The sequence below is a fragment of the Onychomys torridus genome, chromosome 10, assembly GCF_903995425.1.
Source record: "Onychomys torridus chromosome 10, mOncTor1.1, whole genome shotgun sequence".
In the NCBI taxonomy this organism is placed as follows: Eukaryota; Metazoa; Chordata; class Mammalia; order Rodentia; family Cricetidae; genus Onychomys; species Onychomys torridus.
In genome coordinates, this window is record NC_050452.1 from 36,827,183 (window position 1) to 36,971,361 (window position 144,179).

The window sequence follows — 144,179 nt, forward strand, 5'->3', positions numbered from 1 at the left end:
AGAAATGGGCTAATTTAATTGTAAGAGCTAGCTAGTAATAAGCCTGAGCCATTGGCCAAACATTTGTAAGCAATATTAAGCCTCTGAGTGATTATTTGGGAACGGCTGCAGGATAGGGTGGGACCGAGAAAAGCATCTGTCTACACTGGGATGCTTATCACAATCAATAAGAATATTAAATGGTACAGCCACTGTGGAAAATGGTATGCAGGCTCCTCAAAACATGGGAAATGCAGTTATCATATGATTCAGCCATTCCATTTCTGGGTTATATATTCTGAAGAACTGAAAATGGAGACTCAGACAGACACATGCACAATCATTGTAACTTACCCACCAGAGCCCAAAGGGGGCAGCAATTCTGTTGTGTGTACATCGACAGAGAAACAGGTAAGCAAAGGGTAATATGTGTATGCAATATTAGTTGTGGAATATTAGTTGTCCTGGATTAGCCTGGACTGTCAACTTGACAAGCTTTAACTTCCCAACAGGCCTCACTTTGGAAGGGAGTCTCTTTTGAGGAATTTTCCAAATCTGATTGGTGTCTGTTCGGGTAGTGTCCTTGTTATTAACTGATGTAGAAGGGCCCAGCCCAGTATGAGTGGCACCATTCCCTGGGCAGGTAGTCCTAGGTTGTAACAGAAATGTAACTAAGTATGAGTCTACAACCCAGCCAACACAGCAGTGTTCCTCCATGGCTTCTGTTTCAAGTACCTACTTGATTTCCTGCCCTGACTTATCTCAGCAATGGGCTATCACGTGTAAACTGAAATAAATCCTTTCTCCCCCTAAGTTGCTCTTGACTAGCATGTTTTATCACAGCCACAGAAAGAAAACTAAAACACAAATCAGCCTTTAAAAGGAAGGGAGCCGGGTGTGGTGGGTGGTTGGCTCACACCTGTAATCCCAGGACTCTGGGAAGCAGAAGCCAAAGTATTATAGTGGTTAGCCTGAGCTACATTGTGAGGTCCAGGCCAGCCTGGGCTAGATAGTGGGAGGGGAGAGAGAGGCAGTGTGTGGGGGGAGGGGTCCTGACACATGGCATGTAAATGAACTTGAAGGGTATCACAGTAAGGGAGCTGAGATGGAAACACAGTAACAAATGCTGCATGACTCCACCGTCACCAAGTGCCCGCCATAATCACATTCATGAAGACAGAGGAAAATGGTAATCAGCAGGGTCTGGGCAAGGAGAGAACTCGGAGTCATTTAGCAGACAAAGATTTTGGCTTCTCAATGTGAGAAGGTTCTGAAGAACCACTGCCCAAAAATATGAATATACCTGCACTACTGGCTACTTCCAATGGTAAGGATGGAAAGTTTTACGTTGTGTGTGTTTCACTACAAGTAAAAACAAATCAAATAGAATGAAAAAACAGAGCCACCAACCTCCTTTTAAAAAGTAAAGCCTTACATGGATATGTCACACATCTCAGCAGGCTGACAAAACCTTCCTGACTCATGGGCACTGTCTCAGGGCTTGCTTGGGAACCTTTGGACCAAGTGGCTTCACGCCTACGATGCAGGCTTGCAAAGAGACAGGGTGAAGCAGCTTGACCTCAACCAGAAAGGAGCAGAGGCATCGGGGCAGCTCTGTGGGAGGAGCATTGTGTGTGTGTCCATGGCTGCCAGGATTCTGAACATGGGAAGATGTAATTTTATAGACAGATGACAGATGAAACTCTACTTTTCTAAAAGCTAGGCACAAATCAGGTGAATGGATGCTTGTCACCTACTAGCAAAGGCAATGAGCCACTGAACCAGGTGCCCTGCCATTGATGAGGGCCTTCCTGGAGAGGGAGGCTGGATGCCAAAGTGATTCACCATTGTTGGGACCACTGAGTTCATAATGGTGAATACCAGTTCAATAAAAGCCCTATCTTTTAGCTTCTTAACTGAGGTTCTTCTGACAATTTCCTAACCTGCTGCTGCTGAGGAACCAAGAGCACAGTCTGTTCTAGCAGGTTAATGAGAGAGCAAATTGGCCTGAAACATTTATCAGGGATGATGAAGGAGGGCCAGTCAGCAGCTAGCCTAGCTGGAAAGCCGGGGAAGAGCAGGTAAGTTACAGAAAGGATGTAGGCATGGAGGGGGTACTGGACAGAGAAAGTGGAAAAACACCCCTCACTACCCTCTTCCCAAGGGCGCTCACAAGCCTGCCATAAATAATTAACCTTACAAACTTTTAAAATAAGGGCTGCCACTGTTATCACCCACCAATTTAATCCCCAGCGGAATTTAGACCGAGTTGTGAAGCATATTTTGAAAGCCAGCAAGCCAATAAAAAAGCTGGTTGCCTCGGGGAGAAGTTGACATTCATACACATTCAGCTCAACAAGGTCCCAACATGCCAGGGTTATAGCCTCGGTGTGACCAATCTCCCCTCCACCCAGATAGAGGACAATGACAGGGGAGGAGGCAACCACCTCAACCACAGCACGCAAAGAGAACAGGACACGATCCAAAAGAACGCAAAGAGCCTGCAACAAGGATTGAGTGGAGTACCTCCCACACAGAAGCCCTGGGCTCCATGCTCCAAACTTCCCCACACCTAACGGGGCTGAGGAGGCTGGACCACGCATGCCGGTGTCCAGTCACAGCTGCTCATCATTTCCTGGTAGCTAAACAGAGGCATGTAGAAAGCATCCTATTGCCAGAATAGCATAGAATTAGTAGAGGACTTGACAATAAAGTCCAGTCTCCTGCAGTAGCAAAGCAGTCTGGCCATGCTGACTTGATACCCCATCTTCCTCTCGTTTATATTCCCTCTTTTTCCTCGACTCATTCACAAGACTCGTGATTTCAAACAGGACTGCAATATAGTTGGGTCTGAGAAAATTATCATAGGCAATAGGAAGGTGTGGGAAAATGGACACAAGGGGGGATTTCCTAGCGCATGGCAGGGCCCATTATGGTGTCTGTTGAATGAATGAATGATGGGTCAGAGCGAGAATAGCTTGGAGGTTGCCTTGGTCTGTCCAGGCTGTTATAACAAAGTATTGTCTGGGTAATTTATCACGGTTCTGGCAGATTTTGTATCTGGGAATGGTGCTCTCCTTCTGTAGATATGACCTTCTATGTATGGGTCTTCACAACACAGAAGGGCTCTAGTCTCATTCACATCAGAGGGTAATCCTGACACGTCCCAAGGTCCCCACCCATTGGTGATGACGCAGTGGGATCAAGTCTTATTGTAGGCATCTTGGTGGAACATGTGCTCGGGTCTCAGCAGAGATGGGTAATAGCAGTCTGTAGAGGGCATTCCCTCTGCCCCATGTTTTGTGGATATGGTACGGACATTATCTCGTACTGTTCACAGCAGCCATAGAGGGCAGACACTATGCTCATCCCAGCTCTGTGAATGGGAAAGGTACAGAGACAATGGGCTGCTAGCAGATATTTGACAGCCTGGGGAGAAGAAACTCTGACTTGTAGTGCTTGCTGAGAGTTCCAGTCTAGACAAAACTGCCGTGATCTGTTGAAGTACTTACGTCAGGGTACTACCTGCAGTTAGGGGTAGCACAGGGAGGCACATTTAAGAATAAATGGTAAAAATATTAGGTTTGGGCTGGGGAGATTGCTCAGTGGTTAAAGAACTTCCCACAAAGGCATGGCCACTAGAGTGCAGATCCCCCAGAACCCCAAGTCAAATGCTGTGTGGGCATGGCCACTGCCAGTATTTTCAGCCTCAGGAGACAAACACAGGAATACTCAGAGCAAGCTGCTAGCAAAACTAACCATATTGATGAGCTCTGAGTTTGATTAAGAGACCCTTCCTCAGTGGACAGTTTGGAAGAGCAATGGGAGATGTTTCATAAATATACAGGCATATGCATACCACTCACTCACACACACACACACACACACACACACACACACACACACACACACACACACAAATGGGGGGAAGGTTTATTATTTACAGATTCCAGGGAGAGAAGAGAAGCATGCCTCTGGAGTTAAGAGGTATACATCTGGACTTGTGCCCTTAGCTGGTAGGTAGGGAATGAAACAAGAGAGATAAGCAGGGGTCTCTGGGCTAATGCCTTCACTAGGGCCTTGCCTGGGTGGGTTCCTATGACAGGATGAGATTACCTAACTTGATTTGATTCTCAAGGCTAAACCTGGAAACTTGGGATAAGTAACGCTGAGTTCATCTGGCTTGACACACAATAAGGTGGACAAAATGGTCAGGTCGGAGCTTTATCTAGGCAGAACATGGGTCCAAGAACGGGGTGGAGACTGTCTCAGCTTTTCAGGCCCAGAGTGACAGGAACAGGGTAAGTAGATGGATCTAAGCAACATTCAAATGAATAAGGGTGTTGGCCATCTCTCAATCGGAGTGAGCCAGCCTCACTCCATAGGGTTCCTCTCCACCCTGCCAGCTAAGTAACTGGCAAATCTCTTCCCTGCCCACCAATGGCATGAACAGCTCAAGGGGAGATCTCACCCCACACCACCTTCTGTATGAATTACTTACAGCTCTCTCCATTGTCCTGTAAGGGCCCTGTCAGGCTCCAGCAAGTTCTCTGAAGAAGCCTCTACACAGGAGGAGCTTCTGTTCAGCAGCTGGATGTGAAGTGGTCATTGATCTTAGATCTCTGAGTCTTCAGACTTCCTGGATGAGAAAAATGAAAAAAAAAATATGGTCTTCCCCAGTGGCCCAAAACACAAACCGATCCCCTCTTAGGGTAGCAGCTATGCCAAAGGAGAAGGGAAGGGTGAGACAGGGCTTTGTTTGATTGTTACATGGGGAGAGTTATAAGTAATTCATACAGAATTCCACCTATGCCAGGGAAGGCACCGCACAGAGGGCAACTCTGTGACATCTCTTGAAGTCGTGAGGTTGAAGAATCAAGTTTCTGTAAGTCATCCAAAGCCAAGTGCTATGAAAGTATTGACGTAATTTCCAAATCCTTCCATACGCTGCTGCACACAGCCTTGGTCGCTTAGCGAAAGCCTTGGCTTGTGTGAGGCCATGGACACCTGGTTATTTAGTGCCCGGTTTAATATCCATGAAGTTCCATGTGACTCACTGGAAAGAGCTTTAGACGACATTCTAGTCACGGCCCTGACCAGTGATCTAGAGAGCTTGATTCCAGAACACTGGGCTTGTTTTTGTTGGACAAAAAATGGACTAAATCATTGCCCAAATCCTTTCTTGTTCTAAAAGGCTATGATTCTGTGACACTTAAATATTTTCATTTGCTGAGTGATGCACTCCAGGCAGAAGCTGATGAAGTGAAAGTAAGTTGCAAATAAAACACCAGTAACAAGAAACATTTGCATGGAGCAAACGCTTGCCCATTGTGAAGATTAAGCCCAGCTCCCATTTGAGCTACTCTATAGCATATAGCACATGACTTTCCCACTGTGCCTATCCTGACTGACTCCATCCTGTAGCCTGAGGGGTCGGAAGAGGGGGGATCTGTGGTTGGTATGTAAAGTGAACAGAAAATTTCTTAATAATAAATAAACAAACAAACAAGACTGATAGGCCCTTGGCCCATCTAACCAAAAGAAAGAGAGGACTCAAATTAATAGGATCAGAAATGAACAGGGAAACATTACAAGAAACAAAGAAATTCAGAATGTTGTAAGAGAATGTTTTAAAACAATCTGTACTCCTTTAAACTGGAAAACCTAAATAAGTAAATAAATAAATAAATAAGCAAGCAAGTAAATAAATAAATAAGTAGATTAATAAATAAATAAATAAACAAGTAAGTAAGTGAATAAATAAATAAATAAGTAAGTAAGTAAGTAAATAAATACATAAATAAACAAGTAAGCAAATAAGTAAGTAAGTAAATAAATAAATAGATAGATAGATAGATCAATAAATAAACAAATAAGTGAATAAATAAATAAATAAATAAATAAATAAATAAATAAAGACAGCAGCATGCCCCATCATGAATGGGAACACTCAGCAGAAAGACTTCGTACATTGTCTGTGCGAGGGAACAGCCACTATCTCCCTGGCATAAACCACAAGATGGAGGCTGATCAATAACACTCACGCAAATTAACTATGACCGCTCAGGAATGGATGGACACAAGCCAGGCCTATAATGGTGTTATCCCCTCATGTGGGACTATATGAGAGGGAATACCTCAAAACTGAGGTGTGGCGAGGATACTGACCCATCACCTACTCATTCATCACAAGCCTCATCCCGAAACATTGCCACAAGTCAAGGGCCTCTCTCTGCCTCTGGCCTGGGTTCCAGCTCAGGTTCAGTTTCTCCTGCCTGAGATACACAGCCCACTCCAAACTGAGATTTTGAGATGGCTGCCATCCAGATGTATATTTGACAACTCTGTGCCCTAAATAGCTCTGCGCCATGTCCAGGGAGATTGCATCTGGACCCTGACAGGACCAGCAAGCTGAGTGTCAAGAACATGATGCTGTCACCTCTGTCCCAGGCAACTTCTTTGAGGTCCTGTTACCAAGGAGCTGCTTGAGGGATGAAGTGACACCTTGCTCAGCAGCTAACTGTAGGGGAGGCTGACTGCCTCTCCCAGAGTTCCTTGTCCATGACACAGATCATTCCTCCCATTCTGTAAGCTATCCGGTGAGCACTTGGTAGAGTCCAGGGAGATGGTATGTTGGGCCACTCTCCTGGTGCCCCCTGACTCTTCCACATTGTACTGAATGTCTTAGTGGTGGTCTTACACATCTGTATGGTGTCCAGAAGCAGCAGATCAACTCATGCCTGCTCTTCCTCAGAAATACTCGCCTTCCTTAGATTTCACGTCCGCTATGGGCCTGCAGGCTAGGCCCTCTGACAGGCTCAGGAATAACTGAATTCAAAGATATTTCTGGCAGGTGATTACTGACCATAAAGTCTCCAAATGGTCGAGAACATGCCCACAACAAACCGACTGAGTAAAAGGAATCAGTAGGAAACGTAAATTGGAGAACAGATGAACCACAGGTAAGAGAAAGCTCTCGGATGTAGCATGATTCCTAAAGGGTCTTATTATTAAAAACAAACCTGGAGCCAGGTATTGGGGTGGATACTTAAAGATAAGAGAGGCAGAACAAGCCACAGCCACCTCACCTTGCCAATTCCTCAGCTGATCCTGTTTCCCCAGACTAGAAGCCTCTGAGTCCTCATCTGGAATGAATCTCAGCTGAACTGCTGCTCAAAAGTCTAAAAGTTTAACCAGCTCTAGTTCCTGGTCCTCACACCTTATATACCTTTCTGCTTCCCACCATCACTTCCTGAGATTAAAGGTGTGAGTCACCATGCCTGGCTGTTTCCAGCGTGGCTTTGAACTCAGAGATCCAGATGGTTCTCTGCCTCCAGAATGCTAGGATTAAAGGTGAGTGCCACCATTTTCTGGCCTCTATGTCTGTCTAGTGGCTGTTCTGTTCTCTGATCCCAGATAAGTTTATTTTGGGGAACACAATACCATCACACTCAGATATTAACATAGGCAGTGGGACCGGGCTGAGGGTGATAGTGCAGAGAGCTGTGGGTTTTCATTAAAAGCCTTTGTGAATTATGCAACTCATGGGACCACTGGGCTCACATTCTTCTGATAAAATGATGGGGAAGCTGTGGAAGGGACAGAAAATTGCACTTGTCACCAAGCCTTGAGCCGTGATGGAAGGACCTCAGTTATACATTCATTGTTGGTTCACTGCTGCTGTTTGCAGACAATGTCAGGACTAAGACCAGGCTCAGACTCCTGTGTCAGCCTTCAAAGAGCCCTTTCATTTACTGGAACTGAGCTTAATGGTACAAGCGCTGAGCACGTCCGTCATTTAAATCTCCTGCCCTTGTTTTAACCTCCATGACCTTCACCTGAGTATGCTTAGGAATGGACGGGCCCCTGTGTGAGCATGTGTTGGGCCCCTGAGTGACACCCCCAGGCTTCCTTGTTGGAGGAGACGCTGCTACAGGTGAGAAATCTTCCTCAGCTGTGCTTAATATTTCAGCTTTGCTCTCACTGACATGGGAGCCCATCTTTGGTTCCAGCGGTATCAGAAAAGAGCCCAAATCATAAAGAGCATCTGAGGCAGCCTGTCAAAGAAACAATGTTCCTAGCCAAGGGAGAACTGGCTCTTGTGTGCTTGGCATTTCTAAGCCTCTGCTGTTTTGAATTGATGATTGAGAAAAAAAAAGAAGTTGGACTTGGCTGTTACACCAACTCAGCATGTTAGGGGATTCTTGAAATTGGTTGTTACGTACTTAAATTGCATGAGATGAGCCATAAGTAGCAGGTCTTGTGTGTTGAGATCATTCCGGGGCAAGGTTTACAAAAGCCTTTATGACTCCAGCCAAGCTTCATTCCAGCAAATAAACGCTCAGCTATCTGCTGATGCCCAACGGTTACCTGGGTTAGAAGCGGAGTTCTCAGCCAGCCTGGCACCACGAGCAGCCTGAGCCAGGTCACACTTATGGATGTCTTCTCTCACAGAACTTTCTCTAAGAAAACATTTCCAGAAGTACAGGATCACACAAAGAAAGGAGTCAAAATCATCTGGTGACATTCCGTCGCCTAGCAAACTCCTCAGGCACCTTCCATTCAGTTTCTTAGGCAACCACGTGAAGATGTCATTAGCTCTCACCTACCGAAAGGTGAACCAACCAAGTGGATGGGAAGCTCTGGAGATGAAGAATGTTCTTGATGTCTTAGATTGGGAGAAAGTGTCCAATTCTATGTCACTAGTTCCCACATTCCTGCACTGGCCCAGTGGCTGGCTCACAAGAGAAACATGGGTGAAAAGCAAACCGCCATTAACTTCACATACCCAAATACATGGATCAATAAAAGCTGAAACCAAAAGAAACTGTGTGGAGAGTTGCACAGAGAAAAGTCTTTTCTGTGTGGAACACACAGATTGCAAGCCCAGCGCCACTTAGAGATCTTCGGTAACAGTGAACTCTGCAGCTCTCCCACGATTGAGAATGTATGATAATGAGTATTCAGAGATGGGTAATGCCTGGGGGGTGCTCACCAACCTAAGATAGAATGCCTGTGTGGCCTGGACAGGTGTCTCCATGATGGGTAAGGTGACCTGCTGACGTCCCATGCAACCTAAGTCAGAAGCTTATTTTTTTAGTAAAAGGGGGGGGGGGGTTGGGTAACTGTTGCCTTGCTTGCCGCCTTTGACCTTGATATCCTCCCTATGCTAATTCCCTGCAAGATTCCACCCTCCTGAATGCTTAAGGGAAGCTCCTCGTCTATGTATCCAGCATATTGGGCATTAACAGTTTAGATGCAAGACTAAAACATCAGGAGCAGGGGTGGGGATTTAGCTCAGTGGCAGAATGCTTGCCTAGCAAGCGCAAGGCCCAGGGTTCAATCCTCAGCTTAAAAAAAAAAAAATCAGAAGCGAACTTCTGCCCTCCAGGGTTCTCCCATTGTGCTGTAAGCCTGTATTTAAGACCTCCTCCCTCCTTCAATAAATGGTATTCAGCATTCAAAAAAGAAGAAGAAGGAGAAGAAGAAGAAGAAGAAGAAGAAGAAGAAGAAGAAGGAGAAGAAGAAGAAGAAGAAGAAGAAGAAGAGGGGATCAAGATCACGATGGGGAAACCCACAGAGACAGCTCAGGAACCTGCATGGGACCAAACTAGGCCCGCTGAATGTGGGTGACAGTTGTGTGGCTTTTTCTGTTTATGGGGTCCCTGGCAGCAGGGCCAGGACTTATCCCAGGTGCATGAACTGACTTTTGGGAACCCATTCCCTGTGGTGGGATACCTTGCTCAGCCTTGATGCAATAGGGAGGGGCTAGGCTCTCCTTCAAATTGGTATGCCAGACTTTGTTGACTACCATGGGAGGCCTTACCCACTCTGAGGAGTGGATGAGGGTAGAGTGGGAGGGAGGTGAGGAGGCGGGGGAAAAAGGGAGGGAGGCAGAACTGGGGTTGATATGTAAAATGAAAAAAAAAAATTAATAAATACATTTTTTAAAAAAAGAAAGAAAAGTCTGATAGTGAAACTTCTTTCTCTTCCCAACTTATGCAGGATTCTGTGTGTGTGTGTGTGTGTGTGTGTGTGTGTCTGTCTGTCTGTGTCTGTCTATGTATCTGTGTCTATGTGTGTCTCTGTGTGTGCCTATGTCTGTGTCTCTCTGTGTCTGTGTGTGTCTCTATGTGTGTTTGTATATGTCTGTGTCTATGTATGTTTGTGCGTGTGTCTGTGTGTGTCTATGTTTGTGTCTCTGTGTGTGTCTCTGTGTATGTGTCTCTCTGTGTCTGCATCTATGTATGTTTATGTGTGTATCTGTGTGTGTGTGTGTGTCTCTGTGTCTGTGTCTATGTATGTTTGTGTGTGTGTCTGTGTGTGTCTATAAAAGCAAGAGAAGGATGTTGCGTGTCCTATCACTCTCCACCCTATTCCTTTGAGAGAGGATCACTAAACTTGGAGTCAGTGTTTCAGCCAGGCTGGCTGGGCCAAGCTACCAGGATACTGCTGTCTCTGCATCCCCAGCTCTGAGCCATGCACAGCTTCTTTTTTTTTTTTTTTAATATAGATACTAGGGTTTGAATTCTGTTCCTCACACTTGCACAGCAAGTGCTCTTACTTACTTAGCCATCCACCCAGCCCCTAGTCAATGTCTTAAAAAGAAAAGTGCTTTGCAAAGAGAGGACTCTGCAACCATTTAGAGCTGGAAGGTCTACTGACTTATTTAAAGGTTTTCCATGGTTGAATATATTATATATCCATATATAATGCTGTGTGTATATGTAAACATTCTTGTGTGCACATGTGTGGAGGCCAGAGATCCAGTTCAGATGGTCTTTCTAGATCTCTCTCCACCTTATTTGTTTTTGAGACAGCATCACTTGCTGAAGCTGGCACTCACTGACATCTAGGCTGTCTAGCCATCTGTCTCTGCCTCCCCCAGCACCGGCATTGCTGAAGTGTGTCACTACACCTGGCTTCTTACATGGGTGCTAATGATCGAACTCAGTAACCAGTGCTTGCACAGCAAGAACGGTACTGACTGAACTACCTTCTCCTCTAATTCAAACAGTTCAGAACTTCAGGAAAATATACAATTTCGGGCTGGAGAGATGGCTCAACAGTTAAGAGCAGTGGCTGTTCTTCCAGAGGACCTGAGTTCAATTCCCAGCAATCACATAGTGGCTCACAACCATCTATGTTGAGATCTGGTGTCCTCTTCTGGCCTGCAGGGGTACATACAGGCAGAACACTGTATACACTATGTATATTAGACAATTTCATAGTCTTCTCATTGCTGATGAACTCTTTTATGGAAGTAGAACATATATTCAAAAAAGGGCACACATGTGAAATGTGCAGGCACAAAGCCAAGGGACCTGTGAATGCCACCCTAGAGCACAGTCATTACCAGAACCTTAGAAATCCACCATCGACCTATGCTCCCTATCTAGACACCTCCTGTCCTGACTTCTAACACAACAGCTAGTTTTACCATTTTAAACCTTATAAAAATGTTATTACAGAAAACAAATTGTGTCTAGGTTCTTCCATTTGATATTACAGTTATGGCAATGATTGGTGAGACCAGATGCAGGTACTTTGCTTGGAATATCATTTCAATGCCATCTGGTGTCCTTAAAGCAAACATCTCTGATGAGTATGTACCCAGCAGGGGGAAATAATGAACTGTAGGTTTGTGTGTGTGTGTGTGTGTGTGTGTGTGTGTGTGTGTGTGTGTGTGTGTGTACAAGTTCAGTCCACGCTTTCAGACAATTCACAGTCTTCTATCCACGTGTACACATGTCAGCCACACACAGGGTTTCAGTCACTCCACATTCTCACCCAAACTTGGTATCTCTCATCAGTTTGTTGTGAATGTTTAGCCACTGCAGAGTTAGAACAGTAGTGTGGCACTCAGGTTATCATTTGCCTTTCTCGGCCGACTAGATGCTTAATTGTATGGAATGTTTTACCCCATGTCAGCTGAGGTTAGTGAATGATATGTGTGGTTTCTTTCCTCTCTTTTGTTTGAGACAGGGTCTCACTCTGCATCCCAGGGTGGAATAGGATTGACCACACAGTGTCAGCTGTTCTGGAGCTCACGGCTATCTTCCTGTCTCAGGCTCCAAGGGCTGGGATTCCACATGGGAATCACCAAACCTGTTTCTTTTCCTTTCTGTGGTAATCACAGCAGCCTGCGTGGCCTTTCGAAGGCTAAACCAAGTATTCATCCTTAGAACAAAGCTAATTTGATGATCTTTATAGTTTTGCTCAATTTAATAACATTTTACCAAAGATGTCTGCACCTATGTCCACCAAAACAAGCCAACCAACCAACCAACCAACCCCTGGGCATGCTAGTCTTTCACATAAAGTGCTTCAGAACGTTAGTGTCCTTGCCTTCTTAAATGGTAGACTTTGTTGCTGAGGCCAGCACAGCTGGGTGTTTTTCTTTATTTTATTTTGTGGGCAGATTTTGGTGTTATCTTACTATTTTAGTTTGCTTTGATGAACCACCAGGACCCGAGCAAGCTGGGGAGGAAAGGGTTTACTCAGCTTATGCTTCCACATCACAGTTCATTATCAAAAGAAGTCAGGACAGGAACTCAAGCAGGGCAGAAATCTGGAGTTGATGCAGAGGGCATGGAGGGATGTTCCTTACTGGCCTGCTCCTCGGGGCTTGCTCAGCCTGCTTTCTTATAGAACCCAGGACCACCAGCCCAGGGGAGGCAGCACCCACAATGATCTGGGTCCTCCCCATCAATCGCTAATTAAGAAAATGCCCTAGGGGCTTGCCTACAGCCTGGTCTTATGGAGGCATTATCTCAATTGAAAATAGAGGTTCCTTCCTCTCTGATAACTCTAGCTTATGTCAAGTTGCCATAAAACTAGCCAGGAGACTTACTAAGCAAAACACACAGGCCAATACATACAAATTTGTTAATGCAATACAATTTTGATAAACTGAATACAGCCACGTGATGAGCATCTAGATAGAGAAAGAGAGCATTGCAGCACCCCAAATGCTCACCCCTGGTCTTATTTCCATCATTACTTCCATGGCTGTGGTAGTTTGGCGAGCATGGCCCCCATAGGCTTGTATTTGAATACCTAGTCATCAGGGAGTGAAACTGTTTGGGAAGGATCAGAAGGTGTGGATGGCCTTGTTGGAGTAGATGTGGACTTGTTGGAGGAGGTCTGTCCCTGGGAGTGGGCTTGGAAGTTTCAAAGCCCATGCCAGCCCCCCCCCCACCCCCAGCATCTCCAGATCAGGATAAAAAGCTCTCGGCTCCTGCTTCAGCACCATGCCTGTCTGCTTCCTGCTGTGATGAACACGCACCAAGTCTCTGATACTGTGTGCAAGTCAAACGCTTTCTTTTATGAGTTGCCTTGGTCATGGCGTCTCTTCACTGACTAAGACAATGGCCAAATGAAACTACTACCCTGGTGTCTTGGTTAGGGTTTCTATTGCTCTGAAGAGATTCCATTATAAAGGAAAACATCTAATCAGGGCTGGCTTACAGTCCATTAGCCTCACGGCGGGAAGGATGGTGGTGAGCAGGCAGACATGGTGCTGGAGAAGGAGCTCAGAGTTCTACACCATAATCTGTAGGCATCAGGAAAAGAACTGGCTTGAGCTTCTGAGACCTCAAAGCCCACCTCCAGTGTGACATACTTCCTCCAACAAGGTCACACCTTTTTTTTTTTTTTTTTAAGGTATGTGCCACCGCCACTACCACCACCACCACCACCTGGCTTACCATTTTTTTTAATTTATTTTTTTATGTGTATGAGTGCTTTGCCTGCATGTTTGTATGTATACCACATGCCTGCCTGGTACCCATAGAGGACAGAAGAAGTTGTTCAGTCTCCCGAAACTGGAGTTATAAGCAATTGTCTGTGGCCATGTGGGTGTTGGGAATTGAACTCAGGACCTCTGGAAGAACAGCCAGCACTCTTAACCACTGAGCCATCTCTCCAGCCCCTAGTCACACCTCTTAATAGTGTCATTCCCTGTGGATCAAATATTCAAACACATGAGCCTATGGGGGCCATTCCTGTTCAAACCACCACACCTGGCGTCTAGCCTCATGTGCTAGTTCTGTTGATTTTCCCACACTCCGGGACTCTACTGAGACTTGCTCTTTAATACAGCGTAAGGTTAGTGTTGGGACTGTTCTGTACACATCTGAAAAAAAATGTTTACTCTGAGGCTGTGCAAAGCAATGTAACATTTTCATGACTGTGCTGTTCAAAAGCTGAGTATCCTTGGAGTCTCTCTGTCTATCTGCTTGTCCTGATGCATACCAATGGAGAAACATGTTAACATGTCCATCTGGGCTGGAGACTCATCTGTTTCTCTCTCTCTCTCTCTCTCTCTCTCTCTCTCTCTCTCTCTCTCTCTCTCTCTTTAAAGATTTACTTATTTATTATGTGCACAGAAGAGGGCACCAGATCTCATTACAGATGGTTGTGAGCCACTATGTGGGTGCTGGGAATTGAACTCAGGACCTTTGGAAGAGCAGTCAGCACTCTTAACCTCTGAGCCATCTCTCCAGCTCTGTTTCTCTTTTTTACTTCTATTATATTTTCCTGATTTTGTTGGGTTGTTGTTGTTGTTGTTGTTGTTTGTTTGTTTGTTTTTGGCGGTGGGAGGGTTCTTGTTTGGTTTGGGTAGAGACAAGGTCTCACAGTGTAGCCCAGGCTTTCTTCATATTTGCTGCATAACCAGGCTACCCTCCAGCAATGGCGCTGCCTCAGCCCCCCAAGTGCTGGGATCCTGTACCATTGTGTTTACTGTCTCTGATTTCTTTGTGTTCAGTGGGTTGACAATGAGCTACACCAGTGGTTCTCAACCTGTGCGTTGAGACCCCTTCAGAGAGCAAATGACCCTTTCATGGGGTTAGCATATCTGATGTCCTGCATATCAGATAACTCCACTATAATTCATAAGAGTAGAAAAATTATAGTTATGAAGTAGCAACAAAAATGACTTCATGGAGTCACCACAACACGAGGAGCTGTATTAAAAGGTTGCAGCATTAGGAAGGTTGAGAACCGCTGATCTATACAGACACATATGTCCACACTAAAGATATACACGTGCATGCGTATTGATCCCACTTTGGGTTTTCCGATCTCCTTTAATTTGTGAATATACGTGTTTCACCAGATCTCAGGAACTCTAAAGTCTATTCTCTTCTTTCTCTTGCCGTCCACAACTCCAGCTCCTGGTATGACAAGTCCCTATACCACAGGTTTCTATTTGCATCTGTCATTCAGTCCGTCCCCCACACCCTGTTCTTCGTATTGGATGGACTGACCTGTCTCTGGTTCTACTGACTTTTTCCACCATGGATTTAGTGTTTGCACATTGCACAATTTGGCCTTAGAATTATGTTTCACAGTTAATATTTCAGTTCTCTTTTTTTAAACTTTCTTCTTTCACTTTATTACAACTGCTACTGCTGCTGCTGCTACTACTACTACTACTACTATTATTATTATTATTATTATTATTATAGTTTTTTGAGACAGAGTTTTTCTGTGTAGCCCTGCCTGTCCTGTAACTCACTTTGTAGCCCAGGCTGGCCTCGAACTCACAGAGATCCACCTGCCTCTGCCTCCCGAGTGCTGGGATTAAAGGCGTGCACCACCACCGCCCAGCTCTTTCACTTATTATATTTTCCTTCCTTCCTGCTTTCCTTCCTTTCTTTCCTTCTCTGTAGGTAATGAAACTACAATTTTTAAACTCCTTTCCATTAATCCTAACCCTGGTTCCCCTGAGGACCAATCTTTGTTGATAGTCTCATCTTTGGAGATGATGTCTTATTCCTCCTGATTACTTAGTAAGTAAATAATCATACGGATTTTTCTCCTGGATCCTGTGATTGTTGTAATGTGAAAACTCTAGATTGCACCAACTTCCTCCAAAGCATGTTAATAAGTTTGCTTTAATTTGAATAATAACCTCTGTGTACTGAGTGGTAATCCAGTTTTCTGTTAGTAGATTTCTCAGGGAAGATTGCAATCAGCCCTGCACAGGTATAGTTCAGCGATTAGTTGACGGCTTGGACAGAATTGATACATGGTGTTCGGGACTCCTCTTTGCTCTGTTTTACTGTAGGGTCACATGGCAGCTGTAAGGTGTGGATCTTTGCCCACCATCTCAATAGTATTGTTCTATATGTCATAAGCCCAGGGGGAAAAAATCAAAAATCAAAACAAAAAATGTGTTTTCCTCTAAATGTGTATTGCTTTTGCACTACTGTAAATTGGAAAAATAAGATCACAGGTTAAACCATCATATACCAGTTCCTGCTGAGATAGCTCTGCACCATGGTCCAGTCGCCCATGGTGGGAAGATGAGGGTCAATAGTCAAGAGGCAGATGATAACCCTTAGATGAAAACCTTGGCAGACAGTACAAAACCACTTCTGAGATTACATGAAATGAGCTACATCCCTGTCCCTAGACTTCCTGTTTTTGAGTTTACCTACAAGTGTCACTGCTTTGAATCTGAATTCTTTTTTAACTAGTGAAGCAGAATTTTACTTCACATACATATCAATCATGCATGATAGATTTTTTTTCCAGAAAGGGTCTATTTTCATTTGTGGCAGGTTATTAGGTTGCAGTGACGCACGCACCACCCCCAAGTCCCACTGAGGAGTGTGCTGATTTAGGATTGGGTTTCAGTCCTCTAAGTCTGGGTGTATTTTTAGTTCATCCTTAGTGCTCATGGCTTTCCAGAGCCCTGGTCTCACATTTGGACATTAACTAGACTCTCTCTCTCCCTGGCTGGCCTGACCTTGATTTTTTTTTCTCTCCCCCAGTGATATGGTCCAAAGGTCTCCTGAGCCCCCCAGCTCACTTCTGGAAATGACCACCACATATGGAAGAAAAAGCGACTTCACATCTTCAGCACGTCTCTCTTAGATTCTTCTTTCTTTCAGATTTCTGCCACATGGATATTTACTTTCTTAGTAACGTCAATTCCTTCAAACATTAATTTAAAAAAAATCTCTAATTATTAACAGGCAGCTATCCAAGGCAGATTAGTCACATTGGGAAGCAAAACCCCAAATGTTGGCCACATTCTTCAACAAATGCCACTTTGGAATGAGAATTGTTCTTATTTCTGGGACCCTTTGTCTCTTTCATAACGAGGGACTCACTGCTGACTGTCGTGATGACGGTCGCATCTGGTGGTTTTCCAAAGGAGTTTTCTGGGAAGCACAGACCCAGGGCTGTACATGGTCTGCTCTTGCCACAAGAGAGCATACATGTTCAGCCTGAGCAAGTCGTGAATGTGAGAAACAGCTGTCCACTGTGACACACATGTTTTTCTCCACACCAACGGCATTGTCTTTGATAAAGCCCATGATTGCCTCCACTCTGCCTGAGTTAGGAGAGATGAAAAGAGCTGAGCAAGGAAGAGTTGGAGAAACTTCAGAAGTCCTGAGTGAAACTTATTCACCATCACCATGTGGCTCTTACGTGACTGAAGACATTCTGACCTCTCATGCTCTTTTTTATAGACATGATGGTTTGACTAAATCGCCCCCATATTTGCATGCCTAGTTAGTTCCCAGTTGATGAACTGTTGGAAAGGATTAGGAGGTGTGGCCTTGCTGGAGAAGGTGTGCAGCTAGAAGTTTTAAAAGCCCACAGGAGACCTGCTCTCTCTCTCTCTCTCTCTCTCTCTCTCTCTCTCTCTCTCTCTCTCTCTCTCTCTCTCCCTCTTGCATGCAGATCAGGATATAAAAGCTCTCAGCTACTGCTCTAGCACCCTGCCTATCTGCTTCCTGCCATGATGATCATGGACTAAGTCTCTGACACTGTAAGTAGGCCCCCAATTAAACGCTTCCTTTTATGAGAATTGCCTTGGTCATGATCTCTCTCCACAGCAATAGAACAGTAGTTACTTTAGTGTCACCATGACCAAAGACTTGACAGAAACCGCGTAATTAAAGAACAGTTCATTTCTGGCTCACAATTTCAGAGATTCTGTTCCTTGCTCAGCAGGAAAGGCAGAGCAAGCCCCTTACTGGTGGTGGCAGGAGCATGTGGCAGAGCCCGGTTCCCATGACAGCAGACAAAACTCTGAGAACACAGGCCCGACACAGGGGTGGATCTAATCTTCAAAGGCCTGCTATTAGTGACCTATGCCCACCAATGAGAGCTCTCCTCCTAAAGGTTCCACGGATTTTAAAATGCCACCAAGATCTAAGGACCTGAGGAGATGTTCTATATTCAAAGTATAATTATAGCCAACCCACAAAGCATCGTGTTTGGTGGGTCTCAATGACCAAACCCAGACAACGGCTGAGCTTCTCATGTCCTTCTGCTCTTATGTGAAGTGTTGGGATTTCTCATCAATCATGAAACCATTTGCAGAGTGGCAGTTGGTTACCAGCCATCACTGGACTTCTTTTGGGAGCCCTTAGAGAACACTTTCCAACCAATCCATCCACTTTATAAGCACTTGAAGTACAGCCTCCCATCTTCTGAAGTTTCCAATGTCAGGACCTGCTGGGACTGGGTCTGTGGCAGCCCTCCAGCTAGTCCATAGAACCTGGTTTAGGGAGGAAGGAGTTGCACATTGATGAAATGGACAAGCTTCCCTTTGTTTCCTGTCTTTATATTTGGCCGTGTGTAGTTGGAGATCTTCCCTCCAGGTGCCACCAAGCCCCCGCGGTCCCACAACCCACATATAAAATAATCACTCAGACACTTATATTACTTATAAACTGTATGGCTGTGGCAGGCTTCTTGTTATCTACTTCTTTTATCTTAAATTTACCCATTTCTCTTAATCTATAACTTGCCACATGGCTCGTGGCTTACCTGTACCTTACATCTCGCTTGTCATGGCGGCGGCTGGCAGCTCTCTCCCTCTGCCTTCCTGTTCCCTGAATTTTCTTCTCTGTTTGTCCCACCTACACTTCCTGCCTGACTACTGGCCAATCAGCATTTTATTTATACAGAGCGATAACCACAGCAGCCGTGTCTCTGCTGATGCTGAAAAGGCCATTGGAACCACACTGCATTTCCCCACCACTTCCTCCCACTAACATCCACACACTGCCTCCACAGGGGTGCTCATTTCCTACCTACTTAATTTCTTAGTTTTCTGTACTTTCATTTGACACAAATCACATCAAGCTCTCCCTATAGTCCAGGTATCGATCCAGCCATGAAGATGACCCAAAAAAGGAACCCGGTGGCATCATGGCATCAGTCCTCTTTAGCTGTGTCTAAGTAGATACTCTTCTACCTTAGCACTCCATTCCCAAAGATAACTTACTATATGACCTCCATTGATGGTGTTTATTCCAAATTAGTAAGAGTAGCTTTGGCGTCTTGGCATCAGAGTCCTAAGACACAGATGATCTTTGTGATGTCTTTCCCAGTTTCCATGGTGGCAGAGGTGAAGGTTGGCACTCAGCCAGCAGAGGCAGGAGGGCATGATCATCATAGTTGATAAGGCTGAGTAATAGTCACAATAGTCTCCCCATGTTGACCTGGAACTGGATAGATGGTCATGATGTGCCCAGAAATGAAATAGTTAGGAAACCTGCTAAATCCTTGGCTATTCTATGCAAGCCAAAAAGTTCTAGGGAAAGTGAGTGGAGGTCTAACATAAATTGTAAAAGTCATTATCATAGCCACTGATCCAGACTTGAGCCAGTTTATAAGCTGCAAACCCCTCAAATGAAGGAGATTCTAGGTTCTCTTGAGGACCCCAGTAAAATGCCCCAAATATAAACTGTGAGTCTTTTTCCTCACTTCCCCAAAGCAGTTCTATAATCTTTACAAGGATAACTGTGCTTTGGGGAAAGAGGAAAGATTAAAGCTTTGGCAAACTGCAGGACACTGGCTCTGAGCTGACAGGAATCCCAGGAGAATCCTGCATCACTGTGGTTCACCAGTGAGAGAGGTTAAGTGGTCCATGGGTCTTGGCGAATGACAGTGTATTATCATAAGCTTAACCAGGCAGTAACTCTAGTTGCGGCTGCTGATTCAGACATGGCTTCATTGTCTGAACCATTGACTCATCCCCTGGTAGCTGATATGAGTGTCTTTCCTCATCCCCGACAAAGAGATGCACAAGAAAGCAGTGTACTTAACCTGGCAAGGCCAGCAACACCTTCACTACCCAACTCCAGCCCTGTGTCATGAAATGGTTAATGGGGACCTGGACCACCTTTCTTTCCCATAAGAACACATTGATCCATTACACTGATGACATCATGCTGACTGGACACAGTAAGCAATTCTTGACAGGGTTTCTCTGTGCTGTCCTGGAACTCACTCTGCAGACCAGGCTGGCCCCAAACTCAGAGATCTGCCTGCCTCCACCTCCCAAACACTGAGATTAAAAGTGTGTGCCACTACCACCCAGCGCAAAATATTTTAATGGGAAGCTGGAGAAATAGCTCAGTGGACAACAGTGTTTGCTGTAAAAGTAAGAAGACCTGAGTTCAAATCCCCAGCATCCACATAAAAGCTGGGCATGGCCACATATGCCTGTAAATCTAGTGTTAGAGGGCAGAGACAGGTGGGTCCTGGCAACTTTCTGGCCAGTCAGCCTAGCCAAAATGATGAGCATCAGAGTCACTGAGAGGACCTGTCTCAAAAAAAATAAGGTGTAGAACAAGAGTATGACACTCAAAGTCCTCTGTCACTTGCATGTGCATGTGACTATACCATACACACTTACGTGCAAGTGCACGCATGTGTATACACACACACACACAGAGAGAGAGAGAGAGAGAGAGAGAGAGAGAGAGAGAGAGAGAGAGAGAGAGAGAGGTTGTAACAACTCTGTTGGTAACACACTTGTGTGTCAGAAGTTACAAACACAACAAACTTTCTCCCACACATGAAATTTCAAGGGCTCTAGTGGTGCAGGCCTTGTTGAGCTGTCCCTCTGTGGCTGAAGATAAGTTGCTGCGTCTGGTACTTCCTATGTGGGACTCTCTCAGAGGACCCACATTGAATTGGTGAAAGAACATGGTCTTCATTGGGTATATCACTTTTGCTGACTTCCCAGGTGACTCAAAGCTGTTAGTGTTGAGTGAGGTCCAGAACACAAGAAGAGGCTGTCTGTAATGGGTCCAGGACATTGTGCAGGCTACTCTGCTTCTCGGACTGCTTGTGACCCTGTGTGATGGCTAGTCCTGGTTGTCAGCTCGACTGCATCTGGAATTAACCAGAACTCAAGCAGCTGGATACACCTGTGAGGGATTTTTTTTTTTTTTATAATTGAATCATTTGAAGTGAGAAGATCTGGACCTTCTGAGGTAGGAAGATCCTCCATAAATCTAGACCACACCTTCCTGTGGCAGCCTCTGTGTGTGTGTGTGTGTGTGTGTGTGTGTGTGTGTGTGTGTGTGTGTGTGTGTGTCCATTCTATCAGTTTTGTTCCTCTGGAGAGCCTTCATACATTCATCAAAAAATATACTATTTGCAGTGCCAGTGGCAGACAAGAATGTTCTTTAGAGCCTTGGCAAACCCTATTTGGGAGTCAGCATAGGCATTTGGGATTTTGCAGCAAGACCCTGCTGTCTTCTACTCCTGCCTTATGAAATACCTCTTGAGCCTGAGTAAATACTGAGTGTTAACTATGAGCACTAAGTTACCATAAGACCTGAACTGCTCACCATGAACTGGGTGTTGGCTGACCCTCCAGATCATAAAGTTGAGCATGCGCTCCAGTACTTCATCATCAAACAGAAGTGGAATGTATGAGATCAAGCCCCAGCAGGCCTAGAAAACATAGGGAAATCATATGAAGAAATAGCCCAAATGTCCACAGGTCTCTCTTGCTATGCCGTGTCCTCTCTCCCAGCTGTCCCTAGGGCCGCATGGAATTCCCCTGCTATCTACTGACAATGGAACAGAAACTCAGGTCATCTCCTTTTCTTCTTCTTCTTCTTCTTCTTCTTCTTCTTCTTCTTCTTCTTCTTCTTCTTCTTCTTCTCCTCCTCCTCCTCCTCCTCCTCCTCCTCCTCCTCCTCCTCCTCCTCCTTCTTCTTGGGTTTTGCAAGACAGGGTTTCTCTGTGTAGCTTTGTGCCTTTCCTGGATCTCACTTTGTAGACCAGGCTGGCCTCAAACTCACAGATCAGGTCTTCTTTATAAATGGTGCTTTGTAACATGTAAGGCCTACTTTAAAGAAGGCAGCTGCGGCCCCATGGCCCTCCTGGGACATCTCTGAAGAACAGTGGTAAAAGGAAATCCTCCCAGCTCTTCAAAAAGGAGAATTACCAGACATGTAGTTACATGAAGGATAACTAATAACTTGGCTGGATGATCAGAGACTTGGGAGAAAGATTATAAAATTGGAGACAAGGAAATGGATAGGCAAAACCCATCTTATGTACATCCTGGATGAAGGCTCACTAAAGGTGATCTCAGCAGAGAAAGATTTGACAACTCAGGAGGATAGCTGATCTTCCCCATGGATACCCATCAGCTTAAAGCCATTCCCGTCACTGTCAAATTGGTGGCCGAGGTGGCAATGATACGTGGGCTTAGCAACCACGACCAGCACTGAACATCAATAAGAGCCATTCCTTTGGGGTGATTAGTGAGCTATCTCACGACGAGTGGATGACACAGGGCAGCTTCCATCATGGACAGGACAACTTTTTGTTCTGTCAGAACAGACACTGGACTCTGGATATGCATTTGCCTTCCCCACATGCAGAGCGTTCACCCAAACTGCCATTCGTGAACTTGCAGAATGCCTCACTCACCGGCTGCAGCATGCCCTAGCATGGCTTGCAACCCAGAAACTCACCTCACAGCAAAACAAGTGCAGCCATGGGCCACACTCATGGAATTTACCAATTGTTTCCCTGCCATCCTAAAGTAGCTGGCACAATCGAACCATGGAAACACCCTTTGAGAACTCGCAAGAGAACAATACTTTGCCGAGCTGGGACAAGGTTCTCCATGAGGTTGTACATGCTCTGAATCAGCGGTGCTGTTTTCTAAAAGTCGTCAGGCTTCACGGGTCCAGGAGTCAAGGGGTGGGGAAGGGAGTGGCACCATTCACTACAACCTGGGGTGACTCACTTGCAACATTTGCTTCTTCTGTCTGTGGCCTTTGCTCTGCTGGCCAAGAAATCTTGATGCCAAAAGGAAAAAGGTTTCCACCGGGAGGCAGAACAATGGTGGCATTGAGCTGGAAGTTCAGACTGCTGCTGGCCATTCTGGAACTCTCATACCTGTGAGTTGACAAAAGGGATTACAGGTGGTTAGAGTCACCGGTCCTGTCAAGAAGAAACTCTACTCATCTCTTCTCAATGGTGGGAACACATTCAGCAAATTCAATGAGCCACGGCCCCTGGCTTGGCCCATTTATTTTGCTGTGAGCTGAGTTTCTTGATTCCAAGCAATGCTGTGCATGTGCCGCAGCTGGTGAGTGAGGCGTTCTGTAAGCACACAAAGAAAAACTCCACAGCAGAGGCAAGGACAGTCTGTCTAGAAGACAGGGGATCCTTTAGGCTTTCTGTCTCAGGAGAAAGGATCTGGGGCTGTAGCTTTCTTGGAAGAACCCTTTGCCTAGTATGCACAACTATCCCCAGCACAACATACATTGGACACAATGGTGCATACCTATAATGGCAGCACTCGAGAACTGGAGGTGGCAGAAGGGTCACAAGTTCAAAGCCCTCTTCTGCCATATAGTGAGTTTGAGGCCAAATGTAGGCTACGTGAGACCCTGCCTCAAAACAAACTAAAACAAAAAATTTTTAAAGGAAGAAAGAAGAAAACTATGGCAGCCCAATCCAGGAAAGCTATTCCTATTAACATTTCTATTAATGCGGAAATGCTTCTGGTATGAAGGTCTGGATCACTCCACCAGGTCAGTAACTATGACCAGCGGACATGCTTGCCGGAGGCAAAGGAAATGCAGAAGGGGTACCAGGAAGAGGCAGTTATCCACGTCAGGCGTGACCACATGACCAGTTACGGACATGAGGGCTGTAATTGTCGTGAGCACTTCCTCCTCCCCGTCACAAATGTGTGCATACATGCCAGTCTTATCAATGAAGGCTTCTATAACAAAGAACAACAGAGTGGGTGCCTTATAAGTAATAAAATGCCCTTCTCACCGCTCTGGAGACTGCAAGTCCAAGGTCAGAGCACCAGCGTAGTCAGATTCTGTGGAGCGCCCCTTTCCAGACCGCACTCTGCCAACTGCCCCTTGATCTCTCCAATGGCAGAAGGAAAAGTCTTCCGAGTTTTTCTTATAAAGATGCTAATCCTTTCACAACCACTTACCTCCTAATGCCTTTGTCCTCGGAGCTGGGATTCCAACATTCAAATTTGGGGACAGCTACTAAATTAAACTCTCCTCTCTCTCCCTCCCTCCTTCCTCTCCCTCCTCCCTCGTTCCGTTTCTCCTTTGTCTTAGTCCCTTACCTTGTAACAAACGCAAAGTTTATAGCACAGCACATACTAACTTTATATCTAGTATTTAAGTCATAGTATGTACCAAGGAGAGTTGTTACGATAGGATTCCATTTATATGGCATTCTGGAAAATTCAGGGATGCAAGGAAGAGTGGATAAGAAAGGCTTGACACAAGAAACTGGGGAGGGTGGAGAGATGGCTCAGTGGTTAAGAGCGTTGGCTGCTCTTCTGGAGGACCTGGGTTCAGTGGGTTCAATTCCCAGCACCCACATGGCAGCTCACAGCTGTCTGTAACTCCAGTTCCAGGGGATCTGACACCCTCACGCAGACATGCAGGCAAAGCACCAATGCATATAAAATAAAATAATAAGTCACTTAAAAAAAAAAGTGGGGACTTCTGTAAATGGCATGTGAGATCCTTAAATGAAGCAAGCAGCCCAGAGATTACCCACCCCAACCCTCCTGACAGATGTCTGTAGTTTCTTTAATTTACCCACCAAACAGGAAGGGAGAGAAGTCTCAGCTTCCCAATGGTTCAGACAAAGGGCTTAACTTTAAAATTAAGGTTAGATTCTGTGTTGGAAGAGGAGTCTTTTTTTTCCTAACATATCCTTACAGCCCAGATGACCGCTGGCAGCTAACACCAGCTAGATGTGCTGTAGTTCAATTTGACACGATTTCCTACAGACAGCATGAGCTCTCGTAGCTGAGACTCAGTCCCCAGGATTCTCCCCTTGACTCACAAATGTCAGTCATGGGCTCCGGCTGTTTTACTGGTGCTTTTCATTGGCTGGCTATTAAATGGGTTTCCACACCTGCTCTGTGAGTTAATTTGTGTAAGGTCACAGACCTCGGGGACACATTATTTACCAGTGTAGTATGAAGGATGCTACAAAGGATACAAATAAAATGGCACCAATATGGGTCTCCCAAACCTCTCTGGTACCACCACACCCCAGCACCTGCCATATGTTCAGGTGGTGTGAAAGCTCCTGTCCTTTGGATTCGCTGGGCATAAGTGAGGCATGTGGAAGCGCACTGAAATGTGACTGGGGAAGAAGTATATGGCCTAGCATTAGTGGGTTGGGTTGAAACACAGCAAGGCCTGTCCAGATTCTTCTTGGTCTCTGGGACGGCATTCTTCTCTCCAGGTTGTGGGGAAGCACCGCTCCAAAAGGAATAGGTCTATGACGATCAGACCAAGAGAGTTAAGAGAAATAACATGACTAGCCCAAGACAGAGGGTGCAGGGAAGGGTGCGCTTCCAGAACTTGAGTAAGGGATGTTCTAGCTTGTAGGGCCTGCGTTGGGGAGGGTTTATTCAGAAACCATGTATTAAAACCAAAAACTAAATATATTACCCTCTTCACATCATTTTCTCTGTATACTTCCTAAACTGTTACAGGGTAGTCAGAGACCAGTGAAGGAGTATTTATTGTCTGTCCGAGTGGCTTCTCTTCTAAAGCCAGCCATCGTATCAGGAAGCCAACAACTAGATTCAACCACGTCTGGGAACTCACAGCTCGCAGGCTGCAGACTAACTAGCAAAGCTAGACCCACACCTGTTTGTATGACCTCTGAGGGGACTCTATATGCACTTATCCCTCTACCTAACAGCAGGAAGTCTCAGCTGAGCTAAGTCAGCGTCCTTCTGGTCTACGCCCACTGAGGTGGTCTGAATGAGAAATGTCCCCCAGTCTCAGACACGTGAACATTTGTTTCCACTTGAGATGCTGTTTGGGGACATTTAGATGGTGTGACCTTGCTTGAGGAAGTACGTCACCTGGGGGTGAGTTTTCAGATCATATAACCTCACCCTACTTCCAGTTCTGGTTCATTTTTTGTAGTTAGAAATATGACCTTTTGGCTTCCTGCTTTGGTCACTGTGACTGCCCACCGCCATGACTCCCTGCCACGATTGGACTCTTATTCCTCTGGAACCATAAACCCAAATAAACTCTTTTGACCATGAGTTATTTTGGGTCATGATATTTTATCTCAGGAACAGAAAATAGGTAATAACTCCTGATTTAAGATTTCACACTCAGAGGTCCTCATATTCCTCAATCTGTAACTTTCGACTTTTTGGACCCCTCTGCATCCTCTTAGCAATTTCTCATGGAGATCCTGCCAATACACATTGAAGTTTGGTAGTTCCGCCGAGAACCTGAAAAGCAACCTTGGGATGGAAGAGTAGACGCCAAGGACTCCTGAGCACTGAGACAGGCAGAGTAGGCTGCTGGGAGAGCGGTGTTATTTCCATTGTGATTTCAGACCATCAACCCCTGCTCACCCAACCCCTGCTCTCAGGGTGGAATACAAAAGAGCTGCCACAAGACAAGGGACACAAATGAATGACTAAGTGGAGGGCAAGAAAACAGTCAGTGTGGCTTGGGAAGCTGGCCCACTCTTCAGGGACGCAGGTCAGTGGTAATGGGGCAGCTGCAGCTTCCTCCTCACATACACATTCTCACTTCTGAAGAACACACGTTTGTAATCCTAGAACTTCACATGGGGTAATCCCAAGATGTCACCATTACAAAGTTTAACTAACTTTGAGAGCTAACTTTCCCACAACCCATACTCACCAAACACACTACTTTTTTTTTTTTTTTTTTTTCAGAGTGCTTTCAAAGGAATTTCTTTGAGCTCCAAACACATTTCTTTTGGAGATGGGACTTTTTTGTGCTCTTTACAATTTTCCAATGATTTTCAGTTTTTGTATGTCAGTTTCCAACTCTCAGCATGGCCTACATAGCCCGACTTCTAAAAACGTACTTCTTGTATGCTAAAGTGATTGGAGAGTAAATGCCAGAAATGAATTCAAACCAGGAAGAAATTAAACTTTTCTGCCAAAAGTAGTGTGCATGCCCTTGTTTGGGTGGTCCTCTGCCTCACAAGCTTTGGATGGGGTCGTTTCCACACGGGTCATCTGTGGTCTTTCTGGCTGACAAAACTAACTGCAAAGACAAGTCATTTCTAGTGGAACTGGAACACTGCTCTGAATTTCTGTGTACAAGTTACTTTTCATACAAAGATTTGGAGACACAAGAAGAGTTTAGTATGAAGTAACACACGCGTGTGCACGCGCATACACATGCATGCATGTTACAGCATCCATGAACGTGCACCACGCCTTTGTTGGGCACAAACAGATCATGCACAGTGCCAACTCTCATTTCTGTAAACCTGGGTTTGACCCAATATTCTTCATCTGTTTCTTAAAAAAAAAAAATCATTAACAAATTATTTTCTGTGTATGAGTGTTTGCGCACCACGTGCATGCTTGACCTGGTGCCTGCGGAGGCCAGAACACATCAGATCCCCTATAACTGGTGTTAAAGATGATTGGGAGCCACCATGTGGGTGCTGGGAGTTGAACCTGTTCTTTTGAAGAGCAGCCAATGCTCTTAAGGGCTGAGCCATCTCTCCAGTCCTGTTTTTCTTTTTTAGCTTTCTCAACAGGGTCTCAAATTGTAACCCAGGCTGGCCTAAAACTCAGGATAATCCTGCCTCAGCCTCCCAAGTGCTTAGAGGCATGCATACCACCATGCCCAGTCATAAAAACTCTAGAGCGGTGATTCTCAACCTTCCTAATGCTGCTAGCAACTCTTTCAGATCATGTTGTGATGACCCCAATCATAACATTATTTTTGTTGCTACTTCATAACTGTAATTTTACTAGCATTATGAATCATAATGCAAATATTTTTGGAGACAGGTTTGCCAAAGGGGTTGTGACCCACTGGTAGAGAAGCATTGCTCTAGAATGAATCTCGTGCGTGGTGCTGTAACCAAGAACTTGTGCATGCTGGGCAAGTACCCTACCTCCAAGTTTTATCCACAGCCCCAATCCACAGCCCCATCCCCAGCTCTTCTGGCCTAAAGAAAGTCCTTGACAACCACCTTGCAACTGTCTTCCCTGTCTGTCTGTCTACGATGCACCTCAGCTGGTTGGACTAGGCCTTGGTGATTTTTTTCCCCATTTACCTTGGTCCAAATACACTGCTGAAAAACTTTATGTACCACAGCTCTCCACGTGGATGCACATGGTGCAAGGGTCTACTGCTAGATAGCATACTGCCTACTTCTCTGCTGACCTACCAGGTGCTGGTACCAACCCGTGCTCCTTCTCATTAACTTGAGATTAAACTTCTTTGTATGCCCACTTGCCATCTTCTCTCCTAGGTGTCTGGAAAGGACTTTTGTGGCCTGATCCTTAGTTTGGGGGCTAAATAAGAGTGGAAAGAGCCATGGACATCACCAATTTGAAGAGTGTACAGCTGGACTTGCTTCTTGGCCATTTCGCGATTCCCTCTACCCCTGAAACTTATGAGTCTCATAAAAGCTATCACTTCTTGGCTTCTCTTTACATCTGGCTCTTCCTGAATTATTTCCTGTGCTAATGGTGCTTTGCCAGACTACAAACTCCAACTTGCTTCCTTCCACACACACTTTCTAGTCCTCCAGGCTGTATCAAGGGCCTGTCCTCAGCTCACATTCTAGTCAGAGTGGAAAGCAGGCTGGTAACAAACAGCTTACCTGGATGGTACCCTTGGGGGTAGTAAAAGGGCCATCACTGCCTGGCTCTTGGCCCATACCCATTATGACTAGCATTCACTGTTTAGAAACACACCAATAGACTATAGCCAATTGATCTACCATCAGAGTCCGGCAGTATTTCCACTGCTCTTGCCAAGACATTGAAAATTTCTATGTAGAGACATTCTCATTAAAAGAAACTAATGAGACATGATAAATAATTTTTTTTTTTGAGATGGGGGTCTCCCTATATATCCCTGGCTGGTCTGGAACTCACTATGCATTTCAGGCTGGCCTCATACTTAAGAGATACCCCTGCTTCTGACTCTGGAGCATGGAACAAAAGGTCAAATATGATTCTTATCCTGGGATGGAAATAAAGTACCTATAAAGACCACTATCAATACAATGTAGGGCAATTTTAACTCTGTGTATCAGGTAACATGACCATTGTTAAATCCTTGAGTGTGATTACTATATAGTGTCACCACAGTGTAGACTAACACCCCTCCCCCATATGGTCCCTCCTCCCTCTCTTGACTCCGGGAGCTCGGCTTGGTGCTTGCCTGTGGCTCTCTGCATCTTCTTCCATCAGTCACTGGATGAAAGCTCTCTGTGATAACAACTAGGGTAGTCACCAATCTGATTACAGGAGGCAGTCAGTTCAGGAACCCTCTCCATTATTGCTAGGATTCTTGCCTGGGGTCATCCTTGTGGATTCCTGGGAGTTTATCTGGCACCCATAATGGCCCCCTCTATCAAGATATCTCTTTCATTGCTCTCTCCCTCTCTGTCCCCAAGATCATGATGAAGAAAGCCAGAGACAGCTGACCCAAGTTCGTAGGAGCTCACTGAGCCTGCATGGGACCGACCTAAGTCCTCTGCATGTGGGTGACAGTTGTGTAGCTTTGTCTGGGGCCCCTAGCAGTGGGATCAAGATCTGTCCCTGGGCAGAGAAACCAAGAGGACAAAGAACCCAAAATTCAGTTCTGAAACCAAACACAAATATTTGTTTATTTATGGGATATCATTTTACATCAGTTCCATGAGAACCTAAACCAGTTTGCTGTGCCCAAGTTAGGTGGCATAACAGTATTTTAGTTAAGCTGGGAGTCACAGGACTTGCACACTTCTATGAATGTAATGCAAATACTGACGACACAAGGCATTCACAGTTAGAGGCTGGCTGTTCATGTCACAGCAACGCCCAAGAGAAATTATTTTTATGAAAAAAAAGAAAAAAAAAAAAGCAACCCACATTTTGGTCTCATTTACAGATACCCAACCCATCAGTTGGTCAATGAATTCTATACAATTTTATACAGCATATGAAAGGATAAAGGATAAGGCTTACAGAGGTATTTTAGCAGTTGTAAAAATAAAAACCATGGCACAAACTAAAACTCTTAAAGCTTTCTGTATAGACTTCAGAAGTACGGTTAGGATGGAGACTCAGAGGCAACAGAAATCTGCTCAACCAGAATCTAGAGGTTTGTCTAGTTAGACTGATAAATACTGAACTTGGAGTTCATGCTTCAAAAGAGGCACGCCTAAGGCTAACCATGGGTACCTGGGAAATCTAGCCGGGTGACTTCTACCTAGTGCAGCGTCAACGGCTTCGAGTCGCATTCCCTAGCGAGAGGGCACTGCAACACACTGGAACACAAGTGAAGAGAGGAAAGGTGGATGGAGCTCAGGTACCGGAGAGCCCAAGGCCCCCGACTTCTTCCAACGTTGGCCGTAAGTGCTCTTGGTGATCATTCAACTTGCGTAACTTGGCAACTCTTCAAGAAAAGGTGTCTTATGACTTGGTCTGACTCCCCATAAAAACAGCTCTGCAGAGTTGAGAAAACCAAGGGCGAGCAGCAGTCACAGAGGTTTAGTTCTCAAGGCAGATGAGAGAGCATTTGGAGTTCTAAATATTGATTATCCCTCCGGAATGCTGACTTCCATACCATGCATCACGAGGGTTGTTACTTGAGTCTCTATCCTCGAAATGTTCACTGTGGATGGAATGTGATTTCCCACCCTGGTAACAACCCTTTACTCACAGCTTCGCTGTGCTTAGTGTTTAAAACTTTCTCCAGATTCTCACACAACACTGAAAATAATTCCATCTAGGGTCCACCTTTGCATTGCGGCAATCAACAGTTGATCCAAGTCAAGAATGATTCTTGAACCTTGGGTACGCCTAAAAAGGAATCATCCTCCACAGGGCTGCGCCTGCCTTTGGCCAGTCCCCACTGTCATGCACCCGCATGCACTGGTACCCCCGTCACATAGCAGTCTCGACAGCTGTGGTTCCCCAGGAGACTTACATTGTGTTCAGATATTAATTTGTGAGACTACAGACAAGGGATGGTTAAGTATGCTACAGCAATATTGAGTTGTTGTTTTTTTTAAACTTCTGGTTTATTTCACAGCAAACCAAACCTCATCATTTGGTAGAAGGCAGCAAGTAGTTGCATTCTACCACACCATGATTTTGTAGATGCACGCAAGCAATATATACATACAACATTTCTGTCTTTGGTGGTTCAATCAGGGAAAAAAATAATATGAAAGCCGCAACACTTTGAAAAGAAACTGTCAGACAGTGTGGTCAAGGGTAGCGTGGTCTGTGTGCTTCGCTCATTTCACGCCATTGGAAGGCTCACATTTAATGCAGAATACTTTTGTTTTTGGCCAATCATCTCGACATCTTCCAGTCATCACCTGCCTGGGCAGGCACAGATCTTACCCCACTACACCATTCACCTGGCAAACAAGCCATGAGCTCTTTACTGGGTTCAATCTTTAGATGTGTTTTCACAAACTTCAGGGACTGAGTGAGTCATAGCACCAAATAATTGGGAAAAACCTGTGAACTATACCCTTCCTCAAGAGGGGCAAGGCAAACAAATAAGAATTTAAAAAACAAGACATAAAATACAAACCTAGAAACACCAGTGGGTTTGCTCTGGTTTTTCTTATCCACATAATGGCTATCACCCTTCTGAACACGTGACTCGGGGAATGACAAGTGGCCCCTCTGGGAAAGGTCCCCATGTGAACAGGGTTAGCTCAATGCTGGTGGTTTGGGTCCACTGCCTGCAATGGACATGCTGCCAGGAAATGCCTAGCACAGAAGAAACAAAGACAGAAAACGAAACATCTCTCACTTGTGGTCTGGAAGATTACAGATACCGTGAAAGAGAAACTAAAACACTCCAGACACAGCTAAAAGTGCTTTGCAGTTATAAGCCGCCAGCAAACCAGTAGGCTCATGGGCGTGGCAAAGGACATTTTCCTTACAGCGGCAGAGCTTCAGCAGCCCGAACACTGCCAGAGCAGCCCAAAGGGGAGGCGGGAAAGGTTTATGGAAACATAAGCTTCAACTTCAAAGAAGGAGCAATCTTAATTTGTTCACTTGAAACTGTGGTCAAGCTACCAACAGTATAAACATTTTTTAAAAAAGGGGAAAAAAATAATTAAAAAAACCATAAACCTATACCTTTGTGTTAGAAATGCTTTGTAGCATATTATATGTCTGTGTGCTCAAAGAGTGATAACTTTTTATCACTTTAAAACACCAAAGTTGTCAAGGAAACCAAGTCATATTTGGCATATGCCACTGTAAGTCATGACTCCCACTTCTCCCAGAAGTCGGCCTCTCTAGCAATGAGGTTAATGCTGGCAATATTTGCTCATGGGGACGGTTTTTTGAAATGCTACATTTGAAATAAAGTATAACTGGTTCATTTGGGGGGAAAAAAGGGACTAGAAATATGCCACAAAATTATTTTTACAATACATTTTTGCAGAAATAATCTCTAGGTGAAGCTTTTCATTTTATACACATATACAAAATTGAAACAGCAATGTACACGGAATCACAGTGAGGACGCTGGCTAATCCACCGAGGATCTGTAGTGTGAAAAAGGACTGCAAAGCAGCCTCCAAGAGAACAATGCTACACAGCAAGCAGAGCCCATTCAATAGCAAACACCAAAACACTCCCGCAGGAGGCAGACAGGGCAAGAAAAGCAGCATGCGCTTCATACAAACAGCAGTTTATGGCTAATGGGTGACGGAACCGTGGTAACAGTGACTCTCTCGCTGCTATGCATAAAGTCCTAGGACATCTGTTTGTCTTTATACCATTCCACAAATTCATCCAACAAAACTGGCCCTGGAGAGACAGAGAACAAACAATGTGAGGGCTGGAAATAGTGTGGAGGGGCAGCACTCACCGAGCATGCATGGGGCGCTAGGGTCAATTGGAAGGGAAGGAGGGGAGGGAGGTGGAGGGGAGAGGAGAGGGGCAAAAGGAAACACATGACTTGGAGGCTCTTCCCAGGGAGGATGAAGTGCAATGTAGCAAGTCTGGGAGGGATCACCCAGCACCCAGTACTCACACGCTCCGTCTTCATCATAGTTGCTGAGGTCCAGACTAATGGTTCTGCTGAACTCTAGCACATTGCACCATTGATCTTTGTTGATCACTTTATATTTTGATTGCTGACGGTGGGGGGGGGAAAGTGATATGGTTAATGACCCAAAATGAACATGGGATGGTTTCAGCTTCTCTATGAACCAACCTAAGAAAGCTCATGGAGGGTTAAGAACCAGGCTAGGAAATGGTGAGACAGAGCAGGAGGAGGACTTAAATGACCATTTTTTCACTGCGGCATCATCAGGAGAACACACTTAAACTAGCAGTACCTCCTTCACAGCAGCGCTGCAAAGATGAAGTGAGAGGACTGCGCAGTTTATATAAAGCACTTCCTCCGGTCCTTGGCACAGTGCCAGACGAGTAGGTACCGCTAACAGCCAGCACAACAGTACTGCTCACTGCCAAGCTGCTTGCTTGAAGCGCACACATGCATCAGGCAGGCAGTCACGTGCTGGGAGCCCCGTAAATGCTGCCAGGGGCTCAGAGCTGGGAGCCTCCTCCAGGACTCTCAGCTCAGGAGAAACTCGGAGAGTCGTGAAGCGGTTGCTCTAGCACTCTTAAACAAGAAATCTGCTACAGGTGGAGTAATGCAGTATCCTAGAGATTTGAATGCAAAATCTAGAGCTAACATTTTAAAAATCTTTATGGAAAAAAATAAATCAAAACTAGTAAAATAATATAAATCTTTTTGAAAGGGCAAAGCGTCAAGCCGATGGTATTGAGGATGCAGGCAAGAGATAGGCTGGGATGAAAGGGCTGCTACCTCCTTCTAAAAGGAAAAACACAAACTTCTGTAAGAGCAAAGCACAGACTTTAACTTCCAAAGCACAAAAGTGAAAACCAGTTTCACACAGCCAGTCAGGTTCCTGGGATTGAGCAATGTCAAGCTTACAGCCACATCTTTTAACCAAAGGACCCTTCACTTGAAGGTCCAAATCCTACTAGACCCACTGCATACAAGAACCCTTCTCTACTCTTGTTCCGACAGTGAGGGTTCATCTCACATCCCGGACAGAGGAGCTGGGGCAGATCACAGGTGGAGCAGACCATCGAGTCAACATGTACTTCTATTAACGAGCAGCTTCTTACTAGCTTTCCTATAGGGTCCCGGGGAATAGTTACAAGTGGTTTCTAGTAACAATCTTCAAAAACTACATCAATTGCTCAGTTTCCTAGACCACTACATAAAGCAAGTTGTAAAGAAGGATTATTTCAAGTGGGAGTTGGAATTGGGCAAGACACGGGATTGTCTCAAAGATCCTACACTCATCCTTGAAAGCAAAGGCCGTGCTTAAAAGAGCTGGAGGAGGAGGAGGAGGAGGAGGAGGAGGAGGAGGAGGAGGAGGAGGAGGAGGAGGAGGAGGAGGAGGAGGAGGAAGAGGAAGGCAGATACCACATGTGAGAGACAGCCCAGGCCATTCAAACACTTCTCTGCTTCCTCCAGCTCCTGCCAAAGGACATGTCAACAAACCCGTAGCTGATCACTGGCAGCTCAGAATGTTGGAGCACTGTGAGAGCCAACAGCAGTGATGTAAGGAAATGCTGCTTGTTTCCGCCACCCGGCTAAGCACGTTTAACCCGAAGGAGACGCTGCCGGCTGGCCTAATCCAGTGCTCATGGCTATCCAAGCACTCAGCTAGGTACTTGGAGATGAAAGTAGTTAAGAACAAATTACAAACTCGTTTTAGTGAGAGGCAGGTGGCTGATATTTAACGTTGGCTTAAAACTGGAAATTCACCTGAAAGAGTGAATCTTGATTTCTACTGTTACCAAGAGCTGGGAGTGGAGTCTCTACGTGGGGCAGAGAGGACAGAGGGAGCTCTTGGCTGTTTTTCAGACGCACACACCTTCATGCCTGTACGCACTCACACTCACCCAGGCACGCACCCCAAGACATGCAGCCGCTGACTGACAGCAACCAGGGAACCCAGGCACGCACCCCAAGACATGCAGCCGCTGACTGACAGCAACCAGGGGACCATAACTCCTAGGATCAGAAAGCTATGACAAAGAAAAATCACGTAAGATGGTTAGATGGAATATGTGGCAGTTCTAAGCAAGCAAACATACATTACATAAAGCAGTAGTTTGGTACCTCTAAGAACTGGTGAAAGACTGGAAAAAGGGGCCAGATTTTTCCTAACAACAGTCCCAACATGCACTTGGCGGTGTTTATGTCTAGGCTGCGCTGGTCCTTCTCCTGTTTAACAAATAAAAACAAGGGTCAGCCAGATGCTTCTCAGTCACAAACTCTAATAATCCAAACATGTATTTTGCTTCGGCAATAAATTTGTAAACAAACAGCTCGTTTATTACACAACATAAAACCCCGAAGGGGACTAAGGAAGGGAGCCAAACATAAGGGAAAGCCTGACATTTGAGTGTCATATAGAAATTTGTTTTGAGAAAGACTGATGTGAATAAGCTTACCCTAATGCCAAATCCATTAATGCAGTAGTATCTACAATCATTTCCTAGGCAAATAAAATCCATAACCTGCTTGCTTTACATTATGATAATTACCAGAATTATAACAGCTGATCCAAAAGCCCTTAGATGAACTCATCGGCCTTCAAGTGGTTTGCTTTCCAGTGCTTAGAAATGGGTTTCCTCAGAGACTCATTTTTCCAACAGCTTTATTTCATGTGGTAAATATTTTTCTTCTACCTAAATATATTGGAACTAAATTCAGCTCCTAGGAAGGGTTGGAGCCCTGGAGCATCTCTCCCAATCAGAAGACATGCTCATCCACCTGCTCTAGGGAAACAGGGTCTCTATCTCCGTAGACCTTACCTAGCATGTGTCGCAGGTGACTCCTAGCAGTGACTATGGGGAACTAGAAAACAGAACGTACGCACACACAAAGCAAGCTTATTCCTCTTGTAATGAAAGATTCTCCTTCCCATCGTATTTTTCTTACACATTTCCATTCTAAAACTTAAGCAGTTAGTGCCGACAGGGGTTAAACGCGTTCTCGAACACAGGGGCAATCTCACACATCTACAGCGCTCCTTCATGTGGCCCATGAACTAGAGTGGAAATCTACAAGGGAACTTTTCTATAAAAGGGAGCTTGGCTATCCCGCTGCAGAACACCAGTGTTCACCTCACCACATTAAGGAACCACGCTGCGACCACCCTTGGTCACACGCTCCATTGTTCAGTACGTGGTGAACTTTCTCCCCATGCCACTGATCTTCAGAGGACATAACGTGAAACAGCAATGTGAGGCCCACTCAACAAGCTTTCAAGGGAAAAGAAGGCAGAGCAACTCGCCGCCTAGGAAAGACATTCAAGAGGGCTCCTGGTCATAGTTGCTAAGGACAACAGCTGCTCGTGAACAAGCTGGGTCAAATGGGCACCACCCTTCCCTGTTGACAGCTCAAGCCTGGTGATGGAGGAAGGCATCCTGGATGCACAGTTCTCTGCACCTGGGGGAGGCTGGTCCTTTCCACAATGTTCTCTGCCTATCCTTTGGCCAAGCAGATGACCCCATCATGTCTTGGCAGCATTAACTCTGCCAGGGGAAGAAGGTGATCTAAAGATTGACAGTCTTTCATCAACCCTGGTGAGCATGCTGTACTATATCAACCCTGGTGAGCATGCTGTACTATATCAACCCTGGTGAGCATGCTGTACTATATCAACCCTGGTGAGCATGCTGTACTATATCAACCCTGGTGAGCATGCTGTACTATATCAACCCTGGTAAGCATGCTGTACTATATCAACCCTGGTAAGCTTTTGTGATGCATTGGGAAAGTGCATATAAAACATCGCTTCGCCTGAAAAGTGGATGTGGCAGACAGCAACACTATGCCATAAAGCAAGCCACAAGAAAAATAAGTTACTGAGAAACACAGCTGGGACCACAAGATCTAGCCAAAGTCCATTCAGCAAAAGCGCATTCGGCACTGACTGACCACACTGGCACTCTAAAAAGTTCCCTGTTGCTGAGTTTATAACCATGCACTAGCCCCCAAATGTCTCATCTGGTCTTGAAATACCTTGTGCCTTCTCTCATTATCAATAGCCTTGTCGTACTGGACGTGTACTACCGTGACAAAAATAAAAAAGGTACAAAAGAAGAAGACCTGGACAGACTCTGCAACATTGCAGCCGTCTGACAAACGGATGCTCAGGAAAGGTTTTGCTGCATGTGTTGGGCGGTCATGCCAGAACACAGATCAAAGGAAGGCGTGAGACTCATGTCAGGACAGCTGAACAGTACCTGCCCACCCCTGCTCTGCAGGGTGCAGCCAGCAGCTCCCAATCACTAACCAGCTTCTGCCCAGCAAATAAGAGAGATGATGGACACACTCCCTACTGACAACTTAACAGTGCACATGGTGGTCTTGTGGCCAAATGCAATGACCAAAGTGGTAAACACCCAAAAGTTCTGGGAGCACCCCGGTGGAGAAGGCCACAGCCTTCTCATGCACTGAAACAGAGAGGTTCCTGGGTCCTCTGACAACAACCCCTGCAGTCCCGCTCTGTGAGGGAGCTCCTGATTCAAAGGAAATGGTTCTTGATAGGATGCCACCAGGCAGCCAGCAGCATAAACCGGCCTTTTTTTTTCTTTTTTAAAATCATCTTTCAAGTTCAAGGAATTAAAGTAGTATAGTGCCCACGGGTCTGGGAGCTGCTACTCCTGAACACAGAGAAACAGAGGCAGACCAATAGGTCAAAATAGAAGCTAACATACGCACCGCACCACCCCATCCCTACCCCAGTTGGCCCTCAGTCACATCCCAGGAGGCACAATAGGAAGGCTGAAGAAAGAAATGTGCTCTTCTCTCTCCCCACCTACCTTCAGACCCAAATACTTTGTAAACGCTAACTTTCTAATACAAAGAGAATAGTTCGGTGTCATTTTTCAAGTAACAGAAGGGCGGCAGCAGGTCTGAATGCCCCTCCACACACCCCCATTCTGACAGGATCCTGTCTTCTTTAGACAATTAATGTAGCAGCTGCATAGCTCTCCAGTAGCCCTCAACCTCAGGACCTTGGTCCAAGATGGTGTGCTGCCTGGAAGGAGCGCCCTCCAGAGGCCAAAGACTGAAGACCAATGCTGAGGAGTAATCAGGTTTTGTGGAGGTCAGATTGTTTCAATGCCTTTGATTATGTTACAGCATCCCTGGGCAGACCCTCTTGTAAGGTGTAATAATTATTTTTTCCTCTTGTGGCACAAAGGATTTAGCAAAAATGGAAATGAACAATTTCAAGGAAGTAAAGTAACTCCAATGTCACAAAAATGAGCCTTGGAAGCTTTCTGTGTCCACACTGCACTGTTGGAGTCCCCTAACTGCTCCTGGCTGCCTTTTACCAGTTTTCATGATTTAATGGCTTGGGAATTAGATGGAAAAGAACAACCTTGGGTTATTAAACTTACAATCTAAACATAAAATCTTGAACGAAAAAGAAAATAAGTTCAGTTTTTTAAGAGGCTTCTTGGACTCAGAAAACCACAGAAGCAGCCATGACTCCTAAGGTGAGCGATAGAAACCACATTACAAATTGGCATATGAAATCAAAGGCCTGAAATAAAGACTAATCCAGTATGTCCTGGCCTAGGGAGAGGAACAGCCCATCTTAGTTCAGCCAAGAAATAATGTAAGCTGAAAACAGGGCTCAGAAGATCTCAAATAAATCTTCAGTGTGGTGGCTCAGTTTATGAAACTTGAAGATATGACAACCCAGGTTTTTTTTAAATGTTTTTTTTTAAGGCAGACAGACAGACAGACACACACACACACACACACACACGTCACAAGACCTGAGAAATAGCCTCTCATTGAAAAAAATGAACTGAAAAGAACTGGTAGAACTGAGCCAACAACATTAAGACTCGGATGAAGGTTTGCAAGGTAAGTAAGCTCTATTTGGCCTCCAGCAGGCACTGCCGTCCTCCTTACCACGGTGTCTGTCTGTCAAGCAGATCCTACCATCGTGAACATTGCTCTCAGCAAACAATGACGCTTTCCCGACACCTGTGTCACAGAAGGGCCACAGCCACTTCCACTTCCGGGAAGGAGAATGTGTTCCAACCTTTACATTGGAGCGCATCTAACTCAGCAACTTTGATCAGAAGAAAGACCATTCTCAGATATCTCTGAGGCTCTCGCACTATGAAGCTGAGTGGCGGCTGGTGGCAGGAGAACCTGGAGATCCACACTCAGAGAGAGGTCCATTCTGATCCAGGCCTGAGCGCGTCACTGAGCCCGCACTACTTCCCTGGGCAGCGCTAGGTGAGCTTGGAGTACGAGGACGTTCACAAGCCAACTGGCTAGACAAGCAAGTGCTGAGCAGACTGTGTGTGCACGGAAGAGTCCACAGCTAAATCTAACCCGTTCTCAGGGTTAGGGACCTGAGAGTGGGCCACAGGGTCCCGTTAATCCCCTCCTGTCTCTCAACCAGACCTGGCTTCTGTTTTCGCTGCAATTTACAGTGAGGTGAGAGGGAACACTGCAGGGTGGGGGCAGCCGTCACAGTCTGTGTGCTGGGGTTGTGCAGGAACTAGGAACATGCACTGGTTAGTCAGAGTGAGTGGAGACCAGAGGACAAAATCCCCATGTGCACGGCCGATTCCGCGTAACGTGCTGGGAGAATTCTGTCGAGCGCAAGACCTGTGTAGCCCGTGGCATCTACAGTCACTCCCAGTCTGTTGTCTGGACAAGAGAAGGTAATGCTGGCTGCGTGTAAACTCGTGAACTTCCCAAAGCACGTCCTCAGAGCTTCAAAGCAGCGGTAACTGAAAGCTACTGTTGAACAGACACCAAGGCCCAGAGGGGTATGATCTGGTAGCCAGCTAACTCCCTCCAGGATCCTTTCTCATCAAATGCCTGTGCATCTTCCGCCTCCATAAAAACCCTCCATTCAAACAAACAAACAACAAAAACCAACTCCCCGTAGCCATGCCATCCATCTTTCTGCCAGCTGGCTCCTTCTAGCCTCCCTCATCTTGAAGGCCTTCTTCTCTTCGCATACCAGCTCTGCCTGACCACTCTCCCTTCCGAGTGCCGCCTCAGTTTACCCCCATTACTCCCAGCAGGCCCCTCTTAACTCCTGGCCTCCATACTCCTCTCTCGAGGCCATGGCTGGTCTGTGTCAGGGCAGGAAGGTACTGCTGGAGGAAGCCCTGCCTTGGTGGATGATGGATGCTGGCCACATTGCAAACTCATGGCCTCTACATGCAGGCAAAACACCAATGCACAAAAATAAAAATGAATAAATTCTTAAGACCCCAGAGGATGGTGACAAGATTGAGTGAAGGAAGGCAGCGTGGCTCTTGGAAAGGCCTGGCAGAGCGAAGGCTCTCAGCTGTCCGACACGATTTCATCACCTGGGACTGACAAGACTGGACCGGGTGACCTCTCAAGTGTTATAACTGTATGACATCTATAGCACTACCGAAAAGTGAGAATCAGAGGAAAATATACAGACTTACAGCTGGATTCATTTCTAATTGGCTACAAAACTTTAATTTTATTTTTAAACATTTTACGTCTACTAGTGTTTGCATGCATGTGTGTATGTGCACCACATGTGTGCAAGTGCCTTCAGAGGACAGAAGAGGGCATCAGAACCCACAGAACTACAGTCACAGGTAGTTGTGAGCTGCCACGTGGGTGCTGGGAACCAAACCCAGGTCCTGAGGAAGAACAAGCACTCTTAACCAATGAGCTCTCTCTTCAGCACCATCTGCTGCCAGTTTTAAGAGAGAGAAAGAGTAATTCCCCAGGACACCAATTTTGATGGAGAGATATCAAAAGAGCCATTTTATCATTTTCTAATAATATATTATAGCAATGATTTTCAACCTACGGCCCTTTAATACAGTTCATGTTGTGGAGATCCCCAGCCATAGAATTATTTTGTTGCTACTTCATAAATGTAATTTTGCTACAGTTATGAATCATTAAGTAAATACCTGTGTTTTTTGATGGCCTTAGGCCACCCCTGTGAAAGGGTTGCTTGACAACCCCAAAGAGGTCGAAACCCACAGGTTGAGAACCACTGTAGTATAGTCTCTTTCTAGAATATTACAGTATCACTCAGAATATTTAATGCACAGTTGTTTTTCAATATTTAAGATATTATTAACACTGTCAAGTAGTTCAATTTTCATGGACACTGCAATGAAAAAAAAAAAAAAAAAGAGCTGCTGTGTTAATTATAACTTATTACTCCTAGGAGTTATTTTTCTAACAGGGGGAAAAAGACAGTAGAAGAAGGTTTTTTTGTTATGGGATAGATATTGCTTCAACTAGGCAAAAATGTGTTACATTTGTTTATGCTTCATTTGTTTAATTATATAAAGATGTGTTGATAGTTCGCCTTGCCTGCCTAAGGCACCTGATTGGTTTAATAAGAAGCTGAACATCCAATAGCTAGGCAGTAGAGGGATGGGCGGGGCTGCATGGGCGGGGCTGCATGGGCAGAGAGAATAAGTAGGAGGAAGACAGAGAACGAGGAGGAGGAGAAAGAGAGGCCAGGCAGGTAGCCACCAGCCAGCAGACAGAGCAGGACATACATAGGAAGATAAAAGCCCCAAGGCACAACACAGACGAAGAGAAACAGGTTAAAATAAGTTATAAGAGCCAGTGGAACCACTCATAACTAATAGTAAGTATCCGTGTCATGATTTGGGGGCTGGCGGTCCAAAAAAATCTCGCTACACTTTGTGTTCTGCTTTCAACCAAGACCAGATTTTACTTTCACTTGGAAACAACCCTGGTTGTTTTATGAAACTGGAAGAAGATAGGAAGTGCCTGTCTCTCAGAAAATAGACTGTAATCTCCCAGGAGTCAGCAGGGGAGCCCTCCACGACACCTTCACCGAGGGGTGGTTTCCAGGCCCCAGCAAAGGAAAGGGAAAGGCAATCAGAGCCCAAGGGGGTTTCAGGAGTTGGAGAAAACAGTCTGGAGGCCAAACAGGAAAAAGGAGCTGAGAAGTCTCCAGAGCCGTCTCTAGTCTATGGCCACATACTTCTTGGTGTGCACAACAGTCTCTAGAAGGATCTACAGGAACCACTAAGCGGAAACTGAGCTGGCAGAGGCCTGAAGATGACGTGTGAGTGTTTCCACGGCCGGTGTGGGAAGAGCTCTTGCTAGGCACTGGGAAGGTTCAAGTCACTGCCAGGACAGCGGCTGCTCTGGACCACCCTTCCAAAGCACACGCTGATTCCTAGGAGAGAGGTGAGGAAAGGCACACCTAGCAACCAACACAGGACTCACGTCATGCTCTGAGACAAGTACTGGGGCAGTAGCTAACCTCCACAGCAAGAGTCACAATTAAGAGGACCTTGCCCAACATAGCACCCAGAAACCAAGACACTGGAAGAAACAGATAAAGTTGTCACACATTTCTACTAAACATACTCTAGATATTTGAGGGGGTACTGTCCCGGAGAAGAGGAAAATGGAAGGCATTTAAACAACAACAAAAAAAAATGGTCAGGCAGTGGTGGCACACATCTTTAATCCCAGCACTCGGGAGGCAGAGCCAGGTGGATCTCTGTGAGTTTGAGGCCAGCCTGGGCTACAGAGCAAGATCCAGGACAGGATCTAAAACTACACAGAGAAACCCTGTCTCGGGGGGAAAAAAAAAAAAAGGTACTTCTGAAATGGAAGTCTCTGCAATGAAGGATGTTAACAGGAGATCAGACAATGTAAAAGAAAAGATTAATATGGAAGACGCAGCAATAAAACTTTAAAATGAGCAGAATGCGCTATCTGTGGCCCGTGGAACAGTATCAAGAAATGTAACAAACATTTTGTAGTTGAAGAAAGAGACAGAACATAAAACACAATTAAACATCTAAAAGATTTTCCCATTTAATATAAACTATGAACCCACTGGTTCAAAAAGCCCAACAAATCCCAATCAGAATAATAACCAGGAGAGTCGAGTCGGGAGCAGCATGGTCTACTTGCTGGAAAGCCAAGAAAAGAGAAAAACTATTTCAGTAAACAGACATTATGCTCAAAAACTAAAGATGGGAATGACATCAGACACTACAATGCTGGAGATGACAGGAAGACATCACTGGGAGAGCAAAGAGTCAGCCTCCAAGTCTGTACCCAGAGAAGCATCTCGCAAAATGGAAGGCCAGGCCAAAATCTTAATGAGACCAGCAGCAGCTCTGTCCTGAAAGGACTGCTGAGGAAGTTTTGTTCACCAAAAGGGAAATGGTATTAAAGCCTGGTCTGCATAGGAGGAAAGAACTTGGGAGCAGCATCGACTGGGGACCTGGGGCAGACAGACTTGCCTGTTTAAACAAAATGACAGGAGGACTCCAGCGTGAGTCAAATGTACGAAAAAGTATGGCAGGTAAAAGGAGAGCGCATCTCTGTCAAGGTTCTCACACGTTTACACACGTCCAACACCGAAGACTGCAACCCTTTAAAACACTAAGGCAAGGCCTGGGGTGAGCAGCGGAAATGACACAATAGAGATATGGGTAACGAAGCACGGGAGAGGTGAGCCTCACTCTAACAGAAAACCCCACCCCAGTCCTCCAGAAGGCATGGAAAGAGGACGAGGTACAACAATGACATTTTTTTTCCTTTGAAGGACAGGTCGGACAAACGGGGGATAACAACAGTGACATTCACATCAGATGCAGCATCAGCATCTTTAAGACAGGCCCTGCCACACCCACATGCACGTCATCTTTCAGAAACCCACTCTCAACACAAAGATGCCTGTAGGTTAAAGGAAAGAACTGGCATGCCATGTAGACCATAACCGAAGGAATGCTGGTTGGGCTGCCAGGAAGTGATCAGTTCCTGCAGGACGCAGGACATAACAACATGTCTAAACCTAACACCAGAGCTTCAAAATATATGGGGGGGAGGGGAGAGACAGGGACGGGACAAGGTGACAAAGTGAGTTAGAAATGAGGAATTCAACATTCCCAAAGATGGCAGTCAGTGAGGACCTGAACACCATCAACCAAACTGACCCAATGGTTACCAGGCCACAGTGACATGTGTAACAACACTGTCAGAGCGGGCCACACATTGGACCATATACTAAATAGACAAACAGTAAGTATACTTCTCTACCCAACAGAATTAAACTAGGTATCCATAAGATGAAGATTAGCTGGGGAAGCCCAAATACCTGAAAATAATCAACATTTTTCTAAATGATCACTGTGTCAAAAAGAAATCCCAAGGGACGGGGGCTGAGACGGGAGGTTACGAGTTGCTGGGCTACACAGCAAAAGCCCATTAAACAGAACCCAGAAATATTCTATATTTCTGAACACAAGTGAGGATGCAGCTTCCCAAAACTTGTAGGATACAGCTAAACAAAATAAAGGCTTGTTAACAAGTTCATCTTAGTGTACATTCAGGCTGAACTGAACAGCCTTGGTAATTAAGTGATAAAATATGAGTAGTTGTTATTCGTCTAATGAAAAAGGAAACATTCACCAGTATCTAGTGAGATGTTCCTTAAAGGCAAAGAACTCTACTGAGTGCACATAAAATTCACAGTCCTCAATCTACTGGGAGCATGAAGAGCCTGTACCCGAACCCTAATGTCACACCAAGTATTCACTGGGGCTGTGTGACTGGCACAAATCCCGCAGGGCACACTGACCCAGGAGGCTGCAAGTGGCTGGGTCCATGGCTTGGAGATGGACAGAAATATGGGTGTGCAAACAGGGCTCTGGGGAACAGCCCATCATGAGCAGAAGCAGAAAGTGGACAGGTTGAAAGGTCAGGCATCAGGCCAGCGAGCCACAGAGACATCATGAAGTGATGGTGACATGAATATGTAGGGCTGGAGGAAGCCACAGGTTCAAGTCCTCCATTTCAGTGTGATCTACTGCCTGTTAGGAACATGACAGAGGATAATTTCTCCACTTCCCTCTGACCCACCTCCTGAATGAGGTGGATAAAACATCTGGCTGTCATGGGGGCAACTGCATCATCCACATCAGGAGGCACATGCTAACGTAAATGTAGTGAGAGGCGGGCTGGAGGCACCAAGGGAGAGGAGACCCAAGGAGCTCCTGCAAGGTGGCCACAGTGACTGATCCAGAATGGGTGAAGCCAGGAAAAGCAAATGAGACCTGACCCTACAGCAGAGGGCAGCTAAGAGAATTCCGACACCTAAGCAGGAAGTCAGAAAGAGCTGATCTGGGTGCAGAAAGTTAGGATATGCCTGAAGAGACCTCGACATGTACGATAAAAATCCAGGGGAGTCGGGCAGTGGTGGTGCACACCTTTAATCCCAGCACTCCAGAAGCAGGGGCAGGTGGATCTTTGTGAGTTCAAGGCTAGCCTGGCAGAGCAAGTTCCAGGGCAGTCAAGGTTACATAGAGAAACCCTGTCTCAAAAACCCAAAAGAGGGGGAAAATTATGTAATGAACTATTTAGCCTAGAAACAAGTACTTGGCCTCTTTCTCCAAATATAATTACATCAAACATTACATGTGCACATCATCTCTTCATTTGTACCATGCGCACAGTGACTTCATTAGGTTGCAGTCTGACATGAATTAGGGCTCCACATAGAACTACTAATGGACCACTGCAGACGAATCATAACTCACCACGGAATACACTTTTGGTGCTAAACTTATAGAGCCAGAGTGAAGACAGAGAAGGGAACAATCATTCCTCCCTCTACTTAAAAAAAAAAAGTAAGTAAGTAAGTAAGTGAGTGAGTGAGTGAGTGAGTGTGTGAGAGAGAGAGAGAGAGAGAGAGAGAGAGAGAGAGAGAGAGAGAGAGAGAAAGAAGAAAGGAAGACAGATAGATTTAAAAATGTGGCCAACCAAAGTCTAGGCGCCCGAACCCAGCAAACATACAAACACAGAGAGAACACTAACCTGGAATAAAACATAATTACAAGGGCTGTGGCCAGGTCTCCAGGAACATACAACTAGTCCTTTGGAATTCTGCACCTAAGGTGACAGGCTTTCAATCACCCCCCGGGAATCCCTGTCACAAACTTGGACTTGAATCACTAAAGCCACAAACAGGAAATCAGCCTTGGTTTGAATTCACATTCTTTCCAAACACAGTAGCAGTTTCCAAGTGAGACTGGATTAGGTGTGATCAGTAAGTATTCCAGTCCCTGGAGGGGTGAAGGTCTGTTGTGTGAGAATGGACGGCTTTTCAAATCTATGTGCCTGTTCTGAGTATCACGTGCTCCTCTACAGCTTACTCCTAAGCCGTCACAGCAGCTGGGGAATGGCAGCTGCTGCAGCTTTCGCTAACACACACCTTTGCCCAGAAGCAGTTTTTCAAAGCATCAGAAACACTAGCTCGTGCCCTGGGAGTAACTTTTCAAGGTCTTTGCTCTGGTGTAAAAAGCAAATCTCCAAAGGTAATAAAAGAAGGGTGGGGAGGGGGACATCTGGACAGGCTCCAGAGAACTCACCCGTGCAAAGTCAAACGCGTATCTGTAAATGAGCTTAAAGTTTGTTGTATCGTTTAATAATGATCTTAAGTAATCCAAAGTAGCTCTGAGTTTTTCTGTTGTGTCACATCTAGGAAACAGAATAAAGGTAAATTACAACCTGAGTGGGTGTTTGTTGGTTTGTTGAAACTGGAGTAGTATAAAACCAAAAGAATAGAAAGCCAGAAGCTGGACTGTGTCCATCATGACCAGCCGCTTTCTGCACTTTTTAATAAACGATAAAGGCATTAAAAAAGTGGATACATAGCAACCAAGCACACACTCACACACACCCCTCCACATCACATTTATGCTCCTCTCACACGCATGTGCCACCTGAAAGTTTCAGTGACACTTCCCATCAACCCTCACGCCATCTCAGTGTCCTGCCAATGTTTCTCAGCCAGCAAGCACACAGACCTGCACCATCTCCAGCCGCTCGGCAAGTGCCTTCAGAGTTGCTTTAGAGACCATTCCAGCTGTCTCTGCAGCATGTCACTCTGTCAGGTAATTCCCATGGCTGCACATGTTGCTGATGGGAACATGGCATTGTGTCCTCATGTCCTTCAGGGTGTACCACAAGGAGGCTTGCCACATCAAGCTGTTCCCTGTTGCTGAAATTAATCTGTACAGCTGGGGGGAGGGGTATGCGCCAGATTCTCCACTTACTATTTATTTGTATGTTCATGTATGCGTGTGTGTGTGTGTGTGTGTGTGTGTACACATGCGGGCCAGAGGTCAGCTTCAGGCGCCATTTCTCAGTGCTGCCCAGGGTCTCTCAATGACAGTCTACTGAGTAAGGTAGAACGGCTGGCCAGTGAGCCCCCAGGGAACCCATCTGTCTTTATCTCCCCGTGCTGGGATTTACAAGCGCATGTCACTATGCCTGCCTTTTTATATGGGGCCTGAGGATCAAACTCAAACCCTAACGTTACAGGCAGCAAATCAACCGAGCCTTCTCCCCAGCCCCAGAGTGTCCATTTAAAAGTACTTTCCTAGCTTTGAAATACAAATGGCCTGTATGACGACACCTCAGACTGTGACTACCCAGTTCATCGGTCTGTTTTCAAACTGCTGATCCTGCTGCCTCAACATCCCCAGAAGTAGGCTGGAAATCAACCTCCAGACCAGCCATACTAGTGTAGAGACACTGATCCTGACTTCACACAGTGACATTCAGGTCCCTCAGTGGGGGCCCTCGTGCCTTTGCTGGTGCTCTCCTACAGCGCCTGGGGGAAGGACGGCCACTCCAGGCACCACCCGGCCACTCCAGGCGCCACCCCTGTGCCTACCCAGCCTCTGTCATCTCACAGGCCTCTCCTAGTGCAGCAGTGCTGGACAGCCGCTCCACACCCGACTCATGCACGCACAGCAGTTTTACACCCTTCCTAGGGTCACCCCCGAAGGTGCAGAGCATTAATGGTTCCTAACCTGTCGGCCCTGCGAGGCGCTCTGGAGCCCACCACCCTCTCTGTGGACGCAGTGGACTGCTTCCTTTTAAGTCAGTCCATTCCAGCTGCTGCTGTCAGTGTTCTCTGCAATGCACAAGCTGTCCAGTTTGGGCACTGGGTCCTTGAACCTGTCTGCCTCCTCCTGACATGTCCCCACCAATCTCCGAACACTCATTTCCTCGCTCTCTGCCATAGAATGTTCTGGCCCCCATTTTGTTCTTTCTCTGCTCCGGACTTGAAACCAGCTGTTTCTCCAGGGAGCCCTGACGATGACAATGTGGTTTTACCAGTAAGTGACAGTGTTTACTTTTGATAAGGAAGCACGCTAATGAGTTATTTTTACAAATTAACTTTCGGTTACAACATGTAAGCCTTATAGGGGAGAAGCAGGCCAACAAGACGGCTGGCGGGGGTGGTGGGGGTGACCCACTTGTTGCCCAAGTCTGGTGACCCAAGTTCTAGTTCTAGAACTCGCTTAACAGTACCAAGAATCGTCTCCACCAAGAAAGCCCTCCTCTGACCTTGTAACGTGTTAGATTGTAATGTGGACTGTCCTGTGCTGTTCGAACTCCCGGAGAAGCTGACTCCGGAGGAGGGGGCTGACTATCCTCCGGTCCCAGCTTAGCCCTGACTCAAACACACATGTCAAGTGTCATGCCTGTCAGGGGACGGGCTGCCCACCCCCAACTGTGACAGGGATTAACTAAGGAGAGCAACAGAACATCCCAAGTATAAAAACCAAGGCACCCTTAAAAGCTGCTTGAAGGCAAAGCATTTCTTTCTGACAGGGGTTACCCTACACCATCTGCCCTATAATGTAAAGGTATCTAAAGCGAGTGAAAGGAGGTGGTGAGGGAGAGAAGAAGCTAGAATGGGAGGGGTGACCCCAGCTGACTGCCTCAACTTCTCCAGTCTGTTTCCAGCATATGTGATGAGCAACAGATCTGATGATGCCTCTATTTGTTCTTTTTCTTGGAAGGCCCCCAGAGGGGGACACTGTTCTGCCTGGACCACCCAATCAGGAACTTTAGCTGATGCCTTAGGGGAGCTTCCCAGCCAATCCTGCCAGGTTGCTGCAAGACCCATGGGACTCCTCTGCCTGGGAGTCTGTCTCTAAGGAATTCCACAGGATGCTTTAAAAGGGTTTCCTCAGTCAAGTCCAATGGATGGTTGGCACACTCAGTTTGCTGATGTTTGCTACTTAACTATGTATTTCTTCTTTTACTTTCGCTTCCTATGATATACTTAATCAGCTCTCTCGTTCTAAACCAAAAGAACAGCTCCCACAGCTCATTCTCCAGGCCATCCAGAACAGACCTCTGCATGCAGTCAATTACCCATGTGCCTATATACATCACCTCACTTTGTCCAGGCCATCTAGAACAGACCTCTGCATGCAGTTACCCATGCGCCTACACACATCACCTCACTTTCTCCAGCAACATCAAAGCTGGTAGTGGCTGACTGTGGCTCCTTGGGTTTCTCTGCAGAGTTTTAATGTATTTGCTAGAATAGATAATATATAATCTATTATATCAAACGAGTGCTTATTGTATAAACTAAAATATGTCAAAATATAGCACACTACTTTGTTTCTAGTCAAATCTGCAAAAGCTCCTTTTTGGTGGCCAAGTACAAATACAAGCAAGTCCTGTATCTCTCTATCAAAATAAACTGCCTAGAATCCCCAGACTAGAGTATTTATTGTTCAAGAACAGAACCATCTAGAATGCCCTGTATTTCTTTCTGATGTTGAAAAATAAAGTTAGATTATTTTAAAAGTGAGAAAAAAGTTTCTTCAAGGGACTAACATGAAAGCTGACAAATACCCAAGAACTAGAAAAGTGTTTTGGAGCAGTAGGAAGGTCCTCCAGATGCCAGGAACAGCATGTGCAAAGGACCAGCGGCAACCAGAACGTGGCAAGTCCTAAAGCTAGAACACACTGTGGCTGGAGAAGATAAACAGAGGGAACGTGGGCACAGAGAGAAAGAAGGGGAAGGAGGATCAGACCGTTAAGTCTCCCATGGTCCCCTGGGAAAGGTTTTATATTACATCCTACAAACAACACAGGTAACTCCCGCTGTGGGAGAGATCAGGCTCGCACCCTCGACAGCTCTTGGAATCTCTGAAAAGAGTGTGGGGAAGGCAGAGTCGAGATGCTGAGACTCTAACTGTAGTCCTAGTGTCGGAACCAAATGAGGATGGCAAAGGCTAGACAGCGTGGGGTAGGTACGGCTGGGATGCAGGGGTGGCAGCTGGCTTAGTTGGCATTAGGTGTCCTATTAAAGAAAAAATGAATAGTGTTAATGATGGCAGCTTACAGAGGAGGAAGCCAGTCCATCCAAACACGTGTAAGGCCGAGTTCCTATTCTTCACTGGAAAGGAAAGCCAAGGGCCAGATAGATACGGGCTGCTTAGTTTAGTCCCAGGCGATAGTTAGTTTTCACAGACTCCGGCACAGGAACCAGAGCAGCAAGAGCTGCAGCAAGAAGTCAAAGTGACCCTGGGTGCTGGGCAGAGCAGCATGTGAGACCCAAACGCAGGATCTGTGCCCGGACTGGCATGATCTTTGCACCCTAACAAGACGCCCCTGCGTTTGAAAGACAAGTGGAGCTTCTCCAGTTGTGAGAAAGGACCAGACCCCGAATTTAAATGAGATCAGCTATCAAATGCACACACAAGATCCCACCTCATGGGCCCCACAAACTCAGAGCGGGGGTGGGGTGGGGGCACTAAGGAGACAGGGCTCGGCCGGCTGGGAACAGCAGGTTGCCATCTAGTGGCCATTCAACAAGGACCCTTTCAGAGGATAAGGTGAGACAACTAAGGGACAGTGAAGACACAGGTCTGGAATCTGGAACGCTCAACCCAGCCGGCTTTCTGGAAAGTGGCCGTATTTCCACCTTAACTGTGTATACAGGATAAAAGTCACAACATTCAGTGAGTGAAACACACCTCTAAGTACAGATTGCTTTCCCCACAGCCCCTCAAAACCCGCATCCCTTCACGTAGTCCAAGCTAGTTTTCCTTCACACAGAACGGCTACCGTTCTAGCCCTTCCCCAAGCTCAGGACGCTTCTAGATCTAACACGGCCCCCACCATGGGCTAATAACCTACTCAAGAGCCCGCCGCCATTTTTACCAAGGTACCCCTACAGTCCTGGGTCAACTCCGTCCCTCCCCACTCATACAGGCCACCAATCTGTACCCTGAAATCTTAACTCCCGAGGCAATGGTATTAAAATGTGGGATATCCTGCCTGGTGGAGGGCCTCACATCCAGGCACACAGGGAAGAATTAATTGGATTCAGAGGTTTATTAGTAACCAAAAAAAAAAAAAAAAAAAAAAAAAAACCAAAAAAAAATAGTAAAAAGAGAGGATGTGGAGTTAGGAGGGAGACAGGGTGAGAGGCACCAGGAGCAGGTGGGTAGTGATCAAAATATACTGTAAAAATGGTCCACAAGATTTTGAACAAGTCAATAAAAATATTATTGGAGGTGACTGAGTCACGAAGGCAAAGCTTTTATGAATGGGACTAAAGTCCTTAACAAAGCAGCCTAAAGCAGCCTGTCTGTCCTACCCACCATGGGAGCACACAGCCGTGAGGCCCCCTGACTAGCCAAATCCAAGCTGTCCCTAGGTGCCAAAGCTGCTGGAGCCTCGGCCTCAGGCTTCCCTCCAGAGCTGTGAGAAATAAACTTCCCTGTTTATAAGCAACTTGGTCTCTGGTGCTTTGTTATAGCAATTTAAATGCAGTAAAATGTGTATCATTGCACATAAATACAGGTTTGTATTATATATATAAAAGAGTTCCAACTTGAATCGAAAGTATTTCACAGGATAGATTTAATAAAATGAAAATGACCAGCTGGGCAGTGCTGGCACACGCCTTTAATCCCAAGTGAGTTTGAGACCAGCGTGGTCTACAGAGCTAGTTCTTGGACAATCAGGACTGTACAAAGAAACCCAGCAATGCTGGCCCAAAGTGGAGAAGACCAGAGTGTCAAGAGAGCGGCATACAGGAAAGTCTGTGCTCGCCAGCTCTTGGGGGAAGGGGCACAGAAAGCTTCGGGAACTGGACTGGAGACAGTCATCTTAGATTTGCCAAAATAGCCTAAAAACCTGAGTGAGGTTGAATTCAAAAGTGAGGGTCTATTTTGTCTAAGAGAGGAAAACTTCAAGACAGTGTAATGCTCTGTCTGCTGTGCCATGGTTACTGTTCACTGCATTTACCTACATTTGCAGTCAAAAGAGCAGGAAGAAAGTGTGAATATGGTTAGAGCTGAAGACAAATGAGCCAGGATGGCCAGACAGGGGCTTGAACTCTGTTAACGCCGGGGTGAACCAGAAGCAAGGCAGGACTATACAATCTCAAAGCTCACCACCCCAGTGACATATTTCCTCCAGCAAGGCCATACCGCCGAAATGTCCCTTAACAATGCCACCCGCTTGGGGACCAAGTATTCAAATACCCAGGCTGTGGGGCACATTCTCATTCTCTCGCCCGGTGACAGCAATGACAGAGCAGTGGTCCTCACCCTTCCTGAGGCTGCGACCCTTTAATACAGTCCCTCGTGTGTGGTGACTCAACCATAGAATTATTTCCATTGCTACTTCATAACTGTGATTTTGCTGCTGTTAAGAATCATAGTATAAATAGCTGTGTTTTCTGATGGTCTCAGACGACCCTTGTAAAAGGGGCATTCGACCTGCTCCCCGAAAGGGGCTGTGACCCACAGGTTGAAAACCACTGAGACAGGATCTTGATCTTGTTCATGGGTTTTCTTTGCCCAGGATATGGTACTTGGCATATTAAGTGTCATTCAAATATTTCCTAATATAGTTAGGCTGCATAGGAAGGTTCTTAAAACTTGAAATTACAGTAATTCTATCCTAAACGATTAACTCCATCTTGGGTAAGGAAACCAGTCTCCAAATTTTACACCACATGCGCACGCATACACACACATACACATACACACACACACACACACACACACACACACACACACACACACACACGAGAGAGAGAGAGAGAGAGAGAGAGAGAGAGAAAGAGACAGAGAGACAGAGAGAGACAGAGAGACAGAGAGAGACAGAGAGACAGAGACAGAGACAGAGAGACAGAGACAGAGAGAGAAGATTCCTCCACTTTTACAGTGGGTCATGCATATCACCGCACCCTGAATTTCTAGAATTAGGTCATGGCCGCCTTCGAGAACCCACCTGTTGCCACCAACTGCACCACATCACAGAACAGAACTCACAACTAAGACCTTCATGGGCTCTTTGATCCCTTAGAATGGAGACGTAGGCCTCTTTCAGAAAGTATAGCTTTCAAACTCACAGGCAAGGCGTGGCATGAATGGTAAATGTCGTAAAGAGAAAAGACCTGAGACAACATAACAAAGGGCATCACACCCTCTAAGTACAGACTGGACCTGGGGGACGGACATCTGCCTCTGAAGCCTTGAAGCTGAGTCTTGACATAGCCACACATTTGTGTTAAAAGGACACTGCACTCTTCAGGAGGCAGTAAGGAGAAGCAGCAGAGAAAGTGATGAGTCAGCAGGCTTCAGACTCCTAAGGCCGTGTTCTCCACCACGACAGACACCATGACACAGGGGGTCTGGGGCCACCCCCCCAAAGCTGTGGTGCACATGGACAAGGAGCATGTGTTTGTGAAAGGATGGCAGCTTCGGCCTCACAGTCCTCCACCCGCCACAGACGATGCTGGAGGGAAGAACGGGAGGCAAGAAGCCAAGGGTGGGGCATATCTTCCCGGCTCTCCTTTCTCGGGTGGCACGCAGTTCTCCTCAGTTTCCCTGTCTGTGCCGTGTTCAGAATAAAGCCAGCCATGTTCAGATGGGGAACAGCAGGGAGAGGGCACGAGCCATCACGGCACAGTGCAGAGGGCAGGTCGGTGTCGACCAGGACAGCAGCGGCAATGAAGGCTAACAACTCCGCCACAGTCTCAACGAAAGCACCAGACCGCTTCAGTCCCAAGTTTACCCAAAAGAGTGACGTCTAGTCTTCCCAGTTAAGGAGAAAAGGAAAAGGCGAACATTCCTGGTTCTCAGACCAAAGCCACCGGTGCTTCATCTTGAAACCGTCTGACTGGTTCCCTCCCCAACCTTCTCCTTCCTTTTCAGTAGAATAATTTGTCTTTTTGAGTGAAACTCTAAGCAACTCTATGCACTTGCACACACACACACACACATGCACACATACACACGCATGCACACATGCACACACACACACACACACACACACACACACACACACACGCACGTGGACGCACACAAATCGAATACATAAAGCTACTGATTGTTTTTTCTTAATCTGGACTAAGGGGCTCAACACAGTTAATAAAACTGACTTAATGGACTGAAAATGTAAAATATACACTAAATTTTGAAAATTTCAAGAGAAAGAAAATAGCTTAATTTTTAAAAGTATGCTGGAATAATAACGTTTTGGGTATCTGTGATTAAATAAAATGGATTGAAACTGTCTCTTATTTTTAAAAAACGTGGCTACCATAAAATCTTACGGTACACATGTGGCTCACGTGCATGGGGAAGGGAAAACTATTTCTTCCCAGAGCTACTCCAGGAAAATACTAATGTTCCCTTCACCACACACCTGATATACAAACACTTCAGTCACTAAAACACGCCCACCATCGTCCTCAGGATGGGTTGACTTCCATCTCTAGCCAAAGGGAGGTTTGCCACACTACCAGGATTCTCCTCTCTCAAAGTCTATCACGTCCTGAGTCCCCAGAGACGAGATGACAACTAGAGGAGATCAGGGGAGCCCCCTCCCTTATTCTACCCATCTTCGGAACCCTCTACTAACCACCCATGACCCCTGCGGCCCCAGGACTTACTGTAGAGAAGTCATTCCTTTCAGCCACTCCTGCAGGGTAAAATAGCCCATGTTTTGTGCATCCAATTTCCAAGCGAGGACAAGCATGACTACCTGTTGAAATAGAGAGACCCAGTGACAAAGTAGACCTCAGGCATTAGGCACTCCTACATCCTGCCCTCAGGCATTAACCACTCCGACATCCTACGAGAGCTGCTTCTGCTCACAGTGGTCCAGGCACCAAAGCATGAAGAGTGGCTTTAAACCAAATTAGTCTGGGTGTGACAAACTCCTACAAAATGTCAGATAATATAGTAAAAAACTAGTGATAAATTGTTTTTATTGTTTAAAATATTAAATTAAAAAAATCAGTGGGTTTTTAGATTTAAAGAGAACAAAACATGATTGTTAAATAGTGGTTTAAAAAAAAAAAGTGATTTACAGATTAGTAGGCTACTAAGAAAACTTCCCCCCAAAGGGCACTCTGTTCTTCAGATTACCCATAGCAGATTTTTCTCCTCAGCACAAGTGTCCTGTAATTCTGACATGTTAACATCAATTTCTTCAGGTGAACAAATCCACATTCTTATGTAAACTATGCATATTATCAAGCTAGGTTTCCATTTAGCCCAATATTCCAGTACAAACTAAAGTAAATACAAGCAGAACACGGACGGCACCAGTGCACACGCTAACATGGACAGGGAAAGCCCAGGATGCCTCAACAAAGAACTTCCGGCAACTAAGGAATATCAGTAAGGACCTCAAGCATGGGAGTATAGTCTTCCCTGAGGAAGAGTCAGTCAGTCAGTCAGTCAGTCTCTCTCTCTCTCTCTCTCTCTCTCTCTCTCTCTCTCTCTCTCTCTCTCTCTCTCTCTCTCTCACACACACACACACACACACACACACACACACACGTAACAACAATTAATGAAGAAAAAGGCCATAAATTTGAAAGAGTAAGCAAGGGTATATGGATGGGTTTGGAGGGAGGAAAGGGAAGGGGGAAATGGTGTAATAATTTGTTTTTAATGTTCTACATAAAAGCATGTTTAATAAACAGACGAGGGTAAAGGAACATGAACTCACAAACACTCACATTCACACACACTCACACACTTACACACAAATACACAGGTTTAGCTAAGCAGCCACAGGGGACACTCACAGCGGGAAACAACCTGGCAGACGTCCTTGGTTTAAACCAGTGTTTTTAAGGACCCCGCTCCCTCTTAGTAAATGAAGGGAGACTTGAACTTTGCAGGCCTGATAAAATTTCCTAGCTATGACTATTCGGAGGCAGAGCTAAAGGACCTTTAACATGCTGGCTAGTGGAAGCAAACAGGCTTTACAAACACTGGCCTCAGTGCTTGCTTTGCGGGCTGCATCCGACTGAGTGACAGCTGTGGAGGTTTATCAAACAACACGTCTTCTTCCTTAGGGATGTAAAACACCGCCACTTCCACTCTGCTGTCTCAGAACTGAAGCACAGTGCACGAACTTGGAAACAACCCAATCCTGAATTTGGTCTTTGAGTCTTCACCGCCATTCCACGTATCAAGCCTGTCTCTATTCCTCCAGAAACAGAGTCCTCCAGGGTTCCTAACTGCCAACAAGGATGACAAGAGCTGTGACGACATGCGAGGAACCTGGAGCACTTTCCTTTGCCAGTCTGAAGTGCCCAGTGCCAGGGCGTCCCACAGACAGACAGCCTTTCTCCCTCAGGTTCTGTGTTCAGCCCATCCCTCAACTCCCGCAGCTTGCCCCTGGTCTCCCACCCTCATCTGACCTACGGCCTGTCCCTTCCACCCTTAGCTGACCCCCAGAGAAAACGCCTCCGGAAAGCCCGTGACACCATCTCCACTGTGCCCACCGACGTCACAGGGTGAAACACTAATGACCTGCTGGTCCCTAAACTTTTACACCAAGGTGAATAATTTATCAAAATATTGGAACTAAAACACCTTAAAACAATTTTTAAAAATTACAAGACCAAAACCCCCATAATGGAACGCATTCCAAAGGTGCTTTAGAACATTAACCCTTTTCTTGGGGAGACTGTGGGGAGAGAGCAGCCAGGGGGGCACAGAAAGGGCGAAGGTATAAAAGGGAAACTAAGACCAAGGTGGAAGACCCCAATTCCTAGTTTTCATTAAAAGCACAGCACACGCCATGGGCTGCAGATGTCTTGAGTCTAAACAAAGGAGAGGGTCCTTCCAGACCTCTTCCAGACCACAGGCTCATGGGTCTGCCACCTTTGTTCTGTTGGCAGCTACTGTAAAACTAAGTTGCATCATTTATGAGCCAAGGCACAGGTGTGAACATCATTTTTCATTTTAGTCTGATGTATTATGTGAGAACAAGAATATTTAACACTATCATGATGTAAAGAACTAGGCAAAAATAATTAAGCATATAAAAAATCCCAAATTCTAAGGGAAACATTTAGCACTTTTACACTAAAAATCAGTCAGTTTCTGAGCTAAGTTCAATTAGAAGTGAAAGACCTGGGGGAAATTTATGGTAATTACCACCTACTCAAACCTTTATGAATAATTATTTAAAATCTGGAACTCTTTATTAAGTTGAAATAGCTGCTGAGGGGGGTAAAGGTACACAGCACACAGGGACTGGTACCCACTGTTCATCTGCCACTGTGGATGTGTGCCCACATCCTTCTTAAACAGCGAGATTAACCACTTAATGTACCTTTAGATACAAGGACCCAACCAGCAAATGACCACAATCACACAACACTTACAAGGGAAACCTTTAGGCTGGGCAGTGGTGGTGCACTGTTGTGTGATATTTGTACACTGTGTGAAGATGTATCACTGTGACTGGTTTAATACAGAGCTGAATGGCCAATAGCTAGGCAGGAAGAGGTTAAAATAAGCAGGAATTCCAGGGACAGAGAGAACTCTGGGGGAAAAAAAGGCAGAGTCGCCAGCCAGACACGGAGAGAAAACAGGAGGTACGAGATGGAAAAGAGTTAATGCCACATGGGAGAATATAGATTAATATAAATGAGTTAATTTAAGTTATAAGAGGTAGTTGAGACAAGCCTAAGCTAAAAGCTGAGCTTTCATAATAAATAAGAAGTCTTTTTGTTGTTGAGAGCTGGCAGTCCAAAAAAAAAAAAATCCAAGTACAGGGCACACCTTCAATCCCAGCACTCAGGAGGCAGAGACAAGTGGATCTCTGAGTTTGAGGCCAGCCTGGCCTTATAGCACAAGTTCTAGGACAGCCAGGGCTACACAGAGAAACCCTATCTTCAAACAAAAAAACAAACAATCAAACAAAAACAGAAAGAAAAATAATCACTTACAAACGAACTCAAACCAGAATGTCTTTCTTAGCTGTAGACAAGCCAACAAAGAACTCCTTTTATTATTGCCTTACTTGGAAAAAGACAAAGGCGAGAAAGAGGGAGCACATCACCACTCCACACGTCCTGGAAGGCAGACTTACATTTTCTGGTTCAACACCAATGTCTTCACAGAATTTCTCCATGCCCTCAGGACCCACCACATCGTCGGTTCCTGTAGGGAAAGGCAGTGTCCCATGAATAAATCTGGCACAGTACCAAACACAGCTGATAAGACTCAAAGGACATAACTAACTCCTTCAGGAAGAAATCAAGTGCAAATTGGAAAATATTCAATTCAACCCGTAAGGATTAAGTCCTTAAGGATGCTATTTTGTACTTTCGTTTGAATCATCACTATATCCTTCAACCTTTGGATACGGCAGTCAGTTCTATCTGAGGACAAGGCTAGCTCAACTTCTTTTTAGAAAACTCTATTTATTTGGTAATGATAGCTGTAATAAACACACGTAAACATTTTAGGATCATCACAAAGAATCACATACCAGTCTCTATAAAATAGGAAAAATAACATGTTTTTTACATAGAAAAAAACAACCAAATATAGACCCACATGTCTAAATTCAACCGATTCAAAAGCATTTGAAAAAAAAAAGGTCTATACTAAATTCATATTGATTTTTTTCCTTGCCATTAAGTACGACATAATACATGCTAAGACAGTATATATAGTATATTGTATATTTAGTATTATAAATAAAATCTAGAAATGACCTAAAGTAGGCAGGAGATTTTCACAGGTCATGTGACCCAAGTACTAGCTCATTTGACATCAGAGGCTTGAGTACTGTGGAAATTGGTCCCTTTGGTGCTGGAACCAACGTCCAGATGGATCATGGAACATCTGTCCTTCTGTTCTCTTTTTATGGTTTTTTCCCCAGTGTGTGTGTGTGTGTGTGTGTGTGTGTGTGTGTGTGTGTGTCCTCAGAGGCCCAAAGAGGGCCTAGGATCCCTTTGAGCTGGAGTTACAGGTAGTTATGAGTAGCACAAATGGATGCTAAGAACCAAACTCAGTCCCCTAGAAACTCAGTCCATCCATCTCTCCAGCCAGACTTTGTACTTGATATATACTCTTGGGGGGTATTCAATCACACTGTGAACCCTGAGTTTGCACTGATGTTAATTATATAAAATTAATCTTGGGTGAGGAAGCTGCATATTAGCAACTAGTTGACAGAAGGGAATCATAGGGCACCAGAGGGCATCCAGGAGAGATAGACATGGGAAGTAGTAGGGTGGGTTTGGAGTGGCCCAGCCTTTTGTGGTTTGGTGAAGTGAAAACACATGGACGCCAACAAGGAGAGAGGGTGGTTAGCTAGTTGCTACTCAGCCTCTATGAGCTCACGGGTTTTCACCCCAGCCTTTGAATCTTAAGTCTTATAACGAGAGAGATTTAGTTAAGGCTACCTTTAGCGGCAGCGCCAGCACCAGCGCCAGGGCCTTCAGGGACAGAATTCTCTCCAGACTGCAGCCAGGACTGCTAGAGAAGCAGGCCGGTAAGTGCGGAGTTGCAGTTGCTGGCTGAGTTAGTAGTAGATTCTGTACTGAAGTTGAAACAACACTATACCACCTCTCCAGCCCTCACATCTAGTTCTGTCTCTTCCTGGGGACTGCCCAGGCCTCCACTTCAGCTCACATTGGTCCTGTAACTACTGAAATCTGCTCTTTCCTACTGAAATTCTTGCCAAAGTCACCTCCCTAACTGTCCAATCTAATGGACACTTTCCATCTTTGTTTTATTTGATCTCTGGCAGTTTGAAGCTGTTCTTTTCAAGAAACTCTCCTCCCAAGGCTTCCAGAAATAAGTTCTCATCTGGTTTTCCTCCTTTTTCTCCTCTTTTGGCTTTTCTGTGGGTTCTTTTGCTCATTAAAATGGATGTGTAGAGGTCAACCTCAACGTCTAATCTTTAGACCAATGGTTCTCAACACGTGGGTCGCGACCCTTTGTCAAACCTCTATCTCCAAAAATATTTACCTTATGATCTGTAACAGTAGCAAAATTACAGCTATGAAGAGGCAATGAAATAATGTTATGGTTGGGGGTGACCACCACATGAGGAACTGTATAAAGGGTCTCAGCATTAGGGAGTTGAGACCCACTGCTGTAGATGCTCATCCAAAATTTCCAACCACTGAAAATTTTCAACCACTCCCCCCCCACCTCTTGTCCTGACCATGAACAGCACCCACATGACCACCCACACTGGTTCCACAGCTGTAACCAGTAAGTCTTCTCCCCCAGGGTTCATTGTTGCTGCATTTTCCTCTCCAGAAACACCTCAGAGACACTTGGCCTACACACCTAGAAAGAAGCCTGGGAGTCACTCTCCCTTACTCCTGACTAGCCTTCCTTCTCAGTTACTCAAGGGCATCCCTCCTGTACAGCCCTGGTTCAGGATCCATTCTCCGAGACTCCCGACCCAGCCTCACACAGCCACTAAGAGACCCTCCCCAAGTACAAATCCTGTGCTAGCTTGGAATCCTCCAGTGGCTCTTCCTTTCCTGAAGCTGAGTCTTTGGCACTTCAGCTAAGGTTCTCTATGAGTTAGCAGTCCCCACATGCTTATTTTTCAGCCTTGTATCTTCCAACTGCAAAGGACACGTCTCCGAAATACATCAAACACTAACTCCTGCTGAATAAATGTAAGGGCGCCTGGGGATACAACTTAATGGCAGAATGTTTGCCTAGCATGAACAAGGCCCTGGATTCAATTCCTTGTAATGACATGCACGCACATGCGTGCATATACACAACACACACACACACAAGGTCCCATGTATTGGGGCAACATGATGATCCAAGTCAGTAATCCCAGCACTCAGGAAGTAGTCAGGAGATCAGGAGCCCAAGGTTCAGTTCTCCAGACAAGATGAGGCCAGCATGGGTTCTGTGAGACCTTTTCTCAAAAGCCAAAATGAATAGATGTATGAAATTAGGCTCCAGAAACACCAGCTGATCCGTATATGGTTTCACTAAGCACTGCATGTGCCAGAAGCCATGATGCACTTTGTGTCCCAGCCTGTCCTCCCTTTCACTCCCTTTCTTCCCTGGATAACTCGTTTAACCAGTGAGAGTGAACCAAACAATCCCCCACCCCACCCCTGCAGGCCACGTTAACCATATCCATCTCGACTCCATGCGGCCCATTTTCTCTGTGCTGCCGTCTCCTCTTATTCACAAATGTTCTGTGTTTTAAGAACAGTAACAGATGCTCTGTTCTCCATAGTAAACTGCCATCTCTTTCGGGGACCTTTTTTCATTCTTTAAATTACATTTATTCATTTATTTTACATTAAGACCACCTGTCTATATATGGGATATATACATACATACTGACATCACATTTCTACCTCTGTTCAGGAAATTCTCTCCGGGCATCCTGGAATACCATAATGTACCATCATTTCAACTTTGATGAATAATCACTTGCCTTGCCTTTCCAATATTTATATTCATTTCTTTTTCTTATATAAAAGCAGTGGTTAGTAACCAAGCGATGGCAAATAGAAGCAGTGAGAATGAGCAACCTTCTGTCACTTGGAACTCAAATGGGAAGACATTTAGGAGTTGATGCTAATATACCAGCAGCTCAGGCTTGAGTGCACATGTTATTTACATGATAAAATATTCAGGTATGAAAGATACAAACTCAAAATACTGGAAGCTGCGTTTCCCTCTCCTGACCGGTTAGGCCATCCCCCAGGCTTTTTACCACCAAAGTGTAAATCTCCAAGGAAGGACATTCGTAAAGCTTTTCCCCCTTTCGTGACTCTGACTTTATTCTTGCTGACGGACACAGGGCTGGGAGACTGAGGAGGACCTAAGCAAACACCGTTTATCCCCCTTTTGCTACAAGGTTTTCCCTGAGGAACAGACAGATGCCTTTCTGGTGTTTACAGATGCTCTTGCTAATTGTCCTGTCTGAATTCTTCTCTGCTTCTTATTCCAAAGCCAACCACTGAACTGTGTGTTTCCAAGCTCGCTCTGGTCCTCTGATACCTCCAATCTGACACTACCACCCACATTCATCACAGAACCTGCTGGCCACAGTAGAAATGAACATTACAGAAATCCATTAACAAGCAGCCAGGGGTGGTACCACATGCTGGGGTACTGGGGAGACAAGGCAGGTGGATCTACATGAGTTCAAGGTCACCCTGGGATAGACAGCAAGTTCCAGAACAGAGTCAACATAATAAAATCACCCCCCCCCCAAAAGTTTGCAGTGATGATGTAAACGACCCCCACTCTACACACTCTTTGCATATACTGTCCTTGTATTAGTTACAAACACTTGTCTGTGTATTATAAAAGAATACAATTTCGCCATATAGTTTATAACTCTCTGCTGTCAATATATATATATACATATATATATGTATATATATGTATATATATATGTTCTAAATATAGTAAAATGCAGCTTCTTAATAAATATTATTTAAAATCTATTCATCACTCTGACATTTAATATTGTTTTCAATCTAACTGTGAGCAGATTGCTCACTGGGAGTGTGCTGGCTAATTCTTATGTCAACTTGACACAAACTGGGGTCATTTGGGAAGAAGGAATCTTAACTGAGAAAAAACAGTCCCGTAGGACAAGTCTAGAGGCATCTTCTTGAATGAATGAGTGAGTGAGAACCTAGCCACTGGGGTAGAGGTTAACAATGAACTGTCATTGTACCTTCGGGGAGAGGGAAAATCAGCTTTCTCCAACATGTTCGGGAGCAACTGACCAACATATAATGGATTCCACAGTTTTTGGGGGGGTGTTGTGGGTTTTTTGGATGCTTTTATTAGGTTACAGTTTGGGGATTTGTTTCTTTTTGAGTGTGGTTTTATTTTGCTTGCTGGTTTTGGAAGGCTTTATTATGTTGGGTTTTTGTTTTTTGAGAAAGAACTCAAAGTTGGGTGGGTAGGGAAGGGGGGATCTGGAAAGACTTGGGGAGAGGAAGAATATGATAAAAATCTATTTAAATTTAAAATTTTTCTTAAATAAGAAAAACAGTAATAAAATAATAATTAAACAAATACTAACGTATTGGAACTGTACAAAACAAACAGAAGGAAAAGAGCCCAAAAGGCACACAAAATAGAGAGACCCACTCATTTGTAGACTCGGGAATCCCATAAAAACACTCAACTGGAAGCCATAACACACACACAAAGGATGAGGAGCAGACGTGTGCAGACCTGTGCATGCTGCTTCAGTCTGTGAGTTCACAGGAGCTTTGATCCTGCTGATTTAGAGGGCCTGGTTTCCTTGGTGTCCTCCATCCCCTCTGGCTCCTACACTCTTTCTGCCTCCTCTTCCTCAGGGTTCCCTGAGCCTTAAAGATTTGATAGAGACCTCCTGTTTCGGGCTGAATGTCCTAGGTCTCTCCCCTCAGCATATTATCTGGCTGTCGGTCCCATCTGCCTCGGGAGGAAGCTTCTCTAATGATGACTGAGCAAGGCATTGATCTCAGCATAGCAGAATGTCATTGGGAGTTACTTGATTGTTCTTGTTGTCTGTTTTAAACAACAGGAGTACTTGGTTTTACCCTGGGTGTCTAGTCTCAAGTTCTGGATCACACTAAGCAGTGTTGGGTATGCATCCCTCCTCACGGAGAGGCCTTCAGTCAAATCGGATACTCGTTGGTTACTTCCATAAGCTTTCTGACACCACTGCCCGGGTTTATCTTTTAGGCAGGACATCATGTCAAAGGGTGTGTGGCTGGGGTGGTGTTTACCTTTCTCTTTTGGTAGAGTGCAGAGTGCCTTCCTATACCAAAGACGCTAGGATGTGGGGGTGAAGGCTCTATGTGGGCACCAGCTCAACTTCTCCATATTCAATGAGTTCTGTAGGTGATGTCTTCAGCAGTGGGGTCATGCTGTCAATTTGTGGAGAGCAACTTCAAGTCTTGCAACAGCCTGGGTTGTTTGGGGATTTCCATGGGACCCCTTTGGCCGACAATTCAATTAGATGTAATCTAATTACTGGACTGGAAGCTTCACTTGGTGACAAAAGATGGCCAGTTGGGGCTTTGATCCCCCATTCATTATTTGGCAACTTCATCTAGAACGCCTTCATATATGTATATATTTTAGGAAGCTTCAACTGTGTTAGGTTTCCACACTACCCCTCAAAGCGCCCTTCACTTTAGTTGTCTCTCTCCATATTCCCTCCTAGGTCACTGTGGGTGGTGCCACCCCGAGAGATGGTTTGGGGTGCTATAAACAAAGCAAGCTGGGCAAGCTATACTCCATGGCCTCGACATCAGTTCCTGCTTCCAGGTTCTCCCCTTGAGTGCCCGGCCTGACTTCCCTCCACGAGGGAATGGAAACTGAAAGTTAAGAGTCCCCTCCCACAAGCCGCTTTCGGTCATGGTGTGTGTATCAATGCAACCGAAATCCTAAGAGAGGGATTGGGGACATATTGTAGTTAAGTCTGTTAGTTCATCTCTAGACTAACGTGGTGACTTTTGTCAGCAAGGTTATGCCACTGGACCATGAAAGTGGAGCTTGGGGAAGTCTTAAAACACCAAATGCATCTGTATTTCAAAGAATGAGCCATGTGATGCCCTGGCTTACCAGATGCTGGAGGGAAACTGGGAAAGGTAGATTGTGAGAAAAGTCACAAAGCTAAGTGATCCCCCCACTTCCTGGCCCCTTAAACAGGGCCTCTAACTAAACATATCGAACTTTCTCCTGATACCCCAAGACCACCACACTGAAGTTCTCAGAACCATACCAGGACATACCACTGCAGCAAAAGAGGCTGTCCTTGGGTCTCTCTGGTAGTTTTTAACATACCTTCCAGAAACAGACTTCAGCATTTTTATAAATGCCCATGTCTTATGTTTCCATCTCTTCTGGTTTCTAATCCCCCTTTCACAGACCAAAAGACAAATACTACAGAATTTAACTCAAAATAGCCTAAGGGCTTACAGTCATGGCCTGCAGAAATGTCATGACCTACATATTTGAGCTATACTGGAGCACTGTTTAAAACAAAAACAAAACCCATGTTACTCCCCCACTTTTTTTTAAAAGATTTATTTGTTTGTTTGTTTATTATGTATGCAGTATTCTGTCTGCATGTGTCCCTGCAAGCCAGAAGAGGGCACCAGATCTCATTATAGGTGGTTGTGAGCCACCATGTGGTTGCTGGGAGTTGAACTCAGGACCTCTGGAAGAGCAGTTGGTGCTCTTAACCACTGAGCTATCTCTCCAGCCCCACTCCCCCACTTCTTATTTTATATTCACTGTAGAAATTAGAAGGCACCTGGTAGACTTTTAATGTAAAATTAACCATTTTCATTCTAATGAGAAGGTAAACATTCCCATTTTCAGCTGGAACTGAAACTAAACACTGCCTCTATCCTGGCCAATCCTGTTTCAACTAATTTAGAACGGGAATAAACCTACAACCAGACACAGGAAGATGACCCAGAGGACAGGGTTTATTTAGCGAACTTCTGGACTCAGTAACTGAGTTTACACTGGTTTGGAAAGGTGAGAATCTCCACCTCAGCATGTGTTAAACCATTCTGGCCTTGGGCTGTGTGTACTGAGGAACAACAGGAGAATGGGGGCTGTGGAAAGAACTAGAGATCCACTCACATGAACCAATCTACCAAGCCTGCCTTCATGTCAAGTTAAAAGGCAGGGAAGGAGTCAGCATTTGCCCTCAGCTCAAACCAGCACACCTGCTCATAGGCCAGCCTCCAGGCGCCTCCCGGCCTTTTCCTACAGACATGCCACAGCCACACCAAAGGCCACCCGGTGCCTCTCCCAACCTATGCCTGCCCTACACTTCAGCTCATCGTGTGCCTCAGATAGTCAAAGTGAGCGTGGCACCAACTGGATCTTGGTCTCCCGATCTGAAGCCAGTTTTCCAGCTGATAAGGCACACAAGATGCAAAGGTTAAAAATGGGAGAAGGCTCCGGGACTATAAACACAGATAAACTCACCCACACAAACTCTGCAAGCATGGGGGACTACAGGGACCCATCAGCGACCCCAAGGAACCCAAATAATGTGGCTTTATTTTTATTTCCAAAGTGTCACCTACAGTCAAAGGAAAGCAAGCAAGAAGGCAATTCCATCTTGCCCTCTTAAAAAACAAAAAGCAAACTCTTTCATTTGCTTTTAAATTTCCATAATTTTAGAACATATTTTCATAGAAATAAATGTGAGTCAACGCAAGCAATCAAAAGATCCTCATAATGTAGTAAGAATGTAGAACACCTCTTTGTCCACTCAGACCTTTTCTGAGCCTGTGGAAACTGTCAACCACTTTTACATCGAATTCAAGCATGTCTTCAAAGACTCATGCTCTAATGAAGCTTGAAAACAGATACACTCCAATAACATCAGGTGTCTGTACCAGTGTCCACTCCCTGCACACAAAATCCAGCTGGAACTATAAAAGGAGAAATCACTAGAAGTACAGAGGTACTTCACAAGGACTCTACACTCAAGTGAAAACTAAGAGTCGGGATTGTATCCTTTCAAACCTCCCCAGCCCCGTACTCACGCCCCAGATAAAGATGCTCTTCTCTCACTGCATACCTGCCAAGCCCAGGGAGGGAATCTGGCCCCCTGCGTCAGTCTCTGTGGTGAGAGACAGGACTCTCATTACAGTAAAGGGTAGAGTTTAAGCAAGGAAAACAGAAATCCTAAATCTTACACTCAAAGGTGGACAAAACAAGTTATGACCAAAGTCCTGTGGAAGTGAGAAGAAGACCGTAAGGCCCTTATAATTCAGGAGCCCCCAACCAGATTTCATGGTCGGTAAATACTGGTAAGAAGTAAAAAGAACAGTTCACATGGGAAAGGGGAAAAAAGCATTCCAGCAGAGGGACGGTGGAGCCGTGCTGGCATCCTGGAGGCAACAGAGACTTTGTAAGTGGCAGGCAGGGAGGGGATAATGTCAGAGCACGGCATACATGAGCTGCTTCTAAGTACTACAGCCAGAGACACATGGAAGTCAGTCTAGAATCAAGACCAGTGACAGGAAGACGGGTGTGAGGGCCGTTGAGACAGTCGAGGTGATTGTGCAAAAGTTCAACAGTCAAGTTGAGAAGGCCTAAAATGTGTGGGGGAGAGGGGGATGAAGGTCAAGAAGCCTGCAGACAGCACTTGTCTGACATTCTCCCTCTCCCCGCTCGGCACCAGCAGCGACCGCAAGGCCAAGGCTGCCACTGTGCTGTCCAACCAGTCCGAGTAAACTGCAAAGAGGCGACTCGATTTTCAGACATTCTGAACACGAGGCAAACCGTGTCTACCAGATGATCTTTCAAAATAGAGACACTCAGTGTAAGGGAATCCCACGTACAGGGATGAAGTTCAAAACAGCAAAGCTTAGTTTAGCTGTGATGCTTAAACCAAGTAATGACCCACTATCGGTATTCTAACTAGGTTTCTTAGCAACCCCAAGGGTTGCTCCCAAGTGGGTTTCATCTTTTCAGTTCCCTCCCAGTGTTCTGAATTCTTGGGCTTAGCTGCTGGCTATAAATAGGGTATTTAGTGATTGGCTCCAACTACATCCCTTTCCTCCGCTCTGCCTCTATGCCACACACACACACACACACACACACACACACACACTTTGAAAAGTCCATGTTTTAAAATCCTGTGGTCTCCTCTAAGATGCTTCTTCTTCGCCTAAGGATTTGATCTTACCTGCGTACTCATAAAACCACTCCAGGCACCGCTTACTGGAGAAGGCCTCTTCTTCAGTCTTAATTCTGGTTGACTCGTACTTCCTGTACATGCTACAAGTGGAAAAGGCAGTTTCATGTTATTTAAGATACTGAGTTCAGGTAGCAGGTTCTTTGGTATAAACCAGACATCTACTCAACCGGTGTTTTTTGTTTGTTTGTTTTTTGTTTTTGTTTTTGATTTTGATTTTTCGAGACACGGTTTCTCTGTAGCTTTGGAGGCTGTCCTAGAACTCGCTTTGTAGATCAGGCTGGCCTCGAACTCACAGAGATCCACCTGCCTCTGCCTCTTGAGTGCTGGGATTACAGGTGTGCGCTGCCACCACCACCGCCCGGCACTCAACTGGTGTTTTAAATATATTTTAAAACTTCACTCCCTGCATTTTCAAGCATAAGCGGTTTCATAGCTAGTGCTGAAATACACTCATATCTTAATAAAGAATTAAACATTAAGGACTACAACTATCTTTTTATTTTATTTTATTTTTTTTTTTGGTTTTTTGAGACAGGGTTTCCCTGTGTAGCTTTGCGCCTTTCCTGGAACTCACTTGGTAGCCCAGGCTGGCCTCGAACTCACAGAGATCCCCCTGGCTCTGCCTCCCGAGTGCTGGGACTACAACTATCTTATCAACAGTCAGTACGAATTAAATATATTAGTTACTTGATAAACTTGCCTACAGAAAGATTCCAATATGTGTGGAAACATGCCAAGAAATAAGGCATTCATAATGACCCTAAAATACACTAACTACTCCTATCTCTCCATGAAATCTTCCTGATATCTGTGTCAGGAAAGTTGGGGTAAGCACAGGCTGAGGAGGAATTTAAGTAGTAAGTTAAGCCAGAAAACATTAAGCAAATAAGGAGAAACATCAACTCATGTCCAAGCTTCCAGAACAAAATTAATCCAGGTGCAAGGCTGGAAGAAGTCTCTTGGGAGAGAGAGAACAGCTCCCTGGCTCCCGGTACTCCACTATAAGCCTGCTGGGTGGCCTGAGCTGGAGACCAGGATTAGGAAGCAGAGTAGCCTCCTGCAACACAGGAGACCCTCATCTCGTGACAGACCTGAAGGGAGCTTCCCACATGGAGCAGGCAGGAGCTCCTACTGTGATCTGGCTACAAAATGTGTATATATCTTAACCCATCGCATACATCCACCTGTATTAATATTCATGAATATAACTTTATTTATATACTAATGTAACAATCATAGACAATTCCCTATTTTAGTAAATTTATTCACAAGTGTTCATTCGTGACCTAGACAAGGACTGATTACTGGTGTAAACCTCTGACAGAAATTCTGGTAGCTATCATCATTAGACCATCATGCTGGACGGTTTTAAGTTATTGAACCTACAAACTCCATAATAACCTACATAAATGCAATGGCTACCAGCCACAGGTTCAAAGAGAAAGGGACTGCACATTCCTATCTTAGCCTTAACTCATCTATAAACCTGTAGTTCTCCTGTAAGGCAACGTAAGGTAAAAATTCCCTAGAACTAAAACTTGCCCAAGACCAGACAATGGAAAACTAATGGAGCAGCTAAGAGAAACAAAAGATTGGTGCACATTATCACACAGATGGGCCTCAAAAACACCATGCTAAGTACGAAAGTGAAACCAGAAGACCATGTGGATAAGATGGCAGAGAGGTGAACCATGGGGCTGGAGAGACCGGCTGGGATGATAGAAATGTTCCGACACTGGATCGTAGTGACAGCTTATACAACTCAGCTCAAAAAACAAACTGAATTATACACTTCAAACCTATCAACTTTGTGGTATGTAAATCAAGTTATTAAAAGGCCAAGAATCAAACTCGAAAACTTCACCTGAACTGGCAGCTTTTAGGCTGGAGTTTTCATAGTCTATTAGTATCATATCAAGTTATACCGAAAGCAAAAATTGACAGCACAGATTGCTACATGAGTATGCGAATTCACCAGTTCTCTGATACAAGGTACTTAGCTTCATAGCACTGAAAACCACTGGCCGGAAAACAGCTGGTGGTTATCCTGGAAATCCCTCTCTCCTAGATAACGTTTTCTGCTCAGATATTAACTGTGGCATTGCGCTCATTTCTGCTTCTGCCTCTGCTCCTCCAACTGAGTTGTAACAAATGAAGCATCGCAGCAAGAAAGAAACAAAACCATCTCAGGCCCTCCATTTAAAGATGATTGGCAGACCACTGATGAAATCAGCCAGAGTGGGATCAGGGAAAGATTGGAAAAAAGGAGAAAAGACAAGACAGGAAATTTGTCATGTGATGAAAGGAAAAGTTACTTATTGAGATCAAGGCAAAACGGTAAAGACATCTAAGAAAAATACGTAACAGTCCTTGGCATCACCATAATTAACATGTGACTTGTCCAAACATGATTTAAGTAGCCTTGCTTTTCCATTTTCATTAAATTCTCAACAATATGATGAATATGGCTGATACTCTCACTCTGTCTGGTCCTGTGGCTGCAGCTAGTGAGACCCTCTCCAAAGGACAGACACCCACTCCTCACAGGCTTTTCCAGGCTCTACCAGACAGGCACCAATGGAAAAAAGTGATGCCACCCCAGTTTTAGAGGATCAATTGATTAATACAAAACTAAAGGCCATGCCTTTAACCCCAGCACTTGGGAGGCGGATCTCTGTGAGTTCGAGGCTGGCCTGATCTACAGAGCGAGTTCCAGGACAGGCACCAACGCTACACAGAGAAACCCTGTCTTGAAAAACCAAAAAGAAATTTCAAAAACTAATTTCTAAAATCTCAAATTGCCTATTTTCTTTTTAAGTTCTACATGCCAAGACATAAAATAAGCATCGTTAAATAATTAACTAACTGTCACCCACAGAAGTGGAGAATATGTCAGCTAGCCCTTGCACTCAACAAAGCCCCTCATGCATGAGGCAGACCTGCACACCTCCACGTGGGCGCATGCCCTTGACCTGTGTCATGGCCTCTGCACGCTACCTGTCATGCCTGCTTTTCTTGGCAGATAAGTCATCTCCAGAGGCAGGTCTTCTCTTTTTCCTTGGTGGCATCACTTTACTAAAGCAGTCTGAAGAGCTGCAGGACCGCAGGCTTCCTAGGGACAAAAGCGGACAACACAAGATTAAGGCATGGCACACGGACTTCCACCCAGTGTCACCGCTAAATAACCTACCCTGTGGCCTGCCTACCCTGTGATGTGGTTAGATGGTATCAGTCAACACCATTACAGAGGGAAAATGAGTTTTAGCTCCTCTTTGAGGAAACGCTATAACATGAAATAAACCTTGCCATTACTCAAGTGAATACTCCCCACTCCCCACTCCCCACGAGAAGGGAGCTTTACTGCAGAGGCCATGCTCGCGGAAATCACCGATGTCCTGCTTCTTACATGCCAACGCTCCTTCAAGACAAACTGTCTTGCCGTCACATACACAACTTCACGAGGCCAGCAGACTAACCAGTAACGCCACCTAAAATAAACACAGGCACCCCAGTCCTAACACAGGCTTCAAGGGATGCTGCTGGGGGTGGGGACCGGGAGGGTGGGGAGAAATCTGACTTCGAAACACAAGTTTCACAGTGACTGTTCCTTGTTTCTGCCGCTTGCAAATGACTGCCACCTTCAGACAGGGCTTGTCAGGAAGCGTAACTGTAACTTAGAAAAGGATATGGAAACACGACAATATTCAATAACACTGGTATATGTGTGTGTGTGTGTGTGTGTGTGTGTGTGTGTGTGTGTGTGTGTGTGTGTATAGTGCTGCAGGTCCTATTTTAACCCTTGCATAAACTCACTCCTAACCAAAAGGACTACAAAGAAAGGCACTCAGCAGAGAAGGAGTGACAGAAATGAGGTGAATGGGAAAACCAGGGTCCAATTCTGGGCAGTCTCACTGCAGACTCTTAAACCATAATTAGAAGACATTAAACACCCAGTTTGGGCATGAGTGACACCAGTCATGCCATTTAGAACCCTGCACATGACAGGCAATGGCAGCTCTCTATGTTAATAGCTGGGGAACCACAGCTCAGACACTTGATGACTTTCCAAGGTCTCAAAAATGATCACACACCATTCCCCCATCCCTCCTTCCTCACCCCTTGGTGGAAAGGCTGTGGATAGACAGCCATGCCGGAAGCATGCTAGGCTATGTCAATCGCATTCAATGGATGCTCGGCTCTCCAGCTAACACTGTAGTCTGGGTAACTGCTAACCTAGTTTAGGCCTCTTATTCCTTTGTCGTTTGAAGAATGGCAAAGGTGTTCTCTCTCTTTTGCCCTCTCACAAGTTTCTTGAGAACGAACATCCATTCAACAAACATTTGATGACACACACTGTGTCAGTGTGTGCAGCTGAAGGGTAAGGAACTGGTAGAAGACAGTGGCAAAGCCAGCTCTCAGCCACCATCAGTCTCGAGCTCTCTGTCCCCAAACCCTAGGGTGGACAGCCATTCAGAGGGCTAAGAAAAGAAGGTAACAACCTCTATGCATCCCCGAAGCCAGAGAAGGGGTGACTGGGGTGCGGGGACTGGCTCCATGGCCACATACATAGAGGCCACTGTGTGAGGCACAAAGCCACATGTGCTAAAGAGCTGGGATGATGGATGGAGGCCAGACCACAGTTAACTGGGTGGCGTGAGAGATAAGGGTGGTCAGCAGCCAGAGTCACAAGCAGCTGAGAGCAGTGATGAGCTGGGACCAAATCTCAGGTCACTTAGGCCTCTACCATTCTGCTACATTTCCTAGGTGACATGTTTTTAGGCTCTCCCAAATGGACTCATGCCCAGAGCTGGTACCGGACAGTCCCTGGGTGTTAGTGTGCTCACTCCCTCAGTCCAGAACCTGATATCCAACAGGCATAGGCGGATGACGCCCAGCAACCTGCCTGGAGCCTAACTGTCCAAAAGAGGAAGGTTCCTCGGAGATACAAAGTTCTCTCTACCTCTCACAACAGCAGCTGAGAAGAGGAAAAGAACCAGGGGGAGGGGGTGCTGCCTACCAACCCCCCCACACACACCCATCCACCTTCCCTACAGAAAAGTGTCCTGTTCACCAAGCACACCACAGCGTACTCAGGGGTTTAAACTCTGCAGTGACCTCAGCTCCTGCAGACAATCAGCACTGAGGAGGATGTTATCCTTGCTCACTGATGCCTCGTAGGCCTGAAGAAGGAAAATGTTGGCGCTACCTAGTCATAGAGCCTGAAACAGTGTCCAGAACTGGGGGCATGCCTGCCACTGCAAGTGGGCTTCCACCACCCCAGACGGACACACAAGAGGGATGGGCAGTTCCTTCCAAGAGCATCTGGTCTGGCAGCAGCCTTTCCCTCCCACAGTGTTTACAGAACATAGGAAAATGCACTTATCTCCTTAGTCCATGAGAAAATAAAGTCTCCTCCAATAAAACATAATGCACTGGCTCCTTTAGAAACAGCAGCACAATGTCTGCGCTCACCGATCCTACTCACCAACAGTAGTGCATCTTGGGTAAGCACACAAACACGTTACATCAACTAGTTTTCTTACCAAGGAATGCTTCCTTCTGTAAGTTTCATGAATCAATATCTCATCTGTGTAGACCTTACTCATATCCTCAAGTTTGAAGCCTTACTTTATTCAAAATTTTTAGCTCCTAGCTAAGAGATATGACTTCTCTTAGATCTTTCTGCTCTAAGTATTGGCATAGTAACTGTTACCAGCCATTTTCCACACGTAAGCCACGTCTACTCGTCCCTCTGACGACCACAACTCTGCCCCTGCACCGATTGCTGCTTCTCAGGACAGATGGGGAGGACAGACCCAGAGGGAACTTTCCAGGCTACAGGAAAGCAATGTTGCAATGTTTTGTGAGTTTACTTAAAAGAACAAACTTCCCAACAAGACCTGAGCCAACACATACCCAGGTTCAGCAGCACACCTGCTTCCGGCCTCCTATGCTTCTCTTGCTTCTCTGGCCCGGTAGATCACAACCCAGAGAACCTACCAGGGCCTTTTAAAGTGCACACACACACAGGAGTGCATCTTGGGCAGTAGTGGTCAATGCCTACTATCTCGGCCTGTAATCACAACACTCAGGAAGCTAAGGCAGAAAGGTTGCAAGTTCAAGACCAACACAGGCTACCTACGTGAGTTCAAGGCCAATCTGAGTTGAAGATCAGACACTGTCTCAAAACAACAAAAACACAGGAAAGGAAAAAGGTACATCTTTGTTTGTGGTTTCCTGTAGGGTTCACTTGTCTATCTAATAATTTATGATAGCAAAAAGATACTTTATTGAGTTCCTTAGACAGTTATGTATTTACTGAATAAATGTGTTCCTACAACATGCATAAATCAGCTGCTTAAAATCAGAACATTTCCATAGACCTGAAACACCTATGATTAGATAATGCACCATCATTCCTGTCATACCTCCCCATTCGTCAGCAAAGCTGACTTCACGTGTACTAGCAATACAGTGCTTCTTAAAATACCATCCTTAATTCTAAATGGGTATTCTACAAATTTTTATTCATTTATCTCAATAAATTTAGGCTCCAAAGTTTAAATACATATTTCACCTCAATTTAACTCTATTTTTACAGAAAAAGAAATCTCAAGTAGATAGCACAATCAAGAACTCCTATGAGCCTGTGTGCCTCAGAAATGAACTACAGCCCACCTGACATTTGAGGTGGCAAGGATTCAAGGCCACAGCTTTTCCACACTCAGTCACAGAGTACTTCCTTTCCTTACAGCACGGACTCAGGAGCTCACACAAGCCGGGCAAATGTTCTACTGCTGACCAGCACGCCCCAGCCCTGGAGCTTTCAAATCAGGGTCTTCCTAGATGGCTCAGGCCAGCCTTGAACTCTCAATCCTTCTGCCTCAGCCTCCAGAATGCTGAGACTATACAGATACAAATTTCTCCTAAATGGTACGGCACTGAGACAACCATTAAAGAGACAATGAAATAAAATGTAGGGCCAGCAAGATGGTGTGTTCAGTTAAGGAATCTGTCATGAAAACCTAGTAACCTGAGTCTGGATTCCCAAAATCCATATAAAGATGGAAGGAAATTTCAAACCTATTCCAGAAAGTTTCACACATACACTTTACACACATACACACACACACATACACACACACAGAGACATACACAAACTTTAAAACCCAATTGTATATGAAAGTTTTTACCTGAAAGTTCAGATTGATTTTAGGGGTTTACTATTTCAAAAGAACAAATTATTTTTTAGCTTTTCAATGAAGTCAATTAATACAGTCTTTCTTCCCATATTAAACAGTTTAAAATACTGCTGACATTTTTCAATAGGCCTGCTTTAGTACTGTTCCAGAAAATCTAGTTTTAAAGGCAACTTGAGGTCACCTGAATCGTCTACTCACCTCGCTGTTCTCCTAACAGTTTAACTTGGCACGCTATTCTGAACTGATCCTGGAGCAGGTCCTCCTGCCTTCATGTGAGCACCTTACCTGACCAGCCTCAGCAAGAGTCCCTGTTAGAGTCAATCTCTCATAAGATCTGGCAACTCGTGTGCCCAATTACTGCTCATCCCCCAAACAGGAGGGAAAGGCTGTTTCTGACTTGTCCAAACTTAACCACATGTTAGACGCACACCTCAGCCTGCCTTGTGCATTCTGGTGAGCCTGCTGTCCACGGCACTGTCTCACTTCATAACACTGCACACAGCTCATTCTGCTCCACCAAGTGTTTTCACGAAGCTCACTGCCCTGATCACTCAGTCAGAGATTTCATAGCTTCAGCTGATGAATACACACAGCATTCTTAGATATCTCTCCAGTACCTAGGATTTTATTTCATTTTCTTAAATACATCAGTTCAAATAAAACTAGTAATTTTAAAAGAACAAAATTTTCCTACTTATCTGTAAATAACACCAGCTCCGGCATGTATAACCGCTTTCCTGACTTCCCTCCCAATGTGTTTTTCTTTTGTTAATTCTCTATTTCAGAGCTGCTTTTCCTCATACTCCTCTCTCTCCCTGCCTCCCTTGTGGGAGATCAGAAGCACAAGGCAGTCCATGAGATGCCCCACCCTCGGGCATGGTCTTGGCTCTTCCACACACAATGTTTATGGATGGTGCTCAGGGCCCTGTTGGACAGTCGAAGAAACAATATGCTTGCTCACATGTCCAAGCCTCACTCATTTTCCACTGTCTGACTTCTACAGTGTATGCTGTCGAGCGGGAAACACAACAGATGCCACAGCCAGATGTGGAACTGTACTAATACGCTAGCACACAAGCCCTGGTCCAGGGAGATGGTTCAGTGCGTGCTTGTCCTACAAATATGAGGACCTGGGTTTGAATCTCCAGCACTCACATAAAAGATGAGCATGGTGGCATGTGCCTGTCATCTTGGTCCCAAGAGAATAGACAAAGACAGGCGGAACTGGGTGCTTACTGGCCAATCAAGTCTAGCCAAAACCAGTGAGCTCGAAGTTCATTGAGACACCCTCTTTAAAAAAAAACAGGGTGGAGGAGAAGCAAGTAAAGACATTTGATATCAACCTCTAGTCCCTCCAAGTTACCCACACAGTACATCTGTATATACATGCAAACACCCCATATATACACACACACACCCAATATATACACACATACCATGAGCATACACACACAAGCATACATACAAACACCTATGAACATATACATACTCCGTGAGCTCCTACACACACACTTTAACATACAAGTGTGCATACACTCTATGAGCACACACACACACACACACACACACACACACACACACACACACACGAGTACACACATACCATGAACACCAATCGACAATGTCCAGGCACTCAGTCACAGCTGGGGATCAAGGAAACACATCTGGGGACCAAGGGATAGACAGGTGGCCAGGGCCAAACACACTATCCCCCATCACCTTCCTTAAGTGAAAGTTACAGTTATCATAGTGCCATTTGTAACTTAAACATCAGGTATGAATTTAGATGGTATAGTACCAATTACTCATTTAAATCTAAACTCCAAAATTAACTATATAATATTCATAAGTCAGAAATAAAGTGTTGTTACCATAGCTAAGACAATCTTAGAATCTTACTAATACACAATCCTATTTTAAAAACTAAAACCTCATCACCAACTGCTAAGTTAAAAAAAGGAAAAGCTTCATGACCACCAACAGTTTCAAGTGGAGAGTTGTGTTTTTCTCCTTAATTATTAACTTGACCCTGGAGATATTATTCTAGTATTACTGAACAGAGCTGAGAGTTAAACTCAAGCAGACAAATGGACACCAGCAGACTGGAGAACATACGATAGACCCATGGACTGGACAATTAAGCAGCAATTTAAAAAGAGAACAGATCCTTTTAAAATGTGCTACTTTGAAAATGGACCTGTTTGCCACTGACCTCAATACACCTGGCACAATCTGTTCCCCAGTTCCTCCTCCCTGTCTGGTCTATTTGGGGACCCCGAGAGAGGAAGCTGAGCAGAGAGGCCAGCTACCCTGAGATGCCCCCACCCAGCAGAGCAAGAGGCCTTCCTCCATCACAGGGCTGGTGTAGAGCACACAGCAGCTGCGACAGCCTGGACCTGGTGAGTACTGAAAAGCCAGTGCATTCCAACAGACTAGTTCTTCAAACTCTGTCTTCTGCTTAAATTTCAACTGACTTGGAATCAATCTGGGAAGAAGATGTGGGGGAGGTCTACATGTCAACAATCTACCATTCAATGAAAACTTAAATACCATGGGTGTTTCAGAAAACACAAACATATATACATGCACAAAAACATCTGGGGGGGAAACAACATTAGACAGAGTACTAGGGAAAGTGGCAGATTGGGAGATCCAAAGTCAGCAAGTTTCACTCCATTCACTTTGGTGCCATTCAGGTTTCTTCAACAAGCTTGGCCTGAATGTGACCCTCCAAGATTCATATGCTGACATCCAATTCTCAAAGTACTGGGATGGAGAGCTGGGGTCTTTAGGATTGATGGGGTCACAGGGGTGAATCCCTGATGACTGAGACTAGAGACTTATGAAAGAATCCTGTGGGTGCCTCCTCTCCTGAACACAGAATCAGAAAAGGCCACCAGGGAGAACAGGCCCTCCCCAGACATGACTGTAAGTCTAGCTCTAGGGTGTTCCATCACAGGAGCCTGAATCCACTACTGTCGAACTGTAGTAATTTTTATATTTAACAATACCTTTTAATAATTTTGCCACAAATTTTGTAGCTGTAGATGAAATGCATGTTCCTGAACTTTAGAATCATAAATAGCTTAGAGAAGTGACTCTCAGGGTGTGTGGTCAGTTGCATCATGGCCTGGGTGCAAACACTGAGACCACGTGAGGTTGAAATAAGGAAATCACATGCTATTTAAACCATGAGGACCATGGCTCTAGTATAACTTTAAGAACCAGGTGTCCACTTTCCCACTCAGGAACCCTCAGGATTAGGTCTCAAACCCGGGACAAAAGGCAAACTGAGGTGCCTATTAACAAATCAAAGCTGACACTGGTCACCAGGCTCTCCCAGCATCCCTCAGTCCCTACCTGTTACCAGGTATTCCTGGCTGTCATACCCTACCCACACCCTAAAGGTTTCCAGCCCAGAGACTGGGCCGGGCTGGGCTGTCCATCCCTCGGCTGCTCTTTCCTCTATAACTTCCCTCTTTTGACCTCTTGACCTCTTGGCTGCTCCTCTGGTTACCCTCTCTCCCTCTCCCCTCCTCTCTCTCCTGTCGTGGCCCAGTTCAGCAGGCGGGTCATGGCCACAGAGACGCCTCTGGCTATACTCTCCTTCTTAACTACAAAAAGCCTTCTCCTCCTCCACACCTAGGAGCAGTCACGTCCTCCTTTTGTTTCTTCTTTCATCCACTCAGGGCCTCCACGGGACACAAACGCCTCCACGGGACACAAACACCTTCCCGCCTTTCAAACCACTCTGCCATGCGACCCAAGGCCTTCTGGGCTGCGTTCCCGGGGCCTTTCAGCACGAGCTGAGATGCTCCAGTGAGTAAAAGGGCTGCTCCTGAAACCTGCTGAAGAATCTTCAGGCCCTCTGAGGAAGTCAGAGAGCTAACACAAGGCAAAGCTTTGGAACAGATTCCCTGCTGGGAATCGGCTGTCACGTGACTGCCTTTTCACCTGGGGCCCTCAACAGTGACAGCTTGTTCACTGAGGGCATTAGGATGGTGACTCAAAGCCCCTGTGGCTCCCCTTTCACAGTGACACCTCAGCATGCTTACTTAAAAGTCAGAAGTGTTCACATTTACCTGTTTGGTGGTCGTCTTGGCCAACGTCTTCTGTCAGATTCTGTAAGAAATATGATCATTAACACCAAGAAACCGCACACCCTACAGCAAGCGCGAAAGCTCAGTATTTTTGTAAGCAATGATAGCCACAGCGTACATTCTTTTATCAAAAGCCCTTGCCCAATGGGGCTGCTTCAAAGCTGGCAACTGGATCTTTAAAGACTGACTTACTAGCTTGTTAAGGGTATGGTAGATCTTATGAATGTTTGCCAGTGTTGAGAGATGAGAGTTCAGCTGAAAGTCTTTAAAAGAAAAGGGAGAAAAGAAATCAGTGTTAGCTGTTTCGCAGACAGTAAGAAATTTCCAACGCTCAAAAGTAAACGTAAATAGTTGTTTTAGTGCCTCAATTAATTGGATACTTACAGGTAAACAACATGCAACTACTAACTCAGCCCCCAGAAATAAGTTCTCACCATAAAGTCCAATCTCCAACCAAATGCTAAAAGGCATGGGGGTTCATGGCAATTCTAAGGTAAAAGGAAAATCCTGCAGTAGCTGTGAAATCCTGCCAGCAGCCAACCTGTATCTCCTAGGAAGACATAAATAATGGTAGGAACTCAAAGGAGCCATGCGAATAGAAGATGGCTCAGATCTCAGAGGGAATGGGCTCGCTTTCCCATCCCTCCCCAGAATTTTGGTATGACAAGCACACTCTCAGCCAGAAAAAGACAGAATGGTATACCAATATTTGGCACTTTATAATCTTACACTGTATTTTTTCTGTGGTTGATTATACAGTACAGGAATCTATATAACCCTCCACCTCCCCTTAAACACACAGATAAAGAACTGTCTTGTGAATTGTTGGTCCCAGAGCACAGGGTAGTATGCCGTTACCTGCAGGCCCTGCAACAGTGGAGAATGCCACACACTCAGAGCCGCACTCCTGAGTAAGCACTCTCCCCATGCACAGAGGCATCCACGCATCACCTCTAACCACTTCAGGACTGCGTGCTATGTCAGGCATGAGAGAGCCCGGAGGCTGCTCCGTGCTGGAACCTTGCACAGTACAACTGCAGTACACTACCAGGCTTTGGAATTTCCCACCTCAAATGCTTTTATAGTCAAGGATATAGCTCAGTGGTAGAGTCCTAACCTAGCATGTATGAGGCCCTAGGTCAGTCCTTAGCACCACACACACGCAGACAAGATTTTGAAGTGTGTGCACATACATATATGAAGACTATACAAAGGAGCTAAAAGGTTATTAATAATTTGATATTTGAAAATGTATCGGGTAAGCATTTTTATAAATAGCAGGATTTACATTAATTCCATTTCTTTCCAATCACAAATGTTAGACTGAAAGTGGCCTAGAAAAGACACTCTCAGAGTCACACCATTTTAAGTCACTTCGCTGCAATCACTGGGGGCATGCACCAGACGTAGAGAGCACACCCAGGGGTTAGATGCGACCATGTGAGTTGTCTGCGGGGCTGGACCCACTGGGCCGCTGCTGCTCTCAATTTGTCAAACAGGCTCACTTGCCCTAGGAATCCACTCATGGGCAGCCCTGCAGGGCTGGCAGCCAAGCAACAAGATGTCCCTGACAGTCACGGGTGGGCACAGGAACAGATGACATACATGTACACCTGAACCACACTAGCAGACACTGCCACCCAGAACCTCTAAAGAGGCCTTAGAGATGGACTCCTGGCCAGGCGTGGTGGTTCCCCTAAAACCCCACTGCAGGGGGAGGGGCATCTTCAAGACCCAATCTTAGAAACACAAGCATAAGCTAAGACCCCTGTTAATTGTCTGGATCCGAATAATCTAGCCATACTGGAGGTAAATGGCACAAGATCAATCCTGATGACCCACTTAGCACACACCTGCACAGGAAAGGCTCAGAATGGTGCACAGGATGAGAACGGACACATGTGCATGTGTGTGCACAGTATACACACCTCCTCGTGTTTATACTTAATAAAAATGGACAGGGTCTCTAAGCCAGGAACAACGGTATTTACCTGCCCTACAAGAGGCTGTGGGGAGCTGCAATACACAACTCCCACGCCCTTCTGCAACTACCAAACCACAACCATCTCAGTATTCGGTTTAGAAACAGAACAAGCCAATACATTCCATTATCACTTTGCTCCCCACCCCCAACCCTGAAACCAACGCTGAGACCATGGGCTGTCTTGCCACTGAGGACAGCAGAAGGGAAGGCAGAAAGGACGTGTCAAAAGGCCAGCACACATGTAGCACACGTCCTGTGGCCACCATGTCACTTCACTAGCCTGCTGTTCAGGCCATGCCAGACTTTGCATAAGTGTGCCTACATAAATGGAGGTGGTTCAACCATCCCCTTCCCTGTAGTAAAGATGGAAGACACACAAGAGAAGCAGCAAGTTATCCTCACAGTGAGTCCCCACATTCATGAGCTACTACATCCTGCCCTGGCTTCTGAGTGTCTTTCACACCAGTCCACAAATCCCTCTCTTTCTACTGTACACCCATCATCTCCCCTCCATACTCAACCCAGTCCGCAGGGGCGCAGGCCAAAAGCAACTATGTGCTGTACATTCTGACCTGGTCTAGAAGTTGGTTCAAATCGCCAGTCCACAGGTTTAAGTTCATTTGTAACATGAATCTTAAAGCGTTTTATTAATAAAAAACCTGAAGCCAGGTATCGGGGTGAACACTGAAAGATCAGAAGCAGAACAAGCCACAGTCAACCTCACAACTCCACAGCTTCCAAAGAGACCTACTCCTGTCTACCCATGCCTAGATGCCTTTCTGTTCTGTTCTGTTCTGATTTGCTCTCTCCGCCCAGCTACATCACCTCCTCTTCCTATACAGCTCTGTCACTTCCTGTCTGTCTGTACAGACCTCTAGACCTCCATGGTTAACTAGCTTTGGAATTTAAGGCGTGTGCCACCACACGTTTCCAGTGTGGCCTTGAACTCCTGCCTGCCAAGTGATAGGATTAAAGGCGTGTACTAACACTGCATGACTTCTGTGTTGTGGTTAACTTTTTCCTCTGATCTCCAGGCAAACTTTATTTATTAAAGCACAAATAAAATATCACACATTTCAACACAAATAAAATATCACCACATTAATTCAACCTAATTTTCAACTCTATCTATAGAATGAAAAAACAAGTTACCCTGTATAGTGCTATAATGATGAAACTATGCAAAACTGCCTGCTTACACGATGTCAAGATGGGTCACACCCAACCACAGTGCCTAGAATACTCAATTAAAACTATCAACTCCACACCAAGCCACCACGGAAAATAGCTCCTATCTATGTAGGTCTAACTCAGAAGACCTATCAAAGTACCAAAGACCCCAAAGTCAGAGCTCCTCTGTGACTGATGCGAGTGGCCTGACACGTCTCCACAACCCATAACAGCGTTGCTACGTATAAAAGTGTAGACATGCACACACAGTGATGGGGGCAGGAACTCTCTACACACTGGGAAAGACACAGGGATGCTCACAATTACATTCTACGCAAGTGTTTCATTTCACTAACGGCCACAAAAGGGTCCAGCTGACAAGTCACATACAATGTCAATTATCCGTTTCCACACCCAAGTCCTACCACAAGCACCAGGTTGTCACTGCACTCAAAAAGGCAAAATGAAAAACAGATGAAACCAATAACATGAATAGTCCTTTAGTCTCACAGTGTAAGTTAAGACACGAATAGAGCAGGAAAAAATAGCAATGAAAGATAAATCCACAGAAGTTAACAGACACTGGATTTACGGTTCATCTGTTCCATGCTCAGGGCAAGTAATAGACCTTGAAATCTAAAATAGATTTCACATCCTTAAGGCAGAGATGTCGGGGTAAAGATCAAACGCTTTACAGGGAGTAAATTCAGGAAAGCACTAACAGATTCATAAAAATCTCCGGCTCATCTTTCAATTCTAAAGGATAAGTGCAAGGTTAAGTCAACTGTACTTGTGATTCAAAGGCTTTCCACAGTGAGCAGGGGGGTTCTGACTGCAGGGGACAGGCACCCCTCTACAGTCCACATTACAGCCACAATCCACTCTGCACAGCACAGCCTGACTGATAAAGAGCTCACCTGCATTATCTTCTGGGTATTTTCAAAACCACCAACAAACGCTGACTGGGTATGAAAATGTCATTTGCTTTAATTACTATTTGCTGTGATCTGAGCAAGCCAAAAGGGAAGGAGGGCTCAGACCACCCGACTAAACCACTGTAGATATAGACCTCTACAACATGCACGAGTATTAGGAATCGAATGACCTGGGGTTAGCTCAGACAGGACCGTCAAACAACAATTTAGTTTCTAATAGTTTATATATGTGTAAGGATCAGAGACAATTTAAATGCACAATAAACAAAATCCTTCCTTTCTACCATAATGTAACTGATAGCTCCCAATGATAAGAGCATCAAAAAGCAGAATACACATAGGAATAAACTTCAAAATGTGAAACAGAAATGCAGAAAGAGTCGAGTTTAGTGGAAGACATAATTGTAGAGATGATTCTTTCTGTAAGGAAAAATGCCGACATTATGAAGCAATGGCGTTCCCTTCAGTAAACTACAAATTGAAAGCAATCAAATTCTTATTCTGCCTGTCCTGCAATTTTCAGCCACCCCACCCCCTACCCCGACAGCCACCCTACCCCCAGTCACCCCTACCCCAACAGCCACCCCTACCCACAGTCACCCCTACCCCCAGTCACCCCTACCCCCAGTCACCCCTACCCCCAGTCACCCCTACCCCCAGTCACCCCTACCCTACAGTCATCCCCTACCCCTACAGTCACCCCTACCCACAGTCACCCCCTACCCCCAGTCACCCCTATCCTACAGTCACCACCTATCCCTACAGTCACCCCCTACCCACAGTTACCCCCTACCCCTAGTCACCCCTACCCCACAGCCACCCCTACCCCAACAGCCATCCCTACCCCAGTCACCCCTACCCCCAGTCACCCCCTACCCCCACAGCCAACCCCTACCCCACAGCCACCCCCTACCCCCACAGCCACCCCCTACCCCACAGTCACCCCCTACCCCAGTCACCCCTACCCCCATAGTCACCCCCTACCCCCACTGATATAGATATAATAGGATGAAAGGGTAGATTAAGGAACTTACTTCTAAAGAGCAACAACTTGTTTAAAATGTTTTACATTGGTATAGATTTTAGTCTATTGATACAAACTTAAAGTTAATTTTGTTATACTGTGTGTATATTTCTACTCTTGTTTAAGATATTATATTTGTACAGCTCATTTAAAATTGTAATGGCTAACTAAAAATAGATTAATAACTGGTCATCTATGATAATCATACTCATAGCCATGTTAGTTAAGTCTTCTAGGTATACACAGAGATATTTCAGATAGACAGGTAATCTTCAAACACTTCAAAGGTCTACAGAATATGGCATTTAAAATATTTTTAAAATTTAGACTTTCTGGACAATGAGATATGTCTGCTCCTGACAACACCGATTTACTTCAGAGAGGAGGATGGGCATTGAAGACACTTCATATCTTATCTTCACCTTGGCAAAAATAGCCATTTGGGCAAAAAACTGTTCTTGCCTGGACTGCTTGATCGACTGAACATGACCACTAAACTTTGTTTGACAAAATGGTCCTTCAGGTACCTGCTTAGCAGAGGAAACTGCCAGACATTCTACAGGACACTGAGAGAAGTGACCGAGAGACTCTAGCCCTGTGGGCTGAAGACAAATGCCCCAACTTTACAAAGGAACATTTGGTGACTGTCCAGGCTGCCAGCTGTCTCTGTCTACCCTGCAAGACTCCCGAAAAATTACTTGCACCCTTCTCCCGTTTCTCAGGTAATATTATATCCTTCTGAGGTCTTTGATGTGGTTGAAGACTAGGTAGTTATAATTTCCTCAGTTATGATACAAGATAAGTTAGATATAAAAACCTTAGACTCACAAATATAGGATAGATAAAATATTTTAATTTTGCCAAAACAGACTAGATATTGTAACTATAATTCTTGCTTGATAATTATTTTGTTATATGTAATTTTATTATGTAAAAGTTAAAACCTTCCTTTAAAAAAAAAAGAAAAGGGGAAGTGCTGTGGATATCACTCTGTATAACTAGAATTCTGATTGGCCAGTGGCCAGGCAGGAAGTATAGGCGGGACAAGAGAGAAGAGAATTCTGGGAAGTGGAAGGCTGGGGAGAGACACTGCCAGCCACTGCCATGAGAACCAACATGTAAAGACACCAGTAAGCCACAAGTCATGTGGCAAAGTATAGACTAACAGAAATGGGTTAATTTAAGATAGAAGAAGTAGATAACAAGAAGCCTGCCACAGCCATACAGTTTGTAAGCAATATAAGTTTCTGTGTGTTTACTTGATTAGTTCTGAGCGTCTATGGGCCTGGCTATGGGTGAGATAGATTTGTCCTGACTGTGGGCCAGGCAGGAAAACTCTAACTACACCCCAGTCACCCCTACCCCACAGTCACCCCCTACCCCAGGAGAAAAATAACAATAGGCAAAAGGAAGCCAAGGCTTAGAACCAATTCTGAGAACAAATCCTGCCCTGCCGAGAAACTGCTGAAGTGAACAAGAAGAACTCTCTCCTCGGGTACTGCTTGGCCACCGCAGCTCAAATGCAGATAACTAGCACATACACAAAGAAGTGGAGCTGTTTTCCAATAAAACATCATTTGTAAAAACTAGATGGTGGGTAGGACTCGGCCCCTAGGCCACTGGCTACCCATGCCTGGTGTAAAGGTACAACAGTTACAACAGTGCAGGGCTGCAGCAAATGGAAGGGAATGGATAAACATGGGTCTCTGTGAATAAAAACATGCATAGAGTTATCGTGCTAAAAGAGCCTTTCTGTTTGTTAGTTTTAGACACCATCTCTCTACAGAGTCCTGCTGACCTGGAACTCACTATGTAGACCAGACTGGCCTTGAACTCAGAGATCCTCCTGCCTCTGCCTCCCAAATGCTGGGATTAAAGGCACACACTAATCAAAAGAAAGAGGTGGTCAATCAGGGAGCATGTGGAAGAAACTAAAACTGACTCCTACCTCAGCCACAGTAGAAAGGGAAGGTTGTTGTTCAAAGCACTTTATCAAGTTTATCACGAGCCCAGAGCATGGCACGCGCCTCACCTGTATCCCATCAATTTCATCGACTGACGTTCTGTGAGCACACCACACACACATACACCTCAGAGCCTTTGCACATGCTTCCCCTGCCTTGAGTGTTCTTCCCATCAAGAACAACACAGTTTCTTCTCACACTTAAGTGTGTCTTTTAAATAACCCTCTTTCATAGGATCTTGCAGAACAACAGACAAGATGTCTTCTGCACTCTGCCACTTGGAACATTCTGCTTTTCTCTGCTGCATTTCTACCACATACCATGCACTACAAACTGTCTCACAGCTCTACAGAGGCCAGGATCCTGCCTGCTGCTGTATTCAGAACACCCAGAACACTACCTGCTCAAGAAAGAGTCAAAACGGTGAATGAATGGAGGTACAGAGCTAACACACTTTAATAGAGTCAGGGTGTTTCAAGTCATCTTCAAGTGTCGTGAGAAAGGGTAGGCAATGAGCCTGTGAACCCTGCTTAAGAGTTTAGACTGAGCATCCTAAGACTATGCTTTCTCAGTTTTCCTGCCAGAGGGCATACACATAGAGCAGGTAGAAATGACATGCTCAGCCAGCACAAATTACCCAGTGGCAACTTATCTACCACACCTTTACATGAAAACAAACCTGAGCACAGCACAAAGCTGCGCATGGTGCCACCAGGCTCCTAGCGGCTGGCATGCATGCCCACTGTACTATCTACTTCATTAACTGTGCAGGCCAGCTGCTGCTGAGAGTGAACTCCTTCAGAGAACACATGCACTTAGGAGGCCAAAACGAAGTCTTTATTCGCCTTAGTGAGGAAATAACCTGTACATAAATCTTTACTGGAATGCAGGGAGAAATGGGATAACACCAAGATGGCTTACGCTGTGACCCTCCAAGGCTCTTCCTTTCAACTCTCAAACAGGGTCAGATGGCAGCACTGGCCAAGCTGGGAGTAAGTCACACTTTGTGGTGGTTTGAAAGAAAATGGCCCCCAAAGGGGGTGGCACTATTAGGGGGTGTGGCCTTGTTGGAGTAAGTGTGGCCTTGTTGGAGGAAGCATGTCACTGTAGAGGCCAGGTCTGATGGCTCATATATGCTCAAGCCGTGCCCTTCCTGTTGCCTGCAAATCAAGATGCAGGACACCTGGCTACTTCTTCAGCACCATGTGGACATGCACACCACCATATCACACCACGATGATAATGGACCAAACCAGAAAAGGTAAGCCAATTAAATGTTTTCCCTTATAAGAGTTGCAGTGTCTAGGCTGGAGAGATGGCTCAGAGGTTAAGAGCACTGACTGTTCTTCAAGAGGTCCCAAGTTCAATTCCCAGCAACAACATGGTGGCTCACAACCATCTGTAATGAGATCTGGTGCCTTCTTCTGTATACATAACAAATAAATAAATCTTAAAAAAAAAAAAAAGAGTTGCTGTGTCATGATGTCTCTTCACAGCAACAGAAAGCCTAACTAAGAAGTTGGTACCAGGGCCTGGGGTATTGCTGTGATAGGCATGACCATGCTTTTATTTGAAAGAATACGGACCTTTGTTGTGGAATATTAGTTGAAGATGTGCTACATTCATTTATGCTACGGAAATATTTGTTAAATGATACAAAGATGTGCTGCATTCTTCTGTGTTGCGTTTGTTTAACTCTGTGAAGCTGGGTTTCTTTGCCTAACTAAAACCCCTGATTGGTCTAATAAGGAGCTGAATGGCCAATAACTTGGCAGCAGAGGAATAGGTGGGCTGCCAGGCAGAATAAAAAGAAGCAGGAAAGCAAGGGGAGCAAGAAAAGGAAGAGAGGAAAATGCTAGGGGACAGCCACCCAGTCACACAGACAGCCACGGAGTAAGAACGAAAGCAGATACACAGAAATAGAGAAAGGAAAAAGCCCAGAGGCGAAAGGTAGACGGGATAATTTAAGTTAGAAAAGCTGGCTACCCACAAGCCAAGCTAAGGCTGGGCATTCATACAAAAGAGTAAGCCTCCATGTGTTAGGGAGCTGGGTGGCAGGACCCCTCCCCAAAAACATCCAACAACAGACCTTGGGACTATGGATCAGAAAAGCAGCTGAATGCTTTAAGTGCTGCTCAATGGGCCACACCAGTTAAAAGCATGGAAGACAGTGGTGCTGAGAGTGATTTCAACTGTGGAGTGCTGGATCAAGGGTTCTCAGGAGAACAATTTTAGCATGTTGCCTAGAAATCATTCTCGTGATATTTTGGTGAAGAAAGTGGCTGCTTTTTGCCCTTGTCCGAAATGTTTGCCTGAGGCTAAAGTGAAGGGGTTTGGATTAATTTCCTTGGCAGAAGAAAATCTCAAAAGAGCCTCGTACAGACTCTGTTGTGTGGTTACTAGTGTTAACTCTGATGATGATTTATAACGAGGAGGCGCAAGCTGAGCAAGGAAAAATATTTGAGGAGAAAAGGAGCACCAGGAAGTGGAATGGAGCTAAGTTCTGTATTCAAGGAGATAAACAGACTTCAGAGATGGAATAAAGAGAGTGGCACGATTAGGAGAGTGGCCTTGTTGGAGGAAGTGTGTCACTGTAGAGTGGGCTTTAAGGTCTCATATATGCTCAAGCCACCCCAAGAGTCTCAGACCACTTCCTGTTGCCTGCCTATCGAGATTGTAAGAACTCTCAGCCCCAGCACCGTGTCTTCCGGCACATCACCATGTCCCATCACGCTGATAATGGGCTAAACCTCTAAAGTGTAAGTCACCCCAATTAAGTGTTTTCCTTTATAAATAGAGTTGCCATGGCCATGGTGTCTCTTCACAACAATAGAAACCATAACTAAGAAACAATTCCTAACTGGTAGCCCAAAGTTATTTTTCCCATTCCTCCTCCTTATGAGGATAAGGTCACATTCCACATTCAATGTTCTACCTTAGCTATCAAGTATATGAATTAGTTTAATATCAAAGAAAAAAATATTGAAACTGGCTAAATCTCAAAACTGTAATAATTTTTTTTAAAGGAAAAATAAAAAGGGGGCCAGAGCCATAAGAGGACAAAATTAACAACAGGGGAGGTGTCCAAGTTATCCGTGTGCAGACAAGAGATCCGATTGCTTAATTGACAGAGACAGATAGGTAATATAGATAACTGACTGACTGATTCCAAAAGTGGTCAGGACTCATAAATTCAGAATTGCTCCATGGTATGAAACATCTTGCAAAGATCAATACCTTTGTTAAACACCAAGAACATCACTATTCAGAAAAACAAAAAACAAAAAAATAAACAAGGGGGCAAAAGCAGTGATGACAGCTATAAAGCCCAGAACACCTACGAGGAAATCAGCCGTCACTGACACTGTAAGTCACAAAATCCTGGTAAAACTGAACAGAACATGGAACAGAAAAATGCCCCATGTTCATGGACTAGAATTTTACTACAATATCCACGCTACCCAAAGTGGCCACAAGCAATTCCTATAAAAATATTAACATCTTTCACAGAAATAGAAAAAATATTTTAAAAATCTGTGTGGAATTCTCAAAAGACTGAACAATGAAAAAACTCTTGAGCAAAAGGAGGGAAAATAAAAGGTTGAGGCCCAACACCTGTCTTTAAAACATACTACAAAGCTGAGAGGTGGCAGCAACAGATGGATCTCTGAGTTCCAGGCCAGTCTGCTCTACAAAGTGAGTTCCAAGGCAGCTAGGGCTACACTGAGAAACCCTGTCTCATTTTAAAACCACAGAAACAACAGTAAACAAGACAGCATGATACTGGTGTTCTCCAGAGTCATAGAACTTAAGGATTAAACCTGTGTTTGTGCATGCGTGTGTGCACATACATAAATATGAAAGGGATTTATTGGAATGACTTACAGGCTACAGTCCAACTAATGCAAGGATGGCTAGTTGTGAATGGGAAGTCCAAGAATCTAGAGTTGCTCAGTCCCACGAGGCTGGGTGTCCCAGCTGGTCTTCTGTATGTGCTGGAATCCTGTAGAAGTAGGCCCCAACACCTGTGGTGGTATTGTGTTCCCCCACAATATTGTGCACCCTAGTAAATTTATCTGGGGTCAGAGAACAGATAGCCACTAGAACAAAGCCAAAAATGGTGGCTAGAAAATGGGTCAGAGCAAGCCATAGCAGAAGCTGGGTGGTGTTGGTACACGCCTTTAATTCCAGCACTTGGGAGGCAGAGCCAGGTGGATCTCTGTGAGTTCAAGGCCACATTGGAAACAGCTAGGCATAGTGACACATGCCTTTAATCCCAGGGAGTGGAGGCAGAAAGAGAAAGCGTATATAAGGCGTTAAGACCAGAAACTAGAAGCATTTGGCTGGTTAAGCATTTGGAGCAGCACAGTTCAGCTGAGATTCATATGGATGAGGACTCAGAAGCTTCCAGCCTGAGGAAACAGGATCACCTGAGGAACTAGCAAGGTGAGGTAGCTGTGGCTTGTTCTGTGTCTCTGATCTTCCAGCATTCACCCCAATAACTGCCCTCGGGTTTGATTTTATTAATAAGACCATTTAAGATTTCTGTTACAAACGCCAGTGAAAGGATGGATGTGCTGATGAGGTGAAAGCAAGCAGAACAACAAACCCTTCCTTCTTCCATTGTCCTTATGCAGATTTATAGCAGGAGGTGTGGCCCGGATTAAAGGTGTACCTACCCACATCAAGATCTGAATCAAATCAAGATCTGAATCAAAAGCCTATGTCTACCTGCCTCAAGATCCAGATCATAGGTATACTCTCCATTTCTGGATTGTAGTTCATTCCAGATATAGTCAAGTTGACACCAAGAATAGCCACCACAACTGGCATAAAAACAAGACACTCCGGCCAATGAAACAGACTAAGGAATCCAAGAACAAATCTACATAGCTACAGCCAGATTTTCCATAAATGTAGCAAGAATATACATTGGATAAAGTCTCATCACTAAATGATGCTAGGAAAATGAGACACATAATACAAAAGCAGAAAATCTCTCACACACACACACACACACACACACACACACACGGAAAAAAAAGATCAAAGCCTGTGTGTATGCCTCCAATCCCAGTACTCTAGAGACTGAGGCAGGTGGATCTGTGTGAGTTAGAGCTCCACATGGTCTACATAGTGAGTTCCAGGATCCCAGGGCTATATAAGTAAGACCATACCTCAAAAATAAATAAACAAAAAATAATTAAATAAATTAATTAAAAATCAATTCAAAATAGGTCAAAGACTTAAAACTATGCAACTACTATGAAAATATAGAGGAAGTGCTTCAGGGCACACGTCTGGATAAGGATTGTTTGGGATAGGACACAAAAACAAACAAAGCTGCAAAAGTAAAATGGGATATATGGTAAATGAAAAGGTTGTATACAGCAAAGGAAACAGTCAATGGAGGAAGAGACAACCTACAGAGGAGAACAGAGTATCTGCAAGCCTCTTCACTTGCCTGGGGATTTATTAAGACATGAAAGATTTTAAGCAACAAAGAAACAAGCAAGAAAAAAATGCTATTTAAAAATGGACAAATGGCCTGCATGGACATTGGCTCAAGAGATTCCTTAAGATATTAGACAAATGAGTAACAAGTGCATGAAAAAAAAAAATAAAAGTTCAACATTAGTAACCAAGGCGATGCCATTCAAAGTCATAACGGGACATCATCTCAGCAAGTTAAAATGGTATTATCCAAAAGACAGAAAGCAATGCTACACGGGATGTGGAGGGGGGCGGAGAAAAACTCTTACATGTTGTTGGTAGAAATAAATTAGTACAGCCATTAAGAAACAGTGTGAGACTCCTCAAAAACTAGGAAATGGAGCCTTCATAAGATGCACCACCTCACTGCTGGGTGTACATCGAGGGGGGCTGACGTGAGAAGGACACAGGAAATCTCAGCATATTTACTGGGTCACTGCTGACTAAGTCGGCCTCAGCATGCACCAACAGATAAATGCAGAAGCTGTGGTGTATGTACACAGTGAAAGCTCTGCAGCCGTGACAGAATGAGCCCTGTCATCTGCAGCAACACAGACGGAACCGGAGGGTACGGAAAGAGAAATAAGGCACAAAGACAAATACTGCAGAGTTTCGTTTGGTTTTAATTGATACATAGTAATCGTATATATTTTGGAGGTACAATGTGATACCACAAAACATATACATAATGTGTGGTGATCAGATCAGGGTGACTGGCATGGCTGGCACCTTAGACGTATGTCATTTCCATGGGAATATTTATAATCTGTTTAAAAGCTAGGAAGTTCTTCTCAAAGTACAGACGAGGCATGGTGGTGTGCACCTATACTACTAGTACATGAGAGGCAGAGGCAGGAGGATGACTGGGAGTCCAAAGCCAGCCTATCCTCCAGAGCAAGCTCCAGGCTAGTTTAGTAAGCTACAGTGTGAACACTAGCCCAGCCTGGGCTACAGAATAAGATCCTGTCCCAAAAAGGACAGAGTATTGGTTAGCAGCCTCCCGAGGCTCTGAGGGAGGAATGAAGAGGAGGTGGTTCAAGAGTCTGGAACATGCCACACGGGGGGAATCCTTCCATCCTCGTGTTACATAGGACACGGGCTCAACATGCTTGACAACAATTACTTGCATATTTCAAATTACCTAGTGGAGAGGACTTTGGATAGGCCCATGGGAATGGTATGCCTGAAGTGACAGACATGCCCATCACTCTGATCTGATCACCACACATGACACACGGGCACTAAGATGTCACGCTGTACCCCCAAAACATGCAATTACTGCGTGAATTAAAATTAAAACTACATTTTTTAAAACTTAAGGCTTATAAATAATGCATATTCTGTCTCCTGCTCTTTGAGAAGGCTGTCCGTTTATTATTTATCCTATGCTAAGCTAGTCCAACTGTCTAACAGTTATTTATGGCATTTCACAGGAGGGAGAGCGGTAACTGGAGAGGCACACGACACTGTCACTCATCCCAAGTGCACCGTGTTCTCCTGGTCAAAGACTCACAAAGGTCTTTGATTATTATCTAAACTCCAGCCTGCTCATGAGCGGCGTTCTCAGGTACAAACATTTTAAATATGCCACTGTGCTCATAATAAATGCCTTTTCTGTCACAATGAAAATCATGAGGTAACCCGGCAGGGGCACAGGGTAAGGGCAGAATACCAGCCACCCTACTGCCAGAAAAGCAAAACAGAATAAAAGGAACCCCAGTCACTGTATCATAGGGACCAGGCAGTGCAGGGCTGTGTCTCTCCCATGGGTTCAATGCACCATGCAGAAGGGCCTAAGTGTCATGGGCAGAGGAGATCTATAGGTAAAGCAAGAGTAACTGGTACGGCGCCTGGCGTCCTTCCCTCTCGAAAGGCAAGTCCACGCAAGGCCCCATCTGCCTGTTCCATGGCCTCCTGGCTCAGTCCACTGCTCCAGCCACACTCTCTCTTGAGTACTCAAGTCATGTCCTACTGCAGAGCCTTGGAATTTACTCTGCCCTCTCCCTCACTGACACCTGGGATTCACAGGCCCAACGGCGGTCTTCACTAGCTATTGGAGTAGGCCCTTCTAGGATCTGACTTCCCCAGGGGATTCAGATGTCCTCACAGGCCTTGCCACTTGCTGGTATGGGATTCCGAACAGCTTTGTTGACCCGCAATTCACATTCCACATCAGTCACCATCTGAAGTATACAATGCAGAGGCTTCAGTATAGTCAGGGGGTTATCAGTCAGCATCGCAATGGAATTCCAGGCCATTTTTACCACACTCACCACCAGCCCTGACTTGTCCCCTCCCCCTTCAACAGGAGGCCACTGTGTGTACTGAATAGACTTCCACTCAAGCTTCAGGACAAAGGACTGCTCACCCTGTCCCAACACTTCCGAGGGCACAAGCCTGGCACACAGCAGGTATGGATATGCAACAGAGCTTCATGGTCCAAAAACAGCCAACAGCCTCAGCGATGTGGGGGTCACTCACAAAGACCTTAGTGAGGACAGAAATGACAGTGCAGACACACGGCTCTGAAGGAAGAGTACATGTGTATGTGGCTGAGGGTGAGGCTTGAACTTGTTTAAAATGCTGCTACCTCTCAGAACTCAGCAGCAAGAGGCAGGATCTCAAGATCAAGGCCAGCTTGGGCTGTCTCAAAACAAAAACACTGATGTTAGGCTGGCAGAATCGTAAGTCATATGCACTGGAACTTAAGCTCAGCGATACACAGGACTCAGGATTTGAAAAGTACAATATATGATTTTTTTTTTAAAAAAAAACTACAGTAAAATAAATTCACTTCAAAATGACTTGGGATACAGCATCTTTCAAAAAATGAAGCCAATACTCTGTGAAAACTAAAAATGAAATCTCTAATTCCAACTTACAACTTCACATACAAATTCAGTTATTGGCTGTATGAGATGGCCTAGGCCTTCTGTGTGTGTAATCAAACGTTTTGACTTTTCTTTTTAAAGATTTTATTTATTTATTATGTACACAGTATTTTGCCTGTATTATGTATGCACACCAGAAGAGGGCACAAGATCTCATTACAAATGGTTGTGAGCCACCATGTGGGTGCTGGGAATTGAACTCAGGACCTCTGGAAGAGCAGCCAGTGCTCTTAACCTCTGAGCCATCTCTCCAGTCCCCACGTTTTGACTTTTAAGGCAAAATTATTAAACCAGAGTGATGTGGGACTGGAGAGATGGCTCAGAGGTTAAGAGCACTGGCTGCTCCTCCAGAGGACCTGGGTTCAATACCTAGCACCCACACGGCAGCTCACAACTGTCTCTAACTCCGGTGCCACAGGATCTGGCACACTCACACAGAATCTACATGTAGGCAAAACACCAATGCATATAAAATTTTAAAAAATTAATTATTAAAAAAAAAACAGTGATGTAAAAAGGCTTTTTCACACTGTTAGATGAGGTCGGAGACCCCAAAAGCCAGGTTTACAGTCAGTTCCCCGCCACATGGCCTTCACTGCCAAAAGTAGACATTTCTTTTTCTACTAAATGGCTAGGTGTCCACCTTACAAGGATGGTACAAGAATTAAAAGGCTTAGAGACCAGTGCCTGAGGCTTGGTAGGTGACGACTAGGTGCTGGCTGCAAGTCAGAGGGTGGCATCTTTTAAACCCTCTCCCATCACAGCCAAACCAACCCCAGCTTGCTACCCACGTAAGCCACACCAAAGCAGCTTGTATGTCCAGAGAAGCAGGTTCTGACCCAATCAATGACAGAAACTGGGAGAGTGGATTCGAACACACAGCCCCTCAACTCAGCCATCACCTGCCGGCAGCCAAAGCCACTCCAACAACCAAGGCACTGCCTGACAAGACTGATCCAGCGCCCTGCAGCGTGGGAACGAAGGGCAGGAAGCCAGGCGAAAACAAGGGAGGAGAGTGTTAACTTCATGTATTTTCTACGGGAACAAAAAGCCAAAGGAGAGGGGCTACACAAAGAGCACAGACAAGTGGGTCACTGTGATGGCATGCACATTTGCACAGAGCACAAGATCCAAAATTCAATCCATCCAGGCATCCGGCGGCGGTGGGTGCTTTCTGCCTCACTCTAGCAGAAACCAGGGAAGAGGCTGGTAGAAGAAATCAGCCACCCAAGAGGAGGCGTGCCGTCCAGGACACAGTGTCTGCGCCTACCACTGCCATCTCAAAGGATCCAGTCACTTCAGGACGCAGAGGCTGGCTGAGTTCCCAATGTGACAAGGTACAAAGGACTCCTGATTCCATCTCCTCACCCTGCCTACCACTGAGTACACAGCTCCACGGGGTCATTCAGAGACAAAACAGCCTTCAATCTCGATGTTTCAGGAGCCAGGTTTAGAGGAAAGAATGTCAGGTCAGGCATGCTCTAGGCCAGAGTCCCAGCTGAGACACCTCATACATCAACCTAACTCACGGCACCTCAGTGCCCCCATCTGTTGAGCCAGAATGACAAGATCCTCTCCAGAGGCTCCTGGAGGCATCAGTAAGCTGGTACACAAAGCACACTGACGGAGCCCCGCCCATACTACACATCGGTTCTACCTCTCACTGTTATGATCCAGAAGAGACCAGGCCTGGACCTGGAACAGCTAGACAGAAACACAAGCAGAGGGCTAACAAGGAGATGTATCTCTGAGACCATTAGTACACTATCCCCTGGACTGACTGACAACTACCCGTCCCATTTCATTGCTCAGGACAAGAAGTCTGGAATAGTTCGGGAAATGGCATCTTTAAAAAAAAAAAAGAGATGTTAAAGATAAATACCTAACCATGACCTAAGACAAAAAAAAATGCAGTGCAGTGGGGCTAACTTCATTATAAAAGCTGAGTGGCTCTGAGGCAAGCCTCACGTTCTGACATTTTTCTAAAATGTTCTTAGACATCAACTATATTTTAAAACTTGCAAGAGTATTTCCACATACACCTATCTAAGACAAAACCTCAGCAAGTGAAACTCTTTCTGCAGCAAATAAGAGAGTACAGAGCACTTTTCTGGGCCACAGTTCTCCAGCACGGTTGAGTTCCTATTCTCACTTCAGGTGGCCCTGCCAAGCAAGGGATGTAGATCAAGCTGCAGGACCTCAGGCCACCAGCCACACCATTCCAAGAGGAAGAGTCTAAGGTACAGCAGACCAGTGCCAGCGGGCTCTGACCTGGCCACTCACAGACCAGGACAACATGCTCCCTCAGGGAAGGAAATGAAAAGCAAGCGTGCGCAGTTGACACCCGTCCACTTGTAGCGTGGAGCACCTCAACTCAGGCATCAGAACGCCCAGTTCAATCTCAAACCACTGTGCAAAAGCTTCATGACCTTGAGGTTACCCTTCCTTTATTCTAGCTTCCTCACCTGTGAAATGGGGGTGCAACAGATCTACTTGGGGTGGGGTGGAAAACACAGGGGTAAGAGGCCTTAGCCCAGCCATGTCCCTTTACATCTCTCCCAGTGTCCTGTCTTCCCTTTCCCTCTGTGCTTCCTGTCCACTCAGACATTCTACAGGTACGTACCTGTACCTCACCTCCCCCTGCACTTGGCTCCCCATGCGCCCACCTGGCTGCCAGAGTTCGGCCCACTCCCTGTCCTCTCAAGCCCACCCACTCCTGAGCCCAGTTCTGTCCTTGCCCAGCGAAACACCAAAGGCTAAGCTGACAAGGTATAACTACTGAGCCTTCTGGGAAGTCCAGCTGTGTGCCTCCCCCTGGGTCCAAACACATTGGACAGCCATGAACCCAGCAGCCACCATTCACCCCTCACCTGCCCACTCCCTCTGTTCCTCCACACTCTCTGAAAAGCAGGCTCCAAGAGACCTTGTCTGGTCTGGCGACAGCTAAGTAACATACCCGTCGTCCAAATAACAGAATGTCTCTTCCTTGACGGTTCCTGCGAGGCCACGCCAAGCAAGGAGGCCACGCCAAGCAAGGAGGCCACCATTACCAACCAGCAGCAGCAGAAGCACCCCAGGGGACTCAGCTCATAGGTTCCTTGGGAACATTTCTTCCAACTCTCCTCCCTGCATTCCAGTCTCCTTGCTGTTCCTCAATCAGGCCTGCCGGCCCCCCAGCGAAAGCCGGGATGCTGCTATCCCTCCTCCATGCAACCGCCCTCCCCCCCCCCCCACACACACACACGTCCTCTGCTTTATTTTTCTCATCACCACAAAACATACCTGGTTATTATCTGCCCCTCACCCACACCAGAATGAAGATTTTCGGAAAATGAAGAGCTGGGCCTTGTACACGGTACGTACTCAACACACCTGGTGACTGACAGCTCCATGCCCCAGAAGACAGCAGGGTGTTTTAGTTTTTTAAGACAAGGTTTCTCTGTGGACAGCCTTGGCTGTCCTGGGACTCACTCTGTAGACCAAGCTGGCCTTGAACTCATAGAGATCCACTTGCCTCTCCCTCCCAAGTACTGAAAGGATTAGGATTAAAGGCATGTGCCACCACCCCTGAATAAGAAGGCAGTTTTTATACAGGAAATCTCTGAGCATGAAATAGTTGAGTAACTCACCTACAATCTTATAAATAATAAACAGCAGAGCAAGGATGTGAAGCCAGACATTCTGACTCAAGGGGCTATACCTACCAAGCACTTTCCTACTTTGCAAACTGCCTTCCGTGAAGAATGAGGCAATGGGAAGACACCAGGGCATCCACCCATGAGCAAACAGTGGTGGGCCATGTCTTTGGACTGCAGAAAAGCAACCCACTGGACAATGGTTGGGATAACCATTCCCTGTGGTGAAAGCACCCATCAAGAGATGCGTGGTTCATGCAGTATGGACCGTTTCCTTCCGCTCAGTGTGTGTAATGCTGTAATAGACCATTTCCTTCCGCTCAGTGTGTGTAATGCTGTAATAGCCTCATGAAAAGAAAAATAACCAAGCATCAACATGAAGGAGACCACAGACGCATCGGAAGAGCCAAGTGTCTGGAGGTGGGGTCTAGGGGAATGCTGACTGGTGGGCGGGACATGGGGAGGCTCTTGGAATATGTTCTGCATCCTGGCTTACAAGTTGCTCTACCAGGGTATTTGTTTACCAGTCTATCCAACTATACACTTAAGTGGCTATAATTTCATCATGTAAATTATAACCTCAATAAACTTCACCAGGAAAGCTTTAGAACTATCATATTATTTCTGGCTAAACAAAATACCCCACCCAAAAAAAAAAAAAAAAAAAAAAAAAAAAAACCACCACAATATTTCCAGTTAGAATTCTAGAATCAGAACATGCACAAGGAGTTAGGGGCCAGCTTCTGATCATCCCACCTCCTGAAATGGGTTTCTCGGAGACATAAGAGGCTGGCCATCAGTAGGGACCACTTCATACATAGCTCTGGGTGACAACCAGAGAGTCCTGAGCCCCAACCGTGCTGGCTCCCACCAGTGACATTACATGTGACATTACATGCACCCTTTTATGGATCACCTCTTTGATCACCTCTAAGTGGAGCCTACAGGCAGCTGCACTGAGAGGATACAGCTGCTCTTCTCCACAGAGCCTCTGCCAGGTTACCCGACCAGTGATGGGGCTACGTCTGAGTTCTCAGTCGGCAGCATTGGAAACCAACTGTGGCGAGCTTAAACAGAAAAGCGTTGGTTTCATTTGGGTTTTCGTTTTAAATACAGCACTAGACTCACTAGGAAAACTAGAAAGCTAGGCCTGCCAAGCACAAAACTGCAAGAATCCCCACAGGCACATGGCGACATTCCTCATAGCCAGCCAGGACTGCACCCAGCCTCTGAAACCAACAACAGAGCCGCCTGGGATGAGCACCCGCCAGCCACAATGGTTCTCGGCAGGCTACAGTTTTCTTGCCTTTGCTGGCCTCGGCCTTCAGGTTGTACAGAGGAGGGAGGGGTGCTTCCCATCAGCTCGCTGCTAAGGTAAGGATCCCTCGCCAGGGAAGAGCCTGAACCCTCAAGGAGAAAGAGCCATCAGGTTGCTTAGCTCCCCGCTCTGCAAGCCTTGCTGATACAAAGCAGCAGGTAGAAAGGTTTGCTAAACACTCTTGAGGAAAAGAACCCACAAACACCCCCCACCCCTACAAAAAACAAAAAAAAAACAAAACACCACACACCAAGAGGTGGTGCTACCCAGGCGGAGGGAGGGGTCTTTTTCCTATCATCTAGTCACTAGTTTCAAAAAACGACAGTCTGACTTTCTAAAGTGAAAATAAGTCAAGTGCCGGGCAGTGGTGGCACGCGCCTTTAATCTCAGCACTTGGGAGGCAGAGCCAGGTGGATCTCTGTGAGTTCGAAGACAGCCTGGGCTACAGAGTGAGTTCCAGGAAAGGTGCAAAGGTAAACAGAGAAACCCTGTCTCGAAAAACCAAGAAAAAAAAAAAAAAGAAAGAAAGAAAGAAAACTCATTTAACATTTTTTAATTAAAAGAAAAGCAATTCGAACCTCAGGTAGCAGGCACTCTGCAGAATCATGGACACTCCAGGAGGGAAAAAAAAAAAAAGGCCTTTGGTCTAAAACTGTCATGTGATACTAAAGCACACAATCCTATTTAAAATGCATTTCAGTGCTGTTCTTCCTAAGACGCATTTTTAAAGTGTGTTCTTAAAATAATAATTCTCAAGAGGTACTTGTAACCTGAATTTCACAGTAAGAACAAACTGCAGGAAGCGATTGATAGCAGCTTGGGCTCCCAACCAGAGTCCTCCTCACCTGTCAACTAAGCTTGAACTTACACACTGGAACACAGTAAGGGAAAGAGCACTACCAATCTCACTGCACTGCTTCTGTGGTATGTGCAGGGGTGTTCTACCTGCATGCATGTCTGTGCATGTGTGTGCCTGAGGCCCGCCCTCAGAGGCCAACGGTGTCAGATCCCCTGGAACTGGAGGTAGGGACTGTGGTTAGCCACTACGTGAGTGCTGGGATCCAAACCCAGGTCCTCTGTAAGAGCAGCCAGTGCTCTTAACCATTGAGCCCTCTCTCCAGCCCGTATCTCACTGTTGTGCTTTATTTCATGAAGAAGTAAAGCCTTAAGACCAGGATATGGACCTAAGACAGAAAAAAAGAAAATCAAAATGATGTCAACCTATCTCCCAAACCAACCCGGTGACAGCTCTTACCTTCTGTCCCAAACAGACTCTTCCTAGTCCCTTACACATACCAGCGTTTCAATCTCTCTAGACTAGACATTCTTCAATCAGAATTAAGGGTTACATATAGCTGTATCATGGTCTGTATATGAAATGCCCCCAAAAGGTTCATATCTTACATGCTTGGTACCCAGGTAGTAGTGCTGTTTGTAGATTAAAAAATATGGGACCTCTGGAGGAAGTAGGTCACTGGCAATGGGTCTTGGGGAGTATAATACTGTCCTGGTCCCTTACTGTCATGAGCTGAGGGCAAGTAGGAAGGAGGGAGCCTTCCAAGGAGAGAAGCCAGACCTCAGCTACAGAAGCCATTCTATACCACTAGGTTCCTATTTGTTTTTGTTTTGTAGACAGGGTCTCTCTGTGTAGCCCCAGCTGTCCTGGAACTCACTCTGTAGACCAGACTGGCCTTGAACTCAGAGATCCGCCTGCCTCTGCCTCCTGTGTTCTTGTTCTGAGGGGGCCATACTTCACTGAGCACCTGGAAAGCCTGGAGGTTTTTAAGTAGGAAGAAAATACTAAAAGCCAAGATGGTTCATCTGCTAAAGGACCAACGCAGCACAGGCTAAAGCCTCTCACAGGATCACTGCTTATCAGAAAGAAGGCGGGGTCAGACCCACAATGGCGGTAATGAGTTGGGGAGAGAGGATAATTGTAGGGCTGGAAACAGATACAGCCTGTGGTCCTGTATCTTGTCACTATCGTCCCTGGATTGGCATCACCTAAGAAGCACACTGTGGATCTCTGTGAGGGTCTTTTTCAGAGGGTTCAATAGTGGAAGGAAGACCCACCATGACCGTGGGCATCACCTTCTCATGGGCTGGGGGTCCATGAATGAACTGCAAAAAAGAAGTGGTGGAGAGCCAGAATCCTCGCTCCTTGCTGCAGATACAATGTAACCAGCCATCTCACACTGTGCCATGCTATAGATACAATGTAACCAGCCATCTCACACTGTGCCATGCTATAGATACAATGTAACCAGCCACCCCACACTCCTGCGCCACAGCGTGAGCTAGAACAAACCCTTCTTTCTTCAAGCTGCTTTTGTTAAAAATTTGGTCACAGCAACAAGGTTAAATATTGAAATCACAGCCTCTCTCTTCCGCTACCAAATAGGGGAAAAGATGGGAAGTATCTAAGGCTCCAAAGAGGGTGACTAACATTACTGAGGCTTTATTAACCAAATGTACAAAATCAACTGGTGTCGGTTCCCTCTTACCTCGTCTACCCACAAAGCTGGGGCCAAATAAACAGCCTACTTCCGATACATGGAAGCACCTCGGTACAACCTAAGTCTAGATGGCCCTGGGAGTCAGCACCTATCAAAGGCACGCTGACAAGCCACGAAGTACCAGGTTTCTGACAAACTGGGTTCTGCAGCTGTGTCAGCCGGATTACTGGCATAATTATTAGCTACAATTATATGGACGACCACGATGGTGATTAAGATGAGAACGATGCAAACATAAAAACAAGAAGGAAGTTATAACAGCTCAAGATAAAAATGAAGGAGATAATGGTAAAGTTTGAAGTTTAAATATATATATATCATCAAGCACCAAGTAGGGGCCTTCTGTGGGCCAGGAATGGAGAATGAAGAAAGTCAATGTATACAAAGGGCCAGGGAGCTTTCTTCTTTGGTACAGTTATAGACAAGACTACTGTGATGGCTGTTCTTGGTTGCCAACTTGACTGCACCTGGAATGAACTACAACCCAAAACGGAGGGGCGCACCTACGAGGGCTTTTTGCATAATCTGTGAGGGACTTTGCTTAATTTGAAGTGGGAAGATCCGCTTCTCATCTGGATCTTTCAGGTGAGAAGACACGCCTCTAATCTGGGCCACGCCTTCTGCCGGAAGCCTCCAAGGCCACAGAAGAAGGAAGTTTTTTGCTCTTTGCCTGCTTCTTCAGGATTCCAGTATATACTGAAGACCAGCTGAGACTTCCAGCCTCAGGGACTGAACAATTACTGGATTCTTGGACCTTCTGTACACAGGCAGCCATTGTTGGATTAACTGGACCACAGCCTGTAAATCATTCTAATAAATGCCCTTGAGATTCATTCTATAAATTCTGTTATTCTAGAACCCTGACTAATAAAACTACCTCCCCCCAAAAAGTCCTTCAGAATATGATGGGAACAAACGAAAATAAATGTAGACTAATACTTGTAGATGTAATTCTGAATGGTCTTATTAAATAAGAAACACAGAGCCAAATGCACAGTTAAAAGTCCAGAGATCAGAGAACAGTAGCCAAGAGCTGAGACCACCTTCTTACCGACCACTGCCACTGTCGACCTTCCTGAGAAAAAGACCTACCTTCCTGTGTGTCTGTACTTTTTATTGACTTTCTGTTCTGCCTTCTCATTGGTTCTAAAACCCAACCACCTGACTTTCTCATCACTGCCTGTCTGTACAGACCTCCAGGTCTCTATGGTTGATAATTGAGATTTAAGGCGTGTGTCTCCAAGCTGGCTATGTCCTTAAACACACAGACTCTGCTTGCCATGTGATCTGATTAAGGGCATGTGCTACCACTGCCAGACTTCTGCTAAATAGCTTGCTATTAGCTCTGACCCCCAGGCAACTTTTATTTATTAACATACAAATAAAATCACACTTCAGCACAAATAAAGTATCACCATACTTTCTTTAAATCTTGAAGACAGTTACAGATCTCATGCATTTTTTCAGCCTTATCATTTGGCAAGAGTAAATCCCGGCATTCAATATTTTTGAAGATTTTCCATAATATATATATTACAAGAAGTTTCTTAGAGATTTTGCAGCAGATGTTAAGTCGAAATGGGATAGACATAAATTGTTTCCTCCAAACATCACACACTAGCCAATCTCTCAGACTTTATTTTAAAAGTCATCCTGTAAGGGGTTGAGAAATGGCTCAGCAGTTAAAGGGTGCTTGCTGCTCTTGCAGAGGCCCTGTGTTCCATTCCCAGCACTCCTGCTGAACAGCTCACACCCACCTATAACTCCAGTTCTGAGGGATCATCCAATGCCCTCTTCTGATCTCCATGGCATGTGCACAGAATGTGCACATACTCACACACATATACATAGCTTAAAATAATAAAAATAATTTTTTTATTAAAAATTGTGAAATACATATGCAAGTTCAGTACTGTCTTAACCATGTCGAGTGGTTTCTAAATCTTAAAACTTGTCTGCAAGATGTTTATCATTCAGTCACTAAAACACCCCTCTGGTAACTATTTTATCCATAGTTTCAGAATACCTGATACACCACACAAAAATAATCGATCACCTCTGAGCCAATCCTATAGCCCCCACATGGGCAAGGATGTGGTGGCGGGAAATCCACAAACTCGGGAAGACCTGAAATAGTCAAGAGTTTCCAGCCTGGCAGCTACAGGGCCAACAACAGCCTCATTTGCTCTGCACTCACATAAAAGCTGAAGACATCACTTTCCCTTTGTTCACCTTTGGAGTTTCATTTCAGGTTCAGGCATGAGACTATTTCAACCCCAAATTCCATTTAGCTACTCCTCTCAATATACTTTAAAAAAGAAGAAGAAGAAGAAGAAGAAGAAGAAGAAGAAGAAGAAGAAGAAGAAGAAGAAGAAGAAGGGAGGAAGGATGGACGGAAGGAAGGAAGGAAGGAAGGAAGGAAGGAAGGAAGGAAGAAAAAGAAAGAGGAAAAAAAAAATCCCCTAGTTCTTGGGCAAACCAAACAGCCCACGAAATACCAGCGCAGTTATCTGTATTTTCTTCTCCGGGGATAGACGTGTCTCTACTTAGTTCCCATACTTATGTAAGGCTGTACACTTCACCCTTAGGCTTCCACAAGCTGGATCCACTCTAAAGGCTCCACGCTAAACGTTGCCTTAGAAGGAGTGTGTGCAGGATGGTTCACGACTAAGCATTCGCTCCGCAAGGCTACCAGATGCAGGGAAAAATAATTAACTCAGAGAAAGGCCAGGGCTTGGCCTGGGCTCTCCCTCTGCGACGGACACTGTCCCAAGGAACCCGGGAGAGAAGGCATTGGATCTCCGCGGCATAAAGCACGAGTTAGCCAGGCAGGGAGGCTCTAAGGGGCGCGCTGCATTCTGGGACTCGTTTCCACAGTTACCCACGTGCACCCAACCCAACCGCGGCCCGGCGCGGCAAGAACTACAAGTCCCACAATTCCGCGAGCCTGCCTTTCCCTTCACACCGGCTCCAGGAGCCAGACCCTAAAGGAAACCCCTAAAGCGCCCTCCCGGTGCTTCGGGCTGAGGTCGCTTCCCGCACGCGCGGTGCTGTGCCTCCGAAGCGGCCCTTCCTACAGGGTTGCGGGTCCTGACGCATCAGCCTCCACACCTGATGGCCAGAAATTAGACAACTGCGTCACATACTGCCAAACCTACAGAGTGCCGGGGACCCCGACACCCCCTTATGCTAGTCCCCTCACCCCGCGTCCAGGACCCTACCGGGCCGGGTCAGCTTGCAGATGGCGGCCCTGCCCCACCTCCCGATCCTGCAACCCCAGCCGGCGCTGACCTCGGTCCCTGCTGCTCGCCTAGCGCGGCGGCCACGGCCAGCCTCGGGACACCTCCCGGGTACCCGGCCCCGCCCCCTCCCCTCCGCGCACCCCGAGGCTCAGGGCGGTCCCCTCCTAGGCAGGACCCGGCCCCTCCCGGGAGGAAGCACCTCCCCCAAGGCACAGTCCAACGCCCCCCACTCCGCCCCGAAAGCACCGAACCCGGAATGACAGCCCTCCTAGTCCCCGCTCCCCGCCCCCCCCGGCACCTCCTCTTCCTCCAAACTCACTCCACACACCACCCCGCCCCCTATCCCAGCCCCTGAGCTGCATCCCAGCCCTAGCCGCCATCCTCTTCTCCAGGGACCCCACCGTCCCAACACCTGCCCCCACGCCTTCTCGCCAGCGGGCCCGCCGTCCCGCACTCGGGACTCCTCAACTATCCCATCCCACCGCGGTGCCTCCCACTCCGTGCCCCCTCCCCCCCCCGTTACATCAGCTTGCAGCCCTTCACCGGCCTGGCCGCGGCCCCCGCTCCCCACCCATTGTTCCCGCCCCCGCCCCCAGCCCTCCTTCCCATTGTCCCCGCCCCCGCTCCCCTCGCACTGCCCCCCACCCCACCCCCCGCGCGCGCCTTCCCCGGCCGACCGCACCGCTCGAGCCCCTGCAAGCCTCACCCTGCACCCAGACCATATAGGCCCGCTCCCTGCCCGCCCGTGCCACCCCCGGCCCCAGCTGCCAGCCCCCGCCGCCGTCTCCACCTCCATGCACCACAGACTCCCGGCCCCCGGCCTTCAGAACAGGTCCCCCCGCCTTCCCCCACCGCGGAAAGCCAGCCAATCCCCACCCCCTCCCCGCCGTCCCTGCCCCCGCCCCAGCCGCCCGCGGCGTCACGGCCCTCGGGCTCCAGGAGGGGGATCAGCCCGCTCCCGGGCCAGGGACTCCAGGGCGATCGGGACCCGAGAAGCGGAGAGGAGAGCACGGGGACGGACGGGGTATGCGGGCCCGCATCCAGCCCGCTGGCTCTGCGCTACTCACTGACAGCTGCAGCATCCGAGTGCATTTTCGGGCAGCTCACACCCGCTCGCCGCCCGGGCTCCCGCGCTCCACTCGCGGTCCCCCCACCGACTCTCCAAACCTTAGCTCGCAGCAGAAGACCGGCGGCTGCCACTCCGGCCCGCCCATCCCGCCCTCCTCATTGGCTGGACCCCAACCGGGGGACCGCCCCCTCTTGGGCTCTCATTTGCCCGAAGGAGTGCTGGTTGCGCCCGCCTGGAGCTGGCAAGGAGGCCCCGCCCCCTAGCCTGCAACGCGATTGGCCGCGGCGCCTCGCCTCCGACCGCCCCTTGGTGGAGGCCACTCTTTAGAGCCTCCCGTTGGACCCAGCGGCTGCCAGTCATCCCGGGGTCTGAAAGCGCGTGGAGGGGCGAGCCTGGGGAATTGGCCCACCTTGACCCTGAAGCCCCGCCCTGTGGCGGGCGGATCCTTGGAGCGGGAGACCAACCGAGAGCCCGGTTAAGAGTCGGAAACAAAGCTGGCGGAGTGACCTGGAGCCACGCTCGGGACCACGGGGACCTGTCCTTCCTGCTACTGCCCGCGTCCGGCTCGCGACAGTTCTCACCAATCGTTATCCATTGTAGGAAATTAGAGGGGAAAAAAAAAATCTCCGCTTCTTCATTTCGAACTAAACCCTCCTTTTATCCCACCAGCCTTCTGTCCCCAACTTTGGAAATCAGCTTCTTTTTTAGTCACGCGTTGCTTGAGCCAAAGGTTTCGCATGCTGCAGACATTGTCCGTCAGACACCTCTGCGGTTCCCCAGACAGCGAGAAAAACTGTATCACATTAGGCTCTGGGATCAGCCTGGCACCCGGGCAAGCCTTGTCCCCAGACTGTTAGTCTAGGAAACCTAAGTCGAACCTGGCCGGAAAGTGAACCGCTGTTGTTTGACAGAAGGAAGCGTTAATGGGGTTCTGATCCTTAAGAGTCCTAAATCAAAATTCTGCATTTTTTTTGAAGTTCCTCTCTGCGTTTTTCAGTACTTGAAAATCAGTTCTTCTCAATCACTACGGTAATGTAATAACGCTTAGAGATGTTCACGGAGGGCCGCCCCGCCCCGCCCCCATCCCAAACACACACTCCACTTCCGCACCTCCTATAGCCCTTGCCTCAACCACAGCCTGGGCGTTCTGTAGATCCAGCCACAGAGAACGGATGACACGACCAAAGATAACAAAGGGGTCAGGCGTTAGGATTCGGAATTCTGCAGCCTAGGCTTTTGAGCTGCAGGGTTCTGAAATCAGGACCATCGTTACAAGAGGAAGTTAGCTGAGAGTCCTTGTCATCCACGTCACTCTAGTTGTGATATGCTCCACCTCATCATCCCCAATGTCTTTGTAATAAATTGCATCCCTATAATTTTTTGTTGTTGTTGTTTATTCGGAGCTGAGGACTGAACTCGGGGCCTTGAGCTTGCTAGGCAAGCACTCTACCACTGAGCTAAATCCCCAACCCCGCATCCCTATAATTTTATCTCTCATTTATCACTCAAATGCAGGAGATTCACTTCCTCAAGTTGCAGAACCTCAGAATTGTACCTGAAGACATGAATCCTTCATAGAGCGTCCTTTTGGATGCCATTAACAGGACAGCCTCATAGACAAAGGAAGGTATCTGTGGACCCCTGGGTAATAAAAAAGTGCTTACTCTGAGCAAGCAAAATGTACCTATGTTATGTTATTCCATTTCTGATTTCAGCCTAATCTAGAAAATCAAGGATTACAGTTTACTCATGTTTCTGTGATCTTGTGTGTATAGTTGTATGTGTTTGAGTTTTGTTTCCCATATTGTTTTGCACAGAAAAGGGCTTGCTTCTTGATTCTTCTAAGTTAAAATAAACCCATGATTTATATTAGCTATTAATTTGCCATATTGATTTATCTGCAGCGAGCTTTATTGTTGTGTGATCATTAAGTCTAAAAGATCTGCCAGTCTGCTTTCTCCCTAGCTCTCAGCACTTCCTTGACTCATACATACTATCCTGGGGGAAAAAAAAAAAAAGTATAGAATTCACAACCTTTGCTGTTTTTCAGTAGTGTCATTCTGCTTATTTTCAAGTAAAATACAGATTTAATTTACCCAGATGACGGTAGTGGGTCAGCTAGAGCCTGAGAACTGAGAGGCAACACTCTTTCTTAGTCAGCTGAGCCTCACTACTCCGTAAGTCTCATGAATAATAAAACGACTACATGATGCTCTGTGCATATGCCCCAGACATTCCAACTGTCCACAAAATCATAACTCACCATGGTGAGGGAACTTGTTACAGTTACGTTTTCAGTTCTCCAGTGGCTTCCAATAGTGGACACTGTCTCACTGTCCTTACAAGTAAACTGGATGATGACGAATGGGGAATTTTGTATCTGAAAGGAACTGTGGTGATTACCAAATCCAACTTCCTCGTTATAAGAATATGGGACTGGCTAGTGGAAACCTATGAACTGTGGACCAATAGCTGTGGAGCCCTCATGGGACTGGACCAAGCCCTCCGGAGAGGCAAGACAGTTGCTTATCGGGGGCACGCCCGCCCCCCCCCCCCAGGCAGTGGGATTGGGATCCATCCCTTGGTTCATGAGCAGGCTTTTTGAAACACAGTGCCTATGGTGGGACACCTTGCGCAGCCTTCGTGCAGGGGCAGGGATTTGGACCTGCCTCACCTGAATGGACCAGGCTCTGCTGACTCCCCAGAGGAGTCCTTGCCTTGGAGGAGGTAGGAATAGGGGTGGGATGAGGAGGAAGACTGGGGGTGGGGAGGATGGAGGAGAGGGGGATATGTGGTTAGTGTGTAAAATGAATAGAAAATGTCTTAATAATAAAAAATTTTTTAAATAAAAAAAGGAAAAAAAAAAAGAATATGAGACTGGAAGTTGAAAGATATTAAATAGCTAATCCAAGTCATCAGGCTGAACAAGAACAAAGCAGTATTTAAAAACACAAGTTTCCAGGCTGGAGAGATGGCTCAGAGGTTAGGAGCACTGGCTGTTCTTCCAGAGGTCCTGAGTTCAATTCCCAGCGACCGCATGGTGGCTCACAACCATCTGTAATGAGATCTGGCGCCCTCTTCTGGCCTGCTGGCACACATGCAGGCAGAACACTTTATGTGAAATAAATAAATCTTCAAAAAATTAAAAAAACAACAACAAAAACCCCACAAGTTTCCAGCTCCTTGTCTACATCTCCCCATCACCACACTGGTCCAATGAGAACATCTCAGATTCCCAAGAGGATGCTCTCCCCTCCTACTTGGAAGTTCTACCGGGCTATAACACAAATTCTATTCTTCCTATTTGGAATATGGCCTTCTCATGATATCCAGTGGGGAATATCTCAATATATTATGTTATTTTAAATTTTTTCTCATCCAGTAACATTCCCAAATAACAAGGTCCCTGTAGAGATGTTTACTGAAATAATATCTTCTCAATTCAAATCCTAGGAGAAAATAATTGAGTCTCTTGAGACTGGGACAGGCAGGTTTGGAGGTGCAGCATGTCACTTCATTACCGATTTAAAATAGTAACAATATGCACTTGGTTACAGATTTAAAACACTAAGTAACAATATGGACAAGTTACTGAGCGCTTAATCAGTAATTCTCTATTTTGTTAGGAAATACAGTATTTATTTCCATAACATACATTTTGAACTTAAGACTAGATGAGGGTTTGACATGGAAGTCTAGTGAAAGAATCACAAGTTTTTGGCTTTAATATCACAGATCCCAGTCAATATGCTTATGTGTACTAGGTTTGGGATATGGAATGGAGAACTGCAGAGCCTGGGAGACTGGAATGGAATTGGGCCAGCTTTCATTAGTAGATAAATGTATCCCTGGTAAGGTTTGGAGTAAGAAAGGAAACATAGTATGGAGGAATTAATGTAACCTTTGATTTCAGAGAAAGTATGTGGAACTCCTCAAGCTAACAAAAGTCATGCTAAGTGAGTATTCAGGATGTGGAAATGAAAATGAATAAAAATTTAGGTGTATTCATAGAAAACAGGATAGTTAATTTCCTCAGAGTCATAAACAGGTAACTTGTGGAACTGATGTTAGTGGAATGCAAGCTTAAAATACACTTTAATGATGCTTCCATTTTCTTTTTTAAAAAAATATTTATTTATTATATGCAGTGTTCTGCCTGCAGGCCAGAAGAGGCACCAGATCTCATTACAGATGGTTGTGAACCACCATGTGGTTGCTGGGAATTGAACTCAGGACCTCTGGAAGAACAGCCAGTGCTCTTAACCTCTGAGCCATCTCTCCAGCCCCTGCTTCCATTTTCTTATGAACCACCATTCTATCTATAATATATCCTCAAAATGGGTAGCTGGAGAGGTGGCTCAGTGGTTAAGAGAGAGTATTGCTTTTGCAAAGAAATGGAGTTCAGTGCCTAGCATGCATGTCGGGTCTGAGGACCCTCTGCCCATCCCAGGGTACCTACATTCACATGCATTCACACAGGCACACACATACACAGAACAGAAATGAAAGATAAGTCTTTAAATAACATATCTCCCAACTGTTTTTTTTTTTTTCAATTAACACACAGAATTGTTAGGACACTTCTTTTAGCCTAAGAATCACTTTTGTCATTTTCTCAAAATAGTGAAAAGAATAGGTTCTATAACTGGTTATGGGACTTGGCCTGGCGAGGCTCAGTCTTGTAATAATGGTGAATGCTTCAGACTCTGGATCCTGGAACACAGGTCCAGTGGATGTGCCTAAGCAATGGTGAGGTTGTTGATATGGCTGTAGCACCCCTCACATTCTGTCACGTGCTGACTCTCACACCACCTCTGTCTTTTCCCCTAAGCTAGTCCCTCTCTAGATTGTCACTATATTTAACTACCTGCGGTGGTGGTTGGTTTTTGCCAACGTGACACACACTAGAGATACTTGGGAAAGGGGGGTAACATCTTTGAGGGCTTGTCCCTGTCAGACTGGCCTGTGGCCATGTCTGCGGGACATCTTTTTTTGGTTTTTGGTTTTTGGTTTGATTTGGTTTGGTTTTGCAAGACAGGGTTTCTCTGCGTAGCTTTGCACCTTTTCCTGGAACTTGCTTTGTAGACCAGGCTGGCCTCGAACTCATAGAGATCCACCTGCTTCTGTCTCCTGAGTGCTGGGATTAAAGGCATGTGTCCAGGGGTTGGGGATTTAGCTCAGTGGTAGAGCGCTTACCTAGCAAGTGCAAGGGTTCGGTCCTCAGCCCTGGGGGAAAAAAAAAGGCATGTGCCACCACTGCCTGACTGGGACATCTTCTTGATGATCGATGAAGAAGAACACAGCCCACTGTGGGTGAGGCCATCCCTGGGTACATGTTCTTGGATTGTATAAGAAAGCAAGCTAGCCATGCGGAGCAAGCCAGTAATCAGCATGACTCTAAGATATCTGCTTCAGAGCCTACCTTGAGTCCCTGCTTTGAGTTCTTGCCTTGAATCCCTGCCTTGAGTTCTTGCCTTGAGTCCCTGCCTTGAGTTCTTGCCTTGAGTCCCTGCCTTGAGTCCCTGCCTTAAGTCCTTGCCTTGAGTCCCTGCCTTGAGTTCTTGCCTTGAGTCCCTGCCTTGAGTTCTTGCCTTGAGTCCCTGCCTTGAGTCCCTGCCTTGAGTTCTTGCCTTGAGTCCCTGCCTTGAGTCCCTGCCTTGAGTCCTTGCCTTGAGTTCCTGCCTTGGCTTTCCTCAATGATAGACTGAAATATGGAAGCCAAATAAACCCTTTTCTCCCCAAGCTGCTTTTGGTCGGTGCTTTGTGACAGCAACAGGAACTTAACCTGGACGCTTGCATTCTTTCTTCTCTAGCTTTCTAAAATTTACAGTAAAGGTAGAGACAGGGATGCGAGAGTGTGCTCACAGAAACAAGTCGCCAATGCAGCTTACTGTGACAGAAAATGCAAACATTTGCCTAACAAAGAAAGAGTGGTGTTCATATTGGGAATTCACACAGATATAAGTCCTGTGAGTATAGAAAGTTGATATCCAAACAATAAGCCAATTGTAGTACGTTCTAGAAGATTTTCTATGAATAGAGACTCATACTGTATTCCTGTAATTATTCAATTTCTCTTCTTTGTACTTTGAAGTAATTGTTCTTTCCTGAGAGCCACAGTTACTAACATCACTCTGTGTGTGTGTGTGTGTGTGTGTGTGTGTGTGTGTAAAAGGATGCACTTAAGTGCACATGTGTAGAAACGAGCAGGTGATATCAAATGCCTTCCTCAAGCATTCTCCACAATATCTTTTTTGAGATAGGATCTCTCACTGAACCTGTTGGTCACCTAGAATGGCTAACTAGTGAGCCACAGGGACTCACCCGACTCCACCTTCCCAATGCTAAGATTACAGGTACACACTAAAGCACCGAGCTTCTTACTGGCCTCCTGCATCCTTAGCAAGCCCTTCACAACCAAGGCACCTTCCCAGTCCTGCTTAAGGCCCCTTTCATCTCCTCCGAGTGAGCCAAGCTGAATTAGGACAGACCCTACCATTTACAACCACCAAATGATCACATTAAACTTAACTGAGAGCCAAATATGATGGTAGTCAGAATGCTGAGGCAGGCGGATGACATGGTAGGTCAAGGCTACGCTACATAGCAAGGGCTTGTCTGAAAGAAAAATCAGTAAGCCAGTTTGGCTGGCTTCATCTATAAAGGCAGGATTCATTTCATCAGTGGGTAATTAGGGGTGGCAGGGTCAAGTGTACAGAATGACTCCTAGGACTAGAAGTTCAAAGAAGGAGCATCTGAGTCCCCGCTGCTTGGGACCTCTATGTTTCCCAGTGACCTGAAAACATGCCTATGAGGTACAGTCAGCTACTCCCCAGCTCAGGGCTCATTTCAACTCAAAATGATTCTTTCCAGATGACACAGTCATCTCAAGGATCCCTTAACAGCACCAAGTATCTTCCAATGACCACTAAACATCCATGTTTTGCTTTGGTTTCATTCAGCAATGAATTTGTTTTGCCTATAGTAGTGATAAAGGAATTTTCATTTATTTTTTTAAAAAATATTTCATGCCGGGCAATGGTGGTGCATGCCTTTAATCCCAGCACTTTAATCGAGGCCAGCCTGGTCTACAGAGCAAGATACAGGAAAGGCGCAAAGCTACACAGAGAAACCCTGTCTCAGAAAACCAAAAATATATATATATATAAAATGTGTGTGTGTGTATGTGTGTATTTCTAGGGGTTGGGGATTTAGCTCAGTGGTAGAGTGCTTGCCTAGCAAGCGTAAGGCCCGGGGTTCAATCCTCAGCTCAAAAATAATTCTAACTTCCAAGATTTCTTGTCACACAGCTATCAGGTTGCATTCATAGACCTTTTAACTAATCGTTTTGTTTTGTTTTTTTTCTAGAGCAAATATGGGATGCTTAAGCTGGCTGTTTCCTTTCTACCCAGGGCCTTTCACTTTGTGGGGATTACACCTGCCTAGGGAATTAACAGGGTTTGAATAAAAATGTATTCATTCCTTACCACACAGTCTCTGAATTGGATTTTCTCCCCTTATTCCACACTGAGCTAATCAAGTCCTAATGATGTTGCATTTAATTCAATCTCGGAAGGAATAATTTTCCAATTCAGTCTAAACAATGCCTGACCTTTGTGGTGACTTCCCTGAATCTAGCATTTCTTCAATTACTGCAGCTAGCAGGTGATGGACAGAAAGAACAACCATTTTCCTTGGACAATGGCTTCTGTGTGTTGTCGGGCTCTTCATCTTTCTGCCTCCTCCATCCTGCTTTCATGAATACAATGTCTTTTTAACATCCCTTTCAGGGCGGTACAGGAGACCCCATCCATCTCCAGATCTCCGGCAGCCGAGCATCTCATTATGGCTGAGTGAAGCATTCTGGGAGAGTGGATGGAGAAGGCAGACTGCAGTAGGAAAGGGGAGGGGGAGGAGAAGAGGGGAGAGGAGGGCAGGAGCTGTGGGAAATATATGCCCACTTTCTTGGTGATACTACACTATGGGGGTAAGAAGTTCCTGTTCTAGAAAGCTCTAGCATGCAGGATGCTCAAACCCCTGACTCAGCAGATTCCAGCCTCACTTACAACCAGGTTGAAGCTGCCTTAGTGTGTTCACACCTCCAACCACACACTCCCCCACAATGGATGCTACCTACAAACTACCATGGGGGCCATTCTGGGAGGAAAGCAAATTATCATGTACACACTCAAGAACAATCAGTGGTTCCAAACTTGGAATAGAACCTGCAAACATCCATGTGCTCATGTACAACAGAACTCATATTTATCTCCCTAAAAACTATTGTCTTCAACTAACACAGATATTTACCTACTACTTTCTTTTCCTGCCTTAGCCAAGATAGGTCAGGGCAATGTCGTTAGCATTTGGGGGGTCTCAGACCCTTTTCAAAGTCATTAGTAATTCTCTAGCAAAGGTCTGAAGCCTGGCCATAATCAGCCTCATCACCCTCCCTCATGAAGAACACCTAGATTAAGCAAGGCCTAATGGTGCACACTTTCAACCCCAGCACTTGAGATGCAGAGGTGAGTGGATCTCCTTGGGTTCAAGGACAGCTTGGTGTGTATAATGAATTCCAAGACAGTCATAGAGCTACATAGTGAGAAGAAAAAGAATGAATGCCTAGATTAGCCATTTGTCTGGGCTGACAGGTATTGCCTTCTTGGAGTCCAGGGGCTTCAGGCAACAGTTGGTAGCTCTCTGTAATTTTGTCAGGGTGAGGTTAGTTCCCTTCTGTTAGCTTTCCTCCTAAGCACTGCTGACACTTTGAGCTGTGCTCCAATAACGAGAATTTTGCTGGAGAGTTGGAAGGTAAAGGCAGCAGATTGAGGACTAGGGGCCAACACTGGGGTCAAGGCTGGGGGACAAGGTGGGGGGTCAAGGCTGGGGTCAAAGCTGGGGGACAAGGTTGGGGGGGACAAGGCTGGGGTCAAGGCTGGGGTCAAGGCTGGGGGACAAGGATGGGAGACAAAGGCTGGGGAACAAGGCTGGGGGGACAAGGATGGGGTCAAGGCTGGGGGAGAAGGCTGGGGACAAGGCTGGGGTCAAGGATAGGGGGACAAAGATGAGGGACAAGGCTGGGGTCAAGGCTGGGGAGAAGGCTGAGGGGCAAGGCTGGGGACAGGCTGGGGGCAAGGCTGGTGAGTTCTCGCCAGCACCTTCTGTGTGAAGATCCTGGGCACTGGGCAAGAGGAGTCTTGCTCTTTGGGACAGAAATGCCAAGAACAGACTTAATCTCATTCCAGATTTTTCTTCCAACTCCAGCTTGGGCTCCAGCCAGTGTTCCTTTTTCTGAGGCCACCTCACCCAGGCTCTGTGCCCTCCATCTACAATCCTCTTTGCCTTCTCTGTCATCAGAAGGCTTCTTTTCCTCGGCCCACCGGCTTTGGGACCCCAAATCCAACCACTCCTTGCCCCTCCCCCAAAGACAGTAAATAGCACAAGGGCTCTCAGCGGGCCTGTCCTTGTCCTGCAGTTACAGCCAATCACTCTGAGTCCGGCCTTGAGCCCACACCAGCCCATGTTGTCGTCTGCATCCCTTTTCCTGGCTCTGAAACTCAACCACCACAACCTCCATCTACATTCCAGAACCTCAGCCTCGAAAAGCCTTCCAAGATACCACAGATAGCAGATTTCAGAACAGCGATGTTACTAAACAACTCGCTGCTCACTTGGTGCCAGGTACTGTTCCGAAGCCCCATGTTAACTCATTCACTCCCGCAAACCATCCTGAGAAGTTAAGTACTTTTGTATAGGCCATTTCACAGAGGAGGAGGCTAAAACCCAGGGAGGTAAAGTGACTTGGGGTCACAGAGCTCCTTAGGGTGGTGCTAGGGGAAATCAAACCCAGCAGGCCTGCCTCGGATCTTCTTTATCCAACTGCCATTGCTCTATCATTTCTCTCCACAATATCTTAGGTAGGACTGCTTGTTCATCCTTAAATCACACTCAGAGCCCTTGAACATGGATGGGTCTGAGTCTGTTCTTCTAGACCTAGCAGAGAGGCACACTGAGCACAGTCCTTGGGGGCAAGACCTGTTCTCTGTCACCATGAAGTGTTGACAAGAACCACAGATCTCTGGTCCAAGACAACGCCCTTTCCTCCCTTCCTTGCTAAGCAGCTGAGCAGATCTAAAGCAGGACCCGAAGCAGGCAGGACCCAAAGCAGCACCTTCGTCTCAGGAGGGGGCAGAGGTCTACCCCACCCCATCCCCTCAGTGGGTGAAGGCAAGCCTCAGGGTCCCCTATCTGTGTTGAAGAGGATTACAATGAGCTTGAAAGACAGCCCTGAGGGAAGTCACAGAGGAGGAGCCTGGAGGATTGGAACACAAACCGACAAGATCCAAGACAATCCAACCTTACGATCCTAGGAAGATGTTGGGGTTGATTACAGGAGCAGGGAGTTTCTTACAGCTTGACGTCACAAGATGGAGATCTACTTCCTTTCTGCTGCCCTAGTCCCCCTGCTATTCTCTGAATCCGGAATGCCTCCCTCCCTCAAAAGTCCATGATTTAAAGGCTAACTCCTTCGCCAGGCACAAAGCTTGGGTCATGGGGGGGACTGGCGTGGCCTTGAAAAGGGCTGTGGGACACCAACCCCTCCTTTGACTATTGTGTTCCCTGAAATGAGTGTTGGCAGCTAGCCAGGAGCTCCTGTCATGGTGTGCTGCCTCACTACAGGTCCAAAACAACAGTCAACCAATCATGGACCAGAACAGTTCCGCCCCGGAGCCAAGAAAAAAAAAACAAAAAACAAAAACAAAAAAAAAGACCTTGACTCTTCATTATCTCTGGTATTTCCGCTTCCAATTAGAAGGCTTCCTCACACAAACCCTGGGTTCAGGCTATTTCAACGTCATCAAACTCTACTCCCAGAACCGTACAGACCTAAAGGGAGCCAGTCAGATTGAGCACCCAAGGGGCAATTGATGGATGTTTTGACCAACTTGCTACCGTCAAAACTTACCTTTCCAGTGTCTTATTTCCTCAGACCCTTGTGGACGACAGGCGTGTTGTTCTTGGGTAAACTGAGTTTGGGGAAAACAGAAATCGGGGAAGAAATCAATGGGGGTGGGGGGAACCCCAACCTACTTCCTCCACACAACCTACTTCCTCCAGCACCGCCTTCTCCACACACACACACACACACACACACACACACACACACACACACACACACGTTTTTTTTGTTGTTGTTGTTTTTGTTTTTTGTTGTTTTTTTTTTTTTGACCTTCCCCTGCTCTCACCTCCATTAAGTCCTGCTTGGCCAAGGCCACCCACTGTCACGACAGGTCACCTCTAACACCGGAACAGAATTTTTCCTCGGAACAGAACCAGGACAAAGGGGATGGAATGAGGGGGCTGAGCCATGTTGGAGGTGAGCTCAGAGAGCTCCCCCCACCACCTGCCTAGGAAACAAGGACCCAGAAGCTCCCCGCGCCACCTGCAGAGGCCTAGCTGTTGGGCATATTTGTCGAGGCAGGGCTGTTGAGCTGAAGAGGCACAGCGGTTGGGGACACCAACAGCTGCTGTTTAGCACAACCCATCTTTTACTCGGAAGGACACCCCTCTTCTTGGCAGGAACTGCAGCACCCCAACATATACCACGCGGCTGCCAGACAAGAAGCCCCACCCCGACTGGGGAGCATGTGACCTCAGCTGGACCAATCAACTTCCTTCCCCGGAATTTTAAAAACAAGCCTGGGCTCCCTAGGCTCCCAGCAGCCAGCCACCACAACTCCAGCCTGAGGGAATGGCCACCAGACTCTGAGTGCTGGGATTAAAGGTGTGAGCCACCAGGTCTGGCAAATTCTTTGTTGTTGTTGTTGTTGTTGTTGTTTGAGACAGGGTTTCTCTGTGTAGCTTTGGAGCCTGTCCTGGAACTCGCTCTGTAGACCAGGCTAGCCTTGAACTCACAGAAATCTGCCTGCCTCTGCCTCCCGAGTGCTGGGATTAAAGGCATGAGCCAACACCGCCCGGATTTTTTTTTTTTTTTTAAACTTATGCTTTCCAAAACAGGTTCCCATGAGCAACTTGTTCCCTGGGTTTACTAGAATTAAGAAGGCAGTAATTACATCTATAGGTTTTCATACATTCATGGCTGGCCCTAGTCAGTTCGTCCACCAGAATATGCAACTATGATCAGAATACATTGTATACATGCATGAAATTCTCAAAGAATAGATGGAGACAGTTAAATATAACAAAGAATATCAGAATGCAATAGAGTGGGATTGTTGGTAGAATGAGGATGATTGTAAATCTATCTAAAATAATTACAAAGACTCACAGAATGAGAGAAAGTATTTACAGATCATAGCTGACGAAGGCCTGGCATCCAGACTATGTAAAGAACTCTCACATGGAGCGTGGTACAAAACAGTGTGTAATAAGGCTACTGGGTAGACTGAGGCAGGAGGAACACAAGTTCAAGGCCAGCCTGGACAACTTAGTGAGATCCTACCTCAAAAAGAGAGAGAGAGGAATGTACTCTTGCTTCGATCCCCAGTAAACACACACACACACACACACACACACACACACACACACACACACACACTGGCCAGGCGATGGTGGTGCATGCCTTTAATCCCAGCACTCGGGAGGCAGAGCCAAGTGGATCTCTGTGAGTTGGAGGCCAGCTTGGTCTCCAAAGCAAGTTCCAGGAAAGGTGCAAAGCTACACAGAAAAACCCTGTCTCAAAAAACCAAACACACACATACACACACACACACACACACACACACACACACACACACACACCACAACTTTTACAATATAGTCACAACAAAAAAACACCCACAAATTTTAAAATGGACAAAAGTCTCAAATAAATATTTCCCCAAACAATAAATACAAAATGTTCACAAGCAAGTAAAATACTGGCCATTAGCTTTTAAGTAGAGGTAAATCAGAACCACAAGGGACTACACACTCCTGTGAGAATGGCCTTGGCTAAAAGCTAATAAATAACTGTTGTCAGTGATGGTGTGGGGAAATTTAAATCTTTATCTACATCCAGTTCAACATAAAATGGTTCAGCCACTCTGGAAATAATTTAGCAGTTCCTTTAAAAAAAATAATTATACACAGGGGCTGGAGAGATGGCTGAGGTTAAGAGCACCGACTGTTCTTCCAAAGGTCCTGAGTTCAATTCCCAGCAACCACATGGTGGCTCACAACCATCTGTAATGAGATATGGCACCCTCTTCTGTATACATAATAAATAAATAAATCTTTAAAAAAATTATACACAGACTTGTCATCTGACCCAGCAACTCTAGTCTGAGGTATATCCAAAAGAATTGAAAAAAATACTCAACAAGTACCTGTACACAAACAATGCACAGTTCACAATAGCCAAAAAGTCCCAAATAAATAAATAAATAAATTATTATATATAATTTATTTAGGTCTATCCATAAGCAGAACATCACCAGCATGAAAGGGAATGAATTGTGCATGGAACCATGCTGGTCTGGGGCAAACCTCTGAAGCACCAAGAAGCCAAGCAGACAAGGTCATGGTCTGATTGACCTCTCAGGAGATATTCAGAACAGGAATCCCACCAAGGCAGCGGTGGCTGGTGGGAACTACAGAAAGTACTGGAAGAAGCTGCTTAGAGGGAAGGTTTTCATCGAGGTGTTGAAATCTCTTTGAGCTAGAAACTGGTGGTAACTGTACAACCACGGGGAACACCTAATGTTTGTTTTACAACAGATGGTTTAGTGCTATGCGAATTTCACCTCAATAAAAATACTTAATAAAGCAGTTCAATATAGGCATGCACGTATGGACAAAAATAACATAGCACATTCACTGCAATCACAAGTGTCTTCCTGTGACAATATTGCTTCAATTCCTCCTTCCCTTAATTCTCACCTTTTCCCGCACACACTCACCACTGTCTTCTGCGTGCAGGTGCATGGGTTGTTAAGTGGTCATGCATTCTGAGACACACAGTTCATCTGCTTCCTTCTTCATGTAAAGGAGATGCCACTATTAGATTACCTGGGATCATTTACCAATCCTGTCTCTCCAAGTGTTACAAGACAGCTCTTGAGGTCTTATCTTTTTCCTCATATTAACCCTGAAAGTCTTGGAGGGGGGGTGTTTGAGACAGGGTTTCTTTGTGTAGCTCTGTTTGGAACTCATTCTGTAGACCAGGCTAGCCTTGAACTCAGAGATCTACCTGCCTCTGCCTCCTGAGTGCTGGGATTAAAAATGTGTACCATCACCATCCAGCAACACTGGACGTCCATTCTGCACCTCACCATACAACTGGCACTGTGGTTTCCTCAATAGTGAAATCCCTGGACCACCTGCCCCAAATCCAGACCTATCAAATCAAACCATATGGGGGTAGCCTTAGGAACCTGTATTTTCAGCAATCCCACAGCCATATGCTTGCATGTGAAGGCATGTGAGACTTCTTGTTTCCCTTTAATAACTAACTTACTAACTCAGTCAAATGTCTATTGAGTACCTACACAAACACTGAGCTACATGCTGTAATGAAAACATAAGTGGAAACGAAACCCATCTATTCTAGGATAAAACCTTCTTGAACTGGAGATGTAGTTCAGTTGGTAGCGTGAACAAGAGCGGTTGCCCAGCATGCATGAGGCTTTGAGTTTGATGCATAGAGCCCCATAAGCCAAGCATGGTGGTATACACTTAGAAGGAACAGAAATTCAAGGTCATGGGAGAGCTTCGTGGGGAAGTTCCAGGCCAGTCCGGCTAGAGATTGTGTACAAAAAAACAAAACAAAGAAACAAAAACATTTTCCTAACACTAATTCTATATGTGCCAAAAAGCAGAAACATCTCCAGCCATTTGTCAGATTTACACATCCTGCCAATCTTTGCCCTCAAACTACCCTCTGAGTGTCTCTAACCCTTCAAACCCCACAAGTGTCCCTTCCCTAGCTTCCTTCTTGGAGACGTTAGTAGATCCTGTCAAGGTCAGAGTTCTCCTTAGTAAGAGTTCCACCGAGTCAGCTTGTATAAGCAGCAGGCTTTCCCAGTCACCTTCCTGTGGGACACAGATATAAAACAGCTATTTCCTCCATGAATTATTATTTACCCCACTTGCTATTATTTTGTATTCTGTTATGCCTGATGCTATGCCTCGAATCTAAATGTGTTATTTTGGTGAGTATTTTCCTCTTGAGGCACATCAATCAAGATGCAATCATTGGCTACTTGAGTACAGGAATTGCTATTTCAGGCATTCAGGTGCTGAAGTAATAACTCACAAAGCTTAATCCTGAGCAACCTAAACTCTCTCTGGATCCTGTGACAAGAAGAGCTGTGATTTCTAAGATGCCTCCAGGGTGTCTGTCTCACAGAGTAGATTTTGCCACCTTCATCCTGTTCAGGGTTGGAAAGTGTCTTTCCCCTAATGTTATTATTTTTAGTGTGTATATGTCTGGGTGAGTGTATGGTGCCTGTGTACAGTGCCCATGGAGGCCAGAGGAGGGCATCAGATCTCCACAGACTGGAGCTTCAGGGAGTTGTGAGTCACGTGATGTAGGTACTTGGAACCAAAGTAGGATCTTCTGGAAGAGCAGCCAGAGCTTTCACACTGAGCCACCCCTCCTCCAGGCTCATTTTCTCCTGCTCTTGCTTTTTCTCCACCTTCATTATTTGCTTCTACCCAAGTGTGGAAAATCATCTACCATTCATCTCAACTTTATTTCCCCTTCACTGGTTTTATTTCACTTCTACTAATCCCTAGGTAAACGCCTTGGTTTGTTCTTCCAACACATTTATAAAACCTTCGGCTCACATGCTATATAAAATAACACACTTTGAGGGATTTCCCCTTTGTTGAATGAAAGTGCTGTCTACAGATCCCCCAGGCAGGGTCAGCATGCCCTGATGACTTATTACACCCATGATGTTTATAACACTCCCAACCCCTGCTGTTGATGCTCCCCCCAAATTCATATGTTGAATTCCTCGCTGTCAACATGACGGCATCAAGAAATGGATTCTCTGATAGGTGATTATGTCAACCTTTTCCTCATGAGTGGAATTAAGTCAAGACAGAAAGGAACAGAGTTATGGGACAAGTATCAATCTGTGCTCCAATTGGGGTCTTAACTGAGTGTTGTGTTGTCTAGAAATCCATTATTGATACAGTGTGCAAGCATAGTAACAAACTATTTTAGAAACACACATAAACTCAAGGCCCTCCCTGTGTTCACATTTATTTTCTCCCTCACATTCCAGTTAAGATTTCAGTGAGAGGTGGTATTAAACAGTAGAGGACTGAGTCAAACCCACTGACAAATCTTATCTGTGATTCAGTAAGTAGTGCACTGCGGTTCATACTGTGGATGATTATTTTACAGTTCTTCCTGAGTCTTGTAGTTTTGCCCAAGCTGAATATGTTAGTGAGAAAGTGCCACGGGTTTATCTTAATGGCAATCATCTTGACTCTTAAGAGAAAAAAAAAAAAAAAAAGGTTAAGATATCTTACACAGAATGAGCTCCAAAGGGGTTATCAGTTCTAAAATGTCCACAGTCGGGTGGGGGGGGGGAACGGGGACACAGAGGAATTCTTTTGTGTATGTGACCACTTACAGTGTGCTTCACTCACTCGGAACGTTTGATAACAATGAAGAGCTGGAAGCCCGTTTTCTACTGAGAGAATCAAGATCTCTGGGAGTGAGGCAGGAGGCGGCCGCAGGTGATTCTTGTGCAGCAAAGGTTAAGAGCACCTTCCTGGGGGTCTTCAGTGAAAAGCTTTGGTCATACTTGGCCTCATCATACATGAGCTGACCCAGCTGTGTCCAGCTGTGAGGTTGAAGCATTCCCTGCAGGAGTCAGTAAGCAGCGCTGCAGCGCTGCTGGCTGTTTCTTGCAACGACGTGATGTCGGTTTGCCGCAGTTGGCGGCAGCTGGGTTTACTGATATTTCTTGCAGCTTGCACTTCCAACGGGGGAATCACATGTGACTTTCAAATATATGTTTAATCCACTTTGTTCACTGCCCTCCTTATCTGCCTCTCACTGTCCAGGCTTCCGAACAGATAGTAAATATATCAGGTTGCCTTTTGCCTTCCATATATCAAATATTGTGATGAGCTTGGGGACTAATTATCTTCCCCAGCAGGCTGAAGAATATAAACAGCTGCTACCGTGGGGTCCCCCCAGCTACACAGGCAAAGAAGAGCTGAGCATCAGCTTTGTGCTCAAATTCACTGCACGCTTCGAGGGGATGCCGGCTCACTTAGTTCTCTCCATAGCAGTGACATGGTGACATCTCGCTGTAGGGAGTGGAGGAAGCCCTGAGTGAATGAAGTCCTGAGTGAATGTGTTCTGTTGCTGCCGGCATCGTCATGTCAAGGGCCCTACCTCCAGACCCATGAAAAAAAGAGCAAAGCCTTTGCCCTGGGGTGAGACTCGGGGCGATGGCTAAGCCTTCCACGGAGGTCCAAGTGTAGAAAATGTCCACCATAGCTTTCTCCCCTCCTTATATTTATGACCTGAAGACTGCTCCCCAATAGAGACAACTACTGAGATTAGCTAAACCTGACCCCTTGATGCAGCTGTATACCGTGAGCATGCCTCCTTGTTTATCTGTATGTAATAACCCTGCCTCCTTGTTTATCTGTATGTAATTACCCTGTCTCCATGTTTATCTATGTGTAATAACCCTGCCTCCATGTTTATCTATATGTAATAACCCTGCCTCCATGTTTATCTATATGTAATAACCCTGCCTCCATGTTTATCTATGTGTAATAACCCTGTCTCCATGTTTATCTGTATGTAATAACCTTGTCTCCATGTTTTCTATATGTAATAACCCTGTCTCTACATTTAGCTGTATGTAATAACCTTGTCTCCATGTTTATCTGTATGTAATAACCCCGTCTCCTTGTTTATCTGTATATAGTAATTCTGCCTACATATTTATCTGTATATAATAACCCTGCCTCCTTGTTTATTTGTATGTAATAACAGATAAATGCTGACTTGCTGCGGGATATCTTTCTGTACACTGTGAATATGTATTACTATGATTGGTTAATTAAGAAGCTGCTATGGCCTATGGCAAATCAGGTTATAGCCAGGCAGGAAATCCAAGAGAGAGACAAGAAGGAGAAAGAAGAGTAAGGAGAGATGCCAACCACTGCCCAAGGAGCAGCAAGATGCCAGCAGACCACCACACATAGCAACTTATAGATTAATAGAAATGGGTTAAGTTATAAGAACTAGCTAGCAAGAAGCTTGAGCCATAGTCTATACAGTTTGCAATTAATATCAAGCCTCTGAGTGATTATTTTATCAGCAGCTGCAGGACTGTGGGTGAGAGAGATTTGTCCTGACAGCAGGCCAGGCAGGACACAGGAAATCTTTCAACTACACTGACTCCTTGTCCAGCTGTATACAATAACTCCTTCTTTCTGCTCAACTGTATATAACAAACAACACTGAGCCTCCATGATGCGTCAGCTTCTCCATCAGAGACTCCAGTTCACAGGACCCCAGCTATTCTGTGTGTATTTGTATTTTCTTCATTCTCTCACTGCCCCGGGCAGGTCAAATCCCCTGGTCCATTCAAGGATGTGGCATCCCACATTCCTCTTCTCCAGAGGAGTTAAATAATTCAACTAAGTACACTCAGGAAGTAAGAGAGTCAGAATGACACCCTCCCCCATCCCAGGGTCATCTGTCAAGATTAGGAAATAAGAGGGCTTGACAAAAATCTATAAGAGTCAGAAAGAACTGGGAAATAATCACCCACTGTATGAACAACAGTTCACTGGAGACTGAAGCAGAGATAAGATTTGTCAGTGAGTTTTACTCAGTTCTCTACTTCTTAATTTAATACAACCTCTCAGCTGTGGCTCTCCCATTAGTAGGCTCTCCAGTACAGCTCATATATGTCACTTATTTATATGCATATTCTAGACATTGGAAACCCATGTGCTCTGCAAACTGTCGGAGATACCAGTATCACGTGAAGTTGGTCAAAGCACAGATATCCCAGAATTTCCAACCTGGAGTAAGTAGGACTGAGATGAGACCCAAGAATTTGCATTTTTAACAGGTCTCCAGGAAATACTAACTTTACCTATGATGACTCTTGTTTCTATGTCTGTTTAGCAGTCACACTTGAATCTACTGATACTTCAACTGCCATCTGCACCCCATAGTTGGTACACGCTGCTCAGACCATCACCTGGTGGGATTTCCAGTCCCATGGCACCTGTGGCAGAGGCCAACAAAGGTGAGTTTTAACTAAGTCTCTATCAGTCTATTTACCAATTAAGACTTGGGAGTCAGATGGTGGGGTGAAAACCTGCTAGATCAGAGAAGATGAGAAGCAACCAGCTGATCTTTCTAGTTAGCCAGAGACCCAGCAAGAGAAATGTCTCTCCACTCATCCCAAACCAAAATGACTGCCAATCTCTAAGTCCCTCCCTACTCTTTCCTGTGTGTCTCTCTATCCATATTCCTGGGTCCTCTGTCCTCTGTATGGCTAATTCTTGTTAACTAGTTGCTGGCTCCACCCCCTGACTCAAGATTAATTTTATTAACACAGTCTCAGAGTTTCACAGTCTGATCAGATATACCACAACAGATCTCCTTTGAGGCACCCCTACAAACATGACCTAAAAGTGAAAATTCAAAATATTAGAACACAGTGAGATACAATGAGGAGATGGCTCACTTGGTTCAATGCTTGCCAGGCAAGCACGAGAACTTGAGTTTGATCCCTAACACCCATGTAAGAAAGCTGCACACAAGCCTAGAAATCCGAGTTCTGGGAAGGTTGAGGCAGGATCTTTAGGATTTGCTGGTCGGTCGGTTTGGCTGCATCAGTGAGCTCAGTGTTCAATGAGAGATTGTCCCAAAAGAGATGGCTCAGAGGTTAAGCGCACTGACTGCTCTTCCAGAGGTCCTGAACTCAATTCCCAGCACCCACATGGTGGCTCACAACCATCTGTAATGAGATCTGGTGCCCTCTTCTGTGTACATAATAAATAAATAAATCTTTAAAAAAAAAAATACAACCAAGGTGGATAGCAATGGAGGAAGACCCCTGACTTGCATAAATGAACATATTCTCTCTCTCTCTTTCTCTCTCTCTCTCTCTCTCTCTCTCTCTCTCTCTCTCTCTCAATAAAATCAAATCATAACTCCAATGAATGGTTTTCCTAAACTCCAGGGAATTGTCTCAGGCAGATCGGAGGTAAGATTGTGGGAGGAGCCTTTGCACTAACCTGAGGCACGTGGCTTTCCTGAGCAGAGAAGCTGGCTAGAAGTAGACCCACAGGAATTGCCCAGACCTCCCACACTGCCGATTAAGGAGAAGAAGAGGCTGCGACCAGGCAGAGCTCACGTTCCCACCGAGACTCCCCCACGGTGCCCAGGCACCTGCTTTTCTTTTTCACCTGACTTTGCTCCTGGAATCTTTCCTTTTCCTCCCTTTCTGAGAACAGCTCCCCTATGTCCGTCACTTTTAAGCCACGCAATCTGTAGCCCGCTGTTCCTTTCATGAAAATTCTATCTGCTGCACGTCCACACGCTACTTGATAGCCACAAAGCAAAATGTTCTGAGTGAATGGTGCTTTGATTGAACTGGAATTTGTTGTACCTTTGAAGTCCGGGCCCTGCGTCAGTGATGTGCTATGCAGCATAGATACAGCCACCAGCGCCTGGAGGGGCATCCCCCACCCCCTCTGCCTGATCCAGTTTTCCCAGATCCTCTACAGCACTTTCGTCATTTGGTGAAAAATGAGGAAGGTCTCTAGGCAGTCGATAAGGCAAATCCCAAAGCTTTGAAGGAGAGACGTGTTTGCAAAGGTTTAGAGAAGGGACTTAAACCTCCAGGATGGTCTGAAAGGGACTCCACTTTAACATAAGGAAGGGTTTGGAAGGGTTGTGTTTGACTCTGCTTCAGCCAAAGACAGGAAGTTCCTTCTGATAGAGACACAGGGGAGTGGAAACAGCTTATCAGTAAAGACAAAGAGTCTCCTGTCAGATTAACTACAGGACTTCCTACTGCTGAGCAGACCAGCAAATGCCCTGCTCCAAAAGCCACTGGGTCCAGTGTGGTGGCTCCCTGGATTCCCTGCACTGGAGGCAGGAGGATTTTAGTGAATTCAAAGTCAATCTGAGCTTGCATAAATGAGCTCCTAGCCAGACCATGAAACCTTGCCTCCAGAGAAAGAAAACAATCATTTGTCCCAGGCAAGAAAGTTCCAGCAAAACGTGCTTTTTTTTCCTGAGGTAAGTGTCTCAGTCTAAGGACCAGATTCCAAAGGACTGATTAGTACTGTCAACCCAAGGCTCCGCCCTCAGTTCTTCATTTAGCTCCTACAACCCCCCCCCCACCCATCTAGATCAACAGTGCTTTGAGCCACATGGACCAAGAAAGAGGCCCCTCAGTTACTTGGAAGGCCAGACAATCTGAACACAGTAGCAGGCACTAAAGGTAGAATCCACCCCCATTGTCCCAACCTCTTCCTCTTAATGGAAAATGGCCCTAGGCTACCCCTCTCAGTCCCACCTCAGAAAGGCCTGTGATGGACGGGAGGAGAGAAGTCCTGGGCAGACACCAGCAGAGATATAGACAAGCATCCTCAAATGTCCTCGACGCTATCCCCAGGAACTTACTTCAAAAGAGGACAGCCATAAGAGAGCCCTAGCAATGTGTCATGTTGTTCTTTGGGGGCAACAATGTGTCCAGTCATATATGCATACCTGCAGGGCAAAGAACCCACTGGCCTTGGACTCAGTGATCTGCTTTCCCGTTTACACAATGTGCCATGTGGCCAAGTCACTCAGTCAATCAAGTCAAAATTTTCTCCTCTAGAGAATGCCAGGACTACCTCCTGAAATCTAGCCACAACCTGTTATGGTTACCACACATTTTAGGAAAGAGTTCAGGAGACCCAAACTCCTGACAAGACGATCTTCCATAAATCTATTCATAGTGTGAAGGTTTGAAACTCCCAATGCATTTTCCCAATGGAATCAATGCCACATAGTAAGATTCCAAGAAACCAAGTCAGCAGATTCAAACATGCTCTGATTATGTACCAGGTTACATTTTAAGGTGACAGAAAAAAAAAAAAAAAACCAAAACAACAACAACAAAAAACCTCATAAATAGTGTTCTCATGACCAGTGTCATGCTGTCATCTTTTTTAATTCATAAAATATATTCACCCAGATAAACCAGAATAATCAGGTCTGGGGAACCCACAGGATACTGGAGACTGGAAAAGGGTTTAATGTGGCTCTTCCCTGTGTTGGTGTGGAGCTTAGCACAAGGACACTCAGCAAATGTTTGCTGTCCAGTCCTGAAGAAGTGTGGCTCTATGGTTGACACAGGCTCTGGGTCAGAGGCACTCAGTTTGACTGCCCTTTCTCTCATCAGAGGTAACTGTGGGCAAAGCTCAGCCTCATTTCCTTCAATGATAGAATGATGTTGTGCGATAGTTGATTGTGCTGTGAAAATCTTGGATCAGGTGTCAGAGCCAGCAACTAGTTGACAAGAGTTAGCCCTGGAGAGTACAGAGGACCCAGCAACATGGACAGAGACACAGGAAAGAGCAGGAAAGGACTCAGAGATTCTCGGAATTTGGGGTTTGGGAAGATGTGGAGAGGCTCGCTCTCCTACAGGGTCTCTGGCCAAAAAGGAAGGTCAGCTGGTTGCTTTTCAGCTTCTCTGATCTAGCAGGTTTTCACCCCAACATCTGACTCCTGAGCCTTTATTGGCAAATAGGACAACTTCAATAAAAACATTTGGTGTCCACAGCCAAGCCAGTACCGTTGGGACAGAAATCCTGTCAGGCTGCAGTCTGGGCAGTAGGGTGCTGATTTCGAGCCACAGGGCACAGACGGTAATTAAAAAAAAATATCAGTAGCTTCAGGTGCAGCCGCTAAGCCGACAGAAAAACAACAGAACAATAACCTCAGTGTCTATCACATGGAGCACCTGTGGAGACTGGAGGGATTTTGTCTTTTCCATCAAGGTCAGCTCTACAGTAAGAACTCTACATGTGGCAGCAGTCATGATGTCACGATGTCACTGCACCCAGACCTGTTCTGGGCATGGCTTCCACTCATGCACCTTGCCTCATTCAGCAGGCAACAGCAGGTATGCAGACTATTGCAATTTCTATCTCTTTTTTACACAAAAATATTATAGAAAAATAAACTCTATATATCATGGATTTATAATAATGCTAATGGTGAAAGTGTCTACTCATTAAAAAAAACCAATAACGGGTTGGGGATTTAGCTCAGTGGTAGAGCACTTGCCTAGCAAGCACAAGGCCCTGGGTTCAGTCCTCAGCTCTGGAAAAAAAAAAAAAGAAAAAAAAAACAATAAGAGTTTCACACATGAAAATGTTTTGAAGAGCATTGATTTCTTCTTTTAGAGAAATCACTAGAACTGAAAAGCAAGAACAGAGTTAGACCTTAGCCCGGGTGATCCTTCCCAAGGCACAGCAAGCCACTGTCCTCAGCCACAAAGGAAACCTTGCACCTGTCCTTTTAAAATGTAACAGAAGCAAAGTCCTACTCTCTAAAGGAGGTAACAAAGTTGGAGGAAGACAAGGAGAGGGTGAGAGAAATGGACTCTGGTCACCAACCAGACAGGTAAGCAAACTGCCCATGACCATGGAGCCAGCAAGCAGGCCGCTTCTGGGGGTCTCAGACAAGGGAGGTAAATTTTCCATAGACTGTCAACACTAGGACTCAAAGAATAAAAGAAAAATAAAGTCAAAGAGGTTGCTTCGAGATGAGTCCTCCTGAGTTTAAGATACGGGCTTGTGTGAGCGCCTGGGGCAAGAAAGGAGGGGTAAGAAATCTGCTTTAGGTCAAGGGCAAGCTTCTATCCCTGCATGGAAAGCTCAGGGGCGGATACAATCTATGTGTACGACACATGCAAGAGCTACACTCAACCCAACCGCTGACCTCTTCACATATGGGGGACTTTGGATACCAGCTAAACTGGGGCTTAGAAATGCCACCTTTTGTGGTGTACAAGTTTGAACTATATATTCAAGCCTCAAGATTATCCCGAAAATATTTTCTCTGTTAGCTTTGTAGGAGACAATGTTATGTGGAGAATGGAATGCTAGACCGGATGTCCAGCAGCTGTTATCCTCAGTCTAATTTCTGTTGTCAGCCTTGTCTTTGCACAAGCTGCCTCAGGCCTCAAAATTCTGTTTTCTCACCTGAAAAAAGAAAAAAGAAAAGAAAAGAAAAAAGAGCAGCATTCTCAGCCTTTAGTTTCTGTTCCAGCCCTGTAGAAGGGCTGAGGTGGGAATGTTCTCTAATGATTTGCCTCTTACACCTAGAAATTGAGCACAAGGGAAGGGTATTAAGCATGTCTGGCTATTTGTATCATCAGCCAATGCTTGACTAAATGCCTCCCATTCTTTCTTAATTATTTCATTTTTTATTTGGATGGTTATTCTGAGACTGCATTTCACTACCTAGCCCAAGATGGAGGCTGACCTGGAACTTATTCTGTAACTCTTGCTAACCCCAAATTCAAAATTCTCTTGCCTCAGACTCTCCAGTACCAGGTTTCAGGTGTAGTCCCCACAGCTAGCTCCCCCTCCCCTTCAATGTCTTTATTTTGCCATTACTTGATTATTTGGTAGCTCATATACTGAAGGGGGAACCCAAGGCATTCCCTCTTCAAAAGCTCCTTAATACAGACTAGTTTTGTAAGAGAGGAAATGAGCACATAAAATTGCATTGATATTTGATTGTAGGAAGCTGGAGTCATGGTAACCAAATGTTCTTCTAAGCCATGAGAATCAAAATAGGTATCAATGGCCTCCGCCTTCTCCCTTGTTTGTAAGGGATATGTCCCAAGACCTTCAGCAGATGCTGAAACCCCAGATAGGGTCTATCTCTGTTTGCTATCATTTATCTATCATATTCATATATATATATATATATATATATATATATATATATATATATATATATGATATTCTTATTCTATACCCACATACCTATTATAAAGATTCATTTCTAAGTCAGGCATAGTAATTTCATAAAAACAACCAAAACTAAAACAGCAATTATTGTCACAGTACAGTATAACAAATTAAATATATTCCATCTCTTTGAAAATGTCTTAGGGTACTTTCCCTTTTTTCCCTTAAGGGAAGCACTTCATGGCGTCTCTTTAGTATATTTAAATTGCCAGCAACCCTACATCGGTAACATTATGAAAACAGAATCAAGATTTCTTAGGCACGTGAGGTGGCTCAGTGGGTAGATGCTCTTGTTCACCAAGTCTGATGACCTGACCTTGATTCCCAGGCTCTACATAGTTGAAGATGAGAACCGACTCCCACAAATTGTCCTTGACCACCACATGTGAGCCATGGCATGTGTGTGCCCCCACACACAAATAAATGATTTTTTCATTTTTATTATTTTATTCATTTATTTGTATATTTATTATTTTATTTCATTAATTTTTTTTCAGGTACAGATTAGTCAAACACACCGTGTCTCTATAACAATGGGTCTGATAATCAAGATAGCTACTGACTGGTGGGTGAGTAGCATACACAGCGTGGATATTACTAGACAGATGTGTTTGCAGGGTTTTACCACACTACTCAGAACACTATCTAAACCTATATTTAGTTCTGGAGTTTTCCATTGAATATTTCCAGACATAGTTAAACTAAGGAACTGAAGTCACAGAAAGAAAAACAAAACAAAACAAAAAAACAAAACAAAACAACAAAAAAAACCTATGAACAAGGAAGGCTATTGAACTGGCCCACATGATTAAAATAAGGTAAATTCGCTACCCCAAAATATTGCAGATAAGTACCTTCCCTTTTTAACTGTCTCTTTCTTTGTCCCTAGATTCTATGTGATCATCTAAAAGGCATCCAACATTGAAAAATAAATGAAAAATGGGAAGCAAGCTAGCAGTATCCGTTGAGTTGCCAGATTCATTAGACATCCCACTGAAGAGGTAGGAAGGAGTCAAGAGCCTGAGAAAGGCAGAGGCAGCAGCTGCCAGGAGTATAGTATATCCAGCACAAACCGGATTTGTATGTGCCCATTTTCTACCATAAGATTCTGTCTTCCACAGCCTACCTGCCATTCCCAGCCCAGGCTGGGAGTCCCTGGCTTATCAGACTTATTTCCCAAAGGGAACACTTATGGAAAATGAAAAGGTCAGCCTGAAGTTAATGTACACTTCCCAGGTTCAAGGACAAGCCAAGCTTGAACATTTTGGCAAGAAACTAAAAGTGTAAAGACTGACCTAAGAACTCTAAAGATAATTCCAACTGAAATTTAAAAATTACTGATATGATTTAACATCATACCCCAAGGTCACAGAGATGGCCCTGGTAAAAAACTAAATGTGTCACAAAACAAAACCAATAGTCATGGGTCTCAGAAAGGGACAGTGTGGGGAGTGGGTAGGTGTAAGAAGAGAGAGTTGGGGGAGGAGAGTAACCAGAATGCATTATGTCCATGTAGGGATTGTCAAAGAGCTAATTAAGTAAAAATTGTAATGTCAATCATACGGAGGTATGCAGCAAAGCAGTCATCACTAGAGACTGGGAAGTGTGAGGGGAGCAGGAAGTAAGGCATTGAAGTATGTGCAAGTCTGGTTCCTACAGCACAGCACTGTGGCTATTGGTTAAAGCAAGCTATGACCATTTCCAAATGACTGCCATATAAAAAACTCCTGGCCCATGAAGATGATTGACATCCTAGGCAGTAGACGTGCTTTTCACCCTGGCTAGTTTAACATACACTGCAGTCCTGTATCAAGTTATGAGAACACACTCCGTGAAGATATACCAGAGTTGTCTTTCAATAGAAAAATGGGAAAAAAAATAATAAAAGTTTAAAAAGTAGCACATCAAAAATAAGTGGGAAGAGAAAAAAAAGAAACAAGTGTTCTTTTCATCTTCAATATAAGATGAATCTGAAAACCCTGAAACCAACTGCAACATCTTGTCATCCAGCTGCACTTTATTAGAAAAAAAGAAAACGGATAAGTGCCAAAAATATTAGAAACTGTTTACAGAGATATTATTAGGAAGTTTCTGTTATGGAAAAAATACTGGAAAAATATTTGTATAGTGTTTTACTCTGCTAATAAGCAGAGAGAAGAGAAATGATCTGCATACTATCTTTTCTACAAAGGGAAGGAATTAGGCCCCAGAACAACTCAGTGTCCTGGATTCAACCGCAGAACATTGGCACTGGTGTTATCACTAGCAAGAAGCCCAGATTTTCATAGAAATTATTTAATCTCTGTAGATTTCCTCCAAAATTGTAAGAGGACTGCTGAGACCTTATGACATTGTGCTGAGCACACAGATCACTAATGATGTCAGTCACTGCCCCAGTGTCTCCAAGCAGTCAGCATCAGTTCCCAGGATGGCAGCCACACAATTTACCACAAGACTGAATCTCCATCTCCACAGCAATGCAATACTGGTGCTACAAAGGGCCTGCAACCAGAGAAATGGGTCAGCCACACCTCTCCCCCACCACCAGGGCCATTATTTTATCCTGGAATCCAACAGCAGCCAGCATTGGTGAGGCCATGATGGTTAGAGGCACTGGAACAATGGACATGCATTAAAAAGAGGTTATGTAACACCAGCCTTACACACTTTATGTAGCTAGAGATGTGTACTTGATTTGAGCAGAGCACACTGCTCCATAAATGGCGTAGTTAATACGTGCACTTGGATAGACAACAAGGTATTGTCTTTGTAGATACTAAACCATGCATTTGAGTTTTGTCCAGTCTCTCCACCTCTGGATCAGTGGATTTTTGTTTTGTTTTTGTTTTTGTTTTCTGAACCATCTTCCAGTTCACAAATTTCTTTCAACTATTTGTTTATTCTGATGTTCACTCATTTCAGTGAATTTTTTTTAATTTCAGTTGGCTTTTTTTGTTTTGTTTGTTTGTTTGTTTGTTTGTTTTGAGTTCCGGAATTTATTTTTCTCTCTTTTCCAATCTGTTAGGTCAGTCTTTACACTTGTTAGTTTCTTGACAAAATGTTCAAGCATGGATTGTTCTTGAACCTAGGAATTACAGTTGCTTTATAGTCTGAACCTGATAAATCCTGTATTGCAAGCTTCAGCAGGTCTGCTTTTCTTGTCTGTTATTTCTGTTGATGGTGGTTTCTGCTCAGTCATCTTTCACTGTGTGTGCTGGACAGTGCACCTGAAAACACTGTAGAAATAATTTGATACTGTCTTTCCCCTAATACTATTGATAGAAATAAAATCATTTTATCTATAGCAGTAGGGTGTGTGTGTGTGTGTGTGTGTTCCGTACATGTGGAGAACAGATGTTATTATCAGGTGTCTTCTTCTATTGTTCTCCTCTTCAATTTTTGAGACAAGGTCTGTCACTGAGCCTGGGACCTGTCTCTCTCTGTCACTTCCCAGCACTGGGGTCATGGAGAAGTGCTACCACACCTCATATTTCACATGGGTGCCGGGGACCCAAACTCAAGTCTTCACGCTTGCCACAGCAGCACTCTACCCCTGAGCCATTGGCCCTCAGCCAAGTGTGTTTGTGCACTGACAAATAAAGCCTGCCTGGAGATCAGAGAGCGGAGCTGGTCACCAGTTAACCAGAGAGGCCAGGCAGTGGTGGCGCACACCTTTAATCCCAGCACTTAGGAGGAGGAAGCAGGAAGATCAGGCGTTCAAGGCCATTCTGAGCTGCACAAGATTGAACCAGTCTAAAAGAGAAACAGAGCCAGGTGGTTCTGGTGCACACCTTTAACCCCAGCACTTGGGAGGTGGAGACAGGATCTGAGGTCTGAGGATTCATAGAGGTAAGAAGTATCTGGTGGTTGCTGCTCTGCTTCTCTGATCTTTCAGCTTTCACCCTAATATCTGACTTTAGGTTTTATTGTTAAGACTAGTTAGGATCACGCTTCATCTGGCACACAACGTGGAGCACAAACCCAGGCCCCTGAGATTAAGAGTCACATGCTCTACTGACTGAGTATTGTTAAAATAATCACAAGGCAACAGTTTCTTTTTTCCCCTCACCATGCCCCCTCTATCTCTGGCAGTTCTGGGAACTGAACTTAGGGCCCCATGCATACCAGGTAAGCACTCTACCACTGAGCTCTACCTCCAGCCCTGAGCTTAATTTTCTTATATTATCACACACTTTTTTTTAAATAAAAGTAACTCAGAAAGATGCCTTTATTAAACAACATAGCTTATGAATTGATGAAATTCCCACTGCATGATGTCACCCTTTTTAACTCTTGAGGTTCATCACGTGTATCCATCCATTTTCATTGAACTCTTCTTTGAGCTGTTACCTCGAGTTCCCCTGGTCAACCATGACTTTTTGTCTACAAGGGTTCAAACGAAGTATTTGGGTGTATTCATGTGAAAACGATGGTTGTTTTCATAATTGTGCCCTTCTTTGTAGGAGCCAAATCTAAAAAAGAAATAAATGACACAGGAAAACTGTTCAGAAAGAAGAGGTGTTCTAGCAGAAAATTCAACCATAAGTTATAGTACTTTATCTGCTTATCACAACATGAGTACCGATATGATCAATCTATAAAACAGCAAGTGATGAAACAGAACTTACAAAGGATTTGAAGGGAAAAGGCGGTTGAAATCTTAACTCCAAAGCACTCTCCCTGGTAACAGATCATTTCAAAAGCACAAGCGTTCGGGGATCATCAGTTGAAAATGCTGCTGGAAAAACATGTGAGTTTGCTCTCTGGTCCTGGGTTTGAAGACATCTATCTGCCTTACAGGCACCTGTGGGTTTATCCATGTGCATTTGTGCCTGTATAAAAGCTGTCTTGGCTCAGAGCTTCTAAATTGCCCACAAGTGCTCATGTGTTGTGACTCCCTTTGCTTTCCTGAAGGATTGCTAACCACATAGCCTTGGTGGATGTGAGGTAATGCTCAAGGCACAGAACAAAGACCACAGCAAGCGAGCCACGGACTTTACCACATTGGCAACCATGATAAGCAGCAAGTCTCTGTACTATAGACGACAGGGGTCTCTTTACTTCACCATCTTAAGGTGAGAGTGAAGAAATAGTCAAATTTTGCAGGACCTTTGATTCTGTTGTTCTTTACCTAAAACTAAATCCTCAGAAAGAAAGAAAGATTGTGTCCAAGGACACAAGAAAGACCTTCTGGGAGACTTTTTGTAATGAGAGAATCAATGTGCAAAAATCAACTAAGCTGATTATCTAAAATTCAATACATTTGTACAATGAATATTATGCAATCATGAAAATGTTTCAAGGAGATTATTGTGGAAGAAAGTCCATAACATACTACTTGGATGAATAACAGCAGATTCACAAAGAAGAAACACACATATATATATGTATATGTGTGTAAGTATAGATATATCATATTTTCCTATATTTATTAGGAATTAATAATATACATTATTGATAGGAAGTCACAACATACCCACACAGTTGGGCTTGCCCGGGGACCACCTAGTTATTTCTGGTTCAAAATAGCCATTTCCGGGTCAAAACATCTTTCCAGGTCAAAACATCTCATGTGACTAGGACTCTGTGGCTTTGCATGGCTGCGTAAAGTGCGCACAGCCATGTAATATATGTGCATGCATGGAGTAGCCACATGCGTTCCTGTACGCATGCGCGGCCCACTCTTTAAAAAGCCAGCGCCATTCTTGCACAGGTCTCTTCTTCTCCTCTTTTCTTGTCCTCTTAATCACGTGTGTTTCACACAGGCCTGTCACGTCTGTCTCTTCCTATCCTATATTAATAAACAGCTCTTCTGTGGATTTGTCGTGTTCGGGATGTGTTCCTCGCAGGGTAAGAGCACAAAATAACTAACAATTATTGCATGGTATATAAATATATACAAGTATGAGGCCAGCAAGATGACGAAGTGAGGCTTTTCAAAGCTCAGACCCTCACAGAAAGATCAGTTTAAACGACTATCCACATGCAAAAATACCTTCACAAGGGTTTAAGAACTCAAGTGATAAAAGTACTAGAAAGAAGTATACATCTAATAATTTATCAACAAATGTATGATACACAAAATACATGGTCAACAAAATGGTTACTTCTATCACATTTATTCATTACTGTACCAATGTCTCTATCTTGTCAGGCCCATCATTATTATAGGGTTCTCGGGCATGTAAGGTTGTTGAATATTTTTTCCTTTAGTAATGTAAATAGAATCTTCTGGCACAATGAAAGTAGTAGGGATGAAACTCCCAGGTCACTACTAGCTTGATCTTTCCATGTTCTATGACTCAAGTATGTGTTGTCTTTAGCAATAAGTTCTTATCATCAAATAATGAAGTGTCATCAAGAGCAATAGCTATAACCTTCAATGTTTGGGGGTCTATGGAACTCTAACAACTAACAACTCAAAAAGATGTAACTCCATACCTGGCACTGGGCTTTTTATTTGATAGCCTATGGTGTTTGGGAGAGGCATTGTCCCACTGTGATATGATAATTCTGTTTAAACTATATATTAGGAAGCTTCTTCAGTAGCAGGTTTCCATATCACATTTCAAGAAGTCTTTAGTGTTAGTGGATGGTTTCTAGGGGAGGGAGAGTAAGTTTTCTTCCAGATTACAATTTCTGAGAGGCTGCCCATGCTCCAGTAACTGATGGACCTCCACCCACACACATACAGGCAGCACCAAGTGAGCTCAGTGACTTTAAAGAGAGAGAGAGAACACGTGAAATTGGGAGGGAAAAGTGATGGGAGAGAGAAGTATTGGAGGGGAGGGGGAAAGGGTCTATATGGTCTTAGCAGAGTTATGTTTTGTGTAAGCCTTATGTAACTACAAAGAAAAATCTTCAGTAGATAAATCAAGTCAAAAATGAAGACATCAGGAGAATACAATAAAAGAACCACAAAGCAATCAAAAAACAATTGTTTAATGGCAGCTGTTAAGTTCTTACCTATCAATTACTTTACATATAAATGATCAAATTCTCCACCCATGAAACAGATTGCAATCAAGTGAGGTTTTGTTTTGTTTTGTTCTTTTAGATCCAACTATAAGCTGCCAGTACAACTCAATTTAGCTTTAATAGCTCACACAGGCTGTGGGTGAAGGGCTGCAAAGATAACTCCATTCCAATGACAACTAAGTGAACAGGGTGCCTATGCTTATAGCAGATAGAACAGACTTTAAATAAAAAGCTGTCACAAGCTAGCACAGTGGAGACCCTTGCAGCAAAAGTAGGTATCACAGTTAGTTAGTTAATCTTTCACTCTATTGGGCATGACAAATTTAAATCAATAGTTATATACATTTCAATTGGCTTTGAAAGTTATAAATTTACAAACTCAAGTTCCATTTGATTTTGGGATACCATCTTACAAGGACTCCAATTTGCAGTAAGGCTCGTTAAGGAAGGAAATGGCTCAGTTGCCTTTACCTACCGGCTATGGGTGGGTTAAGACTTCTATTGGTCTTTTCTGTGTCAAACACACAGATTGCAAGCCCAGTGCCATTTAGAGATCTTTGGCAACAGTTAACTCTGCAGCTCTCTCACGATTGAGCCTGTATGATAATGAGTATCAGAGATGAGTAATGGGGGGCCACTCACCAACCTAAGACAGAACACCTGTGTGGCCTGGACAGGTGTCTCCATGACAGGTAAGGTGACCTGCTGACGTCCCATGCAACCTAAGTCAGAAGCTCATTTTTTAGTAAAAGTTGGGGGGGGGACCTGTAGGGCCCTGACCCCCGTTTTGGGTAACTGTTGCCCTGCTTGCTGACCTTGACCTTGATATCCTCCCTATGCTAATTCCCTGTGAGATTCCACCTTCCTGAATGCTTAAGGGAAGTCCCTTGTCTGTGTATCCTGCATATTGGGCATTAACAGCTTAGATGCAAGACTGTAAAACACTGGAAGTAAACTTCTGCCCTCCAGGGTTCTCACATTGTGCTGTAAGCCTGTATTTAAGACCTCCTCCCTCCTTCAATAAACGACATTTGGCATTCAAAGAAAAAGGAAAGAAAGAAATTGAAGACAGCGATGTTCTAAAACAGGAAGTGGTGATGGTGTCATGAGCCTATGAGGATGCTGGACTAAAGTCTATCAAATTGTACAAACAGGAAAATTGTATACTATGTGAATTATCTGTCAATAAGATCTTATATAAAAAAATAAAATTTTTTTAAAAAGCTGTCACAAGAGACAAAGAAGGTCATTATATAATGATAAGGAAGTCAGTTCACCAATGGAATGTAACAATTGTGAGTGTATGTATACTCAGGGTGCCTACATATGTAAATGGATGTTATAAAAGAAGTCATTAATAGAAGAGAAGTTAAATAGCCATTTTCAGCAACAGATGCAGGAGAAAGCAGATTCAACACTGCACTATAGTAAAATGAACTCAACAGACATATATACAGAATATACCACTAAGGCAGCAGATTAAACATTCTTTTCAAACTCACACATGGAACATTCTCCATAACTGATCCTTTGTTAGGACACAATGCAGTCTTAATAAATGTAAGAACACTTGAACCATATCAACTATCCTTTCTAAACACAGTAGTATGAAGAAACTAGAAGACAATATTCAGAGGTAATATTGCAGAATTCACAAATACATAGAAATTAAAACAGCATACTCACAAACGACCAATGATTCAAAATAATAAAAAAGAAAAAATTAAAATATGGACGTGAGTTAAAATAGAGATATATCAAAACATACAGATATCGTAGTGTTTTTAAGGGAGAAGTCTGTAGCAATAATGGTATGAATTACAGGGGAATGATTTTAAAAGACAACTTTATGACTTAATAAGATAGAAAAAGAACAAAACCATGTCCTGAGTCAATGTGGGAAGTAACAAAGATCAGAGCAAAATAACGAGAGAGGATAGAAAACCAAAAGATCAAAGAGACTGGGGGTCAGTCTCTAGAAAAGAATGAAAAACTGATAAACCTTTAACTCCACTTACTAACAAAATTATGAGTGAAAGGTATCACAAAAATACAAAAGATCGCCAGTCTACCATGAACAATTATCTGCCAACAAACTAGATAACCTAAAAATGGATTAATTCACAGGAATATGCAACCTACCAACACTAATTTTTGAAGAAATGCAAAATATAAACAGTTTAGTATTGTCAGTTATTCACCACTCCCCCAAATCAGCTCAAGACCTGGTTCTGTTGGTGTCTCCTAGGCAACATGTAAAGAAATATTAAAGCCAGCCCTCTTCAGACTCTTCCAAGGAACTGAAAAAGAGAGAACCCTTCAAATAAATGCATTTTATTAGGTCAGAACTTTGTAGTCAGAAAATCTGACAGAAAAGCACAGGAGCTAAATAGACATTTTTCAAAAACAAAACAAACAAACAAACAAACATTCAAACAGCTGGCTGTTGTATGGGGGAAACGCTGCAGATCACTAACCAAGGGAATACAGGTAGAATCACAAGGAAAGAGATGGTCCTGTATGTAAGATGGCAGACTAACGCTGCCTCTCCGGGACCCGGTTCAGGAGAAGCGTCAGCATAAGAAAGAACACACTAAGGCTGGGACTGTAGCTCAGTTGGCCTGCCTTGCATCTCAGAAGCCTTGGGTTCAGTACCAGTGCTTCATACACTCAGGGTGGGACTGTAACTGTGGTCATGAAGATGTGGATGCAGAACAATCGGGAGCTCAAGGTCATCCTTGGCTACATCGCGAAGCCTGGGATCTCAAGAGAGGAAGAGGGTGGAGGGAAGAAGGGAGAGAAAAGGGGGAGGAAAGAGAGATGGGAATGGAGGTAAGTGGTCTACCAAAGAGAGGCAGAGATTTGGAAATTCACGAAGGTAGTGATAGAAAAGCTAAAAAGTGCAGAGGGAAAGATGGGTTTCATGGAAAAGGAGGGATTCATGCTGAACCCAGCTCTGAATGGCTTTCCACCAGAGGAGGGGCAGCAGAAACCTCCCGCAGAAGGGGAGCCAGGTGCCCTCAGGTCGTGCCCACAGTGCTCACAAAACCTGAGATCTACTTGGAGGCTTTGGTGAGACAGTGGCTCCTCTCCCCATCTAGATGGGTCAGCAGTGGAGAGGAATCCTACTGTGCCACCCTGTATGATTGAGAGGGGTGGGGGGTTGGTGTCATAGTGAAAAGGGACCTACTCTTTAAAGCTAAGCCATCTTGAGTACCTGAGATCAAGGAACAACCACAAGCCAGAAAGCTTGAATTGAGCTGGACAGACCCTCAGTATGAAGGACAGCCCTGGGGGAGGGGAGCTGTTGTGGAAAGCATGGAAGGAGACAGATGCTGGCGAGCCAAAAGGTTCAGGTTTGCAGGACATGCGGTAGGAAAGGAAGCCCCAAGCCTGGAGGCTGAAGGCAGATGTCATCGACAGAGAATAAATAACTCTGAACTTCGATGCTGCTGAGCCTGAGGTCAGCGGGTGAATTGCAGGCGGGCACCTGTCTGCTACTGACCACTGTAGAGTCGGGAACACTGGCACTCTAGCAGAATACTTGATACCCACAGCTGCATTGCCCAGGGTGTGGAAGCCTGGAGATCTCAGTTCTGTGGTTGCTTCACGCATTTCTCACATGTCCTCCAGTTAGAACACCCACCACAGGAGGCAGGGGTGGGGGTGGGGTCAGCACAGTGGGGGTGAGGGTCTTGGGGAGGCTAGGGAGAAGCTGCCCAGTCCACAGACGTCAAAGCTAAGTGTGGCCAGCAATCGCCCCTCCCCTGGTACCCGAGAAGAGTCACTTAAGTGAAACAGCTCTGGTAGATAGCAGACACTTGTCCAAGATGGACTCAGCATGTGCATAAACACAGGAGAGATGAGAGTCTCCATGCTGAGCAGATAGATAGCCCTGCTGTGTAGAGAGCCCACAGTCTACAGTATTTGAGGATCCACAGAGAAGCTGAGCCGACTCTGCCTTTTTTCTTGTATTTCCACTCTTTTTTACTGCATATTCATGTTCATTTAGTTGAACTCAAAACAACAACAACAAAACCTTCATGGGGCCTGAAGAGATGACTCCATAGTTAAGAGCACTTGTTGCTCTTGCAGAGGACCCGGGTTCAATTCCCAGCACACATGATGGTTCACAGCCACCCTTACCTCCAGTTCCAGGGGACCCTGTACCTCCTATGACCTCCACAGGCAACAAGTACATGCATGGTTCACATACACACATATGCAGGCAAAACACTTGCCCATAAAACCAAATGAATAAATATTTTAGTTCCCTTCATACATTAATTGATTTTTTTTTCCGTATAGTTGTGGTACCTGTCCTGGAACTCACTCTGTAGACCAGGCTGGCCTTGAACCCACAGAGATCTGCCTGGCTCTGCCTCCCAAGTGCTGGAATTAAAGGCGTGTGCCATCACTGCCTGGTACATTAATTGATTTTTATTGCACATTTTTTTAAAAAAATTATTTATTTGTTATGTATCCCTGCAGGCCAGAAGAGGGCACCAGCTCTCATCACAAGTGGTTGTGAGCCACCATGTGGTTGCTGGGAATTGAACTCAGGACCTCTGGAAGAGCAGTTGGTGCTCTTAACCACTGAGCCATCTCTCCAGCCCATTATTGCACATTTTTTATTATCAGACAAGCTTTAATCTTTTTCTTTTTGTGTTAGTTTATTCTTTGTTTTTCTCCCTCCCCTTTACTTTTTAAGTTTTCCCTTTCCTTTTCCCCCAGAAACTGTTTAGTACTTGGACAGAAACATACATGTAAGCTAGTGGAATAGAACCAAAGACACAGAAACCAACCCACACAGCTACAACCATATCATTTTCAACAAGGTTTAAAAAAAAATGGGGAAAAGATGATCTCTTCAACAAGTGATCCAGAAAAACTAAATTTCCATCTGTGCAAGAATGAAACCAGAGCCTCACTTTGCCCTGGGATTGATTCAGAATCAACTGGAGACCTGAAGATAAGTCTGAAACTTTGAAACTGCTGGAGGAAAACATAGGTAGAGTACTTCAAGATAAAGGCAGGGGCGGGGACTTTCTTACAAGAACTCCAACGGTCCAGAAAAATTTAAGGATTCTGCCCAGCAAGCGAAACCATCACCAGAGTACAGAGAATTGGGGGGGGGGGGATCCAGAATTTGAAAAAAAAAAAACTTTGCCCACTACACATCATCAGATAATTAATGTTTATGACACCCTGACACCCGAAGAACTGCAGAAATTAAATATCAAAAATCATCCAATCAAATTAGCCATCCAATGGACCAATCAAATAAATAGACAGTCCTCAAGAGAAAAAAAAAAACAAAACACAGGTCAATAAATATTTTTGAAAAAGTATTCAACACCTGTCATCATGTGGGAAATGAAAATTAAAACTGGAGATTCCCTCTCATCCCCATCAGAATGGCTACTATCAGGAAAACTAATGTTGGTGAGGATGTGGGGGAAGAAGGTACTCCTGCTCTGTTGGAGGGAATGTAATATGTGTAGCCACTATGGAAAAATCAGTG

General features: G+C 45.3%; 2 protein-coding genes across 3 annotated transcripts in view; both read right to left on the bottom strand.

The window, feature by feature from the left end:
- Window positions 1-29,886: 29,886 nt before the first annotated feature.
- On the bottom strand, window positions 29,887-106,836 carry Dcun1d4 (defective in cullin neddylation 1 domain containing 4). 2 transcript variants are annotated; one of them, XM_036200590.1, is made up of 11 exons: window positions 106,689-106,836; window positions 79,642-79,712; window positions 79,432-79,471; window positions 71,145-71,259; window positions 68,136-68,227; window positions 58,545-58,615; window positions 55,096-55,187; window positions 46,733-46,841; window positions 35,430-35,534; window positions 33,297-33,399; window positions 29,887-33,070 (listed from the first exon to the last, which is right to left on the bottom strand). In XM_036200590.1, exons 1-11 carry the CDS (start codon window positions 106,711-106,713, stop codon window positions 33,015-33,017), a joined length of 879 nt encoding a protein of 292 aa, XP_036056483.1. In that variant the 5' UTR covers window positions 106,714-106,836; the 3' UTR covers window positions 29,887-33,014. The 2 variants fall into 2 exon arrangements, with proteins under 2 accessions (XP_036056483.1, XP_036056484.1); XM_036200591.1 differs by lacking the exons at window positions 35,430-35,534; window positions 106,689-106,836.
- Window positions 106,837-136,070: 29,234 nt separating this feature from the next.
- The window catches only part of Cwh43 (cell wall biogenesis 43 C-terminal homolog), a 45,087-nt gene continuing 36,978 nt past the window's right edge, over window positions 136,071-144,179 (bottom strand). Inside the window, exon 17 of the mRNA XM_036200329.1 lies at window positions 136,071-136,149. Coding sequence (XP_036056222.1) covers window positions 136,071-136,149 — 79 coding nt within the window. The remainder of the gene's footprint in view (window positions 136,150-144,179) is intronic.

What these genes read in the sequence shown, in the direction of transcription:
- Dcun1d4 (XM_036200590.1), bottom strand. Translation starts at nt 106,713, where the DNA reads ATGCACTCGGATGCTGCAGCTGTCA. An exon ending in ACCATACCCTTAACAAGCTA is followed by an intron (nt 79,472 to 79,641) that starts GTAAGTCAGTCT and finishes TATTTCTTACAG; the next exon opens with AATCTGACAGAAGACGTTGG. An exon ending in TCTTTCACCAGTTCTTAGAG is followed by an intron (nt 33,400 to 35,429) that starts GTACCAAACTAC and finishes CCCCACCGTCAG; the next exon opens with CAATCAAAATATAAAGTGAT.